Source organism: Eretmochelys imbricata, chromosome 1, assembly GCF_965152235.1.
Source record: "Eretmochelys imbricata isolate rEreImb1 chromosome 1, rEreImb1.hap1, whole genome shotgun sequence".
Lineage (NCBI taxonomy): Eukaryota > Metazoa > Chordata > Testudines > Cheloniidae > Eretmochelys > Eretmochelys imbricata.
In genome coordinates, this window is record NC_135572.1 from 273,379,109 (window position 1) to 273,486,674 (window position 107,566).

General features: G+C 42.8%; 1 protein-coding gene across 3 annotated transcripts; it reads right to left on the reverse strand.

Annotated features, from left to right (window-relative positions):
- Window positions 1–5,112: 5,112 nt before the first annotated feature.
- NR1H4 (nuclear receptor subfamily 1 group H member 4) lies at window positions 5,113–67,741 on the reverse strand. Of its 3 annotated transcripts, none has more exons than XM_077807661.1 (9): window positions 67,657–67,741; window positions 48,385–48,747; window positions 41,028–41,168; window positions 37,121–37,254; window positions 35,657–35,755; window positions 33,402–33,501; window positions 24,995–25,141; window positions 7,988–8,101; window positions 5,113–5,351 (listed from the first exon to the last, which is right to left on the reverse strand). In XM_077807661.1, exons 1-9 carry the CDS (start codon window positions 67,739–67,741, stop codon window positions 5,113–5,115), a joined length of 1,422 nt encoding a protein of 473 aa, XP_077663787.1. The 3 variants fall into 3 exon arrangements, with proteins under 3 accessions (XP_077663787.1, XP_077663786.1, XP_077663788.1); XM_077807660.1 differs by having other exon boundaries at window positions 41,016–41,168; XM_077807662.1 differs by lacking the exon at window positions 67,657–67,741 and adding an exon at window positions 57,230–57,260 and having other exon boundaries at window positions 41,016–41,168.
- Window positions 67,742–107,566: the final 39,825 nt, after the last annotated feature.

Sequence of the window (107,566 nt, forward strand, 5' to 3'; positions counted from 1 at the left end):
GATCAAAAAGACATTTTACTGATCCAGGACTAGGGGACATAGGGTACCACAATCTCTGAGCCAATCCCCTAGTCTGGAGGTATAGTAGTCTGGATGCTGGTAACTTGATATAAATAAAAAACTGTACAGGCAAAAGATTGTAACTTGCTAAAATTAAGTTTTAGTCACAGAGGGCGTGTTTTGTTTATAGCCTGTCTCTTTTGTTCTTGTTTAGTATCATTTACATCTCTGGTCTTTAATAATAAACTTATCCTTGGTTTATGACAAAACCATCTCAGTACTGTGTATTAAAGTGAAGTGTAAGTCTTCAACTAGCCTAACAGACTGATGTCTGCTCTGTCTCCTTAGAGGCAGCGAATTTAATAATTTCTGGCAGCATCACAGTAAGAGGGCCTGGATACTGCAAGGAGACGTCTCTGAGGAACTTGGGAACTGGGGTTCACTGATTGTTACGGCAAGGCAAGGTTTAGACGGGCAGAGTCTCAAGGAGTTTGCTGGCAAGGCAGACAGGCTGACACACAGTTTAGCAGCAGCAAAGCTGCTGAGGCAATGTGGTAATACAATGACTTAAAGTTCTGGGTGTGCTGAGCAGAATGTCAGCCTTATAATCTAAGGATCAAATAATGTTTGAAAGCAACTCTTGTTCCCTAGGGCAGCAAAGGTGGGAGTGCTAGCATAAACAGGGCACAGGTGTTTTCACCAGTCAGTTCTAACCCTGCTCAGGGCAGATCTAGACCATTCCGCTGTTGTACATGCTACACCCACCAGTCCTACGCCTTATGGAGCAACAAAAGTGACTGTGCAAAGGTGGAGATTTTAAGAAAACGCTTAGGTTCCAATCCTGAAAATATGTATGTGCAACGTCCTGTTGAAGTCAATGGGACTATTCACAGATATAAAGTTAAGCACATGTATACATCTTTGTGGGATGAAAGCCTTAGTTGTAGATAAGGCAATATTAGCCACTAGTGAGAAAGGGGCTCAAAAACATCAAAGAAAAAAGCACTCCAGCCTAATGGGTAATGGGGAAAGGAGTGGGCAGGACAAAGAAGAGGATATGTTTGTATTGTTACTACAAAACATCTCTGACAAAAGACCACTTCAAAAAGTTATAAATGATCTGTATCAGTAGGAACCCTGTTTTAGAGTAGGATAATAATATTGTTCTGCCACAACTTTAGTGTTGCCAACTCTCATGATTTTATCGCAATATTTAGTGGTTTTTGTTACAGCTTATGTTATCTGAATATGTGAAACTTTCAGCTTTTTTTTTAAAAAAAAAAGTATCCAGCCCTCATGATTGTGAACAAAAACTTGAAAATTTGAACCCTAAAGGGGCAAAGACCATAATATAAATAATCCCCCCCTCCAAAATAACCTATTTGTTAAAATCTCATTATTTTTAAGCTAATTTCATAATTTTGGGGTCCTGACTCGTGATTTTTCACTGCTTGGGGTTATCAGAACTGCAAATTCTACAATCAAATGTTTAGTCAAAGCAATTAGATAGGAACTGACAGGACCTAATAATAAATAATAATAATAATAATATAACAATAATTTACCTGTATTACTAACAGTATGTTGTTATTAATAGTTTATTACAATATTTTAAAATTTTTAGTTAAAATTCTCTTTTTAATAAAAAATTCTCACCAAAAATTTTCAGTATTTACTATTTTTAATGATCATTTTCATGTATCATTTTCCTTTTTAAAAACAGAATTTTTTTAAAGAAACAGTTTTTGAGAAATATTTCAAAAATAGAAAAAAAAATTTTGAAAGAACATGCCGTCTAGAACAGTGATTTTCAAACCATGGGTCACGACCTGGTACTGGGTCGCAGAATGTAAGGCACTGGGTCCCGTCGGCAGTGCTGCCCAGCTAAAGCAGGGTAGTCCCTACCTGTTCCGACACCACGCTGCGCCCCGGAAGTAGCCAGCAGCAGTTCTGGCCCCGAGGCAGCGGGGCCATAGGGCTCGGCACGCTGCCCCCTTCCCGAGCACCGGCTCTGCACTCCCATTGGCTGGTTCCGGGGTGGGAGCGGTGCCTGAGGGCAAGAGCTGTGTGGAGCTGCTTGTGTGCCTCTGCCTAGGAGTCGGACCTGCCACTGGCTGCTTCCGGGGCATAGCGTGGTCCGCGGTGCTAGGACAGGCAGGAACCCTGCCTTAGCACCTCTGCTGCACTGCTGACTGGGAGCTGCCCAAGGTAAGCCTGCGCCCCAACCCCGCACCAATCCCCTGCCCCAGCCCTGAGCCCCCCCAAACCTGGAGCCCCTTTCTGCACCCCAAACCCCTCATCCCCAGCCCCACCCCAGATCCTGCACCCCCAGCCCAGAGCTCTGACCCCCTCCCTTACCCCAACCCTTGCCCCAGCCCAGAGACCCCTCCCACACCCTGAACCCCTCATTCCCAGCCCCACCCTGCAGCCCTCACCCCCGCAGCCCTCACCCCCACACCCCAACCCTCTGCCCCAGTGAGCCCCTCCCACACCCCAAATCCCTCATCTCCTGCTCTGCTGGGTCATGGGTATCAACAATTTTCTTCAACTGGGTCTCCAGAAAATAAGTTTGAAAACGACTGGTCTAGAAGATGAAGAGAATGAAAATAATTTTGAAATATCATGATATTTTTTCATTGTTTCACCAGCTCTAGTTATTAAAACTGAAAAATCAAAACTAGTTTTTGTACTTTTCTTAGTAAAACCAGGCTCACCTCTTTCTAGTCAGTTTCATCATGTACTAGTGCACTATTCAGTTTTCCACCAGCACAAAGGAATTTATCGAAACACTGGATTGTTTGCATGTTCTTCTGAAAATCATGAACATTTTTTAATTTATGTTAGATTTTGTAACAATTATGTACCCAACAAGGTGAGGTCTAGATCCTGCAATATGATACCCTTTGCCTGCTTGAAGCCCTATTGATATTAACAAGGCTCTGCATGGGCACAGGAATTGGGGTCAGGAAGGAATTTTCCTCCAGGGCAGATTGGAAGAGGCCCTGGAGGTTTTTTGCCTTCCTCTGTAGCATGGGGCACGGGTCACTTGCTGGAGGATTCTCTGCTCCTTGAAGTCTTTAAACCACGATTTGAGGACTTCAGTAGCTCAGACATAGGTGAGAGGTTTATTGCAAGAGTGGGTGGGTGAGATTCTGTGGCCTGCATTGTGCAGGAGGTCAGACTAGATGATCATAATGGTCCCTTCTGACCTGGATATCTATGAATCTATGAGTCATCCCAAAACACCACATTGCAGGATCAGGACCTAAATTTGAGGCCTAAACTATTTAAAGTGACATACATGAACAATTTTAAATCTACTCAGTTAAAAAAATTGAAATTAGTTTATGTTACTACACTACCCCATACCCCACCTTGGCAATTTTTATGGTTTTCTAATTGCATTTTCATATTTTAAAAAGGGTTTTCTTTCCCTTGTTTGCTGTGTAGAAGACCTGCAGAAATAGGAGGTGAAACTGGTTAACGGACTAAACAGTGAAAATAGTGGAAGTTATGGGGCAGAAAGTGCCATCAGATCCACAAAGTAAACAAACTGGAGAAAGGTTTCAGAGTAGCAGCGTGTTAGTCTGTATCCGCAAAAAGAAAAGGAGGACTTGTGGCACCTTAGAAATGACCCATCTTGATTATCACCACAAAAGGTTTTTTTCCCCCCGCTCTCCTGCTGATAATAGCTCACTTTACGTGATCACTCTTGTTACAGTCTGTATGGTAACACCCATTGTTTCATGTTCTCTGTGTATATAAATCTCCTCACCGTATTTTCCACTGAATGCATCCGATGAAGTGAGTTGTAGCTCACAAAAGCTTATGCTCAAATAAATTGGTTAGTCTCTAAGGTGCCACAAGTACTCCTTTTCTTTAAACTGGAGAAAGTAGAGAAAAATGCTTATTTTCCATGTTTCAGAGTAGCAGCCGTGTTAGTCTGTATTCGGAAAAAGAAAAGGAGTACTTGTGGCACCTTAGAGACTAACCAATTTATTTGAGCATAAGCTTTCGTGAGCTACAGCTCACTTCATCGGATGCATAAAGTGAAAAATGCAGTGAGGATGTTTTATACACACAGACCATGAAAAAATGGGTGTTTATCATTTCAAAAAGTTTTCTCCCCCCCCCCCCACTCTCCTGCTGGTAATAGCTTATCTAAAGGGATCACTCTCTTTACAATGTGTATGATAATCAAGGTGGGCCATTTCCAGCACATATTTTCCACGTAACCTTTGCTATACTACTCTTGGGTTTTACCTGTAACATTAGAGAGGATTGTGATTTTCAGATTGACAGTGTCCCTTTAATAGTGTCCCCATAAAATTAGTGCTACATTTATTGTATTAGTTTTAAGAATGATACCTGTTTTTAAGACATCAATAGTGAGATTTAGCTCAGAGCTGCTGATCACGGATAACTATTTCTGTTACGTAACCTATTGTAAAATAGGATAGTCTATGGTGGAATTCCACAAAATACACAATGTTATCTCAATTTTACTTATGAATATTGATAATGCAAAGAGAACAAGAAGTTACATATTTATGGCATGCAAGAAATAGTTCGATAGCCTGTTTTGAGGCTCTTTCCATTTGCTAGAGCCAACTGGTTGTCCACCCATTTGAGCAAATAAGAGCTTGGACATCTCAAATTAACACATTTCATGGTTAAAAGATAAAAGTATGTCATGGCATAAATCATTTCCATTAGTTTATTACAGTAAATATTTGAACAATGTCCTTTAATACAAAAGGTCAAGCATAATAGTACTGTGATGAACAAATATTATGAAAACCTGCATCACCCATTTTAAAAGAAAGAACTGAAAAATATAATCATTCATTTCAGAAGGAACTAATAGGGTATCTCAGTGATGCTGAAGATTATCTTTTTGATCTGAAAGTATAAATACAGGGAAAGTTGTTCTATATTCACATGTGAAAGGCTGATAGTTACATAACATTCAGTACATAATGAACAAAGTTTCTGTATGAAATCCTTTGTGTGTTTTCTTTGTGTGTAAAAAAGAAATAAAGAAAAGTTAAAGAAATAACTGTTGAGTAGTTCTATGAAAATAAATGCTATTTGGTCCTTTAAAAATATTTATCACTGCACATCCCAGATTTCACAGAGAAGAGGAGTAAATTTATGATCATTCACTCTCCATGACATCAGCATCTCTGCATGATGATGGTTAAATGTCCGTAATTCTGTAAGACGGCCCAGAAGACATGCAAAATGTTGAGGGTTATCAGTGTGGTAAAGCTTGCAGAGTTTTTGTAAAACTTCAAGCAGTGGTTCTTGAAGTCTTTCCACAGACTCTCTATCCTTTATGTATTGTCGATCTGGTTTGTTTTAAAAAGAATAAGGAAAAAATAATTAGCAAGTATGTATTTTTGTAGATTGCAAACACTTCTCTGAATCTCTTATGAGAAATGGATGGACTGCAGCCTAGAGTATGTAATATTAAACCTTTTCACCCTAGCATACGGCAACAGTCAAACCTGCCGAAAAGAATGTTTCAAGGCAAGAGGAAGCGTAAGGATCTCAGGACTTGTCTACATGATGCATTAGTGCTCATCAGCGGGGGTGGGGGGGTGAATTCTAATATGCACCAGTGTATCGTGCACTAATTGTCCCTGTGGATCCTACTGGTGCACGCTAAAGTTCATCAGTGTGCTTTGTGCATTAGAATTTACACCCCAGTTGGTGCACACTAATGCACTATGTAGACAAGCCCTAGTGTTGCAATTATGATTGAGACTGCTCTTTTTAATACATACTCCCTTCTTGCAACCAATCATAACTAGCAAAAAAACTAATTTTCAGGCAGAAGCTTCTCATGCCAGCAGCTTGGTCTTCTGGGGACAATAACTTGGCCTCTTTTTAGTTTGCTTCTTTTTATTACAGGAAAATACACACACAAATTAAATAATAAAACAAAGCTGATCCTTCATCTTTTACTCATTTAGTATGAAATACATCCCAGTACAGAGGACCAGCACAAAGCTCTAAGCAATGGTGGAAAACATTTTTCCATCAAAACTGTTTTTCTAGCTAAAATTGGATTTTTAACTAAACAATCTTTTTTGTGAAAAGTTTCAGCTGTCGATGGATCATTTTAACTTCAAACACTCAAAGCTTTTTATTAGAAAATGTTGCCACCATACCTCCGAGGTATTGTAATTCAGATTCCTTGTATCGCTGTTCTCCTCTATGGGCTGCGCTCCCCACCTTGACTACATCTCCCATGATGCACTGCAACCAGGAACTCTCACAATCCATTGTGAGGGCTCACCAAGAGGGGAAGAAGTCATGTATCATGAGATATGTAGGCCAGCCAGGGAGACGGGCCCATAGAAGAGAATGAGGGCATGAATCATCCAAACTACATCTTACATTCAGCAACATGGTGGCATTTACAAATCAAGATTTCTAGTTTTCAGCTGAAAGCTTTTGGTCAAAATTTTTTGGTTTTCATTGTTTTTCCCCCATCTAATTTTTTTTTTGGGGTGGAGGGGGACTCTTTTCCTGGCCATCTCCTGGTACCACCATGGGCAGCGGGTGAAGCTTCTTCTCGGAGAGGCTAGCTCCCCATCCCACCTCTTCTGCTCACAGTCCTGCCCACACTCCACCCCAGGCCCTGCCCCCTCCCCAGCTGGGTCCCCTACCCACTGGCATCCCTCCTCTCCTTTCCCCCTCCTCCCTGCTCAGCCTCCCCTGCCATTGCTCCTGGTCCCTCCTCCCCCACTCCACTGCTCAGCCCCCTCCCCACTCGCTGCATGCATCCCTCCATCTCCTCTCCCCTCCTTGCTTGGCCCATCGCTGGTGAGCGGTGGTGGGCAAGCGGGGAGGAGGCTGAGTGGGGAGGAGAGAAGGAACCAGCAAGTGGCAGTGGGCACCTCCAGAGTTGGGGGTGGAGAGTGCTGGAGAGAAGCAGCCAGATGGAGAACATCAAGCTTTTATATGTGCCATGCAGGTTCCTGGGCAGCTGAGGAGGTGGTATCTGCTACTCAGCTTCCCAAGTTCATCAGTAATCTCCCTAGGGAGTCCAAGGGACTGGGGAAGCTGAGTAGCAGATACTGCCTCCTCAGCCGCCCGGAAACCTGCATGGCGCATAATAAATAAGCAAAAACTTCCCGTAGAAGCCCATTCCCAGAAGGGAGGGAAAGAGGCGGGGCCACCAAAGCCCAGGCATCTGGTTCAGCAGCAGCTGCGCCAAGGGAGGCTTAGCCTCTCCTGGCTTGTTATACCTGCCGATCCATGGGCACCAGTAAGAACTGTACTTAGAGCTTGGTTTTTGCCATATTGCATGTTGGAATGGGAGTGACTGCCAAGTTATGTGAATAAGCAATTGGTCCCTATTCCAGCCATTTTATGACCTGTATGCCTTGTCCCAGAATTCTGCTGTACCACTCCTGTGACGGAAGGCCTTTGGTACCATAAAACTTCTTCATATGTTTTGGTGAAAGCTGGAATAGGAACTAGTAGTAATAATAGTAAATACATTGTAGTAGGACCGAAAGGCCTTAATTGGGATTGGGGCACCATTGTACCGGTGCTATATAAACACAGAAAAGAGAAAATCCTGGTCCTGACGGGGCTTACAACATAAAAAACAGCGACTTTCCCTCCCCTGCTTCTGCCTGCAGGTTTTCTACCATGTACTTATGATATGCCAGCCAGAGTTTGTTCTTCAAGACTTAATCCCTTTGCTGCTGGTTCTTGAGCACAGTATACATGATGTGGAAGCTTCCTTTCAAAGTTCTGATGTTCCACTGAAATTTCAATGGAATGTTAGGACATATTTGCTACTATATATCATCAACACTTGGGAGTTTTCCATACAAGAGAAAAGAAAAGCCCTTTCTGATAAGTAACAATATCTTAATTTTTATTTAGCTGCTACAGGCAAGTCATTTTTATGATTTCCTGTATGTAAAAATTATTGTCGACTATTGAATTTAGAAATAGAAATTACCTGGAGTTAAGATAACTATTGCTGTAAGTAGAGCATACTCTTCTTCTGTCATCTTCAGTTCTCCAACGCTTTTATAAAAACCAAACATGGGGGTTATGTAATCATCAGCGATACCTATTAAAAAATTCAGTGATATAATCAGATTTTTTTTAAATATACTAAAAATAAATAGTTTTATCTGTGGCCCTCTTGGCCTAAGCAGCTAGCTAAATATTTGGGCCTTTGCCAGGTTGTTTCCGTTAAAGGAGAAATTGGTGATAGTCAGTATTGCTTTAGTGAAATCCTGTTGACTCCCAAAGAATGTACACAAAGTCCTGTTTCTGTGAACACAGTAGGAACAAACAACAGGAGACAGTTTCTTTGCTCATGGTTTCCAAGCCTGCCGTTCCAGTGAGTCCTGTGCCCCAAAAAGCTCTGTCTCTCTCTCTTAGGGCCACATTCATGACTGCATCTGTCTGTCTGCTGGCTTTCTGGTGGCTTTCTGCATCCAATACACGCAGCTTGCCAAATAATCCGCTAGCCCCTGCATTTGCAATCAGTCCCAGAAAAACCTGTCAGGATATGTCTACATTGCAGTTAAAACCCCACAGCTGGCCTGTGTCAGATGACTTGGACTCATGGGGCTCAGGCTAAGGGGCTATTTAATTGCAGTGTAAACACTCAGGCTGGCATCCTGGCTCTAGGACCCCACAACAAGGGAGGGTCCCAGAGCCTAGGTTTCAGCCAGAACTTGAACTGCAATTTTATACCCCACAGCCCAAACCTGTGAGCCTGAATCAGCTGACATGGGCCAGCCATAGGTGTTCTATTGCAGTGTAGACATACCCTGAGTTCACCCTTGGGGTCAGAGCCAAGGGCATTATGCTGTGTGACACTTGCATCTGTAAGGTATTTGGACCAAGGAACAATGACACTTTCTGGCTCTCCGATTATTATTTGGGCCAAACCAAACAGGAGCGTCCTAGACAGCGTCCTAGACAGTTAGTAGGGAAAGAAGGGTATGTAGCTGCTGCTAGCTTCCCAAACTCCTTAGAACCTGTGACTGTGCCAACCTCAGCTGGTTCATTAATCCAAGAGACTGGTGTTCTCCCAGAAAAAAGGGAATCCCGTGCCCAATTCCTGCCCCTTCTTTTAGAGCAAGTATGGTATGTTTGTATATGATCCTGATGGGCAGGATCCCCAGGGAGAATAACATGATGGGGAAAGGAGTCCAGGAGAGCTGGCTGTGTTTTAAAGAATCCTTATTGAGGTTACAGGGACAAACCATCCCGATGTGTAGAAAGAATAGTAAATAGGACAGGCGACCAGGTTGGCTTAACAGTGAAATCCTTGCTGATCTTAAACACAAAAAAAAGCTTACAAGGAGTGGAAGATTGGACAAATGACCAAGGAAGAGTATAAAAATATTGCTCGGGCATGCAGGAGTGAAATCAGGAAGGCCAAATCACACCTGGAGTTGCAGCTAGCAAGAGATGTTAAGAGTAAAAAGAAGGGTTTCTTCAGGTATGTTAGCAACAAGAAGAAAGTCAAGAAAAGTGTGGGCCCCTTACTGAATGAGGAGGCAACCTAGTGACAGAGGATGTGGAAAAAGCTAATGTACTCAATGCTTTTTTTGCCTCTGTCTTCACGAACAAGGTCAGCTCCCAGACTACTGCACTGGGCAGCACAGCATGGGGAGGAGGTGACCAGCCCTCTGTGGAGAAAGAAGTGGTTCGGGACTATTTAGAAAAGCTGGACGAGCACAAGTCCATGGGCCTGGATGCGCTGCATCCAAGAGTGCTAAAGGAGTTGGCGGATGTGATTGCAAAGCCATTGGCTATTATCTTTGAAAACTCATGGCGATCGGGGGAAGTCCCGGACGACTGGAAAAAGGCTAATGTAGTGCCCATCTTTTAAAAAGGGAAGAAGGAGGATCCTGGGAACTACAGGCCAGTCAGCCTCACCTCAGTGCCTGGAAAAATCATGGAGCAGGTCCTCATGGAATCAATTCTGAAGCACTTAGAGGAGAGGAAAGTGATCAGGAACAGACATCATGGATTCACCAAGGGCAAGTCATGCCTAACTAACCTAATTGCCTTCTATGAAGAGATAACTGGCTCTGTGGATGAGGGAAAAGCAGTGGACGTGTTATTCCTTGACTTTAGCAAAGCTTTTGACACGGTCTCCCACAGTATTCTTGCCAGCAAGTTAAAGAAGTATGGGCTGGATTAATGGACTATAAGGTAGATAGAAAGTTGGCTAGATTGTCGGGCTCAATAGGTAGTGACGTCTAGTTGGCAGCCGGTATCAAGTGGAGTGCCCCAAGGGTCAGTCCTCGGGCCGGTTTTGTTCAATATCTTCATAAATGATCTGGAGGATGGTGTAGATTGCATCCTCAGCAAGTTTGCAGATGACACTAAACTGGGAGGAGAGGTAGATATGCTGGAAGGTAGGGATAGGATACAGAGGGACCTAGACAAATTGGAGGATGGGGCCAAAAGAAATTTGATGAGGTTCAACAAGGACAAGTGCAGAGTCCTGCACTTAGGACGGAAGAATCCCATGCACCGCTACAGACTAGGGACCAAATGGCTAGGCAGCGGTTCTGCAGAAAAGGACCTGGGGTTACAGTGGATGAGAAGCTCGATATGAGTCAACAGTGTGCCCTTGTTGCCAAGAAGGCCAATGACATTTTGGGATGTATAAGTAGGGGCACTGCCAGCAGATCGAGGGACCTGATCGTTCCCCTCTATTCGACATTGGTGAGGCCTCATCTGGAGTACTGTGTCCAGTTTTGGGCCCCACACTACAAGAAGGATGTGGAAAAATTGGAAAGCGTCCAGTGGAGGGCAACAAAAATGATTAGGGGACTGGAACACATGAGTTATGAGGAGAGGCTGAGGGAACTGGGATTGTTTAGTCTGCAGAAGAGAAGAATGAGGGGGGATTTGATAGCTGCTTTCAACTACCTGAAAGGGGGTTCCAAAGAGGATGGATCTAGACTGTTCTCAGTGGTAGCAGATGACAGAACAAGGAGTAATGGTCTCAAGTTGCAGTGGGGGAGGTTTAGGTTGGATATTAGGAAAAAACGTTTTCACTAGGAGGGTGGTGAAACACTGGAGTGCGTTACCTAGGGAGGTGGTGGAATCTCCTTCCTTAGAAGTTTTTAAGGTCAGGCTTGACAGAGCCCTGGCTGGGATGATTTCATTGGGGATTGGTCCTGCTTTGAGCAGGGGGTTGGATTAGATGACCTCCTGAGGTCCCTTCCAACCCTGATATTCTATGATTCTATGATTCTGTGACTCTTCGGTCTAGAGACCATGGGCTTGATTCTTATTTATGCTCAGGCACCTTTACAGCACTCTGGACTTAAATTACATTCAAACCCACTTTATCTCCTTTACACTGTGCCTTAATGCACTTGAGAATCAGGCCCAATGAATTCATGCCTTTTTTATCGGAGAGCAGGGTGCATTATAACTTTCATATTAAAATAGAGCTGTTGCAAGATTGCTTAATACAGCTGCTTAAAGCTGTCTGATGGTGGGCATCTGGGGTGTGTTTAGAATTCCACACCAGTGGTTCTGCAGTAGCAATGCCATAGGTTTGAAGGAAGGGATCCTACTCTATTTCCAAAAGTGAAAACTTTGTGACTTGTTCTTTAGTTATCTCAATCCCTAGGAGGAAACGTATTTCTGAGTTTTGAGCTAATCTTGGCTAAAAGTTAAGGCTTTGGGTGGAAACCACTGTGGTTTTTCAAGATTTACACAAAAAGGAAGCTAAACTTTGTAGTTTTAGTCACATTTTGCTTTGAGGTTTGGAGATTGTTCAAACCCGAAAACTCAAAGTGAAAATCAGTGGATGTACAGCCACAGGAAGCAAAATCGAAAAATTGAGAGGTCACTTGACTAAACTATGATTAGTCACTTTCTGCTGCTGCTATAGGAATAAACATTTCTACGGTTTGGAATAAACTAGCAACAAAGAACACACTCTTTGGAGAGTAAATCTAACCCATGGTGCACACTGTAATTAAACATATAACATTAACCACCTGTGTTAATTTCAGGTTACGAACTGCAATACTGAAGCTCTTATCACAAGTTTTCACATAGTCAGGCCCTTTTTAGAAGGGTCAGAATCAATGAAGCAGAAATGTATGACAAGTGTCCGCTTGTCATATGTGAGTTAATTGTACTCTTGGGGCTTCAAAAACAATGAACTACAGCCAGAGCCTCTAATTTTCCACTGTAATTTTTCTCATAATTATCAGAGTTAGCTATTTAAAATGTTGAACAACTGTTTCACTAAGCTTTCAGGTCCATCTATTCCTTTAGAAAGAGAATGCTTTTTAAAAGTACCACTATGATTAAATATGACAAAATTAAATGCCAAAGCTCATATGAAAACTGAAAAATGTAAAAGATCTGTACAGTTTAGCATTGGCGGTTGCCAGAAAGAACTCCCCATTGGAAGTGAATGGCACAAAAATGACTGCATGAAGGTCTGGGAGCAAACAAAACATGTCCAAATTTGTTGTGCCATTAGATTACCATCATCTTCTTGATTGGAAGCATGGAAAATAGGAGAGGGAAGGGAGAATCCTAGCAAGACTGCCTCCTTCCCACTCCTGGCTCATTGCTCTCCCCCAGTTTCCTTTGTTGCCACCTCTCCTGATTGTCTCATGACATCTGGTACTTCGGCCCCTGCAGTCAAGTGATTATATGAGAATCCCAGCTTTTGTTTTTTAAAAAAGTTTCTAGCCCTTATGGTTGTGGAGAAAAGCTTGAAAACATGACTAGAGGGTACCCCAACGTCTCAAAAGCTAGAAGGCAAACAAAAGGATCCCCAAGTGTAGTTTATTTTAAAATCTCATGATTTTTCAGCCAATCACATTTTTTGGGGTGCTGACTTGAGCTTTGAATGGTTGGCATTGGTGGTGATGAGTTTCTGCGCTGTTTTCTTTAGCCTCTCTGATACACAGTGTACCCAAAGCAAAATAAAAATGACAACAATCAGAGGTCCCAATTCTGGAGAAGGGTGTAGTCACTCTGCACCATGCCAGCAGTGGAATCTGGATCTAAAACAGGCATAGGTGGCCATGGAAAGATCATCCCATGGTAGAGAGATTCTCTAGTGGCTCCTACATAGGGGGAAATGGCTGGGGTTTCCCTGCACCTTCTCTGATCCATGGCTGCCTTATCTGTCTTTATCTAGTGCTAGGTCAATGGAAGAAGTCTTCCACTGACCTATTATCATCTGTCAGAGAGGTGGATTACCTACGCTGATAGGAGAATCTTTCTCATTGGTGTAGGTAATGTCTATGCTGTGTCGCTGTAGTGTTGTCAGTGTTGACAAGTCGTATATGCCTGTACAATGCCTAGCACAATGAGGCCCTGACCTCAGCACCACTGTGATACAAATAATAAATTTTATAATAATAAACAGGAAAGGGAGGAAAGAATGAAGAGGAGTGCTACAGTATTAGAGAGTATGCTTATGTTGATACCAAAAAGAATAGAATTTTGAAATGTTTCAATAGTCAAATGAAGCAAGAGACTATTGTTAGCTAAATATGTAAAATGATAAGCCCCAGTGGAAGAGGCTTTTCTGGTTTTGTTCTATTCATCTTTCTACAGACCTCTTCCACACTATTTCATCATGCACTAACTGCTGTTTCATCACAAGAGGGAGCTGTTTTCTTATATGACTGAAAATATTTCAGTTTGGACTTAATAAACCCCATCAGAAAAAAAAAATAGAAATGTTTAAAATGCCTGATTGTTTTTTTTTAATTGCTATTATGACATATATAGAGGTGGTCTCATCTCCCTTCAGGTGCTTAAGAACCACATTATAGGTGGCGTTTGGATAGTAACTAGGGGGAGTTATGGGACCTTCTCAAATGTCACTGCTGCAGTTTGCAGTTTAGAAGTGAAGCCAAGACATATTGTGTTTGTAGTTTTATTCTAAATTTTTAATTTGATTTTAAAAGTCTTTCTGGCCTCACCGAGAACAGAAAAAATAAGGACAGGTTTCAGAGTAGCAGCCGTGTTAGTCTGTATTCGCAAAAAGAAAAGGAGTACTTGTGGCACCTTAGAGACTAACAAATTTATTTGAGCATAAGCTTTCATGAGCATCCGATGAAGTGAGCTGTAGCTCACGAAAGCTTATGCTCAAATAAATTTGTTAGTCGCTAAGGTGCCACAAGTACTCCTTTTCTTTTTGAGAAAAAATAAGCTAGCTCTTACTTTTGTTTATAAAAAATCTGTACGAGATGTAGAAGAAATCTGTGCTATATATTGTTCTGTAGGCACATCTTCCTGATTAATATTCATCAGCCACCCCTTCTTCCCTCTTTCAAAAATCTTCTGCTAGTCCCATTTGTTCTGTGAAGCATTTCAGCTACAAAGAACATGCTCTACTCTGTGTGCCATTTTGTAATGTCATGTATCATACAGATCTGGGCCTACAAGGGTTGATCCATCTTCTATGGAGTCATTTCATTGACTTCAGTATATGAGTAAAGTGTCCTAAACAAATAAGAGTCTCTGCCTTGAAGAGCTTTACTGTCTAATGACTTGATGCAACTTCTAGGGAAATCAATGGGAGATAGTCATGAAATCTTTTCATGAAAGCTCATCAAAGCGGAGACTCTTATTTGTCCAGCCCACTTTACCTATTGTACAACTTTATTAATATCCATGGTTTCATATACATGATTTTTATCTTGCTTTTAAGGGTTTAGTCCTGCAATCCTTAGACTGGCGAAACACTCCTTAAAGGCAATGTGAATGATGTCCGCAGCTTCAGGCCCTAAGCAGTTAGCTGGTTAAAACCAGAGAAAATGAGTATTCCTTTCCCTAGTAGCCAGTCAGTATTTATCACTACATTTATTTATAAGCTACATTTTCTATATGTGTTTATTTTCATTTGCCTCTTTTCAATAATAAAAATTAAACAGACCTACCTGAAGGTAAGCTTTAGAGAAGTGTTTATGACATCTAGATGTTTTTTTAAAAAACTTCTACCAGGGAGAATGTTTTGTTCTAATTAACAATGACTAATACTGTGTTGTTAATATGGATGAAAAGATCTTTCATCTGGATAAGTGTGAAGGTGCCAGTGGATATTAATCCTAGCAGTAAATGAACTGTTGTTTTATGGAAAACAAAATGTATTAATTACTCACTAAATTATAACTTATCTCTCACAGAATCTTGTCTATCAAAATTGTTTTCCAGACTCAGAAACTTTCACTGGAAACTTTGACTTTTATTTTATTTGAATGTTAACAGTGAAATGCATCACAGGACCCTATAATAATTGGGGCAGATACATCCAGGGTCTCTGCTGGCTGCGAGCGGTGTAGAGCCTGGCAGGGCATAGTCGACTTAGTAGAGAGGTTGCAGGACCAGAAAGTGGACACATGACCTCTCCTCCATCAGGTGACTGTTAGGGAGATGAGCAGGGAGAGGCATTAGCTGAGAAGAAGTCATGACCAGTGAAGGAAGTGGTGCATCTCCTCCGCATTCACCAGTGAGGCTCAAATGGAACCACAACTGCAGACCAAAGAAGCTACCCAGCCAATGCTTAACATGGTTTGGAAAAGTGGGGGTCTTATCACGCCCACATCTGCCCATCCCATGCTCAGCAATTAATTCTGTCTCCCACCCCCAAATCAATCCTGTCCCCCAATCTGCCACTCATAAATTCTGTCCCCCCCGCCCCACCTCTGTTCCTACTGCAGCTTATGGGGGGTTTCATCCCCCCACACCTGAGGGGGCTGCAGTAGAGTCCTCTCTCCCACTTCCCAGGGTGGGTGTTGCAGGGAGGGAACTGGGGGGCAGAGGAAGCAGCCCATTGCTCACAGGAGTGAGGTGGTAGCAGAACTGGCATGGGCTGCCTGGCTCCTTATCTCCCTCCTCCCAGGGGCATCACTTCAGCATCCCACCTTCCACCTTTCTGCTAAGGCCACAGCTGCTCATGGGGGAGGAGCGCGGTCCCATCCTGGATGTAGGCAGGGTGGTGGCATGGCATGGCCATCTTATCCCGGCGAGTAGGGGGGTGGAAAGCCCGAGGAAGGTGTCTCAGTGATGGCCAGCCTAGGGCAAGGATTGGGGCCAGGTTCCCTCTGCATTGTCAGCTCCAGTCCAGACTGCCACTGCTGCTTCCTGCCCAGCCAGTGAGCAGAAGGAGCAGAAGGAGCAACATGCAGATTAGGAGCCCCAGCCCAGGCCGCACCACAGCAGTGTCCCCCCCTCCTACCCCAGCCCTGGGGAGGCAATATAGTGTCAATTGGCAAGGAGCTAGGAAAGATCTGGGGAAGGGAAAACCAAGGCTGGGAGGAAGCGACTGTCCCCCATGCAATAGAATATGATGCCCCTGTCCTCCCACCTTGAGAATGGTGTCAGGTTGCTGAGGGGAGGGGAAAAAAGCTCTGCCTCCTACCTGCAGCAGCCCTGATTGGCTACTCTTCCCCAGGCGGTAGGAAAGTGGGAAAAGCACCCAACCAGAAGGGCTTCCCCAGGCAGCAATTAAAATGTGCACCCCTCAGCAACCCAGCTCACTCCCTAGAAATTGTATGTGCCAGGTCTGTGACTTGTTTCACAACCCAACCCACTTTCAGTACTACCCCAGCAGAAACCCCCTGAGGGAACGTGGTGGTGGAAACACCACACACCCTCCGTTGGGGGAATTACCTGCAGGTAGGGAAGAAGGCCTGGCTGGCAAGGAAGTATAATTTACACTTCCCTTAGTGTTGGTGACTCTAGTCTATATATGTAAACATACAGTAGTAGTCAGCTTGGGAAGCATATTTATATCGAAGGAAAGCGGTTGTGTTCTCTGTGGTCTGTCTCAGTGTGCAAATTTAGTAGAAAATTCCCTGCGTATTGCAATTAGAATGCAGTATTCCCCTGCCTCTGTAGATACGAATTAAACACTTACACCTATTTATCTAGCTATAATGCAGGAATATGGAATTGGCTACTTCATGTGGCTCTGAAATATTCATGAACAGAATTTTCCCATTCTATATATACCCATGGCTGTGTGTATTACAATGCAGTGAACGGAAGACGTTAAATCATCGAGTTTTAAAGAGGTTGTGTTTATTTGCTTGTTTTTGTCTTCTTTTCCAGCAATTCCATTTTGAACGTGTTTTAAAAATTGTGTCACTGTGGACAACACTACCATCCTGTCCGTCACTCGGGCTATAACCTGGGCATTATTTTCTTCTTAGAACTATTTGTGGGTCCTCACTCCCAGCCAAATCTAAGTCTTGCTGAAAAACATCTCTCAGATACAACTTTTCTTAGCCATCCACACAGCTAAAGCCCTCATCCTGGCTCTCATCTCGTGTCTCAATTACTGCAACACCCTTTACTCTGACCTTGACAAATACAATCTTGCCCCACTGACATCTATTTAGAATACTGCTGCAAAGATCTTTTCCTAGACCATCACTTTGATCATGTCACGCTTTCTGGCGATCCCTCCACTGGCTCCTCCTTCTCTATCTCATCAAACAGACACTACCTGTCTTCACTTTCAAGGCCCTATCCTTTCCTATCCTCTCACATTCACTAACAAGGAGTCAACTCTCGTGTCCGATTGGCCCAAGATATCAGCCTCCATTGACCACTTAGTACAAAGGTATTTGTTTGAAAATTTAACTTTTCTCACGCTGTCCCTCACATGTGGGAGCAGTTCCCCGTACACATCTTCAAAGCTAAGTCTTTAGTCCTCTCCAAATCCCTCCTTAAAACTCTCCTTTAGTATGATGCAAAAATCTTGACAACATGTGGGCTGCTTGTATGTTGAGACCACTCCCTGTCATGCTGATCAATAATGCCTCATTGTTTCCTGGCACTCCCCTATCTGTTGTCTCTTGTCTGATACTAAGATTGTAAGCTCTTGGGGACAGGGACTGTCTTCTTGTTCTGTGTCTGTACAGCAGCTGGCACAATGGAGTACTGGTCCAAGGCTAGGACTCCTAGATGCTACAGTAATACAAGTAATTAAATAATAATAATAATAATAATTTATTTTAGTATTATTATTATTAATTTATTATTATGTATAAAGCTGGAAATACTGGAAGTGATTGTCCATTATTGCTGAGCCAAATTTTGCTTTTGAGTGCACATGAGAGACTCTTATTGAAATCAGTGGGAACCACGTGTTCACATGCAAGGACAGAACGTAGACTCTTACCAATATTTTAGAATAAAGTGGTTACTTCCCTTCCTGCCTTTATCTCATTGTTGATGGGTTTCAGGTGCTAAAGGGCAATAGGCAATAGTGTATTTCACACTGACAGGTATTCTTCTACTCACTGAAAAATTAGAGCCAGATTCTACCACAGTTACTGATGTGAAGTAGCATTTTATTCCTTAACGCTGATATCGACAGGCTTATTCGTGGAATAATGTGCTAGAGTAAAAGAATCAGAATCTGATACTTAATGACTTCCAGAAAAGCAGTGTCATCATAGTTACAATGTATAAATGCTCATTGAGAAAATATTTTGCCCTTCATAAACATTTTAATAATATTGCACTATCAATAAGTGGAATCTGCAAAGCACCTTTAAAATTACAGAAGTAAACTAGGCATATTCCTGAGATGTCAGTCTTTCACAGAAATAACCAGGTAATTGCAATGTGGTACGCATTCTGCAGCATCAATTAACATAAAAAAAAGGCACAAGCTTTCATTAACGTTAAATAGGTTTCCTCGGTAGCCCACGTAGGAGAGGAATTCAGTTTCAGCAACATTTAAAGAAAGAACTTTTATATCGTATTATGTAAAAAACCCTGAGGGCATAAACAAGACAGTTGGTGAGATGTGCTGCTACTTAGCCAGTATGTTAGTCACACTAATAAATAAAACCATATTGCATCAGCATAAGAATCAAATGAAAGCTGCTAATGCTGAAAGGTCATCGCCACCAGATCTCTGGTTTCTTTATCAGGAAAATGTTAAATTCAATACAACTGTAGAGGGGGAATAGCATAAATATTAATAGATGAAAGCCATTTCTAAGAGCACATCATGACAGATGACAAAACATTGGACAGCTTGCGACTTTCAGGCAGTTTTTCCCCATTTTCATGGGTCCATATATCAAAGCCTGACAATAGGACCCAGCTGACATTTAGACACTCGCCTACATCTAAAAATGATCCTATATGGATTGAAGTTCTGACTAAGGACGAAATTCAAAAATATACTACTCCTTTTTAAGAGGGTCAGTCTTTGGTGCCCTTCTAGAAGCTCCAAGTATTCCTGATACATTATTGCTTCCCTCTACTCTCATCCTTACCCTTTTATATAGTATGCTTACCTGCTTTGAATTTTGCTCAGCTATATTTATGTTTCCTCAGTGGTTCTTTTTTCTGTTTGTGTGGTTTTTCTTTTCATTCAATTTTGTCTTGCACGTTTGCTGCTTGTTTTGCATTGTTCTCCCCTCTGCATCATATTTTTTACTGCTCTTGGAATTTGCCTTCTTACCTAGGTTAGTTTTAAATTCTTTGCCTGAATTATTTGTTTAGCATTTTCGTAACAAGAAATAATGGCAGTGGGTGTCTGCAACTTTTAGTACAACATATTCATGGGGGTTAAGGCCAGAAGGGACCAGTAGATTATCTAATCTGACCTCCTGTATATCACAGGCCATTAAATTTCACCCAGTTACCCCTGTATTGAGCCCAATAACTTGTGTATATAAATGAATTGTATTAGTAATATTTATGCTTACATATACACCTTAACTAAAATTTTCAAAGATGACAAGTGAAAATTGCTTTAATTTTGGGGTGTCCAACTTAAGACAACTTAAAGAAATTTGATTTTCAGAAGATAGGTGCTCAGTGCTTTATGAAAATTAGGCCCCTTTAGGGTGTAATAAGTTGGACACCCTAAAACAGAGTCACCCCAAATCACTAGTCACTTTTGAAAATTTAGGCCCCAGATATTAATAATCCAACTCTGAAGTTTGACCCTGTGACTACTTACTAAAGTGAGATTCCATTTTTTTTATGTGCTAGACTACTTTCCAATATGGAATTATTTATCTCTAATTATTGATTCATTTTAAACAAACTGCCCAAATAATATAAAATATGAACAGCTGTGTTGTGGTGAGTTTTCAGACAAGCATTTTTCCTCTAAAGTTTGTGGTTCCCAGTGGTTCTCAAACTAGGGCAGCCGCTTGTTCAGGGAAAGCCCCTGGCAGGCTGGGCCGGTTTGTTTACCGGCCGCATCTGCAGGTTCGGCCGATCGTGGCTCCCACTGGCCGCGGTTCGCCGCTCCAGGCCAATGGGGGCTGCAGGAAGGGCGGCCAGCATATCCCTCGGCCCGTGCCACTTCCCACAGCCCCCATTGGCCTGGAGCGCTGAACCGCGGCCAGTGGGAGCTGCGATCGGCCGAACCTGCAGACACGGATGGTAAACAAACCGGCCTTGCCCGCCAGGGGCTTTCCCTGAACCAGCGGTGGCCCTAGTTTGAGAACCACTGCAGTAGACTAACAAACTGTCAGGCATGCTACAACAGTTCATGTGTCTATACCTTAGTTTTCAAAACACCAAAAAGAGTCTCAGAGTAGCAGCCGTGTTAGTCTGTATCTGCAAAAGGAAAAGGAGGACTTGTGGCACCTTAGAGACTATCAGATTTATTTGGGCATAAGCTTTCGATGAAGTGAGCTGTAGCTCACGAAAGCTTATGCTCAAATAAATTTGTTAGTCTCTAAGGTGCCACAAGTCCTCCTTTTCTTTTTACAAAAAGAGTCTGTAATTTTTCTATCCCGTAGCATATTATTATGTTAATTTTGTTGGGGTCTGGGCTACATATTCCGTTAAATTCCTACTATATTTTAAGATTCTAGAAGCATCCTATAATAAGTCAGTGGCAGATGGCGTATGAAAGAAATATTTGTTGAGCTTAACAGAGTGCATTTGTGAGATAGACAAAAGTATCATTTTGCATTTCATAATAACTGTCCCTCTCTAAAGTGGAGAAAATTTACAGCCAAACATTGCAGATTTGCAGCTTTCTAACTAACTGGTATAAGTTCAACAAAGTATGGAGGAAGTAAACTTAGGTATTCTTTGCATATTTGCATGTTGCATTGTATGTTCAAGCCTAAGGTAATGAAAATTTTTGATGAGAGAATTGTACTGACAATGCTTTTTTTCCCTTTACATTATCTGAAGCTATATACATTGCAAATATCCAAGGGCCTGACACTGATACCCCCTACTCATGCAGAGTAGTACCGCAGTCCATGAGTAATCTGATTAATTTCAAAATCACTGGGACTACTGCTGGAGCAAGGACCTATTCAATATGAGTAAGAGTATCAGAATCAGCTGCAAAATGATTACTGTTTTGGCTTTATTTTGGTCAGAGGGAAAGCAGTCCTGCAAACACACACTTTTAACCCCATCGCTTCTGGGCAGGAAAGTCTGGGGGAGGCAAGACTATATATAGTGAAACCAGGAGGGAAATGGAAGGTTATTTTGCCCGGCTCTTTGGAGGCCGTGGGTCCTCAAGAAATTTACTGTCTGGGATATTTTAGAAGTTTTAATAGCATAAAAAGGAGGTAAGCTTGCACCCTCTAGTTTGCATTGTAAGCCTATTTTTAATGGTAGTTTGAATGACTACCACCCTGTGGTTTTGGCAATGTGCAAAAGCACAGAAAGATAAAAATATAATGCAAAGACAAACACTGATATAAAAAGAATTAGGGGAAAGTAGCAAAGGCCTGGCCTGACATAATTAATTAATTCCTGGAGGGAGGCCTCATCTTTTGGAAAATAAGATTAGGGGAGGGTATAAATGTTGATCGCTAATAAATACATGTACAAGTTTAAGAATATTTATTTTCTGATAAAGGCTCTTTCACTGGGAAAAGGTCCCATTAACCCGCAGAAGGCCATTGCTCCCAGAGCGGGAGGAGAGAGCCCTAAATTATGTGGGAAACAGTAGGATTTGACTTCCAATTTTCAAATGATGCCTTTTTACCTCTAACCACTTCTTTTCCTTTGTTGTTTAGCCACGGTGTCACTTTTTGGTCCTCTTATTATGTTTTTTAATTTGGGGTATACATTTAATTTGAGCCTGTATTTTGGTGGTTTTAAGAAGTTTCTATGCAGCTTGCAGGCATTTCACATTTGTGACTGTACCTGTTAATTTCCACTAGCTTCCTAATTTTTATGTTGTTCTCCTTTCTAAAGATAAATGTTACTCCAGTGGGCTTCTTTAGTATTTCTTTCCCCACACAAGAATGTTAAATTTAATTATGTTATCGTCACTATTACTGAGAACTTCATGTATATTCACCTCTTGGACCAAATCCTGTGCTCCACTTAGAACTAAATCAAGAATTGCTTCTCCCCTTGTGGGTTCCAGGACTAGCTGTTTCAAGAAGTAGTCATTTATGGTGTCTAGAAATTTTATTTCTGCCTCCTATCCCGAGGTGACATGTACCCAGGCAATATGTGGATAGTTGAAATCCCCCATTATTATTGAGTTTTCTATTTTTATAGCCTCTCTGATCTCCTGGAGCATTTCACAATCACTGTCACCATCCTGGTCAGGGGGTTGGTAGTATATTCCTTCCACTATATTCTTATTATTCAAGCATGGGATTTCTATCTATAGAGATTCTCCTATACAATTTGATTTATTTAAGATTTTTACTATATTTGACTCTATGCTTTCTTTATAGTGCCACATCCCCACCAGCACGACCTACTCTGTGATTCCTATGTATTTTGTACCCTGGAATTACCATCTACCATTGATTATCATCGTTCCACCAAGTTTCTGTGATGCCTATTATATCAATAGGCTCATTTATTACCAGGCATTCAAGTTCTCCCAATTTTAGTATTTAGACTTCTAGCATTTGTATACAAGCACTTACAAAATTTGTCACTTTTTAGTTGTCTACCATTATATGATGGAATTGAATGGCACTCTTTTTCATCTGTTTGTCTTCAGCTCCAATCTGTACTTTATCAGCTTCTATCCTCACCTCTTTACTAACATACAGAGATTCCCCGTTAATAGATCCTCCCCTAAGGGATGCCTCCATCTGAACCATGTGCTTCTCTGCACCTATCAGCTTTCCCCAGACCTTAATTTAAAAACTGCTCTACGACCTTTTTAATTTGACACGCCAGCAATCTGGTTCCATTTTGGTTTAGGTGGCGCCCACCCTTCCTGTATAGGCTCCTCTTTTCCCAAAAAGTTCCCCAGTTCCTAATAAATCTAAACCCCTCCTCCCTACACCATTGTCTCAGCCACGCATTGAGGCCCTGCTGTGCTGCCTGTCTAACTGGCCCTGCTCATGGAACTGGAGGCATTTCAGAGAACACTGCCCTGGAGGTGCTGAACTTCAATCTCTTACCTAGTAGCCTAAATTTGGCCTCCAGGACCTCTCACCTGTCTTTCCCTATTTCACTGGTACATGCACCACGACCACCGGCTCCTCCCCAGCACTGCACATAAGCCTGTCTAGATGTCTCCAGAGATCTGCAACCTTTGCACCTGACAGGCAAGTCACCATGTGATTCTCCAGGTCATCACAAACACAGCTATCTATATTTCTAATGATTGAATCCCCCATTACTATTACCTGTCTCTTTCTAATAACTTGGGTCCCCTCCCTCGGAGAGATATCCTCAGTGCGAGAGTATACCATGAAATCATCTGGAAGGAGGATCCCAACTATAGGATCTCTTCCCTCCACTCCACTTTGATGTTCTTCCCAAGACTTTCATCCTTCTCAACAGCACAGAGGCTGTCGGACTGAGAGTGGGACCATTCTACTGTGTCCTGGAAAGTCTCATCTATGTACCTCTCTGTCTCCCTTAGCTCCTCCAGGTAAGCCACTATGGTCTCCAAAGCCCATACACTGTCTCTGAGGACCACAAGTTCCCTGCACTGAATGCACACATATGCCACAAGGCACGTAATCATACATTTTGCATTCAGTGCAATAAACTGGATAGCCTCCACTCTGCTGCTGGACTTCTGCCTTCATTCTTTCTACTCATGTAGCTTTTGTTGTTGTTGTTATTTTGGGTGGGAGTGTTTACTGGCCTAAATTTAGAGACTGTTAATAATGTGTATCTGGTTCTCAGGCTCCTTCTCTAAACTCCCTCGCAAAACTCCCCTGTTAGCTGCTCCTGTTCACTAGCTCAGTGGTTCTCAATCAGCATACCCCTGGGGGTACACAAAGGTCTTCCGGGGGTACATTAAATTCTCTAGTATTTGCCTAGTTTTACAACAGGCTACATAAAAAGCTCTAGCAAAGACAGTACAAACTAAAATTTCATACAATGACTTGTTTATACTGTTCTACATACTCTACACTGAAATGTAAGTACAGTGACTTGGCACAATACAGAACTTTTCCAAGTCTACAACAATTCCTAACCCGCGTTCAGTCCCTATTCAGCTGTTGTTGAGCTGTTGTTGTTCTCAATTGTTGAGAACTGTGTTCAGACACTGTAAAATTCCATCATGCAGACCAGACCTTTGAGAACCCTTATGAAGTGGAATGTGTACTGAAAATACATTACAACCATCATTGTTCAGTGCTCTTTATTCGCCGTGATCCTTCTTACCAACTGACCCAGAGAGGCAGGGTTTTTTCCCTCTCAATCATACACAGTAATAACCTATAATTCTTTTGTTATATTAATGACATTTACAAGCATATAAACTGACACTTTATTTGAACAACACAATAAAATGGCATTTTATTGTCACAGTTCTTTTATACTCACCCTTGAAGAGATACATTAGTTTCTTTGATATAGCTTAATTCATAATGTTTACAATGAAATTATGATTAAACATTTACCTCATGACCTTTGCACTCAAGGCTGACTGAGAAGAACAACATTCAAATAAACTATTTCATTACCAATTATAAACATTCTGAGCTAACATTTCAAGGACAAATGCTGACCCATGAAAGCAGGTCTTTTTTCCACTAAATAAAGCACCTACCGCTTTTGCGAATTCTTTCTTCTAAGAGGTCAGCATCTCCTACAGGAAGTTTCCTATTAAAGATCTCAGCTGAACGAAGGAACATGGCTTCTACTGCTGAGCCCTTCAGTAAAGCAATCTGATCTTCATGATCAAGGGTCTGAAAGCCTGGAAGGATATTAGAAATAAGAACATCAGTACTTTAGGTCCTATAGTTCTTAACCATAAGGTGCCATTTATTTTATTTAGCATTTGCATATTCGCTGAGCCAAGCAATAGCGTTCTTAGGGGCCAAGTGGGCCACTAAGCTGAATTCGGTTAGCAGGCATGCCATGCATCTGTATAAGAGCTAACTATGTCCTTATCAGGGCTGCTAAGTATTGTGGATGTAAGCAGAGTCAGGATGAGCTCCACCCTGACATTTGGTGGTGAGGTGTGGCAAGTTGTGGAAAAGAACTTCAGGGGCTGATCTCATTTGCATAGGCACACCCACCCCGCCTAGAAGGAGGCCATAGCTGCCCAAATGGTCACTTTGGCTGCTGTGGGATCCCCAGTGTCTCTGTTATTGGGGCAGGAAGAATAAATTGTTATTACCCTGATTATGGGAATCAAGGACAGTGGAACTGTACTTGGCCTTTTGCTATGATGGAGGGACTCCATATGATGGAGAAGGCGGGTGGTGGTGGTCGGGGACTCTCTCCTCCGGGGGACTGAGTCATCTATCTGCCGCCCTGACCGGGAAAACCGAGAAGTCTGCTGCTTGCCGGGGGCTAAGATTCGCGATGTGACGGAGAGACTGCCGAGACTCATCAAGCCCTCGGATCGCTACCCCTTCCTGCTTCTCCACGTGGGCACCAATGATACTGCCAAGAATGACCTTGAGCGGATCACTGCAGACTACGTGGCTCTGGGAAGAAGGATAAAGGAGTTTGAGGCGCAAGTGGTGTTCTCGTCCATCCTCCCCGTGGAAGGAAAAGGCCTGGGTAGGGACCGTCGAATCGTGGAAGTCAACGAATGGCTACGCAGGTGGTGTCGGAGAGAAGGCTTTGGATTCTTTGACCATGGGATGGTGTTCCATGAAGGAGGAGTGCTGGGCAGAGACGGGCTCCATCTTACGAAGAGAGGGAAGAGCATCTTTGCCAGCAGGCTGGCTAACCTAGTGAGGAGGGCTTTAAACTAGGTTCACCGGGGGAAGGAGACCAAAGCCCTGAGGTAAGTGGGAAAGAGGGATACCGGGAGGAAGCACAGGCAGAAATGTCTGTGAGGGGAGGGCTCCTGCCTCATACTGGGAATGAGGGGCGATCAACAGGTTATCTCAAGTGCTTATATACGAATGCACAAAGCCTTGGAAACAAGCAGGGAGAACTGGAGGTCCTGGTGATGTCAAGGAACTATGATGTGATTGGAATCACAGAGACTTGGTGGGATAACTCACATGACTGGAGTACTGTCATGGATGGTTATAAACTGTTCAGAAAGGACAGGCAGGGCAGAAAAGGTGGGGGAGTAGCACTGTATGTAAGGGAGCAGTATGACTGCTCAGAGCTCCGGTACGAAACTATAGAAAAACCTGAGTGTCTCTGGATTAAGTTTAGAAGTGTGTGCAACAAGAGTGATGTAGTGGTGGGAGTCTGCTATAGACCACCGGACCAGGGGGATGAGGTGGATGAGGCTTTCTTCCGGCAGCTCACGGAAGCTACTAGATTGCATGCCCTGATTCTCATGGGTGACTTTAATTTTCCTGATATCTGCTGGGAGAGCAATACTGCGGTGCATAGACAATCCAGGAAGTTTTTGGAAAGCGTAGGGGACAATTTCCTGGTGCAAGTGCTAGAGGAGCCAACTAGCGGGGGCGCTTTTCTTGACCTGCTGCTCACAAACTGGGTAGAATTAGTGGGGGAAGCAAAAGTGGATGGGAATCTGGGAGGCAGTGACCATGAGTTGGTTGAGTTCAGGATCCTGACGCAGGGAAGAAAGGTAAGCAGCAGGATACGGACCCTGGACTTCAGGAAAGCAGACTTCGACTCCCTCAGGGAACGGATGGCCAGGATCCCCTGGGGGACTAACTTGAAGGGGAAAGGAGTCCAGGAGAGCTGGCTGTATTTCAAGGAATCCCTGTTGAGGTTACAGGGACAAACCATCCCGATGAGTCGAAAGAATAGTAAATATGGCAGGCGACCGGCTTGGCTTAACGGTGAAATCCTAGCGGATCTTAAACATAAAAAAGAAGCTTACAAGAAGTGGAAGGTTGGACATATGACCAGGGAAGAGTATAAAAATATTGCTCGGGCATGTGGGAATGAAATCAGGAGGGCCAAATCGCACCTGGAGCTGCAGCTAGCGAGAGATGTCAAGAGTAACAAGAAGGGTTTCTTCAGGTATGTTGGCAACAAGAAGAAAGCCAAGGAAAGTGTGGGCCCCTTACTGAATGAGGGAGGCAACCTAGTGACAGAGGATGTGGAAAAAGCTAATGTACTCAATGATTTTTTTGCCTCTGTTTTCACTAACAAGGTCAGCTCCCAGACTGCTACGCTGGGCATCACAAAATGGGGAAGAGATGGCCAGCCCTCTGTGGAGATAGAGGTGGTTAGGGACTATTTAGAAAAGCTGGACGTGCACAAGTCCATGGGGCCGGACGAGTTGCATCCGAGAGTGCTGAAGGAATTGGCGGCTGTGATTGCAGAGCCATTGGCCATTATCTTTGAAAACTCGTGGCGAACCGGGGAAGTCCCGGATGACTGGAAAAAGGCTAATGTAGTGCCAATCTTTAAAAAAGGGAAGAAGGAGGATCCTGGGAACTACAGGCCAGTCAGCCTCACCTCAGTCCCTGGAAAAATCATGGAGCAGGTCCTCAAAGAATCAATCTTGAAGTACTTGCATGAGAGGAAAGTGATCAGGAACAGCCAGCATGGATTCACCAAGGGAAGGTCATGCCTGACTAATCTAATCACCTTTTATGATGAGATTACTGGTTCTGTGGATGAAGGGAAAGCAGTGGATGTATTGTTTCTTGACTTTAGCAAAGCTTTTGACACGGTCTCCCACAGTATTCTTGTCAGCAAGTTAAGGAAGTATGGGCTGGATGAATGCACTATAGGGTGGGTAGAAAGCTGGCTAGATTGTCGGGCTCAACGGGTAGTGATCAATGGCTCCATGTCTAGTTGGCAGCCGGTGTCAAGTGGAGTGCCCCAGGGGTCGGTCCTGGGGCCGGTTTTGTTCAATATCTTCATAAATGATCTGGAGGATGGTGTGGATTGCACTCTCAGCAAATTTGCGGACGATACTAAACTGGGAGGAGTGGTAGATACGCTGGAGGGGAGGGATAGGGTACAGAAGGACCTAGACAAATTGGAGGATTGGGCCAAAAGAAATCTGATGAGGTTCAATAAGGATAAGTGCAGGGTCCTGCACTTAGGACGGAAGAATCCAATGCACCGCTACAGACTAGGGACCGAATGGCTAGGCAGCAGTTCTGCGGAAAAGGACCTAGGGGTGACAGTGGACGAGAAGCTGGATATGAGTCAGCAGTGTGCCCTTGTTGCCAAGAAGGCCAATGGCATTTTGGGATGTATACGTAGGGGCATAGCGAGCAGATCGAGGGACGTGATCGTCCCCCTCTATTCGACATTGGTGAGGCCTCATCTGGAGTACTGTGTCCAGTTTTGGGCCCCACACTACAAGAAGGATGTGGATAAATTGGAGAGAGTCCAGCGAAGGGCAACAAAAATGATTAGGGGTCTAGAACACATGACTTATGAGGAGAGGCTGAGGGAGCTGGGATTGTTTAGCCTGCAGAAGAGAAGAATGAGGGGGGATTTGATAGCTGCTTTCAACTACCTGAAAGGGGGTTCCAAAGAGGATGGCTCTAGACTGTTCTCAATGGTAGCAGATGACAGAACGAGGAGTAATGGTCTCAAGTTGCAGTGGGGGAGGTTTAGATTGGATATTAGGAAAAACTTTTTCACTAAGAGGGTGGTGAAACACTGGAATGCGTTGCCTAGGGAGGTGGTGGAATCTCCTTCCTTGGAAGTTTTTAAGGTCAGGCTTGACAAAGCCCTGGCTGGGATGATTTAACTGGGAATTGGTCCTGCTTCAAGCAGGGGGTTGGACTAGATGACCTTCAGGGGTCCCTTCCAACCCTGATATTCTATGATTCTATGATTCTATGATCAACTAAGTAGCACTCGCTAGGCAAGGTACATGGGTTCCAAAACTCTGTGAATAGAGAGGCTGGGAACAGGTATTAATACCTGGTGCTATGGGCCCCCTGGTGAGGGCCTTACATGCTAATTGCACTTCCTCCTCTCTCCACTGTGGAATATCAGAGCTAATTTTGATTCCATTAGGAGTCTAGTTACAGGCTGCTGAGCTGAATTCACTTTGGGCTAATGGTGTACCAACAGTGTGGCTCCCCTACTACAAGCTGAAATCACAAAAGAGCTGAAATCACTGTGTGTTGTGTTAAATAGTAGGGGAGCCTGAAGCTATATGGTAGAGCTGTTTGCAGCACGGTGAGCGGAGCGGCTGGCGGAGCAGTTCAGTTTGTGGGATGGCGAGCAGAGCGGCTGGTGGAGTGGAGCCCCATGGAGAGGTGGGGCCATCAGTGTTGGACCAAGTAAGGTGCCCCTTAACGCCCCCCCCCAATCTCCACCCAGGTTGGGAGGTAAAAACTCTGCAGATAAACTTTTGAACTCTGGGGCTGCCCTGACCAGAGACTTTTGGGTAGTTGGACTTTTGGGACTTCGGGTGATTTTGGGTTGCTGGACTCAAGAACCAAAGGGAAAGGACATGCCCCAATTTGCTTGGGGTGGGTTTTGCTCATGGGTTGTGTTATGAATCCAGTTGGTGGTGTTTCCCCAACATAATGCCACATTGTTTCTCTCCGTTATTAAAAGGCTTTTTGCTACACTCAGACTCTGTGCTTGCGAGAGGGGAAGTATTGCCTCTTGGAGGCGCCCAGCGGGGGTGGTATATATTTGTCCCAGGTCACTGGGTGGGGGCTCGAGCCGGTTTTGCATTGTGTTATTGGAATGGATCCCCTAGATATTGAACCCGGCCCTTCTTGCTGCCAACTCTGACAGGCAGAAGGGTTACATGTACATTTAAGCCTGGATTCAGCTGGGGGCAGCACCGGGGCTTGGGGCTTTAGTTATGGGGTCAGTGCTGGGACTGAAACCAATGCTTCCCTCATACCTAAAGCCCCAAACCCTGGCTACCCCTGCGGGGTTGAAGCTGGGAACGGATCCGTGGGGCTGAAGTGCTGAGTTCTGGCACCCCCCACGCGGCAGAAGCCAGGAGCAGAGTCACAGTGCTGAAGCCCCAAACCCCAGAGCTCCCCCCCAGTCTAAAGCTCTGAGGCCCAATGCTCCTGGGGGTCAGAAACCCCCAGCCCTCCCCCTGCCTAGACTCCAGACCCTCCTACACACCCTGAGGCTGCAGCCCCAACCCCTCCATAGCTGAAGCCGTGAGCCCCAGGGCTAAAGCCCCGAGGCAGTACAGTATTTGCTGTTTTTTGGTTGTTGTTGTTTTTTGTCTCTGCTGCTTCCTGACTGATGACTTCTTGTTTCACAGGGTGTCCGGTTGACTGGTAAGTCCATAACTCTGGTGTTCGTATCTTTGAGGTTCTGCTGTATAGGGATATGTGCAAAGAAGGGGCTGGCAATCAAAAATCATGCCTCCTTTTCATGATTTTTAAGCTTTGTTATTTTGGATAAAGGCTTCCCCCTATATTTTGGATAGGGATTTATCCTTTCTGTGGGCCTGGATTCTTTCCCTATTGTAGTAAATTGCCAAACTCCCATAAACTTCAGTGAGTGCAGAATGGGGCCTCTACATACAAGAGTGGAACTGAAAGTTACGAAAAGCCCAGTTCATGCTGACTGCCACTACAAATCCAGTACAATGAGCCTGTACCAAGTCCGTGAAGCAGCACACAAACAAGGAAATAGAATAAAGAGAATGAAAGGAAATAGTTAAAGTCACAGATTTAAAGTCACAACAAGTAAACTGTGCTAAATCTCACTACTTTAAATTTTCAAATGGCAGTTGTATTTGATCCTAGAAGGCCCTTTCCCTTTTTTCCTCAGTATACACTGATGAACATAACTCTGAAAAGAGCTTGATTTGTTCCGCAGTTCCATCTCAAAGTTATTTTACTCTAACAAGACTGCAAGCCCAATATTTTCAAGAGAATCCACTAATTTCAGGAGCCCAGGGGAAGTCTTTTGCCTGATTTTCTTAGGTGCTGAGGATCCATCCACCTCCTCCAGTTGAAATCAATGGGAACTGCAGGTACGCGGCAGCTATGAAAATAAGGCTCAAGTTGGGTGCCCAAAATGAGGCAGTCAGAATTAGTGGAGACTTTTGAAGATTTGGGCCTCATTTTGTTCTTGACTTGAGGCCAACAGACCATCTGTATTACAGAAATCTTGTAAGGGTTTCCCCCCCTATTTCCTTTTTCAAACTGCCAGGCTCGCATCCTTCCAAGTCTCCCTCCCCCTCTCACTCACATATGTAGGTGTGTGTAATCTTGTTTTGGATCAGGTAAGATTGCCTTCAACTTGATTAGCATAGAACAAATTAAATTCCTGCTTTAGTGTTAATAAAGAATTGGTAGCATTATCATCTTTCAGCGGTGAACTGAACCCATTCAAAACTCATTCACTTTATTTTTTTCATTTATTTCCTGTGAACCTGTGCCCATTAGTTTGCAAAAGAAAATACAATTGGAACTGTAATACTGTAGAGGCTTTAAAATAATCCCATAACAGAGGGAGGAAAAGGGCAATGCTAGAAAAAATGAAATTTTAACATATTGGAATATGAAAATATGTATGTATGAATGAAAGTGAGAGGCAAATGGTCTAGTGCAGCAGTTCTCAATGAGGGATCCACAGCCCCCCGGGAGTTGCGAGCTGATTTCAGTGGGTCCATGAGCCCTGGTGCCCCACAGGACAGAAACCCCAAGCCCTTGGGCAGAGTTGCTCCCCCATAAATTGCAGTGCCTTAACCAGAGTGGGGCAGGCCCATACACACCCCCTCACCTCCTCCTCTCCCACATTACTCCTAGGCCCCACCCCCTGGCCAAGTCAGAGGCTGGAAGCCAGAACCGGGCAGTGCGGGGCAGCTGCTGCTCTGGCTGGTACCATGGAGCGGGCAGCCAAGGCACTTCCCCGTCTCCCCCTGCCTGCACCCCTTCATGCTGCTGCTGCCCAGCGCTGCAGCTGTTCCTCAACTCCCAGCCTCCTTTGACTGCTTGCTGGCAAAGCCCTTGGGGAGCAGCCACTACTCCTGGCACACAACTGCTAGCTACCCCTTCCCTGCACCCTGAGCTACCCCGCCCCCTTTCTGCACATGGCCCCTAGCCAGCCCCTGCCTGCACCCTGAGTGGTTTGCAAACTTTTTGAGCTGAGCCCCCACTTTGAGTTTTAATTTTTGGTTGCCTTCCCCCTGGGCCCTGGAGTTTTTATGGCATGTTTGGGGATGGGGGAGGAGGCTCAGCAAGAAAAAGGTTGAGAACCCCTGTCTAGTGGATGGGGCACTGAACTAAGGACTCAAGAAACCTCTGTGTAGGGATTAATGACCAGTGGATCTACCCGCCCTACCTCCACGCCTCTTTACTCCAAGCCACACGGCACAGAAAGGTGCGGGGAACCTCACACAGAGATGGGTTCCATGACACAGGAGTAGAGATGGATGACCTGCAGATACTCTGCACTCCTCCTCTCCAAATAGAAAAACTCTGCCTCTTGTGCTGTATCTGAAGCCACGTGGGATGGGGCAGGATGTGCTTCAGAATTAATCTAACAGAGCCGTGACACATTTGGCCTCTCGAGGTAGCATGATGCTAGATTTTTATAATGCCTCTTCCACTGAGAATTGAAAAACTGAAATCTCATTTTCAATGTGATTCTGTGATTCATTATTCAAGGAGTCCAAAACACAAACCTTGAATAAACATCCCTTCCACACACTTAAAGCCAATGTTCTAAGCACACACATTTCAGTGGATGACACTGACCCAAAGGCTTAAACAGAAAAGGGGGCACAGGGAATAAAATAAAGTTTCTAAAGTGTTAGAGTCAATTCTAAGGAGCAATATTTTGCATTGCAACATTATCTTAAAATAATGTACCTTCAAAGACTCTAAAACACCCGGAACATTTTGTCCTTGAATAGATATAGAGGATATTCCTTCTGAAACTGGTTAAGTTTGAGTCTTTCAAAGCAGTCTCTTGGAGTATAAAGCTTCAGTTTTTTAGGTCGCATCAGTGGCTTATGTGTATTGGCAGGGACAATGGAACATACTTTTATACATCCTCTCAGCTATACTTACCTAGATATACATAGCAATCAAGCTGCAACTAAAATCAATTAGAGGCTTGCCATTAATTTCCGTGGGAGCAAGATTTGGTCCATTGTGACATACCTGGTAACTTTTTGGTGAATTCCACAAGAACCTGAACATGACTGGTAGCCATTTCTGTTAAGATGAGAAAATTTTCTTCAGCACTGAATTCCTCTTGTAACTAAGTATTTAAAATTAAAAAAACAATGGTTAATAATAGCTGACACTTTGGACTTCTGTCATTCTTTTCGTAAGAATATCTCAAAGCACTACACAAATATTTACTAATTAATCCTCACAACACCTCTGTAATATAATAGGTAATAAAAGTAAACAGAAGTTTGGGATTTTAAGATTTCAGGTGGATTGTGGCAGCTGCTTGCCACTACAAAGCAATGTTACACAGTAGTTTAGATTAAGGAGTGAGGAAAGACACTGTATTCAGTTGCAACTGCACTGGGAATTTAGAAAGGCAGAGTATCATCTCCAGATTGGAATTTGGCCAGGTCACCAGGGTTAACAGTCCTACACTTATGAAAAGAGCATGAAACCTTTACTGACCCCAAGTGGTCAGAACCTTGCTTTTTCAATATCATGTGTGTAACCACACCTCCAGCAGTACCGCACTGGAACATTAGTTCATATGGATTCAAGGGGAAGGGTGCCAGCTACTCAACTAACATTACTGCCTACAGCACCCAGGATATTCCTTGGAGGTCACCCATCTAAGTATTTACTTGGCCCAACCCTATGTGCTTGCAAGATCTGATGGAACTGCAGCAACAAGTAGCATGGTTTCAGACCAGCTACTACATTGATTCACCACAACGACGGGAAAAGAAATATACCATTACAAAAAATTGCTCCAGCAGTGCAAAGGGACAGTATAGCTGATTTAACTAGGCAACTGAAGTGGTTGTAAAACCCAAGTGACATAGAACTGGCATAGCCAGTTCGTCGCACATGCCACATAACTCCCCCGGTATAGTGGAATGTCAAAAGGATTGAGCCCTGAGGAGAGCTGGTCAACATATTTTGTTCAAAACTCTTTTGCTGTTGTTGTTGTTTTGTTTATTGACATTTTCCATTTTTTTAACCAAAAAAAACCCCCCAAACTGAATTTTTTTTAGTTTTCAAACTTGGAAACCAAAATATTTTCTCCCATTTTCCCCTCTCTTTTCCCCCTTTATCTTTTCTCCCCTTTTTCTGCTTTTTTTATTTTTCATTTTGCCACTGAAAAAGAGAGGCGGTGAAAGAAAGGGAGAGAAAGAAAGGGGAGAGAAATCCCAAAAGGAAAAACTGAAAAAAAAAGAAGTTTTTGGTTCCAAAAACTGAAACATTTCAAGTTTTTGGTTTGATATTCTTGTTGCAAAGTTCGAATTTTTTTTGCGATTATTTTCTTACCAGATCTAGTCCTAAGGCTCCTCTAACTTGCCCTTAGGAAGAATAACCATAGTCTGATAAGGCAATAAAAAGCCACCTTTGCCTCCCACTTCCTGGATTCTTTGCTGTGCTCAGCCAGACCAAAAGATCAAGTGTCTTTATATGTGTGTTTGTGTGTGACGACGACTTTATGACAACAGTCTTGGAGGCTGTAGTTTATTCACACAAATTCAGATTTTACTAGTCAATGTAGATTTCAGTTAAGCAATATTCAATATAGCATCACATTATACTACCTATTTGAAAGTCTTCAGTGATTAATCATTATCTGAGTGATTTGAGGGTGTTAGTCACTTTCCCCCAAGATGCATACTCTTCTCCTCAATATTTGGGTTCAATGAACAAAGAAATGATCAGATTGTAGTGATTTAAGAACAGATTCTGATTTTCTTATATACTTTTAGATTGTAAACTCTTCTTTTAGACTGTAAGCTCTTTGGGGGCAAGTACTGTAATTTACTATGTGTTTGTACAGTGTCAACCTGGTTGAGGGCTCTAGGTGCTACTTTCATATAAATGTTAACTTATGTTCACAACGTACACCCAGAAACATTAAATTAAAAAAAAACCATAAATATCCTTGCTGGAAGGTTGCTTTATTTCTTAGAATTCAAAATGTTTACAAACAAAAAGAGCGCAGAAACAGGCTGCTCCCTAAAACAGACTGACATAACTCACCCCAACTTGCTTTAAGCTGCTCCCAGATGTTACAGAGCCTGTAGCCTGCAAACAGGACCAGAAAACCCTCCCACTCTTAAAGTGACAGCTTGCAGTTCAAACACAGCCCTCAGTATACCACCTTAACTAATGCTAATAATAATAATAAAGCCCCGTAGTCTCTGCATACAACCCAAATAACAACTTTCAAAAGACTAATTAATTTGTGTACTTACAAGTTTTTTTGATACCTCTTGAGGAATTCTTTGTTTACTATAGGAATCCATGATGTAATGAAGAAGGTTCTGCTGTTCTGGGGTAAGTTCTACTTTCTCCTATACTGGCAGAAAAAAACCCATAAAGTTCAGTAACTGGAAGTGATCTAGCATCTCTTACTTCAGTAAGTTTGTATCGATTTACATCTTACATTTGGATGTCAACAAGATGAGAAGTCTGCCTAGCCCCTTAGAGACTGCAGATGTATACAAAGGATCAATGATAGAGTGGTATAAATGTTTTACCAGCATGAGTTTGGAGTGGAAGTATTATCAGGTTTGGTAATTAGTGAGTTATGTGGACATCCCAAAACCTCAATACCACACCCTCATATATTCTATACATGACACTTACTTTACAGAAAAACTATTTTATAGATGTTTTAGTGAGTTTCAAAAAACATCTGGACTCTTTGTATATCTCAGGTATCGTAATTATTATGTGTCCCCAACTGGGTAAGGCTCAAAAGAAGCATTAAAAGCCTCTAACGTGACTTGATATTGCTTTTCTATACCTAAGAATATCAGATTTTAAGGTCTAATATCTCCGCACATTCCAGGTCTAGAAGCAAACACTAGGTCCATTTGGAATGTCAGAAATCTTGCTTTTCCTTTGCTCCTATTTCTAGTCCTGAAGGGCAGCAAGGTATCCAAATTTAAATCTGTAACTGATGCAAGTAAGGACTGAATATTGCCATCATGCCTTTGGGCAGCTGTAAATTTTTTTTGGGGGGGGGGTAGTGTTGGAGGATTGGAATTCCACATTTGGGGAGAAAGAGCAATGTTTCCTTCTATCAAACTGATCTTTTTATGGCAACTGTTTGCAGGTACTCAGATTTAGCATATTAATAGTAGTCCTGAGGGAGATGGATTCATGACAGAGTGCAGGTGAGGTGGTCAAAGGTGCATGATAATTTATAAAACCGTAATTATTCAATAGACACATCCCATGCAGAGATTAGATCTGTAAATATGTATCATAAAAATATCCACGGATAATTTGCACAGCCATGTGATGAATCTTACTTAATGTGTCTTCTGCAGTTTATCACGTCTCTGCAGTTTATCCCATGGATATTTCTACCACATAGATCTAATCTCTGTGTGGAATGTGTATGCTAACGTGGTGCGTGTGCATACGTACATGCATGCATAATTAACATGTTAGGGTCAAGACCCCCCCCCCTTAGAATCTATATGAGAAGTTACCGTTTTACATGTTATTGACGTAGACTAATGCCTTAGATCCTCAAATAACGCTATTTCATTAATTATAGGTAAACACTATAAACACTGAGGGAAATGTGTCTGGCTACATAAGGCGATTCTCTAAATTACTTCAGTGTAACCATAGTATGCTGTGTTCTTTGCATGTAGCTAAAACATCCTAATTATTGTACAGACTATTTCCATGAATTTTATTACCCTGTATATTTTAGTTGTAGATGTCACTTGCTTCAGGTCCGCTCCCTCATTATCTTCGTTGGCTGTCTGATCAGGCGGCTGTTTCACATGTTTTCTTAGACGTTTTGACTTGCATTGTATTTCTGTTAACAAACCTGCAGCATTGCAAATAATACGTTCATAGGATTCGCACCCCAAAAGACATATTAGGGTAGGTTAATTTTCACATACCAGTGTGGAACCAAGTAAGTACATGAGCATGCCCACATATTGCCCTTTAACACCAATAAACGACTTACCCATGCAAGACATTCTCTGAAAACAGCTTTCAGAGTAGCAGCCGTGTTAGTCTGTATCAGCAAAAAGAACAAGGAGTACTAGTGGCACCTTAGAGACTAACAAATTTATTTGAGCACAAGCTTTCGTGAGCTTATGCTCAAATAAATTTGTTAGTCTCTAAGGTGCCACAAGTCCTCCTTTTCTTTCTGAAGACAGCATTCTCCTTAGATACAAGTACTTAGGCCACTCAAAAAATCGACCTAATTTGTTTACTATATGAATCCATGATGTAATGAAGAAGGATTATTTCTACCTAATTTCATAGTGTAGACATACCCTCCGATACATAGATGAAAGGCTATGGATGTTACGATCAGCATTTTTGAGCCGAGCCAACTTCTACTAGTGCAAACCAGGGTGCAGCCGCACTTGCAGAACATCCACTTAGAAGGGGCACAGGCATCTGCAGCGCCACTCTGCTGAGAGATCTAGTGTTGCTGGTACAAACCAAAAGTGAATCATGCTGGCCAGGGAGAGAATATGGCTGAAGTGTCTGGAAGATGTGCTGATCCAGTGCATTATCTGGTCAACTGCCACAATTTGTACCTCCCTGCACTAGCAGATTGAATCAAGCCCAGGGTTTATTATTGATTAGAGTCTATTGTGTTCTTAAATTAAATATTTGTCACTTAATGTATTTATTCTTATAGACTGTAAACAACTTGGGTCGGGGCTATCTTTAGGTGCATTATGCACAGCAACCAGCACACCATCTGTGCTGAACAATTACTAAATAATAACAATTAACAGAACCAACCCTCAAAAGAAAACCAGCAAACTGACCAACAGGCAAGCAGGTATGAATGGATCTAAGAATATAATCATCACAGAACTTCAATTTAGAGTTTCTTTCAAGGAGTCTGCCTGGCTCTCCAATCTTGAAAATGCAGAACAGGAAAAGAGACTCATTCAGAAAGTATATGATGGTGGGGAAAGATATGTAAACACTGAATTCAGTTGTGAATGTTTTTAATTTCCTGTTTAAGCACTATATAAAATAACCTACCAATACCACTGAGAGAAGAGGAAGTTTACATGATTAAAATAAGACTTACATATAGTACCTTGAAATAGGAAAATATCAGTGATAGGAATGTTGCAGATAATAATTGGCATCAAGGTATGTGATTGTACTGCCTCATTTTTACAACATCCTAGCTTTATTTTTCTAAAGAATAGATGTAAAGCAATCCTGCTAAAACCATTGGGCCAGATCCTCAGCTGATGTAAACTGGGGCAGTCAGTGGAGCTACACTGATTTATACCAGATGAGGATCTGACCTATTTCTTTTCTGGGGAAAATTTGGTTTGCTTTGTGTCCTGTACACTAAAGGCCTGATTCTGCCATTCTTATTTATGCTGAGTAGTACTTTGGGGGTGAAATTATAGCTTCACTGAAGTTAGTTGCAAACCTCCTATTGATTTCAATGCAGCCAGCATTTTACTCTAATTCCAGAAATGGCTCCATTTCGGTGAGACTAGGAGTGCGATTCAGCCGGAATAAGAGTGGCAGAATCTGGCCTTTAAGTAGAAACTCAGGTCACGCTAAAGAACTGCAACTATAAGTACAAAAATATATTTGAAGCTGATGGTTAAATAATTTCACCGTATTTGTGGTTTATGTGCAAAGGACATAGAAACGTTTAGTGAGTAGGGCCATAAACGTTTATAAGACTCTACCTCCCTTTTTGCTATAGCAAAATTCTTCAGTGTTTATAATTGCAACCCTCTGGTATGAGTAACTGAAACAAAGTTCAAGGTAACCTTTTATTTCAAAGAAACTTCTTCAACTTAAGACAATGTATAAATAGAAGCTTGAGGTTTTACCACCCTGTCAAGCCCTGATCTAAAACCAACCATATACGGTATGGTCTTCCTTTGAAACTTGTTAAATGGTGACTTGCAAAATGTCCTCACTGAAGTGCTTTAGAACATGCTTATGTTTAAGTTATGAGTAACATGAGATACCCAGTAACAAAGTAAGTGTTTCCATTGCAGAGAAAGATTCAAATGGCAGCACCTATTGTCGGTCTTTGTTTCACATATGCCAATTTGAGAAAATGATCAGCCAGTTTAAAAGTTTCATGTGTCCTCAGTCAGTATTATTTACACTAACCTATTTTTTTTTCTGTGATCTGTTGTTTTTCTGCTGCCATGAGTCACTCAGAGAATCCTGATCTCTTGAATTTGTGGAACAATGAATCTGAGTCCAACTCCATGGGTTTTTATTTTCCTATGACACTTACTGACTCATTGAGTGCTATCATCACTTTGGTGGCATTTGTTTGGATATTTATGTATTGTACGAGAATATGTCATATCTCAGGATCTTTGTAGTCTGTTCAATTTACAGAATGAAAGATTAATTATATTATATTTGCATGCATTCCAAATATTGATGGAGGTTATTGTTTCTCACAAAGCCAACAGTTAATATAGCATCTCATGATCAGATTAAAAAAAGAGAAGTATATTAAAAACTCAGAGTAGATTAATTTCCTGTATGAACCTAAATTGGTTTGACACTACAGTGTGCTAAAATGATTGGAGCCATCAATAAATAGAATAAACTGCAGTCCTATTCACTGAAGGCAGCATATGCAGGTGTGTACACTATATTTCTAGGAGTGAGCCTTCAAATATGGAATGACTATTACTGTTATAGTTGAAATTGAATTACTGGTAGAACTTTAACTCCTCATTTTGGGGTGTAGTGCAGTATCACAGATGTTTAAAGTACATTGACCTGGAGCTTGGTAATGTATATAAGTAATATGTCAGCCTGAATTCCAATTTTTTTTAATATAAAACATGGTTTAAATCTAAAAGCCAAGTTCTTTGGAGGTGATTGTACCTATATAGCTCTATACCTCCATTAGAAGAACTAATGAGACGATTTAAAAAAAGGGCTGTCCCTTACCAGGCCAGCCCAGATTGCCAGAGGAGGACTGCAGCACACAGCAACTTCCAGCCAATGGTAGCCCTCCTTTTTCAGGAGATCCGCCATTGGTTTATTGCCAGTAGTTCATACAAGCATTGGAATTGGCTGGGAAGGGCTGGCAGGCAGTCCATAAAAAGGTGGTTTTGGGTAGGGGTAAGTCTGTTCCTTCTCTGCCCTACATAGCACTGAAAATTCCCTGCTTCTTTGTATTCCTCCCCTTCTCCAATTGATGCCTTCCACCACCTCCCTCCTTTTTCCATAGCTACTGGAGTGGCTTTTCCTCGCACTTGGGCAGCCCCTTTGGCTCTTGCCTTTCGCTGTGTCAGCCCACTCTGGCAGGGAAAGTCCTTTCTTCACCACCAGATCATCACACACCTCACGCTCTGGTGTCCCCTATCATTAACCAAATCTCATCATTCATGGGTATGTCATGCCTATTCAATAAGATTTGTTGAGCATGGACTGCAGTGCCTTTAATGCTACAGTCCATGCCTTCAGATTTGCTAGATTATATCTTTGAGGGTTTTACCCACCTTTGTATACGTATGGAGGCTTCAGCATATTAGCCACAGCCCAGTTAGACAAATGTAAGATTGAATATATTTTCAAAGTACTTTGCTTGCTTGATGCAAATACCTGTATACATACATTCAGCCAACATCCCCATTTGTTTGCATTTCCGCAGGCGGCACTCCTGGCACTTTCTTCTCATGTACATGTCCATCTCACAATTGCCTCCATTTTTACACTTGTATACAGCATTTTTAGTGATACTTCTTCTGAAGAAGCCTGTGCAAACAACAGTGAGATAGATGTGTAAGAAGGCACTGTAAAGTGGGGAACTGATTAGCTTGAAAAGAGACTGCATAACTGTTTCACCCTCTGAATGCAACACATTCTGCAACAACTCCAGTTTCTTTTGGTATCACTTGGACATGCTGATGGCTGAATTATTGCTACTTTAAACCATTACTTGCACCTAAGTGGTCCATGCAATATCATTTAGAACCAGATATTATATAATGTGGGTCTATACACTAGACATTGGCCTGAACTAAAATCCCACATCCAAATATCTGGGATCCTTGAGAAGGTTCAGATGCAAATTTGGAACCCATCACTGTGGTTCAAATATCAGGATTATACACAATACTGGACAGTACTCTAATAGCCAATGAACAACTATGAGGCTACAATTCACTTGAAGGACTCTGAGGACAGGACAAGCCATGAGAGTGCAGGCAGCAAACCCATCTGAGTGAATTCCCATTGTCTCAATTACCGAGAATTAGAGTACTTGCAAACACATGTAAGCAGGGTCACACAGACTGCCTGCCCATCTAGAATGAAGCCTCTGAACTATATTCAGTTTCATCCTACATATTAAAGTAGACGATTCCTCCCTCGTTTGCAACAACCCCCTGCCTCCTTCATTAAACTCTGCCCTTCTGGTACACTGAGGCCCTAATTCAGCAAGGTACTTAAGCACTTTTCTAACTTTAACCACACAATTAGTCCCACTGAAGTCAAGTTTCACGGAATTTAGTTTTCCTGGATTCACTCCAAGTTTACATTGGTGTAAAGAACTGCAAACAGAAATTAGCCCAAAGAAAATCATGGATCCACAGACCCCTTTCTGATTCAGTACAAAGCCCTTATTCACTGTCCAACCTGTACTCAGACTGCGCTACTGTGGAAAAGACAGTATGCATTCATGCAGTGAAATTCTATGCAATAAAAGACTATTATAATACCACTTACTAGGAGGGCAAAGATAAAGTTGCACAGGCAACCTTTGCTTTAACATTCCCTGAACTTTTAGTGCTTCATTTTGCAAGCATAGCATTTTTCGAATGCTGTGTTTTAGATGGGATGATTTAGCAGCATTCAAAGAGGGAGTGAACTCTGTCAGGCATGGGAAATAATCTCAACTCTTCCATCAGTTTGGTGGCAGAATTTTAAAAAGGGGTTCCTGGAAGCCCCTGAGGGCACATGGCTGATTTGTAGTACAGGCTAACCCTAATCTCAGCCCTGGTAGTATTCTACCTGACACTTCCATTCACTAAAGGTGGGACTGAACAAAAACACAGGATCCAATCACCCACAGTCAACTCGGGGGGAAGTTCAGATCTGGCTCTCTTCTTTGTTTTCTCTCTGAAAGGCATTGAACTAGGACACATATGCCTACATGCACCCCTGAATTGTTGAGAAATTCACGGTGGATACAAATTAGTGTCATGGCTCAGACCCATCTTTAATTTAAATAATCCATCCCAGCCCTAACATTTTGTTACAAAAAATAATAAAATTCTATTTAGCAACAACAAACTTGGCACTTCTTTGACTCCTGTCTCCTGTACTGTGTGTTTTGAATAGTTCTCTTTTTCCATTCAAATATACTTGATTGACACTAACCTCTTTTGAAATGCAGATTATTTGGAACTTTCAGTCAGACCCAGACATTATTTTTGTTTGCCATTCACATGGAGTTTAACACATTTCCATATGCTGGTCAGGGAAGGAAGAAAAGGTCTAGGTTTAAGCTGTAGATTTTCAATACCAGTTAAATGGCAGTTCAATTTGTTTCAGATCATGTTCTAATTTTATTTTAAACAATTTATTTAAAGGCTGCAATTCATGAAGAAAATCATTTATGACAGTTATATTCAAAAGCTGTAAGCAAATATGTTTATGACCATTAGAAGTCAGATTGCTGTTATTATGGCTAGCATGAACAAGATCTAGGCAACACTTTATTAGCTGTTATTTGTATGTAAAGAATTGCAAAAGCTTTAGCAAATGCAACTTATTGACAACATGTAGTGATGCCAAATCAGTGAGATTTATAAACCAACAAAATTTAGAACTGTGAATGTTTCCTACTGAAAGAAACAATTTTTAAAATCCAAAATATTTTTCTGCTCTGGCAAAGCAGAATTTTCAACCTTACTCTCATCCCATTTTTATTATGGAGTGACATTCTTAGCAGTTTCTCTCTAGATAGTCTTCTCCCTAGTAATCAAAGTTAGTTCTCCCCTATAAGCCCTATTTTTGATACATATCCCTTAGTAATAACAACTCCAGAGTTAAATCAAACGTCCTGAAATGTCACGTGTGTGATCTTGTGCTAAAGGAGAATTTTTTGGGACGATCTGAGGCAAATCAGGCAAGATATTTGGGGAGACAGTGTCTGGGGGGGGGGGTGATTTAAAAATAAGGTGTTTTTTGCATTTTGACATTGCTAACCTTATCTGATCTTCCAAAATCTCAACAACTAGCTTCAGTTAGAAACTATGAATGTGTTTTGTTCTGTTAGCCTCAACAGTGATTAGGGTTAGTTATGGGTAGAACTCCCTTTTTCCGGCCCCAGTCCTGAAAGTTGTTCTTCACAGGCAGACCCTCACCAACTTTAATTGGGCTTTATACAGATACATTGAACAATTTATGAGACTGGGGCTTCAGTGTATATATTGCTTTTCCCACCCTGTCCCCTGTTGAAGTGTTTGGTTTTGCATCAGGTAGAGGTCATCTGGTGCATGAAAATAAACAAGAGCATGTTTGTGGTCTCTCTCTCTCCTACAAAATGAATTTGAAATGAAATTAACCAGTTCTATCATATCCAAATACTGAATTGTATGTTGCATATACTGTATAAGACATTAAAGAACAAGAGGAGTTGCCTCTTCAACTAAAAGGACACAGTTTCATTCTAGCTCTTCCTTTTATGAAAAGTGCTCTACAATGAAATCCACCAAAAGGGTGAATTTACTATACCAGCACAGCTCCACAGAGTTAAGAACCATGAGAGCTGAACAATGCGGAGTCATGTCATGAGGAGAATGTCTGCTGAGAACTGGTGTTGAGACACAATGAGATAAACTCTACTTTGGTGTAACACCATTGACTTCACTATTTCCGAATCAAGTCTTCTAAATGCTACCCAATGAACAAGCAATGCATGCCTACTTTGAACGGTCAGCAGTATTCTTTGAAATGTCAGTAGTCTGAGTTCCATCATCACACAAACTGTCCTGACTTTCTAGAGAGAGTGAGAAGATGAATGTGGAATGACTTTAACAGGAAATATCTGTGGTTTGACATGACATACATCAAGGATTATCAGGAATAGTTTGGGGGTAATAAAAATCAGCTAGGCCATTTTGTAGGCGACGGAGTATATAATCCACTTTTCTGTCAATGTAAATGATTTTGTGACTTCAATAAATGAGTATGACGCTATAGTCTGCCCCACTAAATTCATGTGACTTGTATACCACCCCTTTCCAGAGGGGTCTCTAGATTCCAGTTAGGATCCAAATGTGCTCTAAGGCCTCCTCACAGGGTATGTCTACACTGGAATCAGACATCTGCAGCTGTCCCATGCCACCTGACTGGGGCTTGTGTGGCTCAGGATACGGGGCTGCTTAACTGCGATGTAGACATTCATGCTCGGCCTACAGATCGAGCTCTGGAACTCTCCCACCTCACAGGATCCTTGAGCCTAAGCTCCAGCAATGTCTACACTGCAATTAAACATCCCCTTAGCCCAAGCCCAAGTCAGCTGGAATGGGCCAGCTGCAGATTTTTTAATTGCAGTGTAGACATACCGAAAGAAGGTTTTATAATGCCTAACCAGGACAGGTGTTACAATGGAATAGACTGTAGAAAATACTGTAATATATAATATCCCAAACATTGTAATAACACTTGTAAACTGTCTCATTGTTTATGGACCATTATGCCATTATTGTAGAATGATGTAATAATTTATAACTGCACAATTAGGGATGAGAGATGTCCCACAGAAGTTTTCAATTTTTAAAGTATCTTTTAAAAAAATTCTAGCATAAGCCTAGATCTCAGAGATGTGCATCCTGTTTAGTTTGCTTTTTGATTGATATTTTGGGGGGAAAGGATAAATAGAAAATCAGATTTTCAAACCATTTTTTTCTTGCCAAGTGATGGGCAATATTCACATGTATCTGTATGCGGATAGTAATATAGTCACAAAAAACTGAATGTATGCACAGCTCCAGAATACAAATCTCTTGTGAGCCAATAAAACATGTTTTTTCTCCCCACAAAAAAAGAGAGAGAGAATATAAGGTCAGCAGCTCTTTCAATTTATAAGTAAACCACTCAAGGTTCACTAAATTCTCTTCAAAATTTCAAATATAAATAGACTGGTTTGTATTCAGGTATCACAGATATATTTAATTGGTTCTATCATGCTTTGCACTGGCTCTCTATTCAAATTGTAGATTAATGTTGATAGTAATATCTTACTTTTATATAGAGCCTTTCATTCTGAAGGAGACCAAAGTGCTTAACTCCACACATTTAGCACCACTGAAATGCAGCCACCTCTGGGGAGAAGGGCACCAGAGAGGCAGAATGCTAAGACCATTAAAACATACTATCCAGCTTTTCAAACAGAATTGTTCTCCTCTCCCCCTCAGCACATCATCTTACTATTGCTTGAAGCCATTCTAAGGTTTATTGCAGAGACATAATACATTAACCTTAAATAATTCAACTTTTACAGTCTTTGACCAAGGGTTGTGCTTTCCTATGTAACTGATGTTGTAGCAATGAAACAGTGAAAACACAAAATGAATTATCCCAATAAAACAGTAACATAATGGTTTCACAGAATGATTTAAGTAAAATCAACAAGGAGACCTGAACATACATTTACTGTCACCACTGATCCCAACACTTACATGAGAGTTGTACTTGGAATGATTTTGGCCCAAAATGTTTTTAGTTTTTACCATGTTGTTTCCTCAGTCTCTAGTTATAACTGCTGGAAAAATTATTACATTTCATTTGGTAAAAGCCATTTAATAGTGAGGGCAATTAATCACTGGAACAGCTTACCAAGGGAGGTCGTAAACTTATCATCACTTGGAGTCTTTAAATCAACACTGGATTTTTTTCTGAAAGATACACATAGTTCCATCCACAAGTTATTGGGCTCAAGAGTATTGACTTATGTTGCAGGGAAGGATAATTCCCTTATTTGATGCAATTATCTACCAATGTTCCCTGGAAGAACCATCTCTAGGAGTAAAAGTTGTTCAGCTGCTATGTCCTTGTCCTCTCTGCTGAAACTACCAACAACAGACTGCTAATAACGGTGAGTGGCTTTTTTTGCCACGTGTGGGCTCTGTTCACTGGGCACACTTAAAATGTTCATTCTAGTTTTAGAGATATTATCAATTTTGGAGGTATTCCTTATAGAATAATATTAAAATGACGACTGTTACTAGTCCTAGCACTGGAAATAACTTTTTAATTGCACCCATGCATTTCCTATAGGCCACCAACAAGCCATCAGATGGTGATCACTTTCAGTCACTACTGACTTGGATTAGATGCTGAACTGACAACACAGAAGTGAAAAGCTCTTATACTATTACCAGTCCTTTCAGCTGCTCATTTTACCCTCATGCTGTCTTCTCAAGAAATGAAAGACATGCAATGTAATACTCCACAGACTGAATTTTTTGTGGGGAGGGGGGTTTAAACAATATTTACAGATCAGAACTCAGAAATGATGTAGGCTTGACCAGCGATAGTTCTTATTTTAAATCAACTGTTTGTTTTGCTGCTGCTGCTGACGACAATGATGGGTGGATGGATGGATTGGATTGATTGATTGGTGATGGTAGGTTTTGGTGGACAAACACTTTTGCTTTAAGTTTGTCAATCAACAGTCCTGCAAGGCAGTGTATATTCTATATCCACAAAGGAATGAAACTACCAATGTGTCCCAGGGAAAATAATCATAGAATTATAGAAATGTATGACTGGAAGAGACCTTGCGAAGTCCTCAAGTCCAGCCCCTTGTGCTGAGGCAGGACCAAATAAACCTAGACCATCCTTGATAGGTGTCTGTCCAACCTGTTCTCAAAAACCTCCAGTGACGGTGATTCCGCAGCCTCCCTTGGAAGCCTGTTCCAGAGCTTAACCACCCTTCGAGTCAGAAAGATTTTCCTAATCTCTACCCTCAATGTCCCTCGCTGCAGACTAAGCCCGTTATTTTTTTGCGACCTACCTTCTGTGGATGTGGAGAATATTTAATTGGTTAATTAAAGAACAAGAGAAGTTGCCTCTTCAACTAAAAGGACACAGTTTGATTCTAGCTCTTCCTTTTATGAAAAGTGCTCTACAATGAAATCCACCAAAAGGGTGAATTTACTATACCAGCACAGCTCTACAGAGTTAAGAACCATGAGAGCTGAACAATGCGGAGTCATGTCATGAGGAGAATGTCTGCTGAGAACTGATGTTGAGACACAATGAGATAAACTCTACTTTGGTGTAACACCATTGACTTCACTATTTCTGAATCAAGTCTTCTAAATGCTACCCAATGAATAAGCAATGCATGCCTACTTTGAACGGTCAGACTATTGACATTTCAAAGAATACTGCTGAGTTCCACCACCATACACACACCACACGTTAACATATTGGAAGGCTGTTGTCAGGTCACCCCCTTGAGCCTTCTTTTCTCAAGATTAAACATCCTCAATTTTTTAACCTTTTCTCAGAGGTCAGGTTTTCTAAAACTTTTGTCATTTTTATTGCTCTCCTCTGGGCTCTGCCCACATCTTTCCTGAAGTGGTGTGCCCAGAATTGGACATGGTGCTCCAGCTGTGGCCTCACCAGTGCCACGTAGCCTGAGACAGTTACCTCCTGTGTCTTACATACATACAACACTCCTGTTAATACAGTCCAGAATGATATTGGCCTTCTTAGCAACTCCATCACATTGTTGACCCATATTCAATTTGTGATCCACTATACCCCCCAGATCCTTTTCAACAGTACTACTACCTAGCCAGTTAATAACAGTGCATTGGATCCAAATGCAAAGATCTACAAAGGGTAAGCACTTGAATGAGCTTTTCAATTAAGACAAAATGAAATTTCGGAAATAAATATCCATTTCCCCCCAAACTTATTTTGTGACAGATTCATTCATATTTTGCCCTACCTTTGCACCCCTCACAAGTCAGAGCATTATAGTGGTATCCAGATGCTTTGTCACCACAGACAACACATAGCTCTTCTCCTTTCGCTCTTCCCGTGGAGTGGCCCAGTCTAGACTTCTTGGCTACAGGTATATCCGCTAGTTCTGTCTCTCTTGTGAAAAAGTTCTCACAGGGGATTCTCCTGAGTTCATACATTCCAGGGGAATACCATTCTTCAGGCTGCTGGGGGTAAAAGCCAAGGTTGGAATAATAAGGTGGTGATGAAATCTGAGGCTGAACTGGGGGGAACGGCATACTGCTGTACTGTGTATAAGCTGACACATCTGGTTCTTGCACTGGAGAACTCATTGCCTCTGTAAGAACACCTACATAATAATGCAGAAACAATATGCATTAGTACCATTAAACCACAGTCACCGGAACAGTTTCCATTCCTAAATATACCAATCTCAGATACTGGAAAAAAATTATTTATTAATCCTAGAGATTGTATTGACTAAACATAAAGAACTCTAAAATAGTCTTGATAATATTTATACTTCCCTCAGCATCCAGAGGCCCCAGTCACAGAACCCCCTATGCACTAGGTCTCTACAAATATACAGAAAGACGCTCTCAGTATAAATTAACATTCTCAGCTACTTTCTTGCAGGCAATGAAAATATTTTGCACTGCTATTTCCTTAGAAAATCTTGAAAGATTATTATTTCTACAGAGCTAAAAATGTACATGATGCTCTACAGACAATTAAGGGAAAGCAGTCCACATTACAAAGGAGCTCTCAATCTGGATTAGACACAAAAACACAGCAAAGAAATGCAAACAGAAGCCAAGGGAGCTATGGGAAGGAGGAAGGCTACAATAGTAAGATGGAGATACACATATCTTGTTCATTTCTGTTTTATTTGGAGTTAGTGTATCACAGCGTGAGGGAACACAGCTGGGAGAAAAGACAAAGGTGGGGTTTAGCAAGAGCTGGAAGGTTAACCAAAATAAATGAACCTTCAGGAGGGGTCTGAAGGGGAAGCGTGAGATTACACGACACAGAGGATCAGGGAGGATAATCCAAGCATAGAGAGTGATATGAGATACAGGAGGGGTTCCCAAACTGTGGGTTGTGGCCCAAAGGTGGAGCCGTGGGTAGAGTTTTGTAAGGGCATGGCGGGGGGTGGGGGTTGTATTGTGAAGTGGACAGCAACAGAGTGGCGGCCAGCAATGGCTCCTGCCCAGGGCCAGATGTGCCCAGTGCACTGGCAGGTGGCAGAGGGCAAAGCGAAGCCGCTGGGCTATGGGCAGAGGGCAAGGAGAAGGGGCCGGCCCCCTGAGGTGGCAGCTCTCGGGACAGCTGGAGGATTTCTGGAGAGTTCGCAGCTGTTCCCACTCTGAGTCATTGCACCCTGTGATTCATGGCTGGCAGTCCCCCTGAAGTATCAGCCCCACAAGGAGAAGGGTTCAATGGTGCCGCTCTGTTTCCTCCTGGACAATGCCATGATCATGACCATTATAGGTAAGGCTAAGGTTTAGTCATGTGCATTTTTAGTAAAAATCATGGACAGGTCATGGGCAATAAACAAAAATTCACACCCCCGTGACCTGTCCATGACTTGTACTATATACCCCTGACTAAATCTTTGGTGTTCTGGGGGGCTCTTGGGGCACAGCTGCTGCTCTGGAAGGGGGACTCTGGGGCACCCGCTGGTGCTGAGGTGGGCTCCAGGGTGCCTGCTGGTGCTGGGGGGGGTTCTGGGGCGCCTTCTGATGCTTGGGGTGGGGGCTCCGGGGCACCTGCTGGGGTGTCCACTGGTGCTGGGAGGGGGGCAGCACAGGATTAGCACTGCCGCTGCTAGCAGGGGACAGCCCCACTGACGCAGGACCACTACCGCAGCTGCTCTGGCACGGCGGGGGACTGCCCTGCCAGTCCGGGACCACCACGCCGCTGCTGGCGGGGGAGTCTGGGACTGCCACCACTGCTGGCAGGGGGGCAGCCCGGGACCACCACTGTTGGGGGGGTGTGCATCTGGCCCCAGGGCTGCCCGAGCTGCTCAGGTGGCCCTGGGGTCAATTGCACCTGCCGGCTGCAGAAGTCACAGAAGTACTGGAAAGTCATGGAATCCCTGACTTCCGTGACCTGCGTGACAAACTCGCAGTCTTAATTATAGGTAACGGCCAGGCCCAGCCCAAGTGCCTGCCTCTGTCCAGCACTGGCAGCTCCCAAACCCTTCCCTCGTTCATGGGCAGAGGGTGTCTGTGAGGTATCCCAGGATGCTGGATGGGTGACTGGGGCAGCTTTGCCAGGTGACAAGCTCAAGGTACTTAGTGAGCTGCTGAGGCGGAGGGTGTCAGCGGGGGCTGACTGTGGAACCTGCCTTGCCCCTTCGCCCTCTGATTGTTTCTGGTCCCTGCTGAGGTCAGGGGCTGCATGTGTCCCACAATGCCCCTCTTCCTGACGGACACGTGGCAGCCTGGGAAGGCCAGGCTGTGTGCTCGGCAGCCCCATCCCTGATTTACCATTTGATCAGCCTGAGGGAATAATGACTCACCTGCCTGGTGGGCAAGGTGGGAGTGGACAGTATCATACTATATAGGCTGATAGCAGGGGGCATAATTTAAAGGTTCATCAACCCCGAAAACAGCTCGAGTCATGGCCCTACCCTGGCAATCCCCACCACCACCTTTACCCTCAGTGTTCTCTCTTGGAAAGCAGTGTGAAGTGTTACTAGTGGGCCACAGTGCCTATTTCAGTTGCACAGGTGGGCCACAGGGGAACAAGCCTGGGAACCCCTATGATAAAGTGCAGATTAAGGGCTAGATTTGTAACCCTTTGGTGAAACGGCTATTGAAGACAAGGGAGTTTTTTCCCAAATAAGGACTGCAGCATTAGCCTCTTAAGACAATAACAAATCATGGCACCAGCTAACCAAATGTGATAAGGAATTGAAGCAGTTACTGTAAAAGCAGCATACAACAATGAAGTCCTAGAGATAAATAGCACCAACAGAAGGCTCCCTTAGCCTTGTACTTTATGGACTTGTTAAAATTCTATTAGTCACTTTCAAAATGCAAACAAATTAAAATTAAATCTCACAGTTATAAATTATAACCAGTTCAACAACACTCAATACTCCCTCTGTGATGTAGTTTAAATCTAAGAAACATATCAGTAAGTTGGACAGAGAAGAGGAAAGTGATTTACAAATTACAATAAACTTTCTGTTCAAGAAAGTCCATATCCTGGTGCTATTGAAGGGCATGGCAAAATTCACATTGACCCACGGGGAATTGGCTCTGTGAGAAGTAACTATATTTCCAGGAAGTTACTCAGTTCAGCTTTAGATAACTCCTTTTCTCTCTGTATTTAATGTTGAGTGGGCTTGGAGGAAAGCTTGAGATCTCAGTAAACACTGTTAAGTCTACTGTAACACAATGACAGGTGATAGCTCAGGTTTTGACATTTCTGCAGTAAGGCAACAAACATTCATCCATGAGGATTTGTAAGATTTAATCACAAGAGGCATTTTGTGCAATAAATTGTGTGCTTCAAGGTTCCAAACCTGTGAGATGCTGAATGCCCTCAACTCCCACTGAAGTCTATGGTGAGACAGATGAGAAACCCTGGAGATAAACTGTCATTGATGAACATTGCTAAGTGTACTTTTTTAACTTGTACCGTATTTACAAATCAGAAGAAATTTAGTATTTTTTTCTGCTTTCCTTTTCCTTTTTGAGGGATAATCACCAGAAAAGAGGGTGTGGCTGGGAACTCTGAGGAGCACTCCTACCAGTACAAAAACAGTCCCTCTCTCCCCCACCCCACCCCAGGTTTCCATCAATTCAAAGGAGTCAAAAGGAAAGGAGAAGTACCAACAATAAAAGATAGGAGCACCTGCAATGACAGCAAGACATTATTAGCTATGAAAGGGGTCCTTCTATTCTGTCACCCTTCAAGCAATACCAGAACCGTAACTTCCTGTTTTAACTAAACTCTCATTCCAGATGTCCCATGGCATCAGCTGTGCTACATCTTGCTCCCTTACCAGCGTACAGCACTGCAAAAGCTGATGCAAATCACTTTTCAGTATCTACTTGGGCTGTAGCCCACGAAAGCTTATGCTCAAATACATTTGTTAGTCTCTAAGGTGCCACAAGTACTTCTGTTCTTTTTACTTGCTTAGATGGTACACCATCAACATAGCATCCACTCATGTACTGACGTGTACAGTAAGCAGAAGCAGAGATGCTGCCATAGCACAAGCAGACATAGGTATGTCTGGAAAGCTATGGGACAAAGCCAAAGGAGGACAATGGTGCTACATACCACTAATAATTTTTTAAATTACAGTAGCACTTAGTGATCCCAGATACTATCAGGATATTAATACATAGTAAAAGATGATCCCTGCTCTAAAGAGCTTCCACTCTAAATAGACCAGACAAAGAGACAAGTACATTATCCCCTTCTTACCAGTGCGGAACCAAGGCAAAAACATTTTGTGACTTGCTGGAGGTCACACAAGAAGTATGTGGAAGAGCTTAAAATTGAACCAAGGTCTCCTAATTCTCAATCTCATGCTTTAACCATAAGACTATCGTTGATATCTGTCAGCAGCAGCACAGAAAAACACGGGCAAGATGTTGTGTTAACAATGAGTTGCTGTAGGCTCTATTGTTTTGCAGGAGACTCCAGTGTAAAACAAAGTTCTGGGTATTTGTGGGCACAGTATTAATAAATATTTGGCCTGTTTCTGTTAATTATATTTTCAATTTATTGTGACTGTTACTTAGTAAGATTGTTCAAAATTATTTATGTAGAAAAACAAGAGTTACTTTAGTTTCCAACTATACAACCACTGCACAAATATTTAGTATCTGTTTTGTGGAAACAACTTTTAGTTATGGGCACATAACATGCCATTTGCTAATTTTTAATTATTTGGTTGATTGATTTACACAAATGGGAGTGGGAAGATCCCAGGACTAAAATAAAAAATACATATTAATTTTTACTTTTATGTCATTTCCAAGAAATGCTACAGAAGCTTTAAACCACTTTCCTGATCTGCTCAGGGCTTTGAAATAATAGTAAGAGACTGCAGCACTCCTCCCAAAAAGAAAAACAAATCAATCCAGGGTTTTACAGTGGGTTCAGTACACAATACTGGGACAGAACTGTGGGAGTTTAGTTAGACCTGTGTAGATATGTACAAAACCCCTCATAGTTCCTAGAGCTGTATATTTGTTTCTGGAAGAAACCAAGTACACACAAATCTCTCTATATTTGGCTAAACCTGAATAACCCATACATCTTTATTTCTCTCACCTAGCCTTCCCACAATAACACCACATTAAAAAAAATAATTAATTATGGCCAGTCCCTGCTCACTGAGGGGTAAAGGGTGGGAGGGAGAGAGAGACAGATCTTTATATCCACACTTTAAAGTGCTGGTAGGCACTCAGGATATATCTACACTGCAATTAGACTCCCGCAGCTGGCCCATGCTGGCTGACTCAGGCTCGCAGGGCTCGAGCTAAGGGGCCGTTTAATTGTGATATAGACAGTCTGGCTCAGGCTGCAGCCCAAGCTCTGGGACCCTCCCACCGTGCAGAGTCTTAGAGCCCAGGATCCATCTGAGCCTAAATGTCTATACCACAGTTAAACAGCCCCTTAGTCCAAGTCAGATGGCACAGGCTAGCAGCTTGTTTTTAACTGCAGTGTAGAGATACACTCAGATACTATAGTGATGGGGACCTGCCTTTGATTTTCAAGGAAACTTATCCTAGGTCTTGTCTACACAAGAAAGTTGCCCCAGTTCAATTTAAGGTGTAGTTTAAAACTGATTTTCCCAACCTGAATTTTTGGGATTATCAGTTTGTGAAAATTATCAGGATTTTGATTTTATTTTGGGGGGGGGGGGAGGGGAGGTTCTACTTTCAGAAAGGGGAAAATGTCAAAAATCTCCAAAACTCTCATGGGAAAGGTAAACCATTCCCATCCAGTTCTATACACAAGGCCTTCTTGAAGAGGCTTACTAAAACAATTAGCTTCTTATAATAAAACTAATTTGATTTTATCTTGCTGACTGGAATGTGCATATGATTTTATTAATGTATTAATGGAGAGTATAGATCAGATTCTGACATTACTTACACTACTGTAAAGCAAGATTTCAGAGTAGCGGCCGTTTTAGTCTGTTTCCGCAAAAAGAAAAGGAATACTTGTGGCACCTTAGAGACTAACAAATTTATCTGAGCATAAGCTTTCATGAGCTACAGCTCACTTCATCGGATGCATGTAGTGGAAAATACAGTAGGGAGATTTTATATACACAGACAGCATGAAACAATGGGTGTTACCATACACACTGTAATGTATACCTTCAAATCAGCGGCACTGCTATGGGTACCCGCATGGCCCCACAGTATGCCAACATTTTTATGGCTGACTTAGAACAAAGCTTCCTCAGTTCTCGTCCCCTAATGCCCCTACTCTACTTGCGCTACATTGATGACATCTTCATCATCTGGAGCCATGGAAAAGAAGCCCTTGAGGAATTCCACCATGATTTCAACAATTTCCATCCCACCATCAACCTCAGCCTGGACCAGTCCACACAAGAGATCCACTTCCTGGACACTACAGTGCTAATAAGCGATAGTCACATAAACACCCCCTATATTGGAAACCTACTGACCGCTATGCCTACCTACATGCCTCCAGCTTTCACCCAGACCACACCACATGATCCATTGTCTACAGCCAAGCTTTACGATACAACCGCATTTGCTTCAATCCCTCAGACAGAGATAAACACCTACAAGATCTCTATCAAGCATTCTTACAACTACAATACCCACCTGCTGAAGTGAAGAAACAGACTGACAGAGCCAGAAGAGTACCCAGAAGTTACCTACTACAGGACAGGCCCAACAAAGAAAATAACAGAACGCCACTAGCCATCACCTTCAGCCCCCAACTAAAACCTCTCCAAAGCATCAACCTCTCCAACGCACCTCTACAACCTATCCTGAAGGATGACCCATCACTCTCACAGATCTTGGGAGACAGGCCAGTCCTTGCTTACAGACAGCCCCCCAACCTGAAGCAAATACTCACCAGCAACCACACACCACACAACAGAACCACTAACCTAGGAACCTATCCTTGCAACAAAGCCCGTTGCCAACTGTGCCCACATATTTATTCAGGGGACACCATCATAGGGCCTAATCATATCAGCCACACTATCAGAGGCTCGTTCACCTGCACATCTACCGATGTGATATATGCCATCATGTGCCAGCAATGCCCCTCTGCCATGTACATTGGCCAAACTGGACACTCTCTATGTAAAAGAATAAATGGACACAAATCAGACATCAAGAATTATAACATTAAAAAACCAGTCGGAGAACACTTCAATCTCTTTGGTCACTCAATTACAGACCTAAAAGTGACAATTCTTCAACAAAAAACTTCAAAAACAGACTCCAACGAGAGACTGCTGAATTAGAATTAATTTCCAAACTGGATACAATTAACTTAGGCTTGAATAAAGACTGGGAGTGGATGTGTCATTACACAAAGTAAAACTATTTCCCAATGTTTATTTCCCCCCCCCCCCTTACTGTTCCTCACACGTTCTTGTCAACTGCTGGAAATGGCCCATCTTGATTATCACTACTAAAGGTTCTCTCCCCGCCTTCCTGCTGGTAATAGCTCACCTTACCTGATCACTCTTGTTACAGTGTGTATGGTAACACACATTGTTTCAAGGATCACTCTTGTTACAGTGTGTATGGTAACACCCATTGTTTCATGTTCTCTGTGTGTATAAAATCTCCCCACTGTATTTTCCACTACATGCATCCGATGAAGTGAGGTGTAGCTCACAAAAGCTTATGCTCAAATAAATTTGTTAGTCTCTAAGGTGCCACAAGTCCTCCTTTTCTTTTTGTAAAGCAAGAGTGACTCTGCTGACAGCAATGGAGTTACAGCAGTGTAAATCAGTGTAAGTGGGATCAGAAGCAGACCCATTGTCTCTAGTAATATATTATGTTCATATGTTCTTACTGTTCCATTACACTTTTCATATCAGAAACACACATGTAATCATTTTTGAAATATGATAATTGAAATAAATACTAATAGGTCTGAAAAAATTGGGGGTTATGTTTTGCAAAAGAAATTGTAATTAGAACATTTCACATTTTATTTCTTGAATCTGGCCATCAGTTTGTGAATACTTTCCCATTATGTAATTGGTGGGTGAGATTTGTTGAAGATTTTTTTTTCCAATTTTACATGTGAATATTTTGGGTGGGATTTTAAAAAGCTCTCAGCATTTGCTTAACTGGACTCCCACTGAAGTAAAAGGAAGTTTTACCATCAGAGTTCAGCCATCACTGACTGCTTTTGAAAATCTCACCCTTTATTTTCAGTATTATGTTGAAGTTATATACAGGCTGTAGAATTTGTATGCAAAATATTACAGAAGTTACAGTGGTAGTGCATTGGCACAACAAATATTGTCAATATAAAACTATAAGAAAAAGAACAGCAAACAAATTAAACCTTAAGGCCTCGAGCCTGCTAATAAAACTAATGTAACGTAAGAGTCACAGAGAGCAAATCATCTTAAGCCAAAAAGAACAAAATGTATTTCCTGTGATTCACAGGATAAACCAAAATGGGAAACATAAGCTAATCATCTGGCTTAAGTACTGAAAAAACTATTATCAGGTGTCTAAGGGCATGGGCTAGACAGCCTCTGGCATCAAGCTGATTCACAGCATTTAACAGATATATTGTACAATGTAATAGATCAAACATGAGCTTGAACAATATCCTACCGTTAGCAGTCTTCATTCCGACCATTTCCATGACAATTCCTGAAAAACTTGGGCTATTTAACGTGTTGTTCTCTTTACTTTTTCTTGTCAGTACTTATCATCTACACTTCCTTAGTCCTGCTTCCTTAATATCTTGTTGCTTTACTCTGAACTGAAAACTAGAACTTCCTTTAAGACTAGCTAAGGCGTGATACAGGCCAGAGGTTATATAGTTTACTGATTAACTTCATTACAGTGAAGCCTATTTCTAATTGCTTGAGAGAATAACAATGCCAAATTACAGTATAAATGTCCTTTACTAAAATCTGGATACTTTTCTCTGGGTCAGTGGATTCAAGGGGGCTCTTCCAAATAGCTCCTCCATTACAATTTTGTAATTTTTTGTTTTCATTCACCTTAGTATTTTGTATAAATAAAAATCTACTACTTTTTTTAGGTGAATAAACTTAATAGATTAACCATTCAAAATCATTTTGACTGGCTGATGCAGCATGTGTATCATAGGCACAGAGAAAACTCTATTATTTTAGGATGGCCAAATTCTGTCATCTTTACCCAGACAAGAATCACGTGTTCTAGAAAATTCTTGGTCAATACAATTGCTCAGGAAAGTATCCACGATACCTGGTAGTAAGTGTATGTAGAATCAGGCCCTAAAGGTATATCATTCCTTTTAAAAGCTAAAAACCTGCATAGGAGGAACTAGTGATTCTCTGTTGTCCTGTCCTATCAAATGACCTTGTGCCACATAGCTTTATTCATTCACCTCCTTCAGGTTTAGTTGAGGTATTTCTCATTATTTTAGAACATCTTTCAGGTTACTTCTGCTCCACTGGATCGTTTGTTGTCCATAATTATTGTACATACATAATGTTCTGTTTTAGTTTTTGCTGCTTTGTTTCCCTTTGACTTGGAAGTCGACCACTTGCCTATTTATCATCATGATAATGCCAGATGCTGCACCATCTGCCAGATGGTGCTGGATACAAATAGTTAGCTACTTCATCTTATGATCTTTTGGTTGTTAAATAGTTTCTGACCATTGATTTTAGAGATTTTTTAAAAACCAAACAAAAGCTAACAAATGGATCCAGTCTCTACAGTTCACTAAGGTGCTATGTCACTGATACAGCTACTATATAGCATTTACTTTTGAGGTTTTTTTTCATTGTCCAGTCATTAAGGGCTGCTTAAATATGTTGCTTTGTTTTCTGCTTCTTACATTAATTTATTCTTGTATCTCACTATCCACTCTAGGGGGTCTTTTAATGAATTCTATAAAAAATACTCATGCCATTAAAAATACTTCTACTCTATTTTTCCCATTCTTCTCCAACTTGTCACATTTCCAGTGAGTTTGACATATCTAATTATTTCCCACATGTATTGTGTTACATTCTGGGGAGAAATTGCTGGAAATCAGCACCAGTTCATAGATTTTAAGGCCAGAAGGGACCATCCTGGTCATCTAGTCTGACCTCCTGCACATCATAGGCTGCAGAACTTTACCCACCCACTCCTGCAATAGGTTCGTAATCTCTAGCTGAGTTAATGAAGTTTTCAAATCTTGATTTGAAGACATCAAGTTACAGAAAATCCACCATTTACTCTAATTCAGACCAGCAAGTGACCCATGTCCCATGCTGCAGAGGAAGGTGAAAAAACCCAGCATCTCTGCAAATGTGAGCTTGGGGAAATTCCTTCCCTACCCCAAATATGGCGATCAGTTAGACCCCGAGGATGTGGGCAAGACCCACCATCCAGACACCTGGGAAAGAATTCTCTGTATGAACTCAAGAGCCCTCCCCATCTAGTGTCCCACCTCCAGCTGTTGGAGCTATTTGCTCATAGCAGTAGCAGTTGGGCCATATGCCATTGTAGGCAACCTCATTATACCATCCCCTCCATAAACTTATCAAGTTCAGTCTCGAAACTACAATTACAGATTTTTTTAAACTGAGCCTCTTTATTTGAATCAATTGTATAATCCTATTTTTCTATCTATCTACAACCTTCCATCTCCACAGTATCTGAAGCTGCAAGATTGAACGTCATGCAGATTAACAAAACCTATACAAGAAGTTTCAAGAGAAAGCTGTAATGGGCTACATATTCAAAGCATTGCAACCCATTTGACACCCTAATACCAGATTTTGTGCACCTGTATGTACATGTAAGCTGTTAGGCATGCAGTCCTTACCTAAAGATGACGTTGTTTCATATCTAAAGACTTGTCCCTTGTAGAAAGGGCAAGGGATAACTGTTGAAGAAAATGGTGGGTGCAAGGGCATTTCACACATATTAGGTGGCTATGTCCCTGTTGTATTAATTTAGATGGAATATATGGCCAGAGGTATTAACATAACCCAGTCACTGTGCGGCATGAAACAGTTTTAAACAAGGTTCAGAGTTTGACATAGAGACCTCAGCCTACTTAGTACCATGGCAAAAGCACCATTAATAATCCTTTTATCTCCCATCTTTTTATTAAAGATACAGGAAAGAAGGGAAAACAGTTAAAGTATTAAAAATGGCTTTCATTTTAATAGCATCCCTTGTTCCCTTTCCCTTTCGCTGGAGACAGTTATTAGAAGGAAAAAAACCTTCTCTGACAGTCTCTTAGATGGTATTGAAGATGGTAACAACTGTCCTTTAGGGTCGGGGTAGGGGAGAATGAAGAAGTTAGTTGAGATGGGCTGGAGCAGTCAGCATTGCTGGCTGTTTTAAAGTCCAATCCCATTTTCTAAGACAAACATATACAAAGGAGAAAGAAAAGTACAGCAAAGACAGAAAATGCAGCTTCTGTCTCTGGTGTTGACTCTCAGTTGCACCCTCTCTTCTGGAGAAACACAAACACTGCACGTGTCTCATTAGCCACTCTGAGACCTAACAAACTTGTACCAGCATTAGGCTGTGTAGGGCATTGAATTTAGCTGCCTTTTTCTGGTCACAGGCTTACAGCAGTGTTGCAAAATATACAATCTTGCCCAGTTAATTCAGATTCTGATTAGACAGAAGACAAAAGGAGAGGGATAGAAAAGAGAAGTAATAAGGTGGGGAAAGAAAAGGGCACATGGGGGGAAGGGAAATGAAGTCTCACATCCCAGGTTGTGTTCAGGATTCCGCCAGAGCCAGTAGAGATGGCAACATCATCTGGCCCAGTCAGTTCAGGACATCTTTCAGGATTACGGTGACAAAGACCTGGCAACCCAGGAGACAGTGGGTGCGGCAGACATAGGGTTGCCAACTTTCTAGTTGCACAAAACCGAACATCCTTGCACTGCCCCTTCACCACCCTTTCCCCGAGGCCCCACTCCTACTCATTCCAGCCCCTCTCCCTCAGTCGCTCGCTCTCCCCCACTCTCACTCACTTCCCTGGGCTGGGCAGGGGATTGGAGTGTGGGAGGGGGTGAGGGCTCCAACTGGGGATGCGAGCTCAGGGGTGGGGCCAGAAATAAGGGGTTCAAGGTGCAGGAGAGGGTGCGGGTTCCGGGAGGGAGTTTGGGTGCAGGAGGGGGCTCAGGGCTTGGGTTTGGGGTTGGGCTGTGGGAGGGGGTGCAGGCTCCGGGAGGAGGTTCAGGGCTGGGGCAGGAGGTTGCGGTGCAGGTGGGAGTGCAGTGTCCAGAAGGGAGTTAGGGTGTAGGAGGGGGTTCCGACCTGGGGCGGGGATGCAGGGTCCAGGAGGGAGTTAGGGTGCAGGAGGGGGTTCCGACCTGGGGCAGGGGGGTTGGGTGCGGGGGGGGGGGGGGCTCAAGGCTAAGGCAGGAGGTTGGGGTGTGGGTGGGGGTGCAGGGTCTGGGAGGGAGTTAGGGTGTGGGAGCAAGTTCCAACCTCGGGCAGAGGGTTCATGGTGTTGGCTCCGGCCAGGCGGCACTTACCTCAGGTGGCTCCCAGTCGGTGGCGCAGCAGGGCTAAAGCAGGCTCCCTGCCTGCCCTAGCTCCGTGCTGCACCCAAAAGGGGCTGCCATGTCTGGCCCCTAGGCGGAGGCACGGCCAGGCAGCTCTGCATAGCTCCCACTGGCTGTGGTTCCTGGCCAACGGGAGCTGCAGAGCCGGCGCTGGGGGCGGGGGCAGTGCGCGGAGCTTCCCTGATCAGTCCCTTGCCTAGGAGCCGCAGGAACATGCCGTCCACTTCTGAGAGCTGTGCGGAGCCAGGGCAGGCAGGGAGCCTGTCTTAGTCCTGCTGCACCACCAACTGGACTTTTAACGGCCCGGTAAGTGGTGCTGACCAGAACTGCCAGAGTCCCTTTTCAACGGGCGTTCTGGTCGAAAACTGGATGCCTGGCAACCCTAGACAGTCATGATGGCAAAACTCAATCTAGTAGTCATTTTTCCCCAAAGTCTCTTTCTTTATGGGCCACAAAGGAGAGTGATGCGTGAAACAGACCATCTTCTCATTATTTTGTCCACCAATTGGGCCTAGTTTCTGACACACCAATTTTGATCTCTGGTTCTACACTTTTCTTGTTTCTTAAGCATGATCTTAACACAATCCTTGAATTATATCATCAGGTCTTTTTGTTTGTACTAATTCAGTTTGTCTCCCTTTCATACCTTTTCCCATCAACATTTTATAGGTTATTGTGACATCTTATGAACTTACACTCACTTTTTACCACTGAACTCACAGTTAGGGTAAATTTGTAGGCCCAATTATTAGAACAGTCTTAAAATGGGATTATTTTATAAACTAAATTAAATCTATTACCAACTGCAATTTAGCAATGGACCTTGACATCCTATGGGACTTCCACTGAAAAACCAACAATCTTTAAAATATACTAGATTAATAGCCTATTTATTAGATGTAGCACATTGCTATCACTGGAGGAACATTTGGAAAATATTGGTGATGGAAATACCTATAAAAATTGAAAAAATATTTTGGTTGAATTCACTAAAAAAGGGCTTCATGCTGTCAAGCCCACACAGCTATTTTCTTTTTGTTGTCTATTTACTAAATCATGATAAATAGTTAATAATTAACTGAATTTCCTTGTTATTTCCAAGTGATATTTACACTGATACGAAGCAGCCAAGAAATCGCTTGACTCGGCCAACCCTTACTCATATTGAATAGTACTTTACTCCTCAAGTAAACCTCATGATTTCAATTACCATGATTCCAATGCAACTACTCCAGAAGAAAGGTATTACTCAATATGAGTAAGCATAAGACTCTAGAAATAAAGGGTGAAATCCTGGCCCCATAGAAGTAATTAGCAAATCTCCCATTGACTTCACTGGAGCCAGGATTTCACCCATAAGTTAGAAGTGTTTGAAAACCTGGTTTGGCAGGTTGCGTTGTATCACTTTTCAACAGGCTCAGGGTATGATACTGGGTGATATCCCAGTTCCTTTACACAATTGGTCCCATTCAATTCAATGGGACTTTGTTGGGTAAGTAAAATAAGTAGCATTTGGCCAGTGAGGAGAAAATGAACCAATCTAAATAGGGAAAGAAGGAGTGAGAGAAAAGGCTAGTAATCTAATTCTATTCATTTCAGTTTTAACTCCAGTTTGAAAGGCTTTTCCTTTTCTCTCTCATTTCTACTTACCAATAAAAATGAGGAAAAAAGATAAAGAGGACAGAAAACAAAACACAGGAAACAGAAAGGCTGGCCAAAAAAAGGGACACATTTTTCACAAGCATTTTGGGGGGGAAAAAATTGACCCTATTTTTATTGAAATTTTTTTAATTTGGAAATTTCTTAATCAGCTCTAATGCACACAAGTGTGGTCAAGTGGTGCAATCAGTGGTGCATGCATGATGAACTCAACTGCAGTTATTAAAGGTATCAACCAATTTTTTTACCATCATCAGAATCAAAAGAGGACGCCTTGTTGGGTATCCCAAAATTTTGCCACATAAAAAACCCCAACTGTATCTACATCCAATTTCATCTGTTTTTATAGGGAAATAAGCTCTACCTTGAAAGTATGTGTATTCCAGCAGCAGGCTCCTTCTAGGCACTGACCAGTTGACTGCCCTCTATTTCCTGGTTCTCTGCTCTTTTTATGACTTATTCCCGTTGCCCCTTCCTGCTGGACAAGGAAATCCCAGATGCCCTCTGTTTCTGCCTTTCATAGAGCCCCTATTCAGGGACAGGCCCCTTTCCCTTACCTGGAACAGTTGTCATAGCTGTGGGTGAATAGGGGAGGAGGGAAGAAGAGGAACTTTCTCTCCATAGGAGGTCCCCATTCTCCTTACAAATAATGTGGTATAGATGGATAGTTTAATGTATTTGTTTGCTGACTTCTTCAAACAAGAGATGCTTGCTGTGCAGATATATTAGACATCTGGTTTGTTTCTAAACCATCAGAATGACAAGGTAGATAAATGGAACTTGTTTTCCAGTTATAGAAGACACAATAATAAAGAAATGTCTACATTTTAGTGGTGCTCACATGCGCTGCTCTGGTTAAGGTCACTTTGTCATTTCCAAAGGGAGCACCTCTTTTCAGGAGTTCATAACTCCACAAACAAAATCTCAGTTAATGAGTGAGAGACTAAATAGACATTAACTACAATAGATACATTACCCTAGGAATATATTGTTAAAACAGCAATTTTCAGTCTCCAGCCACCAAAAGTGAAATTGTTTATCCTGAAGGACACACTGAACTTCTTGCAACTATAAATCTTAAGTGCTGATAAATCTTGAGAGCTACTTTAGGATTACCATGGTGATCAGCTTCACAGTGTAAACCTCCACAATGACAGCATAACTTTACTAAATAACTAGACCCCCAATACTCAGAACTGTACATTCGAAGGGACACTTAGACATACACTCATGGTTCTAACAATGCCTTCCAGGTAGCTCTAGCCTGAATGAACTACAAAGCAAAGCCAATACTTTTAAAAAAAACACAAAAGAAAAATGTGTTTAGATTTTTGAGGGGTGGAGGATATTTTGTAGAGAAATCAATTTTGACCGACTAACAGCCCCTCCTGTTATATCAAAGCCATAATATGTGAGGCATTGCATGAGAAATTTAATTGTTCCAAGTGTCTTTATAATATAAAATTACCCTCTAACTGCCTTTCGTGTATAAGTCTCAATCTGCCAAGGCCCAAAGCTGAACATAATGTGTCGCAAAGACCAAATTGAGGGACACAAAGAAGTATTCATGCACAAAATTTAAAAAGCACTCAGAGTCATTTCCTTAGTATAAATAACGCTCTCTCATCTTGGTTTCATGATTCTGTATTTCTGATGCAAATAATTTTCAACAATAAAAGTGTGGGGACGCCAAATTTAAGAGAAACGTACTAGCTTTGGACTAAACTGAGTGAGATCCCTCTAAAAGAGGGACAGTTAAAAGTTGTGCATAGGTGAAATACGTCCTTTCTGGCCTAATTCAATTCCATTATACATTAATTATTTATATCACAGAAATACCCCAACTTAGATCAAGGTTCCATTTTGCTAGCAGTGCCCACACATAATATGTAACTCTCACAGCACCTTACAAAGGAGGTAATGAGCATTATCCCATTGCACAATGGAGAAACTGAGCCACGGAGAGATGAAGTGACTTGCCCAAGGTCACTCAGCAGGCCAGTAGCAGAACCCTAGAACCCAGGTCTCCTAAGTCCCTGTACTATTTTCTGACCACTATATCATATTATCTATTGCCTCATGCATGTCCTATTGGATTGTACAAGCCTTGCCCCAAGAACTGACAGTTTCATCAGGGGTCAGTCAAGCCCTTGTTGAAGAGAACATGTTTTAAATCAACACACTTCCTTGTATTTTGGAGTTGCCCAGCCTTAACCTCTTTTCCAGAAAATATCACTGAACTTAATAACATAGTAGACTTTTGGGGCCAAAGTCAACTCTTCCGCAAGTGAAAATCCGGAGTAATTCAATCAAAATCACTTTGGACTTTTACTGGTGAAAATTAATCCAGAATTTGACCCCAAAATTTGAATGCCACCCCTTTTTTCATAGATTTTGGCCTGTGACCATGGGATTTCACAAATAGACAAATATATCTAAAATTGTGGCTATTTATTGCTGTTTTAAAAACTGCACGGTATTGAATTTCCTAAAATATACTTCTCCCAGCACAGGACAAAGTCAAGGGGGAAAAAAATCTCTTTAAAGTCTAAGCATTCATAGGTTTAGTTTGTTTCACGGAGGTTCCCCACTCAAACATCTGCTCATTAACATTCCAGTTTAGCCACAGGGGATCCAAGTATATGCTAACTGTTAACAAACTGATGTAGAAAAGAGAAATGATGAACACAGTCTTGTGTGATCTTAGCATACAATTTGTACTTGAGATGTGGTCCAGACAGGGAGCCTGTCCCATGGGGGAGTATGCAGGAAAAAAGCACCCAAAACTACAACTTCCTTGAAATATTTCAATTTAGGTCAACCTCTAGCCCCAAATTAAATATTTCATTTTGATTTTCCTGGAGAAAAATTGAAAAAAAATCAGCATATTCAAATTTTCCCAGGGAAATGTGCAATTTTATGGAAAGTAAATTTTCCTTCAAAAAATATTTAGAAGCAAAATTCCTTAGTGAAGAGGAAAATTCATAAAGAGGAAAAATAGTTTTGTTAAGGCACTGTACTGCCCCTTAGCAGATCTGGGTTCCTCTCCTGGCCCTTCCAGACTTTCTGTGTGACTTTGGGCAAGTCACTCTCTCTGTGCCTCAGTTTCCCAGCTATACAAGCAGGACAGTAACAATAACCTCAATCCCACCTTTGTCAGTCTTGTCTGTGTAGACTCCAATCCTACATTTCTTTGTTCACAGGCAGCCTTCTGTGCCTGCACAGAGTCCCACTAACTTCAGCGGGTCTCCATTTAGGCATAGCAGTCCCTCTGCATGCAGCAAACTGCAGTACCAGGGTCTACAACTCCAAGCTGTTCAGGGCAGGGATGGTACAGTGAATACAACAATGGAGCCCTTACCTAGTCCGTGTCTTCTAAGCAGTAAATGTAATCCGAACAAATAACAACAATAATAATTAATACAGCAAATGGACCAGATCACCAAGATGGCCCTTTGCAGTTGTTGTCAGTGCAGGCATCATCAGGTGATGCGGTTACACATAGTCCTCCAAGAATTTTTTCCTTATGTGAGCAAGTTTTGATTCTTGCCATGTCCACACTACGAACTTCTGCTGGCAGAGCTACGTCAGTCAGGGGTGTGCTCTCTGACTGACACAGCGCTGCTGCAAAAGCCCCTAGTGTAGACGAAGTTATACAGGAAAAGCTGTGCTCGTACCAGTATAACTTGTTTTGCTTGTGAGGGGTGGTTTTACTATACTGGTACAAAGTACAGCTTTGCCAGGATAGCTGTATCCACACTAGAAGCACTTTGTCAGTGCAGCATATTGGTGTTCCTACACCAGCAAAACACTACTAGTGTAGACATGGCATTGGAAGACATGCTGTGTTGTGGTTAGTTTTGGGTTATGCAAAGTTCTAAGTGGATGCTGTGGGAGAGAGGAAGTTGTGTGAACAGCAAGTGAGTTTGCTTTCTGCCTGGGGCTCAGATTAGTCAATTCTTGTGGCACAGTTTCTGAGAACCAGGTGCTGGTGTTGGGCTGAGGTTCCTGGAAGAAGAGATTGTCCTACATGCTGTTTGACCATTGCATTTTAGGACTGATGCATAGGTATAAAGAAAGCATGTTACATATAGCATATCCCCAGACTTCTTGTCACTACTTTTTCCTCGACTGGGAAGCCACTTTGCAAGGCCCCAGACATATGCTCCAACTCAGAAGAGGGGCAACATTGGTATAGAAGAAAGGGCAGCTATCTTAGTTATTTTCTTCTTTCCCAGTAATACATATAATAGAAGACAACTTCCCTGTACTCATAAAATATTGACAGAGTATTCTTCATTCCTTAACAAGCCCATGCTTCACAATGGAAAAATGCAGTGGAGTCTCAGCTATGTAGAATTTTGCAGCCTTTATTATAACTTTTATTATGCACTAAAGTTAATAGCACAGTTTTTAATGGTCTCTATAAAAATAGAGTAATGGTTTTAATACCAATTCAATTCTTTTCATAAATGTATATAAGAAGGCAATACACATATTTTATAGTATCATTTAGTTATAAATTGACTAAAAATATTTTGTATCTGCTCAGCTGGACATAAATGACTAACCTGAAGATCATTTCCTGCCTATCTATAATAGGCGATCCTTGCTGAATAACTTATCATGGCAGCAGAATAATGCTATAATAGTAAACTACAAGCTTTGTTAAACTGTGGCATGTAACAACACATATTGCGCCTTATTTTGTCATTCATTTAAATAGGGAGTTCTGCGTAAAAACTGATTTCACAGCATGGACCATGGTGACTGACTGTAGGATTTCAGTATTTTGATTCTAGGCTATTGGTTCAGGTATAATTTGCTGTAGATACATTTTAAGCTAATTTGATGACTTACCAAATAAATTAGGACCTTCAGGAAGTGAAAATCCATCAGCACCAGGTAGCTGGGAATGTCCGATTAGATTCATTTCAGATCCCATCTGGTCTTTAATTGAAGAACAATGTGACAGTCAGGGCACAGGCTGAAAGGAAACCTTGAAAGATAAAGAAACAAGGATAAGTAAAGCAAGATAATAATTCATTTCTGTGTACATATTACAGGCCAGAATTCTGAAGGTTGTTTCAGTATTTACTATAACAAACCCTGATGTGAAGTTATCATGTGCAATTTAGACTTTTAAAAAATGTTGTGCCTTTTCCTTGCAACGACCTATGTTATATGTGATAATTCTGCTTTCCACAGCAGCTGATGGGGATTAGGCTGTCACATTATTCTTTCATAATTTCCTAAATAAGTGGCCTGAATTTTTAAATGTGCTGCACACACAGTATTGGGCCTCAAGAGGAGCTGTTGTGTGCTCCCCACATTTGAAAATCTGGCCACTTATTTAGGTGCTGTGACAAAATTCCTGCGCTACCTTGGTGGGTCTTGCGGATTTGCTCGCCTTGGAGCTTCACGGCAGCCCTCAGCTTGGCAGTTTTTCTGAATTCACAGTCCAGGTCGACTCCTCCTGTGTCTGACCAGGAGTTGGGAGGATTTGGGGGGAACCCGGGCCCACCCTCTACTCCAAGGTCCAGCCAGGGCCCTGTGGAATGCAGCTGTCTAGAATGCCTCCTGGAACAGCTGTGCGACAGCTACAACTCCCTGGGCTACTTCCCCATGGCCTCCTCCCAACATCTTCTTTATCCTCGCCATAGGACCTTCCTCCTGGTGTCTGATAATGTTTGCACACCTCAGTCCTGCAACAGTCCACGTTCTCACTCTCAGCTCCTAGTGCCTCTTGCTCCCAGCTCCTCACACACATACCACAAACTGAAGTGAGCTCCTTTTTAAAACCCAGGTGCCCTGATTAGCCTGCCTTAATTGATTTTAGCAGCTTCTTGATTGGCTGCAGGTGTTCTAATCAGCCTGTCTTAATTGTCTCCAGAAGGTTCCTGATTGTTCTGGAACCTTCCCTGTTACCTTACCCAGGGAAAAGGGACCTACTTAGCCTGGGGCTAATATATCTGCCTTCTATTACTCTCCTATAGCCATCTAGCCCGACCCTGTCACAGTGCCTAAATATGGATATAAAAGCCTAAATTTAGGCTCCTGTCCTTGAAAATCTTGGCCTTTCCATATTTTGAAAAAAATAACAAAATTATCAAAACAAATATACAGTTTCTCCCACTTTTATTCACAAATTCAGGGTTACAGTTTTCATTACAGAGTATCATGGCTCAAGCAGGAAGACAATGTGCCTTAGCAATCAGTATGCACTCTCCCCATTTAAAACACAAAGAGCTTTTTGATTAAACAGAGAGAAAAGCTATGAAAAACAACAACCATATTGACTAGGGAGACGATTGGTATGTGTGCATGGTTTTCCCCTTTATAAAAGTGCTTCCTTAATTCAAGCAATTTAAAATGTAATAATAATCTAACTGCTGAATTTTCATTGCCCACACTGAAAAAAACATGAATTTTTTGCTTTGTCTTTCCTGTTCTATTATTATGACCCGGTATTCAGAGGTTTTTATTAAATGAAGCATTCCTTCACTTGGAAATTATAGCGTGGGTTTCAGGCTTCCATGGGTAAATGAAATCAATGAGTAATATTTTCAAAAGCACTTAATTGACTTTCCATTGGACTTAGACTCCTAAGTCACTTCGTTGCTTTTAAAAATTGAACCCAGTATCTATAAACCAATAAAGGCTATAGAAAGCTTCCATACTCACAGTGGAAGAGTCTAATAAAGTCTCAGTGTATGAAGAAATCCCAGAGTCAACTGGCACGCAATTAATGTTAGGAACAAGTAAAATAAGTGTATAATTATTTTTAGATTGGTTCATAGGGACCTATTAAGCTCTTTCCTAACATAAACCAAGGTCTTCTAATTAGGACGGCTTTTTTAAAATTGTCCTTTCAGACATAAACAGTTTACATAGAAATGTCAAATGGTGCTTGTATCATAGACCAGATGATGTTTCTGTGGCAAACATGTAAACCAATCGCCAGCAGAAAATCATGATTCCACAACTGCAGAAGTCTCTTGGTATCTTGGAATGGGGGTAGAGAGCCCTTCCCCTCCTGCTCAGCAGTGCCACCTCCAAGCCCCTCCCCACTCGATTCCTTGACTATAATATATATCACTGGGGGGTGCTGTCAGGGAAAGCAGTGGCCCTCCCAGGTCCCAGTGGAAGGGGCAGGGTCCTCTGACAGCCAGGAAGGGACAAAATGGGCTGATCTGACAAAATATATCTCATAATGTCTCCTAATTAGAGCTGTCAAGAAGATGGCAACCCATTGTGAGAGTTTCCCCGACAGAGGATCCAGGGAAGCATGGAATTATAGACTAGCAGCTCTCTCATGAACCCCCGCCTCAAGTTCCCAAACCTGAAGGTCCCTTACTAATCACCAGTTATAGGAACCCCTGACTGTGCTTCTGTCCTCTCCTCCAGCAGCTTCTCTACTATAGTTGCTGCTTCTCTGGGGTGGCACGAAACTCCATTGTTCGGGGCGTCTGGAGAGGGTTTCTGCATCTTGCTCCTGGAGAACAGCTGTGCGAGGCCCTTTTCACCTCTGCAAACTTGATTGAACCGTCCCCAGGACATATGCAGGACTAAGGGCTTAACACCAATCTAACTTTCCTGCAACTGAGCTGGTAATTAGGTGCTATAAATCTTTAGTTCTTTTCATATTTCCTTGTCAGTGACAAGCGTGATAGTTTACCATTGAATAATTCACACTGCCAGGTCTTTAGGACAGGGATTGTCCATGTGATTGTGCAGTGCCTAACACAAAAGGGCTGATCCTGATGCTACTACAATACACATTCAAATATTAACAACAAGTGCCGGTTGCCACCGGACTCCTTGTTGTTTTTGTGGATACAGACTAACACGGCTACCCCTCTGATACTTGTTCTGATTAATGGAATCTTGTCCGCAGTGAACAGAAATATAGAGCCATCATGCGGCTGATATCATCTGGTGTGTGGCAAGTGATGTCATCTTCACCTGTGGACTGAGTCTTTCTTTCTACATGTGGTATTTTGGCAGAGGTGTTTTCACAAACTGTAGAAGATTTTTCTTTGAGAATTCAAACATTAAAGTTGCATCACCACTCCTTCCAGAGTCAGTTCCTTTGTATGAGCAGTGATCAGTAGTCTCTCTCTTAATTCAAAGCTCCGTATCCCAAAAACAAAATGATTTCCAAGAGCTTCTTTTAGAAGGTTACCAAAATGATTAGATGTCTGTCTTTCATCTACTTTCTTTCTATCAAGATAAGCCTGGCATAAACCCTAAAGTAAATGACTATCTGATATTCTTTCTGCAGGTGGAATAAAAATGTATTACTATGGGTAAAAGGTAGATGTTTGAAAGAAAAAAATAGATTGGATAGAAGACCAATGTCCACCTAGGAAAGGGGAGGCCTTACTAAAATACAAAGGAATTAAACAGCACAGACATGATTTGGAAGCTAGAATGCTAGTTTTTAATAGACATTCTTTCCCCATCTACCTATCCAAGCTGATATGAATTTTGCCACTTTTTATCCAGTTTTTCATATGACAAAATTATTTGTAGTAAAGAAACAATGGAAAAACAAAGAGAATTCTTTTAGATAATCAGATATTGAACAGTATCTGATTCCCAACACCGGGAGATTATTTTCACCCTATACTTATTAAATACTTTGAGTTAAGTGCAACATTTATATCATCATTACACAGAGATGCCCTACTATACTTCAACAGATTCAAACATTCAATATATATATTTTAATATTCCATATTAAATGGAGATATATATTCCATACACACACTCACAAACACACATGATTTTCACTTTTATTATATATATAATCCCAGAGTTTTCTTATATATATTTCAGTTTTATTGTATATTCCTATCAAGAGCCTGCTTCTGGCCCCACCAGAGTTAAAGCCAGCAAAACTGCTTTTGGCTTCAGTTTAAACAAGACCAGGCCTCTGTTGAAGCAATTAATTTCAAAAGTATCTAAGTTCATTGAAAGGCAAAAGCACCATAACCACATATTTTCAGGTAAAGTACAAACATAAGTTTGATTATCATGAAAATCTAGTCGTATTTGTTATCTTCTTTAGTGAGAGTGATCAAATCTATTTTCAGTTATTAGAAGAAAAATATACCAAACAAGGGACAGAATTTTTCATACATAAAGATTAGTAAGGTACATTTTCCGAAAAGGTAATATGAGTGTTCGGTTCTTCACATACCTGAACTACCAAATACCCCCAAAATAAATGTTAATACTAACATAAATTTAGGACCTGACCCAAATGCTACTGAAATCAGTAGAAGGATTCCCCTTGAGTTCAATGGGCTTTGAATCAGAGTCTTACACCTTTTCTGGAATAATTAATGCCGTGCCTTCATTTTTTTTTATTTTTTTTTTAATTCTTTAAAAAATATTTGAGAAACATGAACAAATTTGGAGATTTTTATTTCCAGCCCATGTCACCAAGTAATTTTGAGTTGCATAGCATGGAGGTAACCAATACAACATATGACATAAAGTAATGAGAAGGACATGGGCTAGAGTGAGAACTCTGTGACACACAGACCGAAATACTGTTTTCTTATTTGTTTGAAAATTACGGTTACGAATTCAACAATTCATTTAAAATTAGCTCAGTAAAGAGATACTCTCCTGTGGCTAAAATGTAGAATAGACTGAAAGGTCTTTCTGAGGAAAAAAATAATGTAAATATTAATACACAAAAGTGAGCAACCTTTCAAAAGAGGTAGTGTGGTTCAGTGGATAGGGCATTGCAATTTGACTCAGGAGAGCTGGGTGCTAATCCTGGCTCTGCTAATACATGACTTTGGGCTAATCATTTCATGTCTCTGTGCCATTCTTTTTCCCCTAGTACCCTTTGTCTGTCTTGCCTATTTAGACTATAAATGCTGGAGCAGGGGCTGTTTCTTACTATTTGTTTGTACAGTGCCTAGAACACTGAGGTCCAAATGTTTGGAGTCTCTAGGTGCTACTGTAATGAACATAATAATAAACAATAGATTCAGAGTAAGAGTGTCTTACCTCAGGTTTTTTTTTTTTTTAACATAAGTGTCTAGCAGAACAATTCAGGACAAACTGCTATGTTTCTAAAAGCTGTGACTGGAATTAGACAATAGATGCTTCTAGCAGGACACTGTGTATCATTACTTATGATTATATGAAAATAAGTGTTAAAGCTCTGAACGTTAAAAGAGGCTTTATTTTGAAACACTACCACCTGTACCTGAAATTTGCCAACAAAAGAGAAGTACATAAAACAATAACTCTTTCCTGAAGAAAGAACAGGAGGACTTGTGGCACCTTAGAGACTAACCAATTTATCTGAGCATAAGCTTTCGTGAGCTACATCCGGTGAAGTGAGCTGTAGCTCACGAAAGCTTATGCTCAAATAAATTGGTTAGTCTCTAAGGTGCCACAAGTCCTCCTGTTCTTTTTGCGAATACAGACTAACACGGCTGCTACTCTGAAATCTTTCCTGAAGCACAATCTATTTTTCTCCCATTATACACACATTTAAAATGCTCTCAGTTTCTAACAGGTCAAAGATGCCAGCTGCTGCTATACAGATGATCTGTATAAATCAACAAGGTAGAACTGGCCTATTATTAAAGTTATGCCATATCTACCGATGTAAGATGACATACCCTAACGGTCGCTACTTTTTCATCAATTCAATGAAATTTTCTCAAAGAAAATATCTGTTCTCACACACACTATACTGATGAGATTACATTGTCTTATAGTATTAATATATTTTTCATTCATTTAAGTAATATTTAGAGATTTTGGCATCCAGATCATTGACTTTTCTAGCTCCTCGAGATGCATTTACATTAATTACATAATGTAAGTGAGAAAAAAATTGTACTCCATGACTAAATATGATCAAACAGCAAGATTAATACCCACTAAGCAATTATTACTTACTGTCCTTTTCCAGAGTCTTGAGAATGGCCGAGTGTGGAAAGCCTCTGCACTCAGTTCAAAATCCTAATAAGTTTCAAACAGGAACATTTTTGTTTTGCTTTTTTAGGTTTAACAGAAGCTTGTAGTGATAACCGGCTGACTCTGGGCTTGGGCTCATCTCTTCATTGGCTCATTGCCCTAATGGACAAAGATTACTCATTAACAATTCTTCTTTGCTAACCTATCTAAACATAGATTTCAAGTATTAAAACTTTGTAAACCCAGAAAGTCAGTCAGATCAGAACTTTTGGATGCTTACTGGACACTCTGGGAAGGGGTCTTATTCTAAACCAGCACGCACAGCAGGGCAGCCGTAAAAAAGGCATGTTGTGGATGTTGACCATTTCACACAGAAATAGGAGTCCAAACCCAGTGGCCTTATGCAGATGGGGAGCCCCTTGCATGTTCTCATGGAGACTGGAGTTCCAAGGCAGCTCTGTGACTTTCCTTCAGTACCTCGATTATTTTTATATTGCTCAGGAAAGAACAAACATTTCAGAGTGTTATTGTGCTTTAAGGAGAGGTTCTTGGGGAACAGTAGTTACAGCCCTGGACTGAGACTCAAGCAATCTGGGTTTAGTTCCCAGGTCTGTCAAAGACTTCCTTGATGACCTTGAACACTTCACTCAAATGCTTTGTGCCTCAGTTCCCCTTCTGTAAAATGGGGATAATACATCATTGCCCTTTGTGATGATAATGTCAATCTTTAAGGTCTGTGAGGAGTTTAGATACTTTGGCCACAGTGGGGGCCATATAAGTACTTAGATAGAAGAGATAGCAGGCAGCTGTCAGCCTTGAGAGGTGATCTCATTTTGACTTGCTTCTTCTGCCCTCCTCCTTACAGCATTTGCTCTGTCCAGTCCACTTCAGGACACAATGGGCAGGAAGGCAGAGACTCACGAGGCAAGTTTCTTGTTGGAGAAAGGAGATGAGCAGAGCCCATGCTTTGCTACAAGAGGGAGCTGGCACTGAATTCAGTGACAGAGCTCCCCCCATCTCTTCTCCCAGCCCTAGCTCAGCTATTTATTTAAAGGGGGGAGAGGGAAGTTCTTCTCCCCCTATCTGGCAAGCTACCAGATACTGCCTGTGGCAGTGAAGGAAACAGTGGTTCCCTCCTGCCATCACTCTCCAAGTACATCTGAAGCAGCCTGCTGTGTTCTCTGCTCGGGCAGCTTCTTCTGCTCTCCCTGGTGCTGTTGGTGGCCATGCTGCCTATAGATGACATGGATAGCAACGCACAGAAGGGGATGAGGCTTCGGGGGGGGGGGCAAGTATCAGCGCCTTAGGGCCCCCCAAATTTCCCCAGACTCTAAAATAACCATTAAAAGAAAAAAAATATTTTATTCACCCTGATCCTCATTTTTATGGAATTTGGAGTTTTCATGTCTCTCCCCAATCCTCTATGACTGTAAATAATAATAACCAATCAGCATCATTTGTATTTCCTAGCAAATGCACCCAGCAGCAAGCCATGTACAGAAGAGGTCATCATAATTTGTAGAAAGATCAATAGGGGACCAATGTCATTAGGTTAATACTGAACCTTGGAGTTTTCGACCCTGCAGCCAATAAGCCCCAGGCGAGCAACAAGTGAATGACTGGAGCCAATGTGGGTCTGATAACAGTGCTCTGTGTATTATACCCAGGACTCACACCAGCATGCACTTGCTGTGCACTATATTTTAAAACTGATTTATATTTAGATAGTCACAGCTCACTTTCTTAAATACATCTCCGCTGCAGTCTTTGTGAGTGGTGCCTTCACAAAATTCTGAAAGCTTCAGTAAAATTACGGATTTAACAAAGCTGATACCTCACTTTTGAAGATGATAGTTCTTCCAACAATCCTTCCCCACAGGGAATACTCACTTTCCTCCAGTGTCTTATTCAGCATAAGCCAGTGGCCCTAACTGACACTCCCTATCAAAATAGCCACTTGGGGGGCATTCGGAGAAGGGCATGACACAAGGAGCCCCACAAAAATTTTCGGAAGAGTATAGCATGGGGGTGGAATTTGTCCTCCACTCCAGCAGGAGGAGCAGCAGTGCTGTTTCAGGAAGCCACAAATACCCCAGGAGGCGAAGCTCACAGACCCAACTTTACCTTGTAAGGCCTCATGCTTCAGTGCAAGTTTTGGAGCCCTCCAATTCCCCACTCTTGTAGCCATAACCTTGCAGGATTGGGCCCAAACATCTGTTGTCACAGAATATCTGTAATTTAGAGATAGATTGTAGCTAACTCTTTAAAAAGGTCTAGTAAAAAGGCCTTCTCAACGAAGTCATGCACTTGGAAGCTGCTTTACAGACAGTAGCAAAGGAGCTGGAATTAATGGCCACATTAGGGTGACCAGATGTCCCAATTTTATAGGGACAGTCCCAATATTTGGGAATTTTTCTTATATAGGCACCTATTACCTCTCACCCCGTCCCGATTTTTCACACTTTCTATCTGGTCATGCTAGGCCACATTCACTTACAACTGTTTCATTAAATTATTTTTCTTCTCTCTAGAATAATGAAGAGGCCAATGGCAAAGTTTGCTTCACCAACCAATCAATATTTATATAGCATTATTGAGGAGAACAATGCAAGCATCTCTGGATCAAAGGAAGAGACTGTTGCCTATAGCAACAATATATGGAATTACTAGTTCCCTGAGCCAGGTGTTCATATTTTATTGTGGCTAGACGTGCAAATGAAAAATCAAACAGAAAAGAGAATTAGATCAAATCAAGTGAGTCATCTATAATGAGACAAGAGGCTCTTTACAAAATGTTAAGGGGGTAAATTCAAGTCCATCTAGTCACCAATAGGATATCTTCATTAAAATAGTATTGTGCACTAATAAAACGTACCTCACTAAACAATATTAGAAATAGATGTATAACTGAAGATAGCTTCTGTTCTAAAAGTCTCTTCAGATCATTAACAGTGAGAATACATCTACAGGGCATCCAGGTGATGAATATTGGATCTCAAAAATTAGCTGCGATACTGAACCCCTCTCTCAAGTTTGTTTTCAACAAGAAAGGTCAAGCGAAGAAATGAGGAAGACCTTGTAAAATAAGTTCATGAAGGAGACATGAGATTTCAAACTCCCTTTGTGATTGTAAGCTCTTGTATAAATAAGACAAGTTAAGAGACAACAGTTCAGCCATGCAGAGATGTAACATCTATAAAAAGAGTCATCTTCAAAAAGGATTAGTCCTTTAAAGAGTTAAGTGAAACAAAACACAAAATAGGACTAACTTGGTCCTGTTCTCATATGCTTTCCCCAATACAGAACTCCCATATGTCAGTTTAAGAACCCTAGGAAAGTAAGGAATTAGTAACTTATGTCTAGCTCTAACTATGGTTCATTTAAATGGCTAATGCTTTGCAAATGTGCTGCTTTTTTTTTAAAAAAGATATCAGGATGAACTCTCGGTCCCATTTAAGTCACTGGCAAAACTCCTCCCATGGGGTCAGAATTTCATCCCAGCTCTATATGTAGCTTATTTTACTCTGAGATTTTTGGATCATATATCACTGGTCCAAAGTAGATGAAGAATACAGATAGCCTATAAAAAAGTATTCAAATATGAAGATGTGGGTATATATGTATAATACTTGAAAAATAAGTAACATTCAGTGCTAAAAGTCAGCATGTATAGAAAATATTGCTTCATAAAACTCACACTCCATGAAAGGAGAGGGACAAGATTAGCTGTGATTTGTGCTTTCCCATCCTCCTATCTCCTTCCTCTAAGCTTCTTCTACTCAAATAATCCCAGTCCCATTTTTGCTGATCTTCCCAGAGCAAAGGTTTGCCACATGCTGCAGCCACCTCCCCACAGACAGGGTATGTCTACATTGCAACGCAAACCCAGGGTTAGTGGGACTCAAGTCAGCAGATCCTGGGTTAGCAAATCCAGGGCTTGAGCATCTACACTGATTGTCAATGCTAGGTTAAGAATTTTCTAGCCTGGGCCTCAACCCAGGGCACTGATGTCCACATTACAGCACGCAGATCTGAGTCAAACCAACTATGTCCAGACTCCTTTCTGCCCTCCTTTGAAATGTGGCTGCTCTAGCCCTTTGGCCAGGATGCAGTTTGGGAAAACTTGACTGTCCACTCTGCATGTCACATGAAGTTTGAACAGCCCACCAGCACAGCCTCCCAAGCAGTGATTTTGGACTGCATGCTGCCAACAACCAGAGCCAACAATATGATGAGGCGCCATTTGCAGAACTGCTCTCAGTTGTGCTTTCACTCCTGTTTTAGGAAAAGGGAAGAGCTTCTATGAGGCACTGTGGACATTTTAGCAGCGTTTTCTGACCCACCGAAGACAGCTGACTGAGCAGGAGGAGAAAGAGGAGGACACAGACATGGCAGACTCGCACTGGTGGATGCTGCTCAGGATAGCCACTGATGCCCGCTATGTAGACCAGCACTGCTGGAACAGGGTTACAAGCACAGACTGGTGAGATCACATCACCTTGCAGACCTGGGAGGACCAGCAATGAGTCCAGAAATTTCTCATGAAGAAAGCTACATTTCTGAAGCTTTCTGAGCAGTTTGTCTTGTCGCTACAGGGTAAAGACACCCACATGGGGCTAGCCATGCTGGTCCAGTAAGATGGTGGTGGAGGTTTCTGAGGCAATCAGGCGTGTGATTTACCCCAAGATGGTAGACATAAAAGATATCCCTAAAGTAGCTGCTGGCTTTGAAAGAATTGGGTTTCCAGACCACACCAGTGGCCATTGATAGAACTCATATGACCATAGTTTATCCTCCTCAAGGACCTCATGTGGCTTGCTGTGCTCTTCACAATCTTCGTGAAGCCAGAGGTGAGCCATTTCCCTGTGAATGGACCTATGACAGTGAGGTGCCGCTGAACCAGTACCTTCAGCCAGAAAGTACAGCTATCCCAGCTGGATGCTCCCAGGCAACAGAAGTCAGGAATGCTTTGTGTTCCCAGGTTATGGACTTGCATGGGCCAATGGAAGAGGGAGAATAGTACCTCTGTGAATGTATTTGTGGTGAAAGGAAGGGGCTGACTGCTGTGGAGGGTTTCAGTGCTCAGGGAGGATGTGGGGGGTGGATTGCCATTCAATGTACTTATGAATGATCTGACCACTTATCAAATGAGGGGGAGAAGTGGGGGTTGAGTCATAATATGGATTGATGTAATGAAGTGATCGATGCATGGATTAATGTTGCTAACTGTGCTGAGGAATACAGTTGCTTGCATGCAAATTCCCAATTGTCCCTGAATGTGTGTTTACCGTCATTAATTGAAGTACGCATTGTATGATGTGATGCAGTGATAGCACTAAACTTTTTTGACAAAATGTAAAGCTTTATTGATAAACATGTTTTAGAAAAATACATCTATCCATTGCCAGGCAGGCCAGCTGCCATTACCACACCAAAACACCAGAAACAACAAAACCTTTTTTAAAAAAGTGAATGAACAAGTCCAAACAGTAAAACCATATACAAGACAAAAATAACCTACTGTTGCATGTTCCCTCCCAGCCTCCTCTCCGTTCTGTTACAATGAGGAGGGAGAAAAATTGTTCTAATTAATCTCTGAGGATAGGACAAGAAGCAATAGGCTTAAATTTCAGCATGGGCGATTTAGGTTGGTGTGGTGGGGCATCTGCCCCACGCTGGCAGAAGAGGGGTTAAAGCAGCCACGGGGAGGCTGCGCAGGAGACAGCCAATTAGGAAAGGGCTTGTATAGTCATCCAATCAGGAAAAGGTTTAGAGAGACAGTCAATCAGGGCCAGGCTGAGCCATATAAGAAGGGCTGCTGAACAGAGCAGTTTCAGCCACTCCCTGGAGTTTGAGGAGGGAAAACTGGCTGCCCTGAAGGAAGGGAGAAGAGACAGCACCATGGTTAGAGCAGTACTTGGTGGGTCGGGGAGCATGAGTGAGTTCCTGGCAGACTGAGGCTCTGATACAAGATGGAGAAGGTGCTAGGGCTGTGGGAAAGTGGCCCAGGGAAACAGACAATGGGGTTTGGAGGTGACAGCATGTGACTGCTACCCCCCTGCCTTTGGCTCCAGTTGCCACTGATGCAGGTGGATAGACCCTGGACTTCAGCCAGCCACTAAGGCAAGTGGTTGGACAGAGGACTGCTGGCCCCCTGGAAGTGAGGGGGGCGGAGAACCAAGTGAGGCACAGCTGGAGGGCTGTGTCCAGAAGAGGACACTGTGGTCCTGAGAGTAACACAGCCACTGATGACAGAAATGACAGTGGCAAGATGCCACTAGATGAGGGTGCACTGGTGAACCAGAGCTAATTCCCAGGATGGCCAGCAGGAGGCACTGTAGTAGTGAGTCACACCCTGTCATAGTTGGACACAAGAAAAAACTTCCTAACTGTCAGGGTGGTTAAGCACTAGAATAAATTGCCCAGAGAGGTTGTGGAATCTGTCACTAGAGATCTCTAAGAGCAGTTAGACAAACATCTGTCAGGGATGGTCTAGATTGGGGTGGGCAAACTTTTTGGCCCAAGGTCCACATCTGAGTGGGAAAATTGTATGCAGGACCAGGAATGTAGGGCTGGGGCAGGGGGTTGGGGAGTGGGAGGGAGTATGGGGTGCAGGAAGGGGCCTAGGGCAAAGGATTAGGGTGCAGGAGGGGTGCATGATGCAGGAGGGGGCTCAGGGCAGGGGGTTGGGGTGCAGCAGTGGTGTGGCAGGGGGCTCAGGGCAGGGGATTGGGGTGCAGCAGTGGTGTGGCAGGGGGCTTAAGGCATGGGGTTGGGGGCTCAGGGCAGGGGGTTGAGGTGTGGGGTGCAGTAGGGGTTCAGGGTGTGGGCCCGGCGTCGCTTACCTCGAGCAGCTCCAGGGTGGCAGCGGTGCGTAGCGGGCTAAGGCAGGCTCCCTGCCTGCCCTGGCCCTGCACCGCTCCTGGAAGTCACCAGCACGTCTGGCAGTGACTCCTGGGGGTGGGATGGGGCAGGTGGCTCTGCCACGTGCTGGCCTCACCTGTGGGTACCAGCCCCGAAGCTCCCATTGGCTGTGGTCCCTTATTCCCAGCCAATGGGAGCTGCGGATGGCAGTGCCTGCAGGTGAGGGCAGTGCACGGAGCCCTCTGCCCGCGTCCCCCCCTTGGGGCCACAGGGATGTGGTACTGGCCGCTTCCAGGAGTGGTGCAGGGCCAGGGCAGGCAGGGAGCCTGCCTTAGCCCTGCTGCACCATGGGGCAGGCAATCCCGTGAGCCGTAGTTTGACCTTCCCTGGTCTAGATAATACTTAGTCTTGCCCTGAGCACAGGGGACTGGACTAGAAGATCTCTCGAGGTCCCTTGCAGTCCTATGATTCTCCTTTCCCCTCCTTCCACTTTTGCCACACATTTGGCGCTAGGGGGAAGCGGTAGAGGCATCCACAGTGCAGGGGTCAATTTGGAGGACTGCATGCAGCAAAGTTGCCCTGTCCAGCCAATCAGAGGGCCCAATTGCAGGACTACTCAGCCATGGAGTTGTCCAAGCTGTTTCTGGACTGCAGCACAGGGTACTGGGGAGAGGACTCCGGCCGTGGCATGATACAGCAGGAGCCAGTACTCTTGCAGCCATCAGTGATAGAAGCTGCTCAAACAGCTCTTTCTGGTGAGCTCTGTCACTCTCCCTTTGCTGCCATTTCTGTTCCAGGAACTGGGAAGCAAGTGCCTGCTCGTATGCTGAAACCCTGCTCTCAAGCTGCACAGTCAGCCTGAGCCTTTCCTCATGCTTCTCTCTATCCCTTTCCTGTAGCGGTAAGTCCCTCTGTTCTTGGTACGGAGCCTGCCGATTGGATCTCTCCAGAACTTCAACCATAAATTCACAGTGGAAATGCCTCCACTTGGAGCAGTCTGTGAAGGTACATGAGCCCAGGTTTCTGCTGCAGCATGGGTGAGTTGTGGAGTTACTGCAGCCTGTAGTGATCAAGGGGCCTGGAACAGGAAAAGAGAGGTCTGCCAGAGACAGGTACAGGTTCTGCTCCTGCTGTCTTTCTGGTATGCTGTACCAACTATTAATATCTTGCTGGTATGGCGTACCAGCACGTAGTGCCCTACTTGCACTGCTGCCTGTATTTCCAAACATTAAAATGGAGCCAGAAACTTACAATGCTTGGGGTGGCTTCTGTCCCTTCCATGTCTGTTGCCAGTTCTGCAGAGGGGCATCAACAAGTTTCTCTGAGTACAGACCCAGGATGTGCTGCAGCTGCTCCTGTGGCAAAGCCTCCTCTGGGACCGGTTTCATCCCCAGTCACTTCACTGGCCTCTCTTGGCGCCTGCTGCTGGCTCCCATCAGTCCCTATGTTGGATTCTGGGGCCAGCAAGGCACCATCCTGGCTGATCTGGTCATCATGCACCACCACTGGCTTCATTCTTGGCACAGTACCCAGTCAAACATCCTCACATGATGCCGGTGAGTTGCACGAGGTTCAATTCTGATCCCTGGTTTTTCAGTATTTGGTCTTGAACCACTTAACCCACTCCCTGCACTGGGCTGGTAAATTTCTAACACTGCCATCTTCTCTATTTTCTGGTATGTGTGGTCATTCCTGGTACTCTTACTAAAATCCACTGTTTTGCTGGCCTTGCAGCAGAAATTAACTATGATCTGGCTGTGCTCCCCTGACCATGAAGCAGCGTGCTTTGCAAAGGACTACTTCTGGCCATCTTCATTGCAAACGCAGAAGGTTCTCCAAAAGGTGTTTGCAGCATGGTGGTCAGAAAACAATGGAAAGTTAAACGCTGACTCACCAAGCTGCTGCAGTACAAGTTGCTTCCATTTCCCTGGAGTCACTTGGAGATTCTTGGGTTAGTATCCCACACGTTCATAGACTGACTCCTTTGTCTCTTTCGGTGGACTCCCAGGATGGGCTGCATCTACACTGCAAAGCAATAGGGATTGAACCCAGGGTTCTGGCTTGACTTGGGCTCAAAATCATCAACTGCACAAGGTCCTAGGACCCTAGGTCTGAGCGATGTGTGTAGACAGAAGTGGGGGTTTGGCCTCAAGCCTGAGTCTGAACCTGGGCTTACCTTGCAGTATAGACATCGCCAAGGTTAGTAGGGCAATCTGCAATCCCTGCTCCTCAGTGTTTCCCCTATATATGCAATGTGTTCTACGTGGGTTAAGACCTATCCCATGGAGCTCAATCTGTGGTGCTAAATGTAGGATTCACAATAGCCATTGGTTAGCCATGAGGAGGCAAATCATGGCATCAGAAATATTTTTTCAATCAAAGTATGAATAGCACAACCTGGTAAAGGAGGAGGAAGGGAAAAGAGAGAGATTAACTCTCAGTATTGAACTGTGTTTTTCCTCTCCAACCCACCCGCATTTGCAATACACACCACAACAGCCATCCAGACCATTACAGACCAATTATATTCCACTCTGCATAGCAACATCACTTTGCCATTCACATTTCAATGTGCAGCCTTCTGAAAACTTCACAAATTGGCGTTTGGAGCACTAGCACAATACTCGTACAAATTACAAACCAGTCGCTACCAGAGCCCAAACCTGCAGTTGGACTCTAATGACAGACTGAGGGACTCTTTCAGACTTGAATGAAATCTTCTTTGTTCAAGGAGCACATCCACCCAATTCTGCAGTCCCAAAAGTTATGGATAGTGCAGATTTTTGGGTGCCTGCCCAAACTGAACCTTTTGAAGTTTTTCCAGGGCCCTGGATTAAAGCTTTGAACACAACCCAAATATACATGGGGCTAATACCTTGGGTGCTGGGGTAGTACCGTTATCTGCCTCCTGCCAGCTTTACACCCCTGCATTATTATGTAATAATCTGTATTGGAGTGAGTAGATCTATTATTTAGCTCACTAGGAAAATCCCTGGTTCGAGCCTTGATCTGATTTTTCTTGAATCTCAGGATGTCAGAAATGAGGACTTGTAGCTATGTCTGGCCAGTCTGCAGGCAGCCTATGAGTACAGTAGGGCTGCCTGATTGACCACTCCATCTGATTGGCCAAGGAAGACAGCAAGCCTGCTTTTAAACCCAACAGCAGCAACTGCTCTCTGGCTGCTCAATAAGCATACTTGCAGCTTTGATCTCTCCTGTGCCCGCTCTGCTCCTAGCCTTGTTCCTGTCCTGTCCTGCCCAGTCCACTCCACTCCACTCCAGCCCTCTTCGGTTTCTGAGCCTTGGCTTGACTTCTAGCCCCTTATGCTGTCCCTCACCATTGGCTCTGACTCTGGTCCCTGACCTTTGTCAATGTTCCTAGCCTTTGACTCAGCCCCGACCACTAGGCCTGACAACTTCTGCTCTGACCATTAGGCCAGATTGCATGTCCCAGTTTGTGACAAGGGCCCTACTTATATTACCATTATCTACCACTTTAGTGAACAAAGGAAAGATTTTTTTTAATTATGGCCAGAATTATCACCAACTTACAATAAATTTTATCAAGCTAAGATAGTCAAGTAATCTTCATAGATAAGGCTGCTTCTGTAGAAATAAATAAAAACCAATGTGCAAAGTATCAATCAGTTTATTCCAGCAGACATTCCTTTTCATTCTGCTCATTTTTGTTGCATTTTGGAAGTGGAGAGAAGACTATAATAAACTCAATTTTTAAGATTTATTTACCTTATTGAATAATATTTTCATTAAGCCATACCATAAAATCTGTATAATAGTTGATAAACCTCCTATTATAAGCATTTTCTTCTCATAACTTGATCTCTTATGTTTCTCCTTTCTCAGAGATGGGATATTGGATCACTGCAGATAAGAAAAGAGGATTGTTGGATGACCGGATAGCCATTAACAATCCTCTTTTCTTCTCTGAGGTGATCCCATATCCCATCTCTGAGAATGTCCAGTTCAGATTCTTCAGAGGAAAGGCCAAGAAACCCTATAATGGTCAATTATGGAATAACCTGGCCAGAGTGGAAATTTCTTCCTAACCATAGACCAGTGGTGCTGGAACATTTTTAATAGTGGGGGTGCTGAAAACCAGGCCCTTTACCCCTGTCCACTCTCCCACTTCCCCCTCCCTGCCCCCAGGAGCTGAGGCTGGGAACAGAGCCCCAGGCGTGCGGGGCTGGCAGCCAGGACCCCAGGCGCATGGGGCGGGAGCCCAGGGGTGGTGCAGCACCCCTCCCCCGCACCCCTAGTTCCCACACCTATGCCATAGACAGTTAATGGTTAGCCAATGCCCTGTAGTAAGTGGAAATATATTCCTTACAAGCCCCAATCTTGCAATGGAAGCAGTGCAGGAAGAATCTTGGGCCCCATGTAAAATCAGTTGCAGGATTGGGGGCCTAAATTTGTATCTATTTAAGACCTGAGCCAGCTCCCATTGATTTCAACTGGAGCTTTATATATAAGTAATTTTTGGATATTTTGATTATATACTATGTCCCATTTATTTTAAGTATTGTTCTTTTCGATAGCAATTTTGTAGCTTTATAGCTTAGGACATTATTTTGTTTCTAAAAGGTTACAAGTTTACAAGCTATTGGAGGAATAATTGCTTTGAGCTAAATATGTTATCGCTATATTACTGATAAACAGTCATGCCAGAGTCCTCAATGTAAATATATATTTAACTCTTTCACATTTTCCCCACTGACATTTGATGTTACACAGCTTGGTAGCGAATGATTTCAATAAAGGTTATCCTTAGTTTATGTAAATATTTGGAGAGCTACAAATATTGTGAAATGTTATTCCAGTAAATTAATTTTCTGTCCTTTTATTTAATAAATAGCTTTGTTTGAAACTAAATGTCAAAAGTGATCCGTGAAGTATTATACAGTAGAACCTCAGAGTTACGAACTGACTGGTCAACAACACACATCTCATTTGGAACCAGAAGTACTCAGTCAGGCAGCACCAGAGACACACACAAATACAGTTCAGTACGGTGTTAAATGTAAACTACTAAAAAAATAAAGGGAAAGTTTAAAAAAGGATTTTACAAGGTAAGGAAACTGTTTCTGTGCTTGTTTTGTTTAAATTAAGATGGTTAAAAGCAGCATTTTTCTTCTGCATAGTAAAGTTTCAAAGCTGAATTAAGTCAATATTCAGTTGTAAACTTTTGAAAGAACAACCATAGCATTTTGTACAGAGTTACAAACAACCTCTATGCCAGAGGTGTTCAGAACTCCAAGGTTCTACTGTAAATAAATCCTAGGATATTTTTAGATTTTGAATCTATGGCTAAAATTTCCAAACTTAGGAGATCATTTCAGCAAGGCACTTATGCATATGCTTAAGTTTAATCATGTACTTAAGCCCCAATTATTTAAGTGGTGTCTCTGTGTGAGTGCAGAAGTCTGCCAATGAGTATGAGCATGCAAGACAAGGCAAAAGTAGCTTGGTGGTGGTGAAAAATTGTAAGCCACATTCTGCAGTCCTTATTCAGGCAGTGAGAACTGCAGGGATGTACATATGTGATCTTGATAGATCACTTGATAGAGCTTGATAGAGCACTTATTGCTGGAGCTGGTTGCAAATAGGACTTCCTGTTCCCCTAGAACAGGGGGGAACAGGAGTTCTGAAAATGTTCAAAAGAAATAATTCCATTTTGGAATGAAAAGTACAAATTTCAAAATCTCCCAAGGAAAGGAAAATTCCAAAAACATTCATTCTGAAATAATAAAAATGGTTTGTCTCAAAATTTTCAAAACACAATTCCTCCTGGAAGTCCAGTCTCTGAAGCTCAGGCTTACAGGGAGCTGGGAGTCTGGAATCCATGGGAGCCACAGCTGAGCTCAGATCCTGGGAACCAGAGCTCCCATGGCTTGCCGGCTCCCATTTTGGCTGACTCTTCAGGCTGCTGAGGAGCCAGGGGGTAAGCTGGCAGGAAATCAGGCAGATTTCCATTGATGACCTCTCAGGCAAGTTTAGAAAACTGCCTGACAGGCAGGGTTCCATCAAAATGCTGCCCCGGTTCTGGGGGGAAATCAGTTGAAAAACCACGTTTCCACAAAAGTTTTCTTTTTCAATGAATCAGCATTTCCTGAGATAAATTATTCCTATTAGAAAATTTCAGACTAGCTCTACTAGTTGCCAGTCTGCTGCATTCTTCCTCTGGAAATGGGATCAGTGAGAGGGAGACTACTGTGGGTTATTGGTGAGAGGAGTAGAAAGATAAACATCTTCCTGTTGAAAATAGACTCTCTTTTTTTTTTTTTTTGCCCCAGAACATCGGAAGCAATGTGCCCCCTCAAACTTGCTGGGTGATGAGTCCACAGTAATGACTAGCCATTGTTCAAGGTGAATTGAAAAACAATTAAAATGGTGAGTTTAACAATTCACATTGAGAAATAGCCAAAGATTTTTGAGCTTCTAAAACTCATTCTCCCTGCTCCTGTATGGTGCAGTAGCTGGGACTGTCAGGGAATTGCTATTAGAATACAGAGAGGTAATAATTTTATGAACACTGTATGCAATCTGGTCAGTGAGGGGAAGTTATTGTATATTGGGTGATAAGGCTTTCCTATGTGAATGTGTTGATCTCACTTAATAGTGGGATGTTGTATGAACAAACAGGAAGAAGACAATGGCCCCAGAAAAGGACGTCCCAGCACCCACTTGGAAAGACTATTGGCAAAGCTGCCAGCTTTGAGGACCTTACATTTGGTCTCTAACAATTGGCAAACCTTGTTCAGCCAGTGCTGGAAACTAACAAATCACAGGGCTATAAACTGTTAAAAAGTGACTTGGCCTTAGGGGAAAGTGGAGTGATCAAAATGACTAAGCAGCTTTTTTTCCCTCTTTCCTGAGGCTGGGAGAGAAAAAATGGTTTGTGAGTTAAAGGAACAGACTACACCAGACAGGCGCTTGAGGTCTCTGTAGGAAGTTTAGACCTAGAGGATCCCAGGTGGAAGATGGTTAGACTCCTGGTAAGATAGACATGTTTATAGTCTGTTTTATTAGTTTAAAGCCAGTTTTTTTTCTGAAATGCTTTTGTTCTAACTAAATAATACTTTGCTTTAAGGAGGCTGGGTCGTCACTGCTTACCACTGTCATTGTTCCCGGAAGGAACAGACTTGCAGGTGCTGGACAGAAGTCAGACCTGTTGAGGTAATCACGGTTGATACACAAGGGACTACAACCCAAGGTCTGGTCTGAAAGTGGGAGAATCATGTGATTCCGTCCTGAGTGAAGTGGCTGCCTGAGACTTGAAGGTGGGGTGGCTCTCAAAGAGAAGAGAGGTGCAGTTCATCTGACAACTTTGACTGCAGCATCACTCAGGGTTGGTGGGAAACTATGCTCACCCCCAGGGCTTAATTTTTGCCAGGGCTGAGCCCTGGCACCTCTAGGTTTGGCAGTTCATAGCCCCAGCACCTCTGGGCTTGCTGTGTCAGTTATGAATGTAAAAAAATTGCTTGAGCCCCGGCACATCTTTCGTTACAAATTAAGCACTGCCCATCCTTGCCCGGTATGACCAGGAGGCCTGGGCCTGGCTGTCAAGGAAAGAGTGGGAGATTTAACTGTAAAGGACGTCATTCCGCAGCCCTGAGGTTTCATTTGGTGGGTACGGGTTGTGTTGGGCTTTTCCTTCAAAGCACAAATGTAAGGCTCCAGTTATGTTTCCATAGACACCTAGTTGCTCTCTCTGTTCCTTTTCAGACTATCATCAGGGAGTGAATGTTATTTCTGGTCCCTGTCTCAGTTGAGCAGAGGAGTCACAGCAGCAGGATTAGAACCCAAATCTCCTACTTAAGGCTCACACAGGCTTCCTTGGTGACTGCATTGGGGTGTGTATCTAATCAGCTTGCGCGTAAAATGGATTCAGTGAGTCAAACTGAAGACAGTCGATGAATTAGACCAGGGCTGAGAGGACACAGAAGGAGGCTGGGGATGAGACAATGATGATTCTAGGTTCAAGACAGCTGGGGTACTGCCACACTCAGAAAAATAAGGAAAAAATCAGATTTTTCTTTTAGATGCCTTCATCCTAATTCTGTGCGCCAGCACAGCTGCTAATTTAACAGTATTGTCCTTCCATCTTCTGCATGAGAGCTCTTTTAGGGTAACTGCTCCCAGGGCCAGTGTGATGTATTGGTCATGTGGACATTCCAGCAAAGGACTCCAAAGCTGCAGCCGTCTTCTAGAACAGACCAGCAACCACAGCTGAGAATGGAAGGGCATTTTAAAAATGCTCTATGCAGTGCGCACGCGTGTACCTAAGAGGTTTACGGTGCCCCACTGACTGTGTTGACCTATAGCTCCTGCTGGGTTGAGAGAGAGGTTTGAAGGCCCTGGATAGAAAGAATGGGAGTTGGGGAGCTGAGGAGACAGTTAGGGCAGAATGAATGAGGAGACAGAGGATTACATTTCTTCTTTTTTTCTTTCTCCCCTTAGCTTCCTTTTAAAGCTTTCCTTTTAAAGAACAAATTAGTTCCCTTTTAAAAGAGACATTAAATGCAATATCAAGCTTATTAAATTTAAGCTAAACAAGTCCAGAACTGCAGACATTAAGTATCTCATAGTATTATTAATGAAGAATCTTCTTATCTGAAAAGCGTATTGTTCAAAATCGGGTCATAGCCTAAAATATGCCTCCTTTGCATTGGCAAATCCCTCATTTATCTCAGATCTCATTTTATGCAGATACATTTCAGGTCCCCATCTTGCCCTAGGGCAGAAAGAATATATCGGAAACAGCAGTGGTTCGAAGAATGGTGACAAGAATAATTAAGTGTATAGGAAAAAAAAGTATCCCTGTTCCAGAAGGTTGCCAGAACCAGCTGCTTCACAGGAAAGTGCAAGAAACCGTGCAGTAGGAAGTTATGGAATAACCAGCCCATAAGGAAAATTTCCAGTGGCTAGAGGCTGGCTGATATCCTGAAGCATGAGAGCTCGTATCCTTTCCAAAATACTGATTTTTTTTAATCCTTAGTAGTATAACTCAGGATAATCCTTTCTGAATCCTGCTAAACTCAATATCTCAAGGCAACTAGTTATACACGCTGATGGCACAATGTGTGGAAAAATATTTCCTTTTCAGTTTTAAAATTTGCTTTCAATTTGTTGAACACCCCTAACCTAGTTCTTGTATGATGAGAAAGGATTAGTAGAAGTGCCTAATCTGTCTTCTCCATTCATTACTTTTACATATCTCCTCTCTGTGGTGAACAGCCCCATTTCTTTCACTCTCTCTTCATATGAAAGGTTTTCCATGCTTTTGATCATTTTTGTGCCCAGTCTCTGAACATTCTGTTTCTGGTCTCTATTTTTGAGGTAGGGTGACTATAGCTGAACACCATATTCAATATATAGCTTCAACACAGCACTCCATGCTTACATCCCCTCATGTATAGACTATTGCAGTAAGCTCAACCTTGACCCTAAAGGCCATCCAAAAGCTATCCTTAGTTCTACATGTGGCTGCCTGCCTCCAAAATAGAGCAGATCAGCCTGAGCACATCACACTATTCATCTGTGCTCTACAATGGCAACCCTCCAATGCCAAGTCCATTTCAAGATCCGTCTCCCATCTTACTCAGTGCTTAGAGGACATCAGCAGCTAAATCCAGGCAAGACAGAAATAAATTGTCAGGCATGGGAAGCACTTGTAGGAAATTGTGTTATGAAAACATCACCCATCATGTGAGGTGTCTGCACCCAAGCCATCAAGCCAGTTTGTAGCCTGGGGATCCCATATAAATAAAAACCTACTGGATCCCACATAAATAAGTAATCCTTATAATAATATAAGAATCCTTAAATAAATAACCTGGGCCTGGCCAGGAGACTGTGACGCATCCTACCAGCCCTGCAATTGGACATGGTGGTTTACAAATTCATGACCTCCAGAGTCCAGCTAATGCAATGCCCATATACATAGGTGTGAAAGAATCACCCTGTAAAAAGCTCCACTGAGTTCAAAATGCTGCAGTTCCCCTTTTCAGAAGCACAGGCCATTGCTCCCTTGTCTGCCCTGGCTCCCCATTAAATAAACAGTCAAGCTAATGGTTCCAGGCTCAGATCCTCAAAGTTATTTATTGAATTCAAGGGGGTTTAGGCACTGTTGAGGATCTGGGCCTCATTCCTTATCTTCAAAGTCTCCATAGAATTAGGCCCTACTACCTCAGCAACTGTCACTCTCCAAATTCAGGCCCTCCCACAACAGCTGTGTTCCACCTGAGCAAAGGAATTGTCAACCTTGAGAGTAAGCCTGGCTTGCACAGGGGACACAACTATTTCAGCAGCTGGCCCATGACTGTGGAAGTCTCTGTAAACCTCTGGTCCCCCTCAGCTCCACGGCAGTGTTTAGTGATCTATTATTGCACCTCTCATTCCATCTTCTGGGCACAGAAACTGATTATGTTATGACAAAGGAGATTACAAAAGGTACATTATAAATTATTGATAAATATCGAATCTGAAATTCTCCACAGAAAGATCTAGACATAGGGGAGTTCCTGTCCAGATGGTGACTAGCAGTGAAGCCAGCTACAAAGAACATTGGACATAGACAAACATGTCTGACATTCCTTTGTTTTGTAGAATTGCTGGACAAAAGGGGCACCTAGGTCCACATGAACTAGCTCAGGCTTCATGCTGAGAATGCTGAGGACCATGTGACTTTGGTGGGGCAGGGGTCCAGTTTGAGATCTCATAAGGAAGGCTTAACAAGAGAAGACTGTGCTGGAAGCAGGACAGAGAGACAAAGGGTCAGAAAACAGAGTTTCTTTCTGGTTCCAGCATCAGCTCCAGCAGTTGGTGCAAGTGGAATACCTGTGTGTGTGGTTTTGCTCTTGTTTTTTCAATTTCTGTTCATGGTAAACAGGACCTTTGTGTAAATTTCAGGAAGAAATTAATTACTCTAGAAAATACCCTGAACCTGTCATTAATTTCTCTTGAAGTGGGAAACTGACACACTGCAAAATTGCAATCTCTGCTAGTGGTCAGCAGAAAATTGCACCCTTTGCATTAGGCTTTTCCCAGCAACATCAGCTGATGGCAGAAATGTGAAAGCAAAAGTTTTACACCCCATCAAAAGCGGAAAACACAGTAGTAACATGATTATTGGATGCAACTGAGCCTGCTCTACATTTATTAAACTAAGGAATTCCTGTGTGTACAGCAGATTGCAAGGAGAGTTTTTGTCACATAGGATATGTCTACACTACAATTAGATACCTGTGGCTGGCCTGTGCCAGCTGTCTTGGGCATGCGGGGCTCGGGCTAAGGGGCTGTTTAATTGTGGTGTACCCTCCAACCTTGTAGGTTCCTAGAGCTCAGGCTCCAGCCCAAGCCTGAATGTCTGCAAAGCAATTAAACTGCTCCTTAGCCCGAGCCCCACAACCCCAAGTAAGCTGGCATGGGCCAGCCATGGGTTTTTAATTGCAGCATAGACATAACCCCAAACACAAGAAAGGAGAATTCCTTTTCTCATGCCTGCACTGAAATAACCTTGTAGAGACATTAGCACATGGCTTTGTACTTCAGATAGTCTATCTACTGAATGATGTGAAGCCAACAAATATACATCCTGTCAAATAAAAGATTGATGGAGAAAAAAAGAATTCAGTTATTTGAAAACAGAATCCATCCCCTGTTGAATATAGAATATTGATTTGGAAATACTTGTAAACCACGTAATTGCATTCTGTTTTCTACATGTCAGATTCATTTACAGGGGGCTAAAGAAAAGATTAAGTAGTTCTTAGCCCTTTCAGTTGAATCAAGGAAAGAAGATAACTCAAATTCAGAAAAGCCTAAGTTTAGAGTGTTGATTAATTAAATACTTAAGTAACGTAACTTTGATCTGTGCTGAACCTTAATACCACCAATATGCTACCATGCACTCTGAAGATATATATGAATTGTTTAAAAAACAACACCTCAATCGTTTTAGGAAAATTTGCCAAAGAGCTACCCACCTCAGCTGTAAAGATGATCTAAAATGAAATTTATGGAACATATGTTTCTACTTCATGACAATCTAGAACTAGTTTATACAAGTAATAGTTTAGTTTAGAAACACTGGAGTCTGTAAATAAGTATTAGGAACTGAAAAACGTTTATTGCAACAGCAAATTTTACTGGCTCAGCCTCCGTGCAACAGAGATTTATATTTTTTTTTATAGTTATAGCATAAAAGCTCTTTAAAATGAGTACTGTTCATACTTGTATCAGCTTAATAATTGACTAGTTGTTGCTTAATCTGTCTCTAGTACGTAGGCCTTTAAAAGTCAACAGATAACTTTAAATAAATAAAACCTTTGTCACTCACTGCTACATCAGGTTTTACGTAACTGTCCTAAAAATGAGTTGCAACAGAACTCTTTGAACAGCATGCCAGTAAAATGTACTGTATTGCAAAGAAGCCGATAACGTCTTGTTTGGAATGCTGTCAATTTATTCCAGGAATTTAACAGTAATTAACCCAACACTTTAAGCCTCTTGGCTGTTTTATATGTTTATGATGTAAATAATACCACTCTTCAGTTCAAGTGACAAAACTGGATGATGTGGTGGGTCAGCTCGATTTCTGGTTTTCATTTTGAAAGGGGGATGGAGTTTGTTCCTAAGGCTTCTCTGCTGAGATTACCAGTAAGAGGCCACACTGGAGGAATGATGGTTGTAAAATGGGTACCTGTCCAAAAGGCACTAAAAGAAATGTGGTTGCTTAGCCAACCAAACACCCATCTACATTAGTTCACACAACTCATCTTAGGTTACTTCAAGCCAGCAATGGGGTTGTGATAAGCTCTACACTCCCTTACTAGTCCCCTGATCCATCTAGCTGCCTTTCTGATGTTTCAAATTGACTGTATTTAGCAATATTCATCATGGCCAAGATTTTCAGAAGTGACTTGTGACTTCAGAAGTGACTTCAGAAGTGATTTGAGGCACCTCAATTTTGGGAGTTTCAACTTGAAACCCCTTAAAAGAGCTGCCTTTTCAGAGGGTGGACGCTCAGCAATCTGACAATCAGGTCTCTCTGAGTTGTGAACCCAAGTTGAGAACCCAAAATCACGAGTCACTTCTGAAAATCTTGGCCATAAACATATTCCTTAGGCACCTATTTATTCATCAGCGATTGTCTAGGTGCCTTGCAAAAAATACAGCTGGCCATTTACTGTCATCCTGAGTCCTAAAAGTTATTGATTGTGGCAAGTCTCATGCTGACAGTCTGGTTTTATTAACGGCCACATAAAAAAGTGTCAGTGCTTTAGATTGTTTTGCTGACAGAAGTGTCCTTGATGATCTGAGAAGGTCCTTGAGCATTTGGCCCTTTCAGCTCAGATGAAACTATTAGACATTCTAAACCCCAGATAGTTTCAGTTGGTTCATTGGCCTTTTTTCCATACGGTTGTATATTGAATTATAGATACATCGTGTACTAAATTCCAGAACAATTTTCACTTAATCATGGCCGTATCTCTATATAGAATTGCAGACATACAAGCATTTTGTAAATGGCCAAATCATCAGAAACTTTATATAAATCATTAAATATTTTCCATCCTTTTCCCACCCCTGCATAAACTCTGAAGAACAGAGGGAGAAAAAATTTTTCTAGCAATATTTTTGTTCCCAAAATTGAGTTCCGCAGTTTGCTCAGCACTATCAAACATATTGAACAGAACATTGATCTGCTCCAAGGAGCTTGCAGTCTATAGTACGGATAGTCAAAACCAAATCAAACATACATAGCAGAACAGCTGCCAGTACTAGCTGGGTATGTTGTGTTGTAAGAATCTGGACACTTTTTTTTTTTAAACTCAGTGGGTTAAAAAATACCCATAATTATACACTAATAAAATGTAGTCTATTGACTGTTCCAGATATTCTATACATGAATGAAAGCCATTTGAAAAAAGTTCAGCTGAGCTGACAGTTCATTTGCCAGATTTTATCATGTTGGAAAATTAAAATGTCTGCATTATAAGTTCTTGGGAGAAAGTATGTTCAAAACTGGCTCTTTAACTTCACTGTTTCAAAGGCAACTTTGTACTGATAAACTAGTCAATCAAATATTACTGAATTTCTAACAGTAACATTTGAAGCTATTTCTTTAGTTATGTAATCTAGCAGATACAGAAGCTTTAAAAACACCATATGCTAAATAACATAAACACTCCAGAGAACATGTTGTGATTAATAAAACCCGAATGAATTTCTTGCCCTGTCTAAGCATCATTATCAGATAAAAGTTAAGAAATAATTAGTTTCAGTATGTCAGTAATTCTAGACCGCTTTAAAAAGGAAAAGTTTAGATGGGATTTCTACTACTTAGTCATAGAATGACCTCATGGTTATAGATAGCCAAGGCATACTTTGTGTGGTAACACTATCTTTGGGAGAGGTTTAAATTTTTCCATTTTTGTTTTCCAGGCAGTTGTTAGGTGTTACATTTAGAAATGCAACCAAAGTGGGACTCCAGCTTCAAACTCTCCTGAACTTTGGGAGTGTATAGAATACCTAAACCAGCTCCATTTTATGGATTTTAGATCGAAAATCTGGAAAAGGTTAATCTCAGTTTCCAGGATTTGGAAATAGAAATTTGGCTATTCTGTGCCCCCAACTCTGTCCAGCCCCTTATTCCTCCCCTTTATTCTTGCTCTCTTCCTTCCTCCCTCCCTTCCCAGCTCAAGAAGAACCTTATCTTCCTGCAAGGACCTCTCAAAGCAAAAATAAAATTAATTGCAACCTCAGGTCCATTGTTTAACTGTTTGAAAGAAAACTGGAAAGAAATACAGACCAATGAATCTGTTTTGCCAATATTCCCTGTTACAACTTGTTTTTAAACTGATAACTAACCTCCCAGGATCTTTGTAACCAGTTAACAATAAGATCAGAGTAAAGCCTGGTCTACACTAAAAAGTTAGGTCAACCCAGCTACGTCGCTGAGTGGGTGAGAAAAATCCATGCTCCTGAGCGACATGTTAAGCCAGCCTAACCCCGAGGGTAGACAGCTAAGAATTCTTCCATTGACCTAGCTCCGACCTCTGGGAGCTGGATTAACTACACTGATGAGAGAACCCCTGCTGTTGGGCGGATGTAATGGCTACACAGCACCACTGCAGCTGTGCCACTGTAGAGATTCAAGCGTAGACTAGTCCTAAGACAGAGACATGCATGCGGAGCAGCATCTGAGTGGGAGGACACACTTTGCATGACCCTGGATTAGTTTTACCTTGCTAATTTCAATTCAAGTTATGTTACATTCATGGAACCATATGAGACCCCCCTGGGGAGCTCATTTAACATCTGGTTGCTCTTGCTATTTTTTGACCAAAATTCTGTGTATCCCGTTGGACAAGGAGGTTATTTCTGTGGGTTCCATTCCTACTCAGCTGATGTTTCCATTCTTTCTGTCTTTAATCCATGGTTTTCCTCTCAGTGAGAGTGAAATCTCATTTAACTCCCACTTTTAGTTGTTTCCAAGCATAAGAAGAGGGAATATTTGATTGTATTAAACTTCTACCACATAATAGCTAGAAAATATCAGTTGTATAGGGAAGCAATTCTTGGTAGATTCCCTAGAGAAATGAAGTCCTTATTAGTAGCACAGTGTAGGAACGGCAAAGAGTCCCGTGGCACCTTATAGACTAACAGACGTATTAGGTCCTGTGATGGTTTCGCTGGTGTAGCTATGTGGGCAGAGATGGCATCGAGGTTTGTTGCATGGATTGGTTCCTGAGTTAGAGTTACTATGGTGCAGTGTGTAGTTGCTGGTGAGAATATGCTTCAGGTTGGCAGGCTGTCTGGGGGCGAGGACTGGCCTGCCTCCCAAGGCCTGTGAAAGTGAGGGATTGTTGTCCAGGATGGGTTGTAGATCATTGATGATGCGTTAGAGAGGTTTTAGCTGAGGACTGTATGTGATGGCCAGTGGAGTTCTGTTGGTTTCTTTCTTAGGCTTGTCTTGCAGCAGGAGGCTTCTGGGTACACATCTGGCTTTGTTGATCTGTTTCCTTATTTCCTTATGTGCGTATCGTAGTTCTGAGAATGCTTGGTGAAGATCTTGTAGGTGTTGGTCTCTGTCTGAGGGGTTGGAGCAAATGTGGTTGTACCTCAGCGCTTGGCTGTAGACAATGGATCGTGTGGTGTGTCTGGGGTGGAAGCTGGAGGCATGAAGGTAGGCATAGCGGTCAGTGGGTTTTCGGTATAGGGTGGCGTTAATGTGACCGTCTCTTATTTGCACTGTGCTGTCTAGGAAGTGGACCTCCCATGTAGATTGGTCAATTTTGGTCATATTCTCACCAGCAACTACACACCACACCATAGTAACTCTAACTCAGGAACCAATCCATGCAACAAATCTCGATGCCAACTCTGCCCACATATCTACACCAGTGACACCCTCACAGAACCTAACCAGACCAGCCACACCATCACCGGTTCATTCACTTACACATCCACCAATGCAATATACGCCATCATGTGCCAGCAATACCCCTCTGCTATGTACATCGGCCAAACTGGACAGTCCCTACGTAAAAGGATAAATGGACACAAATCAGATATTAGGAACGGCGATATACAAAAACCTGTAGGAGAACACTTCAACCTCACTGGACACACAATAGCAGATTTAAAGGTAGCCATGCTGCAGCAAAAAAAACTTCAGGACCAGACTTCAAAGAGAAACTGAGCTTCAGTTCATTTGCAAATTTGACACTATCAGCTCAGGATTAAACAAAGACTGTGAATGGCTCGCCAGCTTCAAAAGCAGTTTCTCCTCCCTAGGTGTTCACACCTCAACTGCTAGAAGAGAGCCTCATCCTCCCTGATTGAACTAACCTCGTTATCCCTAGCCTGATTCTTGCTTGCATATTTATACCTGCCTCTGGAAATTTCCACTACATGCATCCGACGAAGTTAGTATTCACCCACGAAAGCTAATGCTCCAATACGTCTGTTAGTCTATAAGGTGCCACGGGACTCTGCCACTTTTACAGATCCAGACTAACATGGCTACCCCTCTGATGCTTGACAGTGTAGGAAGAGTCTTCTGTAGGCATTTCTTGGTGCCGAGATGGAAATAAGGTCCTGGAAATAAACATCTTCCCCACATTGGAAGTTCTGTCTCTTTGTTTAATTTGGCAGCATACAGGTGGATAGAAGCAAAATTTTTAATTTCCTGCCCAGGCGTTGAGTTGGTTACAGAAAGCATGTGCCAGCCTAAGGCCCTAGCAGGCAAGAAATACTGCTAGTTGCCACAATAACTAAATGCTTTTAACCATGTGGTATGTGATCTGTATTGAGATCCAATCATCTTAAGGCATGGCTACATTTGCAGATGTAGAGCACTTTGAATTAAACCAGCCTTCGGAGAGTGCATTAGGGAAAGTGCTGCAGTGTGTCCACACTGACAGCTGCAAGCGCACTAGCATGGCCACATTTGCAGCACTTGCATTGTCATTGGGAGCGGTGCATTATGAGCAGCTACCCCACAGAGCCCCTCTTCCCATTCTGTCGCTGTGGCTTGTGGGAAGGGGATGGGGATTGTGGGGCATTCTGGGTCCTGTCCCAATACCCCATGATGCATCGCTTCGCATCCCAGGAATCCCTGTGCTTCCGTCCACATTTGGCACCATCTTTCAATGGTTTTTGTACTGTGCGCTCTGTCTTCCCTTTCGGTCTGCGGGAATGAAGCCCAAACTGCTGAGGAATATGCTGACAAGTCTCACCAGCACGTCATGTTTGGCAGTAGAACTACCCCTAAGATCCAAACTGACAGTAAGGACTCCGACAATGATATCGATGCAAGTAATGCATACGACACGAGACTGCTTGTGAGATTCAAGGACATGCTCACCACAACGGAACACTGCATCTGGGCTCGGGAAACAAGCACTGAATGGTGGGGTCACATCGTCATGAAAGTCTGGGATGACGACCAGTGGCTGCAGAAATTTCGGATGAGAAAAGCCACTTTCATGGGACTGTGTGAGGAGCTCGCCCCCACCCTGCGGTGCAAGGACATGAGTTTGAGAGCTGCCCTGATGGTGGAGAAGCAGGTGGCTATTGCATTCTGGAAGCTGGCAACTCCAGACAGCTACCGATCATTTGCTAACCAATCTGGAGTGGGAAAGTCAACCATTGGAATTGCGTTGATGCAAATTTGCAGGGCCATTAATCGCATCCTGCTCAGAAGAACCGTGATTCTGGGTAACGTGCATGACATTGTGGCTGGCTTTGCACTAATGGGTTTCCCTAACTGCGGAGGGGCAATAGACGTATATTCCAATTCTGGCACCAGCCCACCAAGCCTCCGAGTACATTAATCGGAAGAGGTATTTCTCTATGGTTCTCCAGGCACTTGTGGATCACCGTGGGCATTTCATTGACATTAACACAAGCTGGCCCGGAAAGGTGCATGATGCATGCATTTTTGGAACACTGGCCTGTTCAGAAAGCTGCAAGCCGGGACTTTTTTCCCAGACCAGAAGATCACTGTAGGGAAAGTTGAAATGGTAATTGTGATCCTTGGAGACCCCACTTACCCTTCAATGCCATGGCTCATGAAACCCTACACAGGGAGTCTTGACAGCAGCAAGGAGTGGTTCAACAGGCTGAGCCGGTGCAGAATGACTGTGGAGTGTGCTTTTGGCCATTTAAAGGGCCACTGGCGCTCTCTGTATGGGAAGCTGGACCTGGCCAATGATAGCATCCCCGCGGTTATAGTCACGTGCTGTATCCTCCATAACATTTGTGAAGGGAAGGGTGAAAGAGTCATTCAGGCATGGAACTCGGAGGTTCAACACCTGGAGGCTGAATTTGAACAACTAGAGAGCAGGGCTATTAGAGGCGCCCAGCGTGGGGCTGCAAGGATTAGGGATGCCTTGAGGGAGCAATTTGAGGCTGAAAGCCACCAGTAATGTTTGGTGCCCTGCACAGGAGTGAAGAGCGGTGGTTCTAATGTTAGTTGGAATCTGTGTTTGATATGCTAACTTGCAGTGCCTGTTGCTTTCCTGAGCTAAGGTATCTTTTAGTTTATGCAATAATAAAGAATGTTTTCAAAACCAAAAAATTCATTTATTGAAAAGAAACACAACAACTTGGGAAACAGAAAGGGCAAGGGTGGGGTGGGGAACGGTTCAGTCACAGATTTGCATATGTCCTGTTCTCATACTCAGACTTCCTGTCTGAATGCTGCACTTCAGGATGGCTATAATGCATGGTGATGGGGGTTGAGTGCAGTGGGTAAGGGTCGTAGTTTTCAGGGCTGGGTGGTGAAGCTACAAGTATTGGAGGCAGCTGGTGGCAATAAGAACCCAGATGTTGGGGAAAGTGGGTTGGAGTGACATGTGGGCACAAGGGAAAGAGTTTGAGGACAAGGGCTGCATGGGTGGGCGGGCGCAGTAGTGCGCTGCCTGCATGGCTGCGAGCGCCTGGATCAAGTCCGCTTGGTGCTCCATGATGCTTATCAGCTAATCCGTGCTTTGCTGCTGGAGCTCTGCGCTTTTGTGCTAGCGCTCCTCATTCTGCTGGTGGATCCTCCTTTCACTCTCCCTCCACTCCTGTGCTTTTAGATTCTCGTTAAGGGACTGCTGCATGACTTCATGCAGCATGTCTTCTTTGCTTCTGCGTGGCCTCTTCCGAATTCTTTGCAATCTTTCGGCCAGTGATAACACAGACGGCTGCATCTGTAAAGGCAAAATGCAACAGTTAACAGAGGCAGCATTGTTCACACCAGACAGAGCATTGATTCCCCCATACTTAAGGGCAAGCACAGTGTACACAATAGCAGAATTTGCCCATCCCAAAGCGAGTGCACATAACCCACAGGAGCCCCAAAATGGTGAGTAAGCACAGGGTCAAGGGGGATTGATTGTTTCATGACTGTATTGTCCTCTGGGTTTCTGTGCCTTGGGGAGAGCCAACAGCTGCAGGGGGCCCCTACACTGAACACTGTCCCCACATTTGCCACAGAAGTTCATCCTGGAAGATATCTCGCTGCTGAGGGTGACCTGGGAAGCAAGGGAGGGTCTTCTACTACAATGCGGCTTCCGGCCTAGCTCATATGCAGCTTGCCTGTGTGCAGCAATGGTCCCCCCGCCCCTCATAGCACAGTGGCACGGACATGTTAGCCTGACTGGGACAAGGACCACAGTGGCTCTCCCAAGAAACCTACGCAAGCGTATTGCCCAAGTTCTGGATGAGACCTTTGAAGAGATCACTGAGGCTGATTACCACAATGTGAATGAGCACATCAACACCCTATTCCGCATCTAGGCATGCATGCAACCCAAACCCTCCTCACCCCAAGAGCCCACACCGAATAACTTCCTTCCCAAAATAAAAGCCGCTTACCGGGAACCTCCTCTGGTGTTTGTCCTTCCCCAAGCACCGGCTGCCGCGACTGGCTACTTTCCTCCTGGCTTGAGACCAGCTCCTGGCTGCATGCATCTAGGGATTCTGGGGTGTATTCCTCCTCCTCAGCACCCTCTCTCCTGCTTTCCTCCTCCTGCCTTGTTGAACTGGCCTCTGAAGTGTCCATGGTGGTCCTCGGCGTGGAGGTGGGGTCGCCCCCAAATATCGCGTCCAGTTCTTTGTAGAAATGGCAGGTCGTGGAGGCAGCGCTGGAGCGGCTGTTTGCCTGGCGAGCTTTGTGGCAGGTGTTCCGCAGCTCCTTCACTTTAATCCTGCACTGCAGAGCATCCTGGTCATGGCCCCTTTCCATCATGTCCCTTGATATCTGCCTGAAGGTATCATAATTCCTATGGCTGGAGAGAGGCTGGGACTGGACAGCTTCCTCTCCCCAAACACTGATGAGGTCTAGCACCTCACCATTTCTCCATACTGGGGATCACCTGGTGCATGGAGGCATGGTCACCTGGAAAGATGTGCTGAGAGCACTCCATGCCTGGCTGAGCAAACAGGAAGGGGATTTTCAAAATTCCCAGAGAATTTAAAGGGCTGGTCTGACGGTTGGTCACCTGAGGGCAGGGCAGTAGAGTTCAAAAAGTGATGACCAGAGTGGCTAGAACAGGCATTGTGGGACACTTCTGGAGGCCAATCAGAGTGCACTAATGGACCAGGGTGTCCACCCTGGCACCGTGGCGCTCCAGCGGGGAAGCATCAAGCATTATTCCACTTGCCAAGGTGGAGTACCAGGAGCGCTCCAGCCACGGAGTCTGTGCGCTCTACGTGCCTTGCCAGTGTGGATGCGTCGTGAGTTAGGGCACCTGAGGCTGCTTTAATGCGCTCGAACTCGCAAGTGTAGCCAAGCCCTTAGTAACTAAGTATGCAAATTTAGTTAAAAGAAAAGGAGTACTTGTGGCATCCGATGAAGTGAGCTGTAGCTCACGAAAGCTTATGCTCAAATAAATTTGTTAGTCTCTAAGGTGCCACAAGTACTCCTTTTCTTTCTGCGAATACATACTATCATGGCTGCTACTCTGAAACAAATTTAGTTATAAGTTATAGTGTGGACAGATAGTAAAGATCAGCCTGCCTTTTCTACTGATGAGCAATTGGATCACTTATCCAAAGTGATAATCTTATTGCCAAGATTCAGTGAGTAGGAATATGGATTCTACAGCTAATTAAAATCTGTTAATTATAATCTAAAATTCACTGGGTTAGGCAATAATGTTTCACATTTATACTCTGCCCCAAATGGGCATGATTTAATGTTTGCAGTACTAAAGGGAACAAAACCCAGCTGAATCACTTCAGAACAAGTATGTATGAAAAACCCTTAATGCAGTGAGTTTGTAATAAAATGTACATTCACAGGACATATAGTGTCAGGTTTCCATTTTGTGAAAATGGCTGCCTAAACTCACTGTTCAAAAATTGATTTCATAAAGGCAGTTCTAGGATCATGAACCACATGGCTAATTCAAGTCATTTGCATCTAGTGACTGAGTCGGCTGTTTCTCACCATGAGGAACTTCTGAATAATTTTGCTCAGATCCAACTCAAGCCAATACGACAGAACCATGCCTAGTAGAAACAAATGCATAGTCCTCCTGTCAACGTTCTAGAGGTATTAAGAGAGCAATGGACTATGCCCTGTGAGTTAGAGCCATGCCTCTCCTAGCTACTGGGGATCTGATGGAGTTGGTTGTAAGTGCACCAAAGGATGATTTCTATTAAAGAAGAAATTATTAGAAGAAACGCTTGTGATGTTGCACTCTATCTGATTTTATGAAAGTATGCTGATGAGTGTGAATATAATGTAACTAAAATATGCTTCATGGAAAAGGTCTCTTGTAAGGTATCATTACAAAGCTTATACTCTACTGAGTGTGGTCATTCTATTTGTATAAATGTATCACTCTTGTATCTGAAACTAGAAATATAAAATATAACTCTGAGGGCCTATTGTAATTATGAAAAGTGTGAGCCATTAATGGTGGTTTGGAATCTTGATGGCTCCCATTAACCAGGACAGTTGTCTGAAGATGGCTCTGTTTCACTTGTAAGTCTTCCTGTATACGTGTGTGCTGGCAAGCGGGTAATGAAGCCTTACACTGACATGTGATCATGTCACCTGAACTGGAATCCATCTTTAACCTGGTGTTTGAGAAGGCGGGATGGGAACCCAGAGAGACAAAGGATTCCTGCCTTATGCAAAAGATATATAAGTGGGTGGAACAGAACAAGGAGGCTGCCATCTTGAGAAATCCCCTAGCTACCACCTGTGCTGGAACAAAGGCTGTACCAGGGGAAAGGATTGTGCCCAGACTAGAAAGGTGTACGGTCTTTGAAAGAAACTTATTGAAACATCTCTAAGAGTGAGATTTTATCTGTATTCAGTTTTTATTACTGTATTAGACTTAGACTTGCATGTTTTATTTTGCTTGGTAATTCACTATCTTCTGTCTGTTACTACTTGGAACCACTTAAATTCTACTTTCTGTATTTACTAAAATCACTTTTGACTTATTAATTAACCCAGAATATGTATTAATACCTGTGGGGGAGGGGTAAACAGCTGTGCATACCTCTCTATCCGTGTTACAGAGGGCGAACAATTTATGAGTTTCTTATACAGGGTAAAACTGATTTATTTAGGGTTTGGACCCCATTGGGCATCTGAGTGTTAAAGACAGGAACACTTCTGTAAGCTGCTTTGAGTTAAGCCTACAGCTGTTAGGGGTCGTGGTTCAGACCTGGGTCTGGGTTTGCAACAGGCTAGCGGGTCTGGCTCAAACCAGGCAGGGCACTGAAGTCCTAACTGACAGGGCAGGAAAGCAGGGACAGAAGTAGTCTTGGCACATCAGGTGGCAGCTCCCAAGGGGGGTTCCGTGATCCAACCCGTCACAACACTCTTTAGACTGACACTCTTGCAATAATTTCTCTGTCTTGAGTCTTGTGAGAGGAGAGTTGAAAAGGTTGTGTCCAAATAGCTCTGGAGTCCTCAAGACCACTTGATCCCAGTGAGTTTGGTTTTAGGCTTGGGCATACAATCATACAGAGATGCACTGGCTGTGCTGGTCAATGATCTCCTCGTAGTGATAGACAGAGATCAGATGTTCATGCCAGTGCTTTTAATGGCAAAAACGTTTTAATGCTTGGGATTTTCCGCTCCCTCTCCACTACTATCTGATGATATTGCTCAAGGCAGAAACTTCAGCAGTTGCTAGAAGTTATTTGCCTTCTTGGGAAATTTTGCCTTTCAGCTGCAATATATGATTTTGATATGATTAAACTACTGAGTATGAGGGCTTACATGAAGTGCCACAGTTCTGAGCCTGTGAGGATTATTATGCCTCCCACCCCCACACCTCCAACATGTGCACAGCATTAAACAAAGTTAGCAATAACAGAGCGGTTATTTGGGTTTTATATCAGAGAAGTTTGATTCAAGCAAACCTTCAGATATAAACATTGTTCCCTGCCCTGTATCCGTCTCCACCTCCCCCTCCCACCACACACACACACACTCACTCACTCCCCTATAATTGAATGGTCTTTAAGGAGTCCTATTCTTTTTGGCTAAAGGGCCTTATCTGAGGAACAGAGGAGTGGCCATAACACATTAGATCATTGATCCTTGTATTCTGCCTGTGACAGCCATTAGAACTTCCAGAGGAAGGTGAAAAGACTCAGTTGCACCGAACAGCTAAACCTGAAAGGGTCTGAGCCACTTTGTTTGAGGTTCTGACAAAGGCTCAGCTCCCACTAAAGTCATCTTGAATGGGGATCTTCCATGGAATCAGTGCAATCTATTTCACAGTTAGGACTGAGCTCCTAGCCAAACGTGTAATAGTGTACAAGGAGAAGGAAATCACTCTGAGGACTTCTAGGATGATCAAACAATAAAAATAATAATTATGATCATTAGAGATGGTCCTATAAAGCTCAGATACGTTGGCTCCCAAACTGAGGTGTTTGTCTCTTTTTATTAAGAATAATTTGCACTTAATATATGTGCCCTATAGATAAGGATTACCCTTAGCATGCCGAAGTGTAACTATTACTGTTCATAAAGTTGTTTATCCTAGTGATTTTCAAACTGTGGAATGCTGGCTGGCTTTCTTGTTCCTCCCTACCAAGTTAAAAAGACACACACACACACACACGCGCGTGTGTATATATATATGTATATATATATATATAAAAACTGTTCCATGTAAACATTTGCTGTAACTGCCCCAGACATGTTATGTAATTGTAAATGGAAGGGGAGGTTGTCTGTGCGGTTGTGAATATGAAGGGAGCTAATGCTCTTGCTCACGCTCTCTTTCTCGAGTAAGATATGGTGGATGCAAAGAAATAATTTGGGAATGGTTGATGCAACCCTTTTTGTAATCTAATCACAATATTTGACTACCTCCTGTGACGCTAAATCCCAAAGGATTGACTATACACTGTGTGACAAGTTTCAATCGGTCCTCCGAGCCCCTAGGGGGCGATGGAGAGCTATGGTCCCACTGGCAGGCCTCAGTCACACCTTTTGGGCGCTGGGGAATTAGCGGGAAAGGTGTGCTGGCCCGAGCCTGCAGCACGCCCCTCAGGCGGGGGCACGCCAGCACAGGTTTGTCGCGCACAATTCTGCTACCCAAGGCGGGTTGGCCGGGGTAGGGGAACGCAGGCCCACCCAACTCCACTGCGTTCCAGCCCAGGGCCCTGACAGTGGCGGGAGGCGAAGGTCCCGCCCCTCAGTCAGCGTGGGGCCATCCGCGTCCGCTGACCAAATACACCCACCGCACGGTGCAGTTCTGCCCCTGGGCTACTTCCTACCCGGTCTCTCAAGCGGGCCTCTCTGGCCCCTCCAGCTCGTCCGGGTATTCAGCTGCTGGCAGCTCCAGCTCCTGCTCTGTGTCGGACGCACGCTGCCCCGGGCTACAGGCGGGCCCCTCCAGGTCCTCAGCGGCTGGCAGTCCTGGTCGCCACAGGCCTTCCTCCCGGTCAGGTTCCTCCTGGCCCAGGGCCTCCCGTGGGTCGGCAGCAGGATCTTGAGGGAGCAGCCTGTGTCTGTCTCCCTCCCTGATGCTCTCCTCACTGGGCAAAGGGTCCCACCCTTTGTACTTCCTGTCCCACCCCTCCCCTTCCGGGGATTGGCGTAAGCTCGCTCTGGTCCCGCCCACTCAGGCTGAGAGGGTGGCTCTTTACCCTCTGGTTCGGAGGGAAGCCACCCTGGCTCCCTACACACTGTAAGAAAAAGCTTTTTCTTTTAGCTATTCCAAATTTAATCAAATAGGTAGCCAACGAACCCTTTTAGAATTTAGCTTAAAGGATTCTAAAAGAGCAAAAAGTGTGTTGGGTTTTCTTCTGTTCTAATAGAACAGGACTTACTTGTGGCATTTTTAAATGTATGGGAAAAGGGTTTTTTATGATTTGGATAATCAAATTATTACAAAATTAATAGATGACCATTGCTTTTTAATAGACCGTGTTGTGTAAAAGGACAACTATATTTTTGATGTAGTGGTAAAGATACTGACTCAAATTCTCTGCATTTATTTACATCAGCAGAGAATTCGGCCCATTCTATTTGGTTTTATCTATATATTCTAGACTGGATTTTGCTGTATAGGAAAGCGATTGTAGTCAGGGAAAGAGGATTGGCTGACTTCCTTGTCTCTCTTGTTTAGTTATGTGTGTGGAAGATAAGTCATCTGTGGATTCAAATGAATATGTCTCAGGGTGTATCTACGCTGGAGCTGGAAGGTGTAATTTCAGCTTACTGAGATGTAGGCTGACTGGATAGCAAGTGTGAAAAATCAGGACAGAGGGTAAAGGGCAATAACTGCCTATAAAAGACAAAGCTCTGAATATTGGAACCATCCCTATAAAATCAGGATACCTGGTCACCCTCCTGAGACACACCTGCACTAGCTCTGATCTAGTTAGTGCACTAGAAATAGAAGTGCAGCTGCGGCAGCACGAGTGGCGGGGTGGGCTAGCCTGTCTGAGACCCTAGGTATGCACTTGGGCAGCTATCCTGTCCTGCTTCTGCCACTACACTTACGTTTAGCATGGGTTTGTCTACTTTAGCTGAAATTCATACCTTCCGCCTTCAGCGAACGGGTACTCTAAGGATAGTCCCACCTATGCACTCAATTGCACTACAGTAACACAGCCAGATTAGTGCCTATAACATGTTTTAAATTTCTAATCTTATCATGCACTTTACATTGGCTATAAAAGATGCATTATAACCCCACATGACAAGATTGAGATGTGACATAAAACATGACAAAGTAAACAGGATCATTTTACTTGATTTTACTGAGACATTTATCCGAATGTAAAACAAACAGTTGACTGAAATTCTTCATTAAGAAAATATTATTATTGCCACAATGAGCTTTTGAGCACAGCTAAAGGTTTCAGATGATATAGGCCGCTCCATTGTAATCTTGGTAGCTTCCAAAGATGGTGGAAAAAAATCTAAAGCCATTTTACTATATCGAAC

What these genes read in the sequence shown, in the direction of transcription:
- NR1H4 (XM_077807660.1), bottom strand. Translation starts at nt 67,741, where the DNA reads ATGGGATCTGAAATGAATCTAATCGGACATTCCCAGCTACCTGGTGCT. An exon ending in AAGAGGTATCAAAAAAACTT is followed by an intron (nt 33,502 to 35,656) that starts GTAAGTACACAA and finishes TTAAATACTTAG; the next exon opens with TTACAAGAGGAATTCAGTGC. An exon ending in AATAGTTATCTTAACTCCAG is followed by an intron (nt 5,352 to 7,987) that starts GTAATTTCTATT and finishes AAAACAAACCAG; the next exon opens with ATCGACAATACATAAAGGAT.